Source organism: Ambystoma mexicanum, chromosome 11 (assembly GCF_040938575.1).
Source record: "Ambystoma mexicanum isolate Mex_15411 chromosome 11, UKY_AmexF1_1, whole genome shotgun sequence".
NCBI classification, from domain to species: Eukaryota; Metazoa; Chordata; class Amphibia; order Caudata; family Ambystomatidae; genus Ambystoma; species Ambystoma mexicanum.
Window position 1 is genome coordinate 579,707,782 of NC_090934.1, and position 144,179 is coordinate 579,851,960.

Genomic DNA, 144,179 nt, shown 5'->3' on the forward strand with positions numbered 1-144,179 from the left:
GCTTGCAATAGCGTCTGCCCACTGACAATGAGCATCTTCGGACACTGGTGTTCGGGGGGGAGGTAGGAGGGTGGAGGGGGTGTGTTGGGCTCACTTGGGTGGCGGGTCGATGGGGTGTGTAACATAATTTCACATATGCTATAAACAATGCACGATCATCCAATGAGATGTGTGGACATTGATCTTTGTGTACGAGGCCTTTATAGGCGTACAGTCCATATTGTGCATGTTCCAGACACACACAGTGCCACAAGTCCCGTGTCCATGTATCAGCCACCAGGCGTGAGTGCTAGAAGCATGAATCTATGAGAATCTGACGAATGTCACGGCCCTCCTGTGCCTCGCGGACTCCTTGAGGTGCTGCCACATCCCCACCCTCATCATGACCATCTTCAGGTGCTTGCAGTTCTGCGTCAGGGGGCATGGGCACATTTCTACGTACGCACATGTTGTGTAGCATGACACATGCCATGACCATCTTTGCAACCTTCTCATGGCGGTACAGGAGTGCCCCGCCAGACCTGCTGAGGCAGCGGAAACGAGTCTTCAGTAGGCCGAATGCCTGTTCTATGACTACACGGGTACGTGAGTGGGCATGGTTGTAGTCCTCCTCATGCTGGTTCTGTGGGTTCCGGAGTGGTGTAAGGAGCCATCTCTTCACTGGATACCCGGCATCACCTGTATGTGGACAATAAAGGATGTTTGTGGAATGACATTGCTACGTACGCACCCCCCCCCCTTCCTGCCAGGTCATTGCCGCATCACATACCCCACATTATCATGCATGAAATGAGACTCACCGAGTAGCCAGGATCTGTTCCCTGCGTGTCGCTCCATGTAGCGTGGTATTGTAGAGTTCCTCAAGACCATAGAATCATGGGTTGATCCAGGAAATCGGGCACAACAATGTGTAATGATCCTGTTGGAGTCACACACCATTTGTACATTAAGAGAATGAAATTGTTTTCGGTTGCGGTACTGGGCCTCCATGGCATGTGGGACGACCAATTCCACATGGGTGCAGTCGATGGCACCAATGCAACCCGGTATGCCGCCAAGTGCATGGAATCCCACTTTTGTGTTCGTAATTTCCTGCTCCGAGCGTGGTAGAGAGATGTAGTCGTCTGCGTGCTTCAGGAGGGCATCGAGCACTTGCAATAGTGTCCGTGAGAACACTGGCTGTGAAATGCCATGCAACTGTCCGACTGTGTGCTGGTAGGTGCCTGTGGCCAGGAAGTGGAGTACAGACACCACCTTCAGTAGGGGTGGGATGGCGGTTGGGCTATCTATCATGCTGACAAGGTCAGCCTGTGTCATGTCCACAATGGCGGTTATGGTGTCCCGGTCCAAACGGTAGAGGGTGTGGATCTGCTCAGCAGTGAGGTTGAACGGATGTGCTCGGAGGCGTGGGATTGCGGGCTGCCTGCGTGGTGGTAGTGGCTGTGCTGGCGGCCCTTGCTGGCCCTGCCTTGCCCTCCTCCTGCGTCTCCTCTGTGCGGCCGGTTGTTGTAGTAGTTGGTGTTCGTCTTCTTCTTGAAGTTGGAGTACTTGCAGTGCTATCAGGTCCCCCAGGGCCAACATCGCTAGTCCTGCCGGTAGCATTTTGGAGTGGGTGTGGTTGTGAGAGCGGGTTGGGTGTGCAATTTATGTGTTTTCAGGCTGTATAGCCTCCACCTGTGGTGATTCATTCCACCTGTGCAAGCTGCAATCCCCTTTGGGCGAGCACGTCCCGCACACAATGCTGCAATTCGACGAATGGCATCTTGCTATTACAATCATGTATTTGTTCCCGATGGCAGTGAAATATTGGTTCATATGTTCATTCTGCTATGGACCCATTGTTTCACATACTATCTTTGCAGTCGCGAATAAACTTGTGAAGGGTCAGTGGAATGTAGTACTCGATTAACGGTGGACCCTCATGCAGCACTGTACCGAGGTTCACCGACGGGCGGGGCGTCCCATTTGTGAGTGAAGCCAGTTGCCATTTTCACACACTGCCGCACTACATGGATGAATTTGTGATTTCAAGCGGTCACAGATGCCTTTTCGACGTGATGTTGCAAATGAGGAATTCGAAGGACGGCGCTTTCGGTTTTCAGCTAGCGGCGAGGAGATGCCCACAGGTCTGACTGCAAATATAACGTTCTATTGTTCAATGTCCTTGGGACAGGGGCCATGGCGAGAATGCAATGATTGATATGAATAGTATGGGATGCGCAATAGCGTAGTGGACGATGAGGCCGGACGTTCCCAAATACATGTTACTTCACAACACTGGAATTACGGGCTGGAGCACAGTGGATTTTGCAGACTGCATAACGCACAGACTCAATGGAAATTTCACATGTTATGTGAGTGTAAAATCAGGTGTTTTCATACCGGGATGAGGGAATGATGTATGGATGCATGGACAGATGATTTAATAGAGAGTTTGCCATGTACAGGGCTTTTTGGAATCTATCCACCTCCCCTGCGCTGTGTGATGCAGAGCTGCCATAGTGGGACCATCGTCTATCTGCCCTTGTTGAACCCTCCCTGTCTCGACGCGCCTTCAAACACTTGTGTCTATGCACGTTACTAATACCATCTAATGGATTCTGTTTTAACAGAAGCATGCACACAAACACTCGTTTGTAATAGTGTTTTCACCTCGATTTATATAGTTATGATTCGCAAGTGGTTTTTGGGTGGAAATAATCCTTTGGAGTGGGCTAGCATGCATATGGCTGTGGATTTAGTGTGATCATTGAAGTGAGTAATTCAAATGAAGTTCTGATGCCCATACTATTCTTTTTCATTTCATTTGGGTGACAGGTATCTCCTCCCCTTTTGCCGCTGCCATCTGTATGCCACTCCTGCAGATGGCTTTTACTCCCGACACCTGCTGCTTCGTGTTAATCAGTGGAGCACCATTATGATCTTATGGGACGATCGCCAATGGCCCACATGCCCTTACGCATTACTAGTGGCTAGGAGCAACATATCGACCTTTCAGCTGGACTAGTGCCTACCTAATGGGACGGCCCTGCGGTTCTAGGCGCTTCCATGTTGCCTTTTTGAACGTGAATGTAGCCCCTGTGTACCATGAAGGAACAGGGCGTCACACAAGAAGAAGCTGGTCATTTATTGCGGATGCAGCCCACAATAATGAAATATATTTTGGAGTTCATGACCTAATGGCTGTATGGGCTTGGTGATTTTGTTGTGCATTAAATTTCTATTCTGATATTAACCGTGTAGCGTTCTTCTTTGCAAGTGATGTAGCATATTCCTATTTGTGGAGCGATGTATTGTGAGGAGATCTGCATTGGGTTCCAGCTTCGGAGTATAGTTGCGTGGTACTGTACTGGGCGCGTTTGCCTACGAAGCCCAGTGAGGTCAGGGATAGGGCCTGCCATTATGACTATTTTAATGATGTCATGCTCAGGGGCGGGGGATTAGCTTTTGTGTAACAGATGCCGGTCAGCCAGGTGGATTGGTGGAATGATGTGATTATCAGAATATGGCTGGTCACAGGTGCCTGTGTTTGCGTGCGTTTCTTGGAGGGAGACTGAGGTCATGTCCATTTGAATAGCTTCTGTATTCGTGCCATCTGTGCCCTGCAGCTCCCATTGGCCCCTCTTGAGATGAGCCTGGCTGCTCAGTCACTCTGCCAACTTGTGTGGTACATGCTTATGCTGATGGTTGGTTTGTTTACTGGCAGGAGTACAGGGCTGGTGCAGTCTCACTCAGGATACTGCTTTGAATGTTGCCTTACACTGGTGTCAGTCGATGGGGGGGCCTGTTTTTGTTTGTCTCATTTTTCTGTTCATGTTGCTGGACTTGACCCTTCACATGCCTGTGCTGCATCAGTGCGGCAATGGTGCCATGGCAAATATGGATGGCCACTCACAAGGCACTTGAAGCCCCTAGATTCATTTGTTCGTTGGCATGCATGGGTGACTTGTACATTTCACTGGTTGCATTGTGTGACTTCATTGCACCTACGAGGAGTTGTGCAATGTGGCCAGGGAGTGGTGTACAGGCACTCAGTAGGGCCGTTTACGGTTGGTTCGCGATGCCGTACTTCTCACCATGGCGGAATGGTACTTTCCGCCATGCTTGATGGCGTTAGGTACATGTCCGCTAGGGTCAGAATTCGCGTACCGTTGCGCCATGGTGGTAATTACGGTTTGGCATGGCGCGCGTGCGCGTACTTGGTGCAGTTAGCGTTGGCGTTCACTACGGTGTCGCTAATGGCATCGTACTTTACGGTGACGGGTCATAATCGCACCGAGCGCTATTCGATGGCGGTATTGCATTTCCGCCATTGTTTTTCGATTTCCGCCAGGGTCGTAATGAGGGCCAATGTAATTAGTGCTGTCGTCAGTGATGGCATCAGTGATGTGACCTGTGATGTTATCCGTGTTCTCATACAACATGCAATTAGTAATGTCAACATTGATGTGATCTGTGATGTCATCATTGTGGTCATAGGCTGTGCAACACGGGGCGTGAAGTTAAGGTGGCTTTAACAGAATTTCAGGGGTTTTGTTGTGTTAAGTTCTCATCTTAACGACCCTGCAACTAAAGTTTTTTCCTTGAATGCATAGACGTTATAGATAAGTTGCACTAATAAAAACCTATCAAATTCAGTGAAAAGCTTTGTTAAAGGGACGTTATGATTATAAGTAAAATCGAAAAACCCAAGAAATGTGCCACTTATGGTAAGCTATGCAATCATAACTCGCACCACTGCCATGCACTGCTAACAGTAACAGCCAGGACATCCAAGATATCATCACAAAAGGCATTATCAATGACATCACATATCTGGGGTGGTTGTTTTTGTTCAATGACAGTATTAGTTTTAAGCTGAGGACTTCATGTGGTTATACTACATTGAAACCATGATACACATACTGTAAAGCAACTGTGCATGTAGAGCTTGACCATCGGTGTATCCCTAATGGAAATCATTTACTATAGGTCCAAAGTGGATATAGCAGGTAATTATGTACCCAATATGCATGGATTGACTGTAGCTCTCGTATTCCAAACGATTATATACTGGTTTTGTTACAAAATGACATCATAAATGACATCACAGTAAATGATCAATATAAAAAACCTATGGGGAGTTGGGGTTGTTATTAAGTCGAGCTACCGATATAATATTTAGGAGTTGATCACTCAATTGGTGGATAACTATCTAATGGCTCCACCTTGCCCCATCCTACTTAAAGATACTATTTCTAATACATCACTATAGGGCCAATTTATTGGTTGGTGCTATCCATCATGGGCTATCCATCATGGGTAGTATGGCAAGGGGATTTTTTATTGGTTGGCATATAGCTTACCAACCTTGGACACTTTGACAGGGCATCAAGATACAAGCCAGACATAGAGTAGGGTGCGAGAGGCCCATGGACTGCTTTTCATGCAATTAAAAGTTACCATCCCTCATTCTCAGAGCATGAGACTAGGCAATCCCTTGTGTGGCGATTTGTGTCTATGGGTGATTTTAGAGAGTATTGCAGGTGCCCTATCTGTGTTTACTTCTAATGAATGGCCAGTGTTCTTCATATCTGGGTCAAGTGCTAAGAGACCATGTGTGAAATTGAATAACTTTCTATTTACAGAGGGTTTCGCTAATATTAATGTGTGTGCCATGTATTCCCTTACCACTGGCGACACTCTTGGGTTTTTCTTCATGGAGTCTTTTGGTTTACTGCTCTACTGCACCTAACTATAAAAGGCTGGATGGAGTATTCGGGCCTTCAGCTCAGGGTGTAGCAGTGAATCCATTTGAGCTCTTCTTGTCCTTGGTGCTCAACGGCTATGTATTCTGTCCAGAATATTTCAATAAAGTGTCAGTAATAGATGTGATGCTGGTTGTACAAAGGTTGGTCAGATTCTGATGGCAATAGGGATTAGAATAGCCATGGGCAGGGAAATGTTTGGCAAATAACCAAGCACCTGCAAGCTGTGTATCCCTCCTCATATCCCATTTCTCCCTATCTATACTGTAATGCAATCGTTTAGGCAAGTGACATGTAATAGCCAAATTAAAAGGCAACAGAGGTGTCACTAAAGACGTCCATCAAACCCCTTAACCCAGCCATACTTTGTTATTGCTTGCTGAGCCTTCTACCAATGAGTATGAACAGTTATATGTGTACCATATTTTTCTTAGTGTACTGAAAGACAATGCTATGTGATGCCACTTCCTGTGATGTCAATGGCTGAAAGGTCATGTGTCAAGTCATTTTGGGGCGGGATCAAATGACATTACACCCCTTCCTGTGATGTCACTTGGGGGTGGGGTCAAATGACAACACTTCCTGTGTCATCAGGGAGGTCCTGTGTTATAACTTCTGCTACCCCTCGCTTTTTGGTGAAATGACATCCCTGGTTGTTTCTTCATTAGTTTGTTCACTTGATGGGAATCCTTTCTCTCATCATCTTAATTATAAGAGAGCTTCTGGTGTGTTCGACTTCAGATTACAATTTCGGTGAGGTTAGTCCAATAAATGTTTAATTGCAGAGGAACATACACAAACCCAAACAGTCAAACAAATTGCCAATCCTGCCAACCCCCGCCTTCTGTGTCTCACTTCATATGGGCCTCCTGACACATTGGAGTCTAAAAGTACAGTAAATAATGTAAAACCTCATTTAAGGAGGTTCCTCTTGGTTCCCAATGATCTCCATAGTGTCGTCATATGCAAGCAATCAAAGTCAACCTGCACTTGACTGAAAATGAACAGCGTGACAAAGGTTACAAAACATAGCTTGGTGTGAGTACTAACAAGCGAGTGAGCACACTTGTGATTCAGTGTGCCAAAACAGATATCCATCTTGAAAATGAGCATATACATTTTTCAAGATGGATTCCTCCATTTTACTAAACCAGTAATGGATTATACGGGCTCGTCTGGAAGTAGCACAGAAATTCCCTATTTGCTATTCTTATCAAAATAATAATCAGTGCAACCAAACATTTGCGTGTCCCCTCTTTTCAACTTCAGGTTTTCCCACAACAGTAGTGCTAGATAAAGAACAGTCACGCCTCAGGGTCTCTCGTTTCCAGCATATACCGTTATTACATGCAGAGAATACATACAGACAATTCTGGGGCCGATTCATGGAATAAGTGTGTGCCGAAATCGCTGGCGCAAGGGAGAAAAATCCAGTGGACGCGTGCGATTTGCACGCAAGTGATTCATGGAAGTCTGTGCGTATGTTTTTGCTGGGAGCTGCGCCAAATCTGTGCCTACCTTACACGTCACTGCGACATCCCGAAAGCAGTGCGCAACGCGCACAGCGAAAGCGCACAACGTGTAGCGCACAACGTGTAGCACACAACGTGTAGCGCACACACCAAAAAAGGGGAGGGAACATGCGGAATGGCGAACAATGCATGAAAATGAGGGCGTAACTGGGGAAGTACTGCTGGGAAATACATGGAACACCCACACGCACACAAACAACACGTATTCATGGAATCAAATAGGGGAAACCCGTGCACACCAAAAGACACGCACATACGTAAACACGTCCGCCACACAAAGGCAGGCAGAAGCGGCCTGCGCAATATAAAAGTGCTCGCAAACAACAAACACGCACATACAGCTACGATGAATGTCCCATTTCTCGCAGCAGTGATCGTGGGACACCGCAGGAGGAGGAGAATAGCCAGGCCCCGCATTTCTTTGCCGTGGACCAGCCTTTTTGGGATGCCTGATGACGAGGTCTATGGCAGGTATAGGTTTCCAACTCATATCATCCTAAACCTGGTCAGGGAGTGGGAAGATGACCTCATATCACCCGCCCTGTGCTCCCAAGCACTGAGCCCCTTGGAAAAGGTGCTCAATATCCTACATTTTTTGGCCACTGAGTTATTTCAGTGGACAACTGCCATAGTTGGGAGTGTCTCACAGCCCACGCAGTCACGCTGCCTACACCAGGTGTTGGCAATCATGACTGCGCGCCCCTCAGTCCACAGGCACATATACATGCACAGAACATCTGCAGAAAGGCAGGCCGTGGTCCAGGACTTTTACAGGGTGGCACACTTCCCCAAAGTGCTTGGTGCCATAGATTGCACCCATGTGGCCCTATGTCCACCTAGGGCCACTGAGCACATCTATCACAACTGCAAACACTGGCATTCCATGAACGTGCAGGTTGTATGTGATGCCAAGGAAATAATCACCTCTGTCTATGCAAACTATACTGGGTCTACCCATGACAGTTTCATATACAGAATGTCCACCCTGAGCTGGGACCAGGAAGCTGGGAAGCGTGGTGAAACATGGCTCATTGGTGAGTACAAATGTCTGTGCACATGCATGCATGTCACACACAGACAAATACACAAACCCAACTAATGATAACCATCCTCACCTCCCCAGGGGACAGTGCCTACCCTCTGTGCACCCACATGATGATGCCAATACGGAACTTCACCACACCACCCCAGGTAAGATACAACGCAGCCCATATTGCAACAAGGGGCATAGTGGAGCGCACATTTGGAGTGCTCAAGTCACGCTTCCGCTCTCTTGACCACTCTGGCGGGCAGCTACTATATGCACCCTCAGTAGTGTGCAGGATCATTGTGGCAGCATGTGTCCTGCACAATGTTGCAACACGGCGGGCGTACCAGTGGACATGGCGGTGCCCCCACATCCCCAAACACACGCACAGGTGCTGCTCATGGGAGGGGAAAGGGCATGCGTCGAGGCAGCCTGTACCCAGCTTGTGGCCGCATTTTTCACCTAAACTCCCACCCCTGCGGAGTGCACACAGGCCTGGCACATACCAGGTGACAATCGATGATGACAAAGAGACAGTCAACTGTCTCAACCTTACCACCCTGAGAATGTTTCCACGGACGTGCACATTGTGTGCATCCCTAGCTACCTAAACATAACCAATCCATGTGACCAAAAGGAACACATGCAAGGTACATATCACACCACACCCTGCAAAACAGACCATTAAAATCACTGGTATGTCACCCAAACCTTCCCAACACCCATTACCCTCGTCGGCCACACCATGACATGGCATGCAACAGCAAAAGAGCAAACCAAATGCACAACACATGACAAATTAGTCATGAGTGCCACGTGATAAATGGAAACAGGCCTGACACAATCACACCTGACATGGAATCAGGTGAAATGACTGACCAACAATGTCCCACACATACAAAGGCATACACAAATGCATGCCACCAGCGGTACCATCAACAAAAGGCAGAATGCCTGTTGGCATACACATTGTCCGATCCAAATCCGCAAATCACAAAACCGTGTGCTGTGTGTGTCCCCTGCAACACATTGCTCAGCACACAGCACAGTGAGCGGCCACTGTGTTGGGGATACACCTTAAGCATCATATAAAAAAGGACAAGCTACCAAAATTACCCAGTGACGCATGTACACGATCCAAAAATTGTAAGTGATCATGCACTGCAGGGACACAGCATGGCAGAGAAGGCAATCTGTGTGCACGTGTGGGCATGGATGCGTGGTTGTATATGTGGTGGTGCATTGTGTAAATGTGTGTGTCAGTAGGGATATGCACTCAATACATGCATGTGGAATGAAGTGACCCTCAGTGTCCTGTACACATCACATGTGAACATTGGCCATGTGGACACCCCAGTGTGTCAAACCACACCAATCCCCTGACACCTGAAAAGTAAACCCAACACAGGAACATCCATTGACCAGCAGAACACATCATGTACATAGGACCCCACATTGACAATGTCAGACAGTGACCAATCACTGTAGCCCAAGCATACTGTCCGACAACAAAAGCCCCTCCCTCATTTCCTCATCACCTTCACCTTCAGAAGAACTATCTCTCGGGTCCGTCGGCTTCTTCCTTCTAGTCTACCTGGCTTCAGGATCCCCCTTCCCCTTGGTTTCATTGTTCTTCCTTTCGTGTAAATAGAGTCTAGCCCCCTCAGAGGCCACCTTGACCGGTAAAATACCAAATCGCAGAGAACTCGAAGGAGCCAAACTTCCAATCCAGGAAAAAAGCCTCTAGGCACCAAAAAACCCTGGAAGAGTCTCCAGTATATGACTTGAAGTTGTAGCATATGGGCAAGTACATGTCCAAGCAGAATGATAGAATAACTTCCAAGGTTGCACAGTTGTAGAATGGTTCAACAGGACGGGCAGGAATTTGAGTAGACAACAATCAATGAGGATGCCGCAATTGATGGGTAGAGCTGAAACTTGAGTAGAAAATAACCAAGGAGGCTGGCACAACTCGATGGCTGAGCTGAAACTCAATCAATCCTTGATAACATGAACGGAGAAAGGCAGAGACAGCACAAGTCTGGAATGACAGAGTGAATGCGAGATTGGCGGAAACAGTTGACAGCAAGGTAAGAGCCAGAACATTTGAACAGCTTTGGTAAAAGGCTAAAGTCAACATAAAGGTATGGATGGAATAGATGAAATATAGGAAGATCGAGAGAGAGAGAGCGAGAGAGAGAGATGCTTTGGTACAGAATTGTACCGAGGCAAACCGAGGCAGCCTACGGGTACGTGGAAATAATTGCCCGAGAGACAGGCGAACAGATTTGCAACAAGGACAGTAGCAGGAAGAAAAACAGGAACCAAAGGCACCAGAGTGTGAAAAATCAGTAAAAGAGCTGTAGTGCAGTAGGAAACCTGCGCTGTCACACAGCAGCGAAGTTCAAGAGGGAAGACAGATACAACGTGCCGTCAAAACAGAACGGAGCGTAGAAGTAGTCTAGGCGGACATCTCAGGTGAGGACTGGACCATGAGTTGTGATTCTTGGGTCACATTCCTAATGCTTCCACCTTTGCCACAATTCCCAGGGGCTGAACCTAACACGTACCAACTTGACATTGTCAACACCGAGCCCCCACCCACCATGAGTGTGGCTTTGACAGCTAAAGGGTGCAGGCTACTGTCTACAGCATGAAGTGCATCAAGCACGTATACAGGCAAGAAATTAAAAAACATCACAATCAACTTCAATAAATGCACAGTTCAAAAATGTACTCACCAAAATTGATTGCAGATATTCTGTGGAGAAAACCCCATAATCCCCACTAGGGGTGCAAACACAAGTAGTACAGCAGACTGGCCACAGATATGACGAAAGTCCAATGCCCTTGTGTAATTTGCTGTCACACCAAACCATCCTTGCTAGCCCATGGAAAACAGGAGTGCCATATGTGTCTGGACCCCAAGCCACAAACACATACATGAGACAAGCTTGTATGGGCCCAGCTGGCACACATAGTGGATGCTTTCAAAAGCCACAAGGCACCACATTGTCACATTGATGCACAATAGACAAACAATATTATAAAAAAAATGGTCACATATGACCCGGGGGGTGGGGGGCACCCAGGAGTGGGGAGGTACAGGGTGCACCTCAACACCCACATGCGATGATGTTGAGGTTTTAAAAAAAACCTCCATGTGCTCAAAGCCTGCACGGCCCGACCTGTGTGGGAGATAAGTCGTCGTCATACTCACCCTCTGGATGGAAATCAGAAGGTGGACGTGGCACAGTTGCCTGGCCATGCCTATCCGCAGCTTGCCCCTAGACGGCAGCAAGCATGCAGGTCTGGTAACCCCGGTCCTGTGTGGCAATGGCACGTAGGTCAGCATGCAGCACCTCACGTGATACGTGTGCTTCCTCTTGCAAGGTAGCAAGTGTAACACGGAGTTCTGCCTGCATGGCCTCACATGACATCTGGAGCACCTCCTAGCATGCACATAGCTCAGCCAAGATGGTGTTCTCAAGCTGCTCCAACCTCTCTTCTGACTGCTGCCTCTGGGACATGTTGAGCACACCCAGAGTAGATCTGAGGGAAATGTGATCATCCCTCAGGGCCTCCCTGTGTGCCTCTGCCTGAGCAACAAATGACTCGCGCAGAGACACCATTTCAGTCCGGCGTGCCCTGTCTAAGGCTGCCATGCCCAGCCTGAGTGAGCGGCCCGTGGACTGCGCTGCCTGCTGCTGGAGCTCCACCTGCCTATTAGGGGAGAGCACAGATTGGGACACATGTTCCATGCCTTGAGTGACCCAAGGAGCCGTGGTCCTTGCTGGATTGGCACCGTCCACGGCTGCAGGACTACATCCCTCCATTGACATGATTTCCCAGGCACATCAGCAACTGGTGTGGAGTGTGACCGTGCATCCAGGACCACCACAGGTGGACGTTCCAACACTGTCTGGCCCCTCAGTGCAGGTGTCGCGGACAGAAGATCATCCACATCAGGATCACTCACTGGCGACGAATGGACATGATGCGCATCCAACTCAACATTGTGCTCAGAGTGATCATCAGAGCTTGACTGATTGCCAGCCCTGGACACAATGGTCTGGAGCACAAGTGGGTTCTCGTGGTCTACCACCCCATGACCCCCACTTGTGCCGGGTTGCTGATGTAAAAGCAACCCTGTGTCTGGAATAACATCGCCATCCTCTGGCTCCATTGCGTCATCACCTGTAACGTGAACAAAGAAACATGAGTACACATGTCAGCAGCACATAACCCACACACACATAGACATCACATCGACAGCCAACACATGAAGCAGACATGTCAAACACAACTCAAATTCTGGCATGCATCCAGTGGCATTGATATGCAATGGCATCCCGAAAGCAGAAATGGATGCGTGTAAATTGCGAAGCCTACACATGTACTGAATGTAGCATATCACCTCCATCACACACAACCTCTGGCAGGCACATATCACAGGCAGAAATGACAGATGGCAACAAAGAGATGGCACGTAGCATAAGCATGTTTGAACAGCCAAATGGCCACAGCTGTAAGTGAATCAAAACACACCATGACACATGTAATATGCATTTACACATGCATCACTAAATCATCATCACCAATATAGCTACATCCATCTGCAGCTTGGCCCGTACCGGGCGTCATGGGCCCTGAAGACATAGTGAATGTCCCAAGCAAAGCGAGGGCCTAAAACGAGGTATGAGGGACCATAACGCCCAGTACGGTCCGAGCTGCCGGTCCATGAAGCCTCCAGAACACCCTTCAAGGCCTGATTCAGCACTTTGTGCATTGAATGTGCCAAAAAACATTATTCAGTGTGTCAAATCACCACGCCCAGGCTCCGCCACATTTGCTAAGTGGGCCTTGGCGTACACGTACTGCACGACAGTGCACCTTCAGGATTGTGCCTGTTGAACATACCGGGCGCAAGGATGAAATCTCAGCAGCATTTATGTGAAATAAAGACATATTAGTTATTCATCAAAAATGCTGCTGAGAACACATGTGTAAATCAACACTTCCACACACACCTAAGTAATTAGCTCAATGTTGCACTACACAATGTTGAAGCTGCTTGCATATGTATATGTGAAAGTGTTCAAATACACCCGTGTTCATATACACCCGTATGGTGTATATGAACAGCATCCTATACAGCAAAGCAAGCAGCTTCAACGCTGCTTGCTTTGATGTATGTGAAAGTGCACACATACACACGTGCAGGCAGCTCCACAGTAATTACAACCTGATTGGCAGGCTATAATCAATCCGCAGCCTATACCAGTTAGTATACCCCGCTGATTGACCTATCAACTTTGCAATACACCCGCTAGGGTGTTCCAATACAGAGTACATGTGTCACAGGATGCACCTGTGTTGGTGCGTTTCATAACAGTGAAGGGATGAAAATCTGAATATGCATGCCAGGTCACTTTGACATTTCAGCAGTGAGTAGGCATGTAGAACAGTGTAACATGGCTCAGAAGTGGGTGGGTGCAGTGCAGAACATGTGTACGTTACCAACAATCTACATCAACACGTATGTTTGGATGGCAATCACTAAACATGACGGCAGTGTAAGGGCAAGTTCCGCCATCATGTGCAATGTGCATGCACTGGGTTGCATGGCTACAGGTAAACCCCCTCACCCCCCTCACCCCCCTTAGTGTAAATGCAGAGAGGCATTGCATGGCAATGAAAGGTTGACCAGAGGACTGTGTATTGGCAGACAGTGTTGGCTAGTGTCAATTGCATCATCTCAGTCAACTGACACCACAGCAGATGAGAATGGGACAGTAAGCAGGACACATGATGAACCCTCAGTAGTACGCCCATTCATGTAGAAGGCACTACACAAGTTGAACAGAATCAGGGGGTCTGCAACAGGGGGAGGCATGTGCCCTACACAGACAATGACACCCGAAGCATGTGCGTGATGCAGAATTGAGCCAGAGTGAGCATGGAATGGATGACCAAATGCCATGATACCTATGTAATCCTGGACACGTACAATGATCATCCTGCCAAGGACACATAGGGGCATGCATGGAATGCACATGGGGCATGAATGGGCACTCATGTCCCCGGGGAGCATCTGCCACCCTGCATCATTGACAAAGGATGTACCCCACAGTATGTGTCTGGCAGGTTTGCAGGGGGAAGTGTGCATGTACACAGGAGCGTGGAACAGGCCATTGCAGTAGTCCAACATGTTACCCACCAGTGCCATGGTGAAATTGAGGTGCAGGGGGCGGAGGGGCAAGGAAGGATGCCCATGTGGAGTACCCGCATGCAGGCTGAACACACATGCACGTCAGTCATGCGATGACATAGTCCGAGTGCTGAGTGGAAAGACACTACAGGCTACATGCAGACAGGTCAGTGAGCTGGAACATGGACCGGAGGGCCAGCCGGGTGACTAGCATGTGAGTAGGGTGCATGTGTGGTGATGAGGACAGTCCCTGTCTGCTTCACATGTCCAGCATGCATCACAACCGGCACGCATTAGTGAAGCATTGCATGACTCGCACATGAGAACCATGTACACATAGCATGTAGTGGCAGTCAAGCACAACACATCACACAAGCAAACCACACATGGGCTGGACAAACGCGCAACAACACTCACCGGACGGGGCATCATAATCCTGCATCTCTCCCACTCCTTCGACCAATTCTGCCGGGATGAACTCCTCAGCGATCACCTTGTGCGGAGTCGGTTCTTCCTCCTCAGGTGGTGGCCCACTGCCAGTCACCCGAGTCATGGCATAATCGGAGGCACGCTTTTGCTTAGCACAGCGTCGGAGCTCATCCCAATGCTTTTTGCAGTCCTGAGCTATGCGCACCTCATATCCGAATGCACTAACACCATCCGCAACATGCTTCCTGTGTTCCCAACGCTGGGCAGGTTTAATATGGCAATTTGGGCCCACCAGCATATTACGTTCGTGTTCTGACACGTAGCCCACAAGGAAGTCCAGTTCCTGCTTGCCAAAAGGCTTATTCCTTGACGTGCCGGAGGCCGGAGCCGTGTCTGGGGTCCCAGCCTCTTGTGCAGGAGCAACCTTCCTCCTCTTGGGCAGTGGTCCGGACCCTGACTGGCAAATGCCACCGTGATCACTAGGGGCAGTGATGCTGGTGGACTGGACCAAGGGAGTGGCAGGTGGAACTAGGACGGAAGCCCTGACTTGCGTCAGTGGCTGCTGGGTGCTCTTGACAGGACCCAGCGCAGCAACAGCCGCTGTACCAAGGTCTGTGACTAAGACTGTCCTGGCTGGCAGACTCACAGTCGGGGTGGTGTTGGCTGCATCTGCCCATGCAGTTGCCAACACCCGGCTGCTCGGGGCAGCAGAAGACAACACTGCCCCAGGAAATGTTGTGCCTCGGTCAGAGCATCCCTGCATGCACATTGCTTGTGCCTCCTGACCACCTGGAATTCAGTCTGGTCCTCAGGTGCCAACGCATCATGCGCTGGCTGACCCTGAGCCTGGGTGGTGGTCGCCACAGCTGCACCTGCAGATACCACTATGGTTGGGCCCATGGCAGTAAATGAAACTGACTGCTGGGTCACATGGGTGCCAGTGTCAGATGCAAGAGCTGCATCTCCCAGAGCCGCATGGGGTGGTGGCATGACTGCACCAATACGTGGCAGAACATCCTGCTGAAGTGGTGCACCCTGCCTCTTCCCCCTCTGCAGCCACCCTGGCCACCCTGGACTCCCCCTACTCCCTGGTCACCCAAGCCACATCCCTGACCATGCCCACACGTGGAGGATGCCCAACTGAGGCGCCCCTCACCTTTCGTGGCCTCCCAACCATGGCACGAATGTACTAGTGCCAATGGGAGGCGTACACAACAATTGTCCTGGGCAATTGGGGTGAAGGGTGCGGGATGCGTGATGTAAATAGCACCCCTGTGCTCCTGCAAGGCTGTATGTGACCCCTGTGAGAATATGACGGGTCATGCAATGCTCAGGCACCCCAATTCTGCAATAAAACTGTGCACGCAACCCCCGGTAGCGCACATGTGTGGAATTAACCTCCCGCAGTACACGGTGGTGCCCAGGGACACAAAAAAACGCATACGCATGGGACACATAGGCTACTATGACCTCGAAAACGGGTAAGTGATACACAGGGGGACCCGCAGTGGGAAAAATAGCATGCGCAACTCACCGTCTGACTAGCGTGGGAAAGAAAAACACACCCAGGGAAAACCCCTGCCAAAAGAAGAGGTACGTCCTCGATCCGCTGTGAAGTGATGGCACGTGAAACAACAAGAAGTAGCAAAAAACACACGTCAGTCTCCATGAAAAGCACATACAGCAAACTGCTGGGCCGTGCTCACCTTCAACCCGTGCCGGGTGAAACGCCTGCGTGCGTCATGTCACTTACGCGCTTAGGCCCTTTACTCAAATTAAACACATTCACACATGAACATGCAGTTTTTGCACGGGCGGATTCACTCTGCAGCTTGGACATATGTCTGACATGGCCCATGTATGGATGTGTGTGTGCAGGGACATGCCCGTGCTGCATGTGAATCCAGTCATGTGTGATGCACATCAATGGTGTATGTGTTCCAATGCATGATCCCCAACTGCATGTAGAGATGCACACATGTTTGTATTTCTGTGTATGTACTATGCCATGGTTGGGGTGTGACACATGGATGCTGGTCCCACCTCCATGTACACGCACAGTGTACATGTGCGTGTGTGTGTTTGACATGTGTGTGACTGTGTGATGCCATGGATGCATGTGACCCAGACATGTTGGTACCTGATTGGCAGATGTGACTTAGTTGCCGATGATCGTACTGTGACAGGTGGTGGAGATGTACAGATGTATGTCTGTCTGGTGGCGTGTGTGCATGTGATCAGCACTCCCCATGTTGCTTGTGATGTCATGTCAACCTTTGGTTGTTGATAGAGTTACATGTGTATGGATGCTGATGCCTTTTGCACGATACCAGTTTATTTGTGCATGTGTGTGGGTTCAAATGATATGAGTGTTGGGGAGTGTGATGCCATCTGTGAAGATTGACACTGCCACTCATGTGCAACTGTCATGTGGGTATCAGACCATTGTACAGTGCCCTGATGCCTGTGTTCTATCTCTCCCTGTCAGCAGCGTCGACTGATGAAGAGGACGGAGACGGTGCTGTGGAGCACAGCGGCAGGGATGCCACCGTCAGCCGGAGATGCATGGCCCAGCTCCCCTCCCAGGTAATCATATCTTCCGGGAGTGAGGCGTCTGGTGCCGTGTCCATAGCCGCAGCTGCCGAGGGAAGGTCCAAAAGGCAGAGGTTGGAGGTGGACTCCTCGGCAGCAGAAGGGGCAGCTGAGCCCCCACAGGGGCGTATGGAGGAAGACGGCATAGAGTCATCCAGGATGGTGGGGGGTTTGGTTGAGGAGGAGGCCGTGACAGCCCCACGCACGGGTCCTGGAAGGGGGGATTCCACTGGGTGCTAGTGGTGCTGTCCAGGGGCAGGGACAGGAGGCAGCACAGGCCGCTGTGGAGGTGCCTGTGTGTAATCCTGTCCCCGATCCTGTGACTGCATCATCCGGCACCAGCAGGGATGCCTTCGTCCAAACCCGTTTTCAGGGAGGGGATGCCCGAACAACAACTGGCCTTCCTCTCCCTGAGGACATGGCAATCAGTGACCAGATTGAGCCTGTTCTAGCTGGTATGGCATTGCGCGCATGTGGTATTTGGGATGACGTGCAGGGTTCTCTTCAGGACAATGCACGTCATTTTGAATACCTGTTTGGGCGCGTCAAACTACTAGGACAGATCTTCGGCACTGGGTTCCTTCGTGTTCTGGATGTTCTTTCGACCCCCTCCTCAACTGAACCCCCTATGCACCAGTCGTCCTCCGTGCCGTCTTCCCGCCCAAGTACAACCTGGGCCCCCTGTGGAGCTGCACCTGAGCCAGCGGCCAGGCTGGAAGAGAACACATCCCTGCCACAGTCGCGAGTGGGAGGTCCAGCAGGGGTGGCCACCCCACCAACTGGACCCCAGCAAATGGAGGACGTGCAGGCATCAAAAAGCAGGGCACGTGCACGACGGCGCCAGGGGATTCCATCAGCCTGGATGCCGTTGTGGTAACAGAGGTAGTTGCTTTGGAGGCAGCAGCAGGCACAGCATGGGAGGCATCATGGCTCCAGTCCATCAACATCCCAGGGGCAGGCATCTTTCGAGGGACAGGAGGACCCAGGACTGGGAGTGTCTTCCGTGTGGCAGCGGTTGGGCCAGCAGTTAGATGCGGAGCTGCAGCGGACGGAGAGGGCACGGCTCAGGATGTCCATGATGGAGAACTCCATGAACCGGGCTTTGAGGCGGGCTGAGTGCCTCGAGGCAACTCGCAGGGAGTTGGTGGATGCCATGGCTGCATCCCTGCGAGACCTCGAGGCCAGGGAACAGGCCCGCCTCCGAAACATCGACATGGAGTTTGATGATGCCCTGGCCCGGAACATCAGTGAGTGAGCGGTCGGACTAGCCCGCCGCCTTTGTACATAGTTATTTAGGCATAGGTTTCCTTTCTTTTAATTTATGATTTAGAGTCCACTGACTTTGCTCCTCCTTTTTGTATATAGTTCTGTTTTTGATATTATTTTTGATAGGTTTCCTTTATTTTTGGGATCATGGACCCTTGTGACTTACATTGTGTATGGTTCCGGACATGTACATACTTTATTTTTTACATCATCCCATGGAGTAATGGTTTTTTATGGTTTTCAATTTTGGATTTATTTCTATGGACTTTGGCGATGGACCACTTTTCAGTTTTCATGTCTTGGATTTTGATTTCTCCTTGGATTTTACTTTCTTTTTGGTATTGCATTCATAATTTCTTCATTTGCATCTGTGGTTTTGATTTTGTCATTTTGTTTTCTTTTTAATACATTTCACAAATCTTCATTATTGGTGTGGTCTACTCTCATTGGTTTTGTGCATGTGTCACTGTCCATTGCCTCTGTCATGTGTCACCACTGTGTGGCTCTGTTGGACATGTCTTTAGGTGCATGCATGTGCTTTTTTGAATGTCAAGGCGTGGTACTTACAGTGGGAAATGGGTACAATATATGGTTGTGTGTTTGGACTGGGTGCTGCAGCGTGGGGTGGGATTTGGGTTGGCATTTCTGACATGGGCCTGTATTCTGACAACACGTTGGGTGGGGGGACATGAGTCGGGGCCTGCTGGCTGGTTGCCGTCAATGGGGGTGGGATGGGGGAAATGACTCAGGGCCTGCTGGCAGGTTGCCGTCAATGGGTGTGGGGTGTGGGGACATGAGTCAGGGCCTGCTGGCAGGTTGCCGTCAGTGGGAGTGGGGTTGGGGACATGAGTCGGGGGCTGCTGGCAGGTTGCCATCAATGGTGGGAGGACATGTGTTCGGGCTCACAAGTGCATGGTGCCATGTGGGCTGCCTGCGGGGCATGGTCAGGGGTTGCAGGGGTTCCCCCGTGGTGTGTGCTGTCTGCAGGGCATGTTTATAGGTGATGGGCTGCCTGCGAGTTATGCCCAGGAGTGATGGGCTGGCTGTGGTGCATGCCCAGGGGTGTAGGGTGGTCCCTGTGGTGTGGGCTGCCTGTGGGGCATGGGGAGGGGGAAGGGCACACCCGGGAGGGCCCGCACTGCCAATTTGCGTGTAAAGCACACTTGCATACCCCAGAATCCACGTACCCCGCTCGCGCCAGGCCAATCGCGTGTAAAACTCCCAGCACACCCCTCAGAATATGCGTATCCCACTTGCACCAGGCCAATCGCGTGTAAAACTCCCCGCGCACCCCTCGGAATACATGTACCCAGCTCATGCCAGGCCAATCGCGTGTAAAACTCCCCGCGCACCCCTCGGAATACGCGTACCCTACTCGCGCCAGCGGAATCGGGTGAAAAGCGCACTCCCCTACCCCCATATTCACGCACCCGTGTGTTGAGGAGCCACATGCACCTCCTGCAGGCAGCCCACACCACAGGGGAGCCACCTAAAACCCTGGACATGCCCCACAGACAGCCCATCCACCCTGACCATGCCCCACAGACAGCCCATCCACCCTCCCTATGCCCCGCAGGCAGCCCATCCACCCTCCCCATGCCCCGCAGGCAGACCATCCACCCTCCCCATGCCCTGAAGGCAGCCCATCCACCCTCTCCATGCCCCGCAGGGAGACCATCCACACTCCTCAGGGCTCACAGGTAGCCCATCCACCCTGACCATGCCCCGCAGACAGCCCATCCACCCTGACCATGCCCCGCAGGCAGCCCATCCACCCTCCCCATACCCTGCAGGCAGCCCATCCACCCTGACCATGCCCCACAGGCAGCCCATCACCCCTGACCATGCCCCGCAGGCAGCCCATTCACCCTGAACATGCCCTGCATGTAGCCCATCACCCCTGGCCATGCCCCGGAGGCAGCCCATCACACCTGGACATGCCCTGCAGACAGCCCATCCACCCTGACCATGCCCCGCAGGCAGCCCATCCACCCTGACCATGCCTCGCAGGCAGCCCGTCACCCCTGGCCATGCCCCACAGGCAGCCCATCACCCCTGGACATGCCCTGCAGACAGCCCATCCACCCTGACCATGCCCCACAGGCAGCCCATCCACCCTGACAATGCCCCACAGGAAGCCCACGCCACAGGGGATACCCCTACAACCTCTGACCATGCCCCAGAGGCAGCTCATCACCCCTGGACATGCCCCGCAGACAGCACATCCACCCTGACCATGCTCCACAGGCAGCCCATCCACCCTGACCATGCCCCGCAGGCAGCTCATCACCCCTGACTATGCCCCGCAGGCAGCCCATCACCCCTGGACATGCCCCACAGACAGCCCATCCAGCCTGACCATGACCCGCAGGCAGCCCATCACCCCTGACCATGCCCCGCAGGCAGCCCATTCACCCTGACCATACCCCACAGGAAGCCCACACCACAGGGGACACCCCTACAACCCCTGACTATGCCCCGCAGGCAGCCCATCACCCCTGGATATGCCCTGCAGACAGCCCATCCACCCTGACCATGCCCCGCAGGCAGCCCATCACCCCTGACCATGCCCCATAAGCAGCCCATCACCCCTGACCATGCCCCGCAGGCAGCCCAGCACCCCTAGACATGCCCCGCAGACAGCCCATCCAGCCTGACCATGCCCTGCAGGCAGCCCATCACCCCTGACCATGCACCGCAGGCAGCCCATTCACCCTGACCATACCCCACAGGCAGCCCACACCACAGGGGACACCCCTACAACCCCTGACCATGCCCCACAGGCAGCCCATCACCCCTGGACATGCCCTGCAGACAGCCCATCCACCCTGACCATGCCCCGCAGGCAGCCCATCACTCCTGACCATGCCCCACAGGCAGCCCATCACCCCTGACCATGCCCCGCAGGCAGCCCATCGACCCTAACCATGCCCCGCAGGCAGCCCATCACCCCGGACCATGCCCAGCAGGCAGCCTATCACCCCTGGACATGCCCTGCAGACAGCCCATCCACCCTGACCATGCCCTGCAGGCAGCCCATCACCCATGACCATGCTCGGCAGGCAACCCATCCACCCTGACCATGCCCCACAGGCAGCCCACACCACAGGGGACACCCCTACAACCCCTGACCATGCCTCGCAGGCAGCCCATTACCCCTGGACATGCCCCACAGACAGCCCATCCACCCTGACCATGCCCCGCAGGCAGCCCATCACCTCTGACCATGCCCCGCAGGCAGCCCATCACCCCTGACCATACCCCGCAGGCAGCCCATCCACCCTGACCATGCCCCACAGGCAGCCCACACCACAGGGGACACCCCTACAACCACTGGCCATGCCCCTCAGCCAGCCCACACCACAGGGGGGACTTTTTTAATGCAATTTGCCTGGCGCGAGTGGGGTACGTGTATTCCGAGGGGGCGCAGGGAGATTTAGACGCAATTGACATGGTATGAGCAGGGTACGTGTATTCCGAGGGGTGCGCGGGGAGTTTTAGACGTGATTGGTCTGGCGCGAGCGGGGTACGCGTATTACGAGGGGTGCGCAGGGAGTTTTAGACGCGATTGGCCTGGCGCGAGCAGGGTACACGTATTCCGAGGGGTGCGTGGGGAGTTTTACATGTGATTTGCCTGGCGCGAGCGGGGGGTGCGCGTATTCCGAGGCGTGTGCAGGGAGTTTTACATGCGATTGGCCTGGCGCAAGTGGTGTACGCATATTCTGAGGGGTGCGCGGGGAGTTTTACACGCGATTAGCCTGGCGCGAGTGGTGTACGCATATTCTGAGGGGTGCGCAGGCAGTTTTACATGCGATTGGCCTGGCGCGAGCGGGGTACGCATATTGCGAGGGGTGCGTGAGGAGTTTTACACGCGATTGTGTTGTCGCGTGAGGGCTGAGTGGCGTTTTTAACGCAATTTCGTTGTGTGGGGGCTGTATGCTGGTCCAATGGCCTTTACGCCATGTAGGGGATTTGTGCGGATGTTTTTGGCGCATGGGGCGGGGTTGGGGGCATAACTGGCACTGCTGCAGGGTCGCTGTGCTATGCTGCGCCACAACTGTTTATGGATGTTTAAATCCATGAATACCATGTGCGTCAAAATGGGTTTTGGCGCACACGGCTGCCGCAAGCTGGCGCACGCTCCCTCTGTGCGCCAGCTGCATGCGCCACTTCTGCGCTTGATTCCATGAATTACCCCCTCTGCGCTTTGACTTTCTTTTTCATAAAGTTCAAGAAATGCAGCATTCCGTCGCAAAGAAGAGTTTTGCCTTTTGAAATTTATTTCTAAGATTGCACTGTTGTTAGACAAAGTACCCTTATGGATTCGATTAACCTTTTTTTTATCAAGCTGTATTACTTATTTTACTTTTTTTTCAGCAGACGCACAAAACAAATGTAAAAAAAAGGATAAAGAGCTAGAGAAAAGATGAACAGGGGCAAGCTGTGTAATGCATAATGACAAAATGAAGAAACTGGGCCCAAATAAAGACTGTTCACGACATGGAGGTTTTCTTTACCCGTATGCCGCATTTTTAAGATATGGAAACTTCTGGCCTTTGAGACTCTTTTTTTCCAGCCTGTTGTAGTGTTTGCCGAACGAGAGTTCTGGGGCTCTGACACTCCCTTCCTCAAGATGCAGTATTATGATAGACACCAGTGAACTTGTGGAGTATTCTCAGTATTTCATTTTTCTGTAACATAAAACCAAAAACATCCCAGTTCTATCTGTCTTTGAATGTGAGTTTTTGTTGCAAGGGAGGGCAATGTATATTAAAATGGGATCTTCCCCAAGCCAAATAAGTGTTAAGATGTCTTCTTTATTTTTTAATAGTTGTGCATTCCTACATCCCAAGGAATCTCAGAAGTCTTTTCAGTGGCATGAATATACCTATGCTTTCCCAGCCTCACAGGTAAAACGTTCAGTTCAATCAGTTCAAGAAATGTTACTTCACCATACTCTGGTGGTGAAGGCATTAGTGTGACCCGTACCCTTTTACTCTGGAATGTATTCTAGGTAGAGGTTTTTTGGTGTCCTATACCCCACAATCAAATCTGTTACATTCAGCTGAGCAAGCGTGCTAGCTAGTGGATATAGTCAGGGGGGAGGGCAAGAGAAAAGTCCCTGGGGTCTGCCAGTAATTCCCTCAGATCTTTCCTTCCCCACCACTCTAAGTTCACAGAAAGCTCACTCTCCCCAGCTCGGACCTCCTCCCACTGTCTGGTACAGCCTAGGGCCAACCAGACACACTGGAGTCTGCCTGCACTTACTAGCTACGTTCAGGTTCTTTCGCTCCAGTCTGTCATCGCTGTCTGATGTTCCTAAGGAGATACTCTGTTTTTCTTGGCGTGTGGGGAATTGTTAACACTGTATCCCTGATGGGAGAATCTCTCAGCAGGGTATACTGTTGCTAAAGGTTTTCTTTCCACGCTGACCTCTCATTGTGTGGGATGTCGCCAGCATGCACCACTGTATCTGAGGTCCCGCTGAGTTGACTGTGCGTCCCGAAAACGCACTGAGACATTTTCTTTTTTTTGTTTTGTTAACCATACATTTTATTGAAGATTTCACAAATTATACATGTGCATGTTGCATAAAACTCAGTTATAAAGTCACCCTCCCTTCCATGCCCCTCTCCCATCCAATATACCCTAACCAAAAAAACACAAAACACATAGCATAGCTAATTACATGTTAAGCCAACCACATCCTTTAACTTACATTAGACATTATATTATCAGAGTAGTTTATTAACTAAACCCAACTCGATTGGTTCTGGATCGAAGGATCTGTTAAGTGTTCACCCGCATGTTTCCGCTTTCCACCAGTCGGTCAACGTGCTACCTCTCCTGCCCTTTCCACATTTGGAAGATCTCCTCCACCCACCTCCCCTTCTCATCTGGACCAGGAGCTCTTAAGCTTGCCATATAAGCAACAGGCCCCATTCATCCTGAAACGACCCCATGTGGTCATTGATAATAGCAGTGAATGTCTCCCAGTTTGTGCTCCCAGTCTCCCCTCACTGGAGTTTCCGGGGATCTCCATTTCTACACTACTGCTATTCCTACTGCCCTTAGCATTGCCTCAATCATCCTAGGGATCCTAAATCTCTCACTAGCCACTGGGGGGAGGGGCTAACAATATCTGAAGGGGATCCAAGACTAGATCTCCTGTTATTTCCTTAGTCCAGCTCAGCTCTGGATTTCTCCCCAGTATGTCGCAGTTTATAAACAATACAAACACATATGGAACTGGGAAACGACCTGACCACATGACCTTGGACATGGGGGGGGAGCGCTCCACAGAACATCTTGGAAAGCCTAAGAGGATCTATGTGCCACCCATGTAGAATTTTTACATTGTCTTTCATTGAAGTGGTAAATAAGTTGCCATGCAAAATGACATTAAAAATGTTCCCCCAAATCTGCCTTGGGATTTCCTCGCTCACCAAGGTTTCCCAATAAGTTTTAAAGTTTTGTCTAGTTCCCATGTGTGAGGTGTTGAGCATTTTATAGAATTTGGACAGGATCCCTTTCCTGTTAGTGGAAGTTGCTATCACTTTCTCGGATTGGGTCAATTCCATAGTAAGATTGCCCTCCCATTAGCCGGCCCTAGCTGATAATGTCCCTTTAAGTCTTAAATATTTGAAGACTGTGAGAATCTCTCGGCCCAAGAGTCCCTGCAGAGCATTATAGTCAATGAAGGATCCCTGTACAGATAGTTGCCCTACTCTTTCCAAACCTCTGTCAGACCAGTCCTGTGAGTGACGAAAAGCCTGCTGAGCTAGGTCTATTGGGGGAAACCATACCGAAGTCAATGGAGATGGGCATGCTGTTAGATCTTGGTTATAGATATTTTTCTTTCCAGAGAGACCACAAAACTCCAAGAGTAGGGTGGTCTTTGAGTCTCCTCGGTATGGACCTCGGCGGCACCCATAGTAGATCTCTTACTTTTTTGGGTTGAGCTTCCAGATCCTCTAAATAAGTCCAAGTCATTTCCAAAGTCGGGCCTCATATGTTCTACCAAGATTTGCAGCTGAAGGCCTTAGAATACATGTTGTGAAGACCAAATCTTCCCAGATATCTCGGAAGTGTAAGTGTAGATTGTTTTATTCTAGAGACTTTCCTTTGCCAAATAAACCTGTTTATTGAACCTTGTAGCTCCTTAAAATAGCTATCTGGGAGGGTGGTGGGTATAGACGTAAAAAGGTTTAGTAGTGGGGGGAGGATGTTCACCTTTATGGATATCATACGGCCGTACCAGAACAGTACCACTGGGGACCAGCGTTTGAGATCTTTTTTATTACTTTCCATCATAGGATCAAAATTAGTAGTCCCCAATGTTAAAAGATTCCTGGGTAGGCAGATCCCTAAGTACGCAATCGCTTTTTTCTCTGCCCTCATCCCCCAACTCTTGTCGTTAGAGTCCAGTGCGGAGTCCACTGTTAGGATCTGCATAACACTTGACTTGCCCATATCTATCTTCAGTGCGAAAAAGTGACCAAAGGAAGAAATGTTTGTAAGCAATTCAGTTCTAGCAGGGAGTTTTGGGTGTTTTCTATATATACTAAGATATCCTCTGTAAACAGGGACAGTTTAAGCTGTCTCTCCACACTGGATCCCCTTAATTCTTTGGTTTGCTCGAATTGCTATTTCCAAGGGTTTCATTGATAGGACATACAATAACGGACAGAGGGGTAACCCTGTCTCGTCCCACTTTTCAAGGGCAAGAGTGCCATTAATATGCTATTTACCTGGACTCCTGCTGTCGAAAAGCTATAAATGGTTGCTATCCATTTTGAAAAAGAATTCCAGAGTCACATTTTCTCTAAAGTCAAGTAACACCATTCCACCCTGTCAAATGCCTTTACTGAGTCTAAGGAGACCAGGGCTGCATCTAGGCCTATGTGTGCAACATGCATGAGGTCAGTGTTTTTTCTAATATTATCTGATCCCTGCCTTCCCCTTATAAAACCTACTTCATCTCTGTGGATCAGGAGGGAAGGGCATTCTCAATTCTGTTACCCAATAGCTTAGCCAATATCTTTACGTCCATGGTTACAAGGTATAAGGGTCTGTAACCGACGCAAGAGGTGGGGTCTTTACCAGCTTTGTGGATAACAACTATTATACCGCTTAACACGGAATCTGGTAGTGTCTGAAACTCCAAGATGTCATTGAATAATCAAACCAAATACGAGGCTAAAAGGGAATGGTACATTAAAAAAAAATCTTACTGAGAATCCATCCTCCCCTGCTTTTTGCTTTTTAATTGTTTGGATAACTTCCTCCTCTCTAATCGGCTCATCTATGCTCTCTGCCTGATCCCCAGGAAGACCCAGGGACCGGAATGGAATAAAGGAGATTAGCTATGTGGGACCCACCACCATCCTATTCTGATGTGTATAGTTTTGGATAAAAGACCTTCAAATTGTTTGCTATATTCCCTATATTCTCTGGATCATAAACCGTGTTGCCCTCCTGCCTATCAATGCATGACACCATTTTTGATTTTCGCTGCTCCCTCAGTCTCCAAGCTAATATTTTATCTGACTTATTGCCTTACTCATGGTACTTTTCTTTCAAAAACAGACATTTCTTTTCTGTGTCCTGTATCATGAGGAACATCAGCTCTGCTTTATATTTTTTTATTTAGCTTAGCTACCCTTGCTGGGGACAACTGGCTCCCCTGCCTCCCCCTCCAATCCCACGGTTGCAAAGTCTCCATTTTTTCCCTTAAGTCTGTTTCCAATCACGGTCATTCCCGCTTCTTTTGTGTACCAATCCAAATGAGGACCCCCCCCTTGCAATGTCGCTTTAAATCCTTCCGATAAGAAAATGTGGACTTGTTTCCCCATTGTCATTAAAGTCAAAGTAGTCCTTATTTTCCATCAATACTGTCTGTGCCATGTTATTCAATAGGGAATTATTGCACCTCCATCTCCCTGTATTCCTGTGTGTCAACCACCTCCCCAGGTTTACACGGACTAGATTGTAGTCCGACCACGTGATGGTTATCACTTTTTAGTCAGAGACATGGCCTTTTACGATATAGTCAACTAAAAGTATGTCTTTTCTGGAGAAGAAATTATGCGCTTGGGAGTAGGAGGTGAACGGGGGATCCCCTTAGGTCGGGGGACAAGTGGGTCCATCAAACCCAGCTCCTGGTTGCTCCAATTGAAATCTGTAACCTCCCTCATCAGAGGCATTGTTACCTTTGTGTCTTTTGGTCTTTTCATATCTTTAAGTAGGTTGAGAACCATGTTATAGTCCCCTGCCACTACCAATGGGCCCAATACGAACCCTTCAGCCTCTCCTTAGATGCTTCCCATAATGTGATCTGACCCTCGTTCGGACACTAAACTAAACCCAATGTTATTTTGTTCCCATGTATCTAGGATCTTACAAAAATATAGCGTCCATAGGGATTGTTTAGAATCATCTCTACCACCAGACCGATCCGGCTAGATACCACTATTGCCACACCTCTTGTTTTCCCCTTCACTAACGAGTGCAGAACCTCCCCTATTGTTCTTTATTACAAGCCTGGTTCATTGCCCCTAATCCAATGTACCCCTTGTAAAAAGAGCAAATCAAGATTTAATCATCGAAATTCATGTACTATCAATGAGCGCTTCATGGGGAGTTAGCACTCTGGGCATTGAGAGTACCAATTACTAAGTTTACCTCGAAATTAGCCATTCATTAGAAGGAAATAAATATGCTTCATTAACTGCCATGCCACCAGATGGAAGTAAACCCAGTTAAGGTTGACTACGTTTCTGTAATTACCTATATCTGCTCCATAAAATGCACAAGTTGACATTGTGACAATAACACTAAAGATTTTTTTTTAAACAATGAATACAATAAACACCTGAAACCCCCTCTCCTGTTTCATACCTCCTCCCACCCCACTGGTATCCAGTATCCCTGCACTACCATCCCCAGCCTTGGACTGGACCCCTGGATGATCCCGCTCCTCAGGATCAGCAAAATTACTACCTCACATAATTGGAGCCCCCGCCTTCTAACCCTAGACTTCTATATACAAGCATGCTTGATAAGATCTACTTAACCATTTGCCCAAAGGGTAACCCCCTCGTGCCCCCACTAACAATTAGCAAAAATAACTGTATCGCCCCCCTGACACTCTGGTTCCCGGTCTTCCTGTCCCTGGAACAATGAGAGTTAAACTACCGAACGTAACCAAAATGGCAACAAACTAACAGAGCGGGGACCAAGTACAACTTGTCCAACCTGAATGAAAGCTAGGACTCATAAATCAAACAAGTTGCCCCTTTTGGCTGTGTATTCAGTTTCTTGAATTTCCTTGAGCCTGGTACTCGGCGCCCTGTTGTACTTTGGTCCTTCTTTAATCTTGGGCTGGGTCTTCCATGCAACCCATGAGTTTGCTCGTGACCCTCTGGATATCATCCTCAGTGATTAGCTTATAGTTGTATCTCTCATACACAAATGAGTTGGAGAAAGGGAAAACCCATCTATACCGAACTCCCTTGTCATTTAATCATTTCATGAGTAGGGTACACATGCTGCGTCTCGCCAAAGTGAATGAGGATAGGTCTTGGAAAATTGTTATTCTGGATGTCCCCTGTTGGATCGGACCCACTGATAGAGCCTTGTCTAGTATCCTTGTTTTCTATTAATAATTGTAAAAACAGGCCAGAATGGAGCGTGGACTTCTGGAACTTCCCCCAGCCCTGTGAGCTCTATCGACCACTGGTTTATTGATCATGTCATCTCCGAACATGTATGAATCTCCTTATGTCTCTTTCCGTCTCACCCTCTTTCTCCGGGAAACCAAAAAATCTGAAGTTATTCCTTCTCGCTCTGATTTGAAGGCATCAAGAAGCAGACACAGACAACTGAATAAAACTTGGGTCATAAACTTGTATTCAAATAAGAGAAGTTTTGGAAAATACCTAACTTGCCCAAGGCTAAGGTGGGATCATCCCTACCTAACTAAAACTGAGGAGAGTCTGTGTCAGGAAGTCCAAAACAAATATCTATTTGTGTCCAAACCCTATACTTGCCCTCACAGCTACTTGACTATAATGTGTAGGGATGTCAGCATCAAAATGAAATGTGTTCAAATAAAAGTTCAGAGCTTCTTCCAGCTTGTTATTGAAAAGGGGTTTTCCCTTCCCCAAGTTTCAGGATGGTTCACTTTTTCAAAAAGAGGGATTCCCTTCCCCATGCATTCAAGTCTCTCAGTGTTCCAAAAACCAATACAATTCCTTAGGATACTTCTCGGCTTCCTGGCAGCTTTGCCTTTCATCAATTGCACCAATATCACAAAGGTTCAGTTCAATAATATCAAATCACCCAAATTTCTCCTTGGCAGTCAAACACAAGTTTATGGGTGAGTTAGGTGGTGCTTCCTTTATGTGGGTGTATTCGGTCTAGACATAGTTGTCGGGCCAAATGGTTCAACCTTTACAGGTCATGTAACAGACACACCTTATTTGCTTCTTCTTCACAGCTACACGGCCTATGTTTCAGCTTCACAATGGTATTGGCTTTTCCTTGTAATACTCTCTCAAGGCCGGTTTTGCCACAATTCACTTGTTTTACTCTCAGATATTCATAAGGCTTTTACCATTGCTATTGTTTCAGTTTGCACACTTCTTTATATTCTTGTGGCTATTTCCAATGCTTGTTTTCTCCAGTCTATACACTTCCTTTGCATAAGGGAATATCATACTTGCTTTCTTTTGATTTGGTATTCACAACATAAGGCTTCATTTCATTCCATTCAAGTACATTGTATAACTTGCTATCAAATTCCCAGTTTACTCCTGTGCTGGGAATTTGCACCCCAATCACGGGCGTTGCCACACATTTCAAATACTTCAATTTCCCCAGCCCTTTCATGGCATTCCCAGTTTCTTATAATTCACAGTTCAGTATTCACAAATCCTTCTATTCACTTTTCTCAACCTTCTAATGATAGCCTTTAAATTAGAGCATTGTCAAAAGACTTTCTTTCAAGCTGGACTGGCAGCATCCTGGAGTCATTCAAACTCCTTTGACTCATCGGGTATGCTGTCTCTGGGTACTGCTCTTTGCGTTGCCATGCTTTCTGTGGCTGTCACTGCTCACGGTTTGGCACGCCTCATTTACAGGATCTCCACTGCCTCGGTTGAACAGAGAAGGAGTCCCCCCAACTCCTGGAGGGTTGCAGACCAGTTCTGCCGCCAGAGACCTTTCCTGCTTGTGCTCCAGAGACTCTGCATTTCCTGGACACTTCAAGCATGAGTCTCCCTGGTTTCTCCTCCGGCTTCTCCTGCAAGCGTTCCACAGGCGATCTCATTAGCCTCACCTGAGTGGGTCATTTATACCATCCTCCGGGTACCAGTTGCAGGCAATGTTCTTTTACTGTCATGTTAATCAGCATCCTTCTTCCGCATCCCAGTACCAGAATGCTGTTTGTAAATGTATGTGTTAATAAAGAGAGAATGTAGAACTCTGGATTATCTCTTTCTCATCTCAGTACCTGATTGGGGTGTATTGGGATAGTGTTTACTGGAATAATAGCATAGAGCTTGTTAATACACTATAAAGGCTTGGAGGATGTTTGACTCCTTGTGATGCGTGTGGATGCCTGAGGGCATTGGCGCTTTATCAACACATAGATAGATAGATAGATAGATAGATAGATAGATAGATAGATAGATAGATAGATAGATAGATAGATAGATAGATAGATAGATAGATAAATGGGGGACACTGTGTCCAACCCAAGGGTGCCTTATCCCCACTCCCCAATTCTCCTCCACCCAGGTGATCCTACCCCACATTTCCAACCACAGGGTCGGGATCCGAATGCGATGGCCTTTCCCAGGCCACCTGGGAGGAGAATATATTGGGTATTGAAGTGGGGATGCCCTCAGATTCCTCACACTGTTTTCAAAGTCATCCATTTTGAGGGTAATTTCTGTTTCTTCTTTCTAATTCTGATAGTCGCATGTCTATTTGAGTTCCTATCGTATCCAGGGAGGACTGATTATTCTCCAATTCTTGTTGTCTATCTCATCCACAAATGTTTTGCCTATCCTGAGGCCAATGTCAGCTCTTATTCCCTGTATCTCTTCCAACAGGGATGCTATGTTTTCTTGGTGGACACTGAGTCTTCGACCTTCTCTGCCATGACCCAAGGCTCTATGGAGTGTCCTGTCAGGGGCCGCTTGGGGGTAATGAAATCTCTGTAACATGGATTTCCAGTCCATCAGAGGGGTAACAGTTAGAATCTGAGTCGCCTTGGGTATAGGGATTCCAACTAGTTAATGAGGTTTTCTAAGAGCTGGTTCTAGTCTCTCCCCAAGGTCAGAGACAGGGCAGAGCCCCAATTCTTGGAACATCTGAGGCCGGAAGGCCCTCCCCACCAAGCCTGGCCTACTCTGCACCTTGGTTAATGGCAGGTTGGGATGGGCGTATTACCCCACTTCTGTCCCTCTACAATTTCCTCGTAACCCCTGTACTCCTGCGCAAAGTCGTCAGTACCACGTAAAGTATGAGAATAATTAGAGAGCTTTGCCCCAGGTTCAAAACGTTCACCTACGGATCACTTTGCGAGTGCGGGAATTCCTCTTTCCTGCCTCCAGTATAGTAATGAATTGAGCATAGGCTGAGAAGGCCCAGTTGTGGCTCCCCTAGGCCACCTGAAAGATCTGCCAACATCGCTGTGAAGATAGGTTGCCACTTTTCTCCTAATCAGCAGGCCACTATTTCCTGACTCCACTCAGGTGGAGCACCTGTGTGGGGCAGGCCGTGTTCTCTGCACCTTGGTGAATTGCCAGCTAAAATGCCTTAATCAAAAAATAGTCATAGGCGCCCCTCTGCGAGAACGAACACGGCTAAATGATCTGTTCTTTGGGAAAGTACCCACTCGAGAGTCTACAGCCACACTTTAGCTCACTGTACCTTTCACAGAAGGGAAATATCCATTTGCATATCAGTCTTTGTCACACCCACATGGGCAGTGCAGCACCGAACTGCTATGGCAATTCTCTTCTGAACAAGAGTACCAACAGCAACCCAAGACATGTGTTTCAGCCTTAGTGGGCCTCATCAGTGAGGTGGAGCTGTGCCTCTCTGAGCACACTGAGCAAGGGGTCCACGTCTTGATGACCCAAGGAAACTAGCCGTGTTCGTTCTCACAGATGGGCGCCTATGACCATTTTTTGATTGATTAAGGGACTAAGGTTTAGTCACACTAAGTTTCCTAGATTCACCCAGACGTGGACCCCTTGCTCACTGTACCCCCATGTTACGCCTCAGGTGGGAAAGCCCTCCTGCCATGACAACTCTGACGTCTGGCACTACTCCTAAGCCCTCTTCTTACAGTCATATGCTCCTCATCTGAAGCATCACCCTCACGCTGCTGGTTGGTGACAACAACTTCCTCCTCAATGGCCCCACCTTACCCTGTCAGGACCCAAACGAAACATCTCCAGGGTGCATGCTGCGACCAACACCTCTTTTCACATGATGGACTTCTCTGCCCACTCCTCCAGTGCATCAGTGAGGGTGTTCACATGAGGCCCTCCATCCCCTGCCTCTGTATTTGTTTCTGCCAGGGATTCCCCTAATAGCCCCACCTCCCCCACCACTCCTGAGACCTTTCCCAGTGGCTCTGCTTCCCCCACTGACTCAAAGGATTGGCATTCCTCTGTGGCCAGAGCACAAGGTTACCCCTTCGTCAATCATGTAGGAACCTGCCTCCTCCCATAAGGAGAAATAGAGCTCCTGCTCCCTGCCTCCCTCCCGTTTGCCCTCCAGCATCACAGCTGGTAGAGTTTTCTAACTGACACAAAAGCTGAGAACAATGTATATGTGAACCAGGGTCGGGCTGGGGTGTAAGGTGGGCCACAGTTGCAAATGGCGATTCATTTCTTTTGTGACACTCAGTTTTAGTAGTACCGAAGGGAGAGGTTTTTGATCAAATGTGATGAAAAATGTGCATTTTAAAGAATATTCATTCAGTAATACTGCTCAAAACTACTAGCCGCATGGTAAAGTAATTTATCAAACTAGCCCACATGGGCCACAAAAGTGCCCCACTTTGACCAGAAAAACTGGCCCACACTAGCATTTTGCATTTTTGGTTCGGGCATTGCCCTATAGCCCGAGCCTGTTGTAAACGTGAAAACCCAAAAGTGTGCGAGAACTAGTACAACACCAAGTGCACAAATAAGGGAAGAGACCAAATAAACCAACAAATACAATCTACAGCCAACAATCTACAATACAGTAGAGTACAGTACACTAAAACAGGACATGAGAAACAAACCTAAGGAAAGTGTATTTTTGTAATGTATGTATTTTTAGGCAATAAAAGACCTTTTTTGCCTTTTAACTATTATAGAGGGACAAAAAAAGGGAAAGGTAGAAGAGGAAGGTCAAACTAACACAAGTTACTAACACACGCTGACCGAATACTGGCTTTAAAATCACACTAAAAAGAAGGATGCCATACAAAGTGCCAACAACAAAGAGACAACACTTCTCTCAATGCCTCAGAATCTTCTCAAACTCTCGAAAAATACCAGTCACCCTTCAAGTCTGAGTCTACCCTGTGTCACACCTTTCCTCACCGCCTAACAAAACCCAGAAGGGAACAGGAAGTGAGCTGGGCCTTGTATAGTAGGAAGAACTCTGTTTAGCAGATTTGTTGACTCAAACACGCCAAATCACCTGGAGGAGGCCCTTACTGGCTGAACGAGCCTGACGAAAAACCTCATCATGATTTCTGCCCCTCCACATTCCACAACGAATCCTTGCACGATACCCGGGAGACCGCCACAAGTTCGTCGGCGATTCGTCAGAATCAACAACCCTGTCCAGTTCTTGCAGTAGGAAAGAATTTTCTCTAAAAGTTTCATCCGGTACCACAGGTCCGTTTACAGGACGTTTTTCCTGGCAAGGCTATGGAGAATGTCATCCAAACATGCATATATGGTGCCAGCATCAATTACAGCAATTGTGATGATATTTTGCTTAGAGAAAGCAGTTAGGAAGGGTGTTTCACAGGCAATGAAACACTATTATGTATTATATTTACTGTTATAATAATTACATTTGGTGCGGCGATTTTTCCTAACACAAGATTTATAAAGGAAATGTTTTTGGCTGAAGAAAATGAATAGGTGGGACGATTTCGTTTCTGGAACAATCATGTTTCTGTTGTTTATCCAGTGTCTTTTCTCGAGGGACAAATACACGGGCGCATCCATTTGTTTGCTACTGGAAAGGAGCACCGCTCCTGGGTGTTGTCTGGGATGCCTCATGTGTTTCCTTGCAAACCAGTCTCTCTACACGACAACATGTTTTAGACACAAATCATCGTTCAGCTTTTGGTTAATCTAAGAATGTTTGGCAGAAGGGGGATCTCATTCCTAGCGCTGGTTTTATCAGCAGACGAATCTGCGTCATAAAATGCTGTTGCTTGATAGACACTCCGAGGCTACTACCATGTGGCGTGCATCCTTGCTTTGCCCCTGCACAGAATGTAATGCTGTGGAAATGCCGCTTCCACTTCCAGAGCTAACTGCTTGCAGATGAGGGGGCAGATGAAGGTGGCCTCCTAGCCTTGATGGAGGATAATCAATACTGCCTCGGAACGGCTCCGCGCCTATTTAAAGTGCACGCTTCCCAGTGCGATGACGCACAGATTGTTCGCATTCCTCTTTCGATGTCTGGTGGGTGAGGCAAGCGGATGTCGATTACAATCGGCACATATCTAGTGGGCGGGAGGGCGTGCGCACGGCCTATAGTTACCTAGAGTCACCATGTGACGAAATGTGGCCGTGACTGCTTGCTACGATTCGATTGAGTCTTGGAGAAGCAGAAACGACCACATGTAATAAACATAAATGTAACTGGGCAGTTTTGCATATTGTTTCATACTCATGGATGGCCTGGTTCTACATACCCTGGACCTGATTCATTGAACGTTTTCCTATGGGATTGCGCCATTATAAAACACTTCCATGAATCAGGCCCCCTATGTTTTGACATATACATTTAGTTAGGGCTGGATAGATCATTTAAACTCAGGACTTCTGGTTTCACGCCTATCCACAACACACTGGGGGTCATTACGAGTCAGGCGGTAAGGGATACCGGGCACCGGTAAGGAGACCAGTGCCGGTAATCCCTTACTGCCCGATTCCGAGGTCCCTTGGAGGGAACCGTAAGGAACGTGTGGTCTGACCACACGTCCCTTACGGGTCCCGCTAAGGGACCAGGGCGCTAATAATGGGCTCGCCATTCGCAAGCCCGTTATTAGCGCCCTCCCAATTCCCATTGAGCCCTATGGCGGCTCAAGTGGGAATGGGGAAGGGTTTGTTCAATGGGGATTTACCGGTCCCGTCAGGGTCGGACTGCACCGGTAAGTCCCCATTGAACAAGACCGGACTCGGACACGGTATGGGAGGCAGCCATGGTGCTGATAGCACCATGGCTACCGCCCATCTCATAATGAGGCCCACTATCTCTTCCCCTGTAGCCAGAGAGAAGATACACTGTAAAAAAACAAATTCAACTTATCTGGTTACAGATACATTGAGTTAGAATTACCCTGAGTGCCACCTGGATGTCTATTACAGACGTAATTAAAGTTATCAGAGTGGCAAACCACAGCGTGGATTTGATCAGGGGTCCGAGTTTTCAAGAACACTCGGTTGTCTGACATGGTACAGACGGAAAGCTTTCAATCACCATAATAACTGGCAATTGTTCTTGGCAAAGCATTCTATTCGTTTTTAGAGTAACAAAGTCACTGTACATGGTACAGGAAGGTGTGGTTCCTCTGTTCCGGGCATCTAAGTCCCCAGTTACAAAAACTCATACTTCTCAACTCACGCTTTTGGTCAGTCTCAGCCATCATGGAAGCAGCTCTCTCACCATCCAAGCACCTTACACATCCCTTCACTTCAGTGGACTCTCACTCCCGCAAAATCGTCTGTGTTCACCCACCCAGAGGAAAAAATGTTGCGAGGTATGCAAACTACTCCACACTGACAAATTCCAATGAGGCCGAAACAAGTCTGCTATTGTATGTGCACCTGTGCAGAAAGAACATGACCTAGCTGACCTAGAAATTTGTGTTGGAGTCACCCTTTTGGATTGTGACCAACACTGACCAACATTGAATTGCAAAATCACATTAAAGTTATCACCGGAGTGGTCCCCTGGCCCTCTGGCAGATCTGAAACAAAAGGGGGGTTAGGTTAGGACGTGTTAGTAGGACAAAGTTTGAAGAAGAGCAAGGGAGCTGTGAAGTACTATTGGCAGCTTTAGTTCAGTTAACACCATTCGCTGAGTGTATTGGTGTGGCATTCGGTTCTGAGTTCGTCGTGTGTTGTTGGGTTTGGGGGTCTGTGTGGTGTGTTTGTTGTTGCGGTGTGGTGAAGTGCATGTGGGTTGCTGCGGTTTTAAGATATGTGGTTATGTTAGATTAGAGTGTGAGAGGTGAGTAAGGAGTGGTGAGTTTTTAGAAGTGTTTTTGGGGGGTTGGTTAGTAGTCTTGTTGTTAGGAGAAATGCCCATTCCTATTGTGTCTCCTTCGTGATTTAGAGAAGGTTGTCTTCCTTTCAGTGATTGAGTTTCTGCATGATAAGGCTGTCTCATCTCTCTGCCATTATGCTAAATCAGCTACTCTTTGTGTTTCTATCTTTGTATTTGGCCACCCCGTATATCCCAGTGTGTCATTGCTGCAACCAAGTCCTTTCGGATCGATTTACTTCCGACCTAAGCCATATCCTATGTCAGGGGTGCACAACTGATTTTGACAGAGGGCCGAAAGTACCTTACATGAGGGCTATAGTGGGCTGAAAAGTAAATGTGGGCGGGGCGGTAGGGGGGGAGTGGCAGGAGACTTTTTAAACATCCAATTTGTATTAAAAACATGGAAAAAGAATATGTTTTTGAGGGGTAACAATTTTTATTTGCATTTCAAACCTACATTTTGTACTACACATTTTCCATTGTTATAATTTATTTCTATTTAGTTATTGAATCTAATCTGTTTAATTAACTTATATATATTTTATTGACCCTAGATTGGACATTCCGTTATTTTGGACTGCTATAGTTTGCTGTTTGGGTTGCCCAAGAGGAGTATGGCCTTCGTTGAGTCAGTTTTCCTCAAAAAGCAAAGGATGTACATCTCCTAACTGTGCCTGTTTTAGCTTTATTATTGGGTTCACTCTTGGAGTGCAACACTATGCCCCATGGCTCCCACCCCCAACCGAACACTATGCCCCATGACCCCCCAACCAAACACTATGCCCCATGGCCCCCTCACCCCCTACCAAACACTATGCCCCATGGCTCCCTCAACCCCCAACCAAACACTATGCCCCATGGCCCCCACCCCTCAACCAAACACTATGCCCCATGGCCCCCTCACCCCCAACCAAACACTATGCCCCATGGCTCCCTCAATCCCCAACTAAACACTATGCCCCATGGCCCCCACCCCTCAACCAAACACTATGCCCCATGGCACACACCCCTCAAACAAACACTATGGGGCATAGTGTTTCAACCAAACACTATTCCCCATGGCACCCCCACCCCTCAACCAAACATGCACCCATACAGACCCGAACCCCCAACTCAGCACACACACAAACATGCACCCATACAGACCCGAAACCCACCCCCCAAATCAGCACACTCTCAAACATGCACCGATACAGACACGAACCCCCACCCCCCAAATCAGCATACACTCAGACAAGCACCCATACAGACCCAAACCCCCCACCCCCCAATTAGCACACACTCTCAAACATGCACCCATACAGACCAGAACCCCGCACCCCCCAAACCAGCATACAAACTAGCAAGCATGCACACATACAGACCCTGCATCTCAACATACACCGCACTTACACTCCAAAACAAACATTCATACACACCCGACACCCCCCCACCCCCGCATCTCAACATACACACAAAAAACATTCAAATCCAAACATTCATACACATCCGACACCCCCTCACACACCCCCACCCCCGCATCTCAACATACAATCAAAAAACATTCAAATCCAAACATTTATACACATCCAACACACCCCAACCCCCGCATCTCAACATACACACAAAAAACATTAAAATCAAAACATTCATACACATCCGACACCTCCAACCCCCGCATCTCAACATACACACAAAAAACATTCAAATCCAAACATTCATACACATCCGACACCCCCACCCCCGCATCTCAACATACACACAATAAACATTCAAATCCAAACATTCATACACATCCGACAACCCCCCACACCCGCATCTCAACATACACACAAAAAACATTCAAATCCAAACATTCCTACACATTCGAAACCCCCCCACCCCCACATCTCAACATACAGACAAAAAACATTCAAATCCAAACATTCATACACATCCGACACCCCCCCACCCCGCATCTCAACATACACACAAAAAACATTCAAATCGAAACATTCATACACATCCGACACCCCGCCACCCCGCATCTCAACATACACAGAAAAAAACATTAAAATCCAAACATTCATACACATCCGACATCCCTCCACCCCTGTGTCTCAAAATACACACAAAAAACATTCAAATCCAAACATTCATACACATCCAACACCCCCCACCCCCGCATCTCAACATACACACAAAAAACATTCAAATCCAAACATTCATACACATCCGACACCCCCCACCCCGCATCTCAACATACACACAAAAAACATTCAAATCCAAACATTTATACACATCCGACACCCCCCACCCCGCATCTCAACATACACACAAAAAACATTCAAATCCAAACATTCATACACATCCGACACCCCGCATCCCAACATACACACAAAAAACCTTAAAATCCAAACATTCATACACATCCGACACTCCCCACCCCCTCATCTCAACATACACACAAAAAAACATTCAAATCCAAACATTCATACACATCCGACACCCCCCTCCCCCGCATCTCAACATACACACAAAAAACATTCAAATCCAAACATTCATACACATCCGACACCCCCCCACACCCGCATCTCAACATACACACAAAAAACATTCAAACCCAAACATTCATACACATCCGACACCCCCCCACCCCCGCATCTGACCATTCCCCCCAAAGACATTCAAATCCAAACATTCATACACATCCGACACCCCCCACCCCCGCATCTCAACATACACACAAAAAACATTGAAATCCAAACATTCATACACATCCGACACCCCCCACCCCCGCATCTCAACATACACACAAAAAAACATTCAAATCCAAACATTCAAACACATCCGACACCCCCCCACCCCCACATCTCAACATACACACAAAAAAACATTAAAATCCAAACATTCATACACATCCGACCCCCCACCCCCGCATCTCAACATACACACAAAAAACATTAAAATCCAAACACTCATACACATCCGACACCCCCATCCCCGCATCTCAACATACACAAAAAACATTCAAATCCAAACATTCATACACATCCGACACCCCCGCATCTTAACATACACACAAAAAACATTAAAATCCAAACATTCATTCACATCCAACACCCCTCCACCCCCGCATCTCAACATACACACAAAAAACATTCAAATCCAAACATTCATACACATCCGACACCCCCCCACCCCCGCATCTCAACATACACACAAAAAACATTCCAATCCAAGCATTCATACATGTCCGACACCACCCCCCACATCCCCGCATCTCAACATACACGCAAAAAACATTCAAATCCAAACATTCATACACACCTGACACCCCCCACCCCCGCATCTCAACATACACACAAAAAACATTCAAATCCAAACATTCATACACATCCGACACCCCCCCACCCCCCCACCCCCGCATCTCAACATACACACAAAAAACATTCAAATCCAAACATTCATACACATCTGACACCCCCCCTCCACTCCATCTCAACATACACACACAAACATACAGCAAAACAGACCCGACACACAAACAGACCACTTACCGGAGACGTGCTGGAAGGCAGGTATGCTGGAAGTCGCTGGAATCGTACTATGGCTGGCGTGGTCCAAGGCTGAAATGCCTTCCGCATCAAGCCTTATGGACCACGCCAGCCGTAGTGCTGGCCCTCCATTGGTGAAGCACACACGCACTACGTGGCTCGTAAGAGCAACGTGGTGTGTGTGTGCTTAGCCAATGAGGGCCAGTGTTTTGTCCGGCCCAGAAGAAAACAAAGACTTTCCTAATGGAGGGCGGCCGATGCTGCTTGCGGGCCGCCCTCCATTAGGAAAGTCTTTGTGCCTCGCGGGCTGGACAAAAGAGCATGGCGGGCCGCAACTGGCCCGCGGGCCGTATGTTGTGCACCCATGCCGTATGTTCATTGTGAGTGGGTGAGGTTGGTGGTAGTGTTAGGCATGTTTGCTATTGTTCTGTCTTCATGGGGTTGTCACTCGAGTTCTGTTCCACCTAGCATTGTCTATCTTGTTCTTGTAGGAGTTTCCCTTAGTCGGTCCCAGGTGTTGTCTGTGCCATCATATATTCTGTCAGTCTGTTCTTTTGCTTAGCTCAAGGATTTATGTCTATGCCTTTGTATTACTTTTATGGAGGATGACATCCAAGGGGGTTGCTGGCAGTATTACTGTTTTTTCTTTCACTTCCTATGATCAATTCTTATGCCATAAAGGAGAAAATGGTGCAAACTGCAATTAGGTGTACGGCACACGTTTGTGAATTTTTAATATGGCAAGGGAGGCAGTTTCTGGCAATAGAGAGGACAATTTATCTCATGCCAACAGGAGGAGGTGGCAGAAAAGGACAGACATTTCTTGTATATTTCATGTCTTTTGGAGTGATGACTTGTGGTCATGGGAATGTAATGTTGTAATGTAATGTAATGGGTTATTTATAACGCGCTTAATACCCAGACGTTTCTAAACGCGAAGCCGGGGATCAAACCTGCATTGCTCCACCTCGTCTTGCTTCCAAGACGAGCACGTTGGCCCTGGGCTATCCTCCCGAGAAGTCCACACAGAGATAAGAGAATGGGCAGTGGACTCACAATGTGTTTCCGAAGGTAAAAATTGTCTCGGGTCAAGGTGAAACTGAAGGTGCAGCTCAACAGTGTACGTGCACATTGCAAGCAGTTATTTTTAAAGGATTAATAGCAGGCCTCCGAGTGGCAACTCCACCCCAAAGCTGGAAAGGGGAAATGGATGGGGTGTTGAAGTTTAATTAAGGTTGGGACTGTGTGTCCGTGTGGATGATTGGGGATGACTTGGTTTTCTGGAGACAAGGGGAAGTGGGGAAGACGGTGGCACTGGGAGGGGTATGCTTGCAAGGGAGTGTGGGGTGGATTATGTCAGGACACTGAGCAGTTCAGGGTGGAGTGATTAGGGGAGAGGTGAGATTTATTTTTGAAGAGGGTAGCAATTGCATAAAGTGGGTCTTTCTACGCAAGTTGGGACAGAGACAGGAGATACAGAGTAGTAAGGGTTGCAGTGACAGATGAACATGAGGTGCACAGTGGGACAGAATGCACATCAAAAGGAACTGGATCTATTTGGGAATTACAAAAAAGGATTAGTCATAGACGCAGCTCAGAAAATGTTTAACAATGTCAGAATGAAGAACAAGAGGGCTATGGTTTCCCTCTACCTCTGTGCAGTCAGCAAAGTATAGCTCTATTTGGAAACCTATGACAGAGAAGTGATATGTTTTCCCTTGGTTGAATGAAAAGCATGGTGGTCTGCAGACTGTATCCCAGGGGCCAAATATGACAAACTGACACCTGGTGAGTGGAGGGTAGCCTTTCAAATATAAAATCATGTTGGTAATTAGGTTTCTCAAAGCGGGTTCTGCCAAGCAGACCCCACTTTCATAATGCGCCATGACAAAAAACATAGTGTGTCAATGTACTCCTGCTGTGAGTGACTGTCTGCTCACATCGCCAGCAGCTGCTCTGCAGTGTCGGCAGGTTCAAAGGTTGCATGTGTGTCGCTGAACACATCTGATGGAACCCCAAGTTCCAACAGACAGGATTTTTAACAATGAGCAAAATATGCATGTATGGCCCAGAAGCCTGGAGGCAGTTAGTAACAAGTAAATATGAGCCTTGTCTGGTTTCCACATTGTGGCTACTGGGATTACATAGTTATACAACTACAGGCAATGGAAGTCATTTTAGTGTCAGCTTGGTGGCCAGTGGCTTATTCATGAAAGGGCCTGGTTTGTATTGAGCTGGCTGGGATGGCTGTACCCACACCACCATGTGGGTTCCACCCACAAATATCTTCCTTTGAACACCCTGAGAAGGCTTTTTACATCCTCCAGGGAACAGCAACTCTCCCTGTGGGTTCAGTTGGGTACTAGTGCTTTGAAGGCAGTCCTGACATTACGTTGGCCACCTCTCACTTGGTTGCTGATTACTGGAGTCCTTCTGATGTAGGCAGACAGAGGAAGGAGATGGAGTTAGAGAGGCCCAGGAGAGAGTTCCAGTCCACAGAGTGGCCCAACCATCACATGTTTTGCTAGGACTCCCAGGCTTCTTGGCCTCCTCCTGACCTCCTGCAGACAAAGAACTCTGGGCTCTAGGTATGACATCAGAAAGCAAAGGGAATGTGTTTCAGTAGTCTTGATTGGACCCTTAACAGCAGGCTTGCTTTGGACCATACACTGTTGGTTTTTGCATCATTCTTGAAGAATGATTCACCTGGAAATATTTTTGGGGATAATGTCTGCTCCAAAGTCCTCTGTCATACAGGTGAAGACAGAGAGCTCCAAAGGAGCTCCCAAGCCATCCTATGGGTTTATTTGAGATGACAAGCTGGCTGGGCAAGGTCCTGGCTGGGCAAGGTCTACTACAACTGAGAGCACCGATAACCAGGTACTGCTCACTGGAAGTGACAGAACCCTGCAAGTGCTCCCTACAAACTATACTGACTGGGAAGAGCAGAAGAAAAGACTCAAGTTGCCCATGAGAGCCTAGACAGAGTTCCCAGTATCTGCAAAGCCCAACTGTCAGTCTAGAAAAATGGATACCCCTCATATGTGACCGCAAACATATTTTGATGGCTGTGGGCCAACCGTCTCATGCACAATATGACAGAATATAGGTTTCCGAGATTGCCAATGAACGACCATTTTGATGTAACAAGAATCGCCATTTTGTTTTCTAACCATTGCTCATTGCTTTCTGTTCTTATTTGCTTCGCAGTACATTTTCTGCTTACACTGCTCGACTGTAAAACATTGTTGTCTGCACGTAAAAGGACAAGGCCGCAGGGCCCCGAGGATAACAAGAGTTTGTTGAAACACAACGTAGGCAGCCCCAGGAAGAATGCCCGGCTCCCTCCCGAATGTAGCCTTGAAGCAGAGCTGCAGGACATTTAATCATTTCGCAGCTGCCAGCCAGTCTCGTTATATGGTAGAATATGGTAGAATAAAGCAGCTAAAGGCTTGAATTATGCTCTTCTTATGGCCCCCCTTTGCTGAACCCTGTTACAGCGTGTCGGCTCCCAGGACATGAATAGCAAGGTCTGGAATGCAACTCTTCCCCCGTATGTAGCTCGCTTCCAAGAACAGAAGCGCTGTGTTCCGTTCAACAACTGAAAGAGGCCTCCGCACTCACAAATTGCAAATTGTTACTAGAATAGATATTTGAAGGTGTTATAGTTGTCAAAAGTGTCCATCATCACACCAAGTTCAAAGAAACCCAATAAAGGGGGGTGTTAAACATGTCATAGCTGATTGTTTGATATGCATTTTGTATATATGTAACTGATGTACGTAATTCACTCTCTTGCGTCCCTCGAGGTCTAGAGATATACGTCGCGGGGCGTGAGACCGAGTTGGCCAACTGAGACTTTTGCTTTGCAATAAACCCTAGCTTTGGGAATACAACCTCATGTCTGGCGTATCTATCGTGTGTGGTGATTCGCCTTGTTTCCTTAGATGTAAGGGACCCCTAGGGGCCCCTTTCAAGATGGCGCCCGACTAGGGACCCTCCCCCACTTGTTCCATCGCATACGTTGTAATTGAGTAAGGCGGAGAATGGCAAGGACGGGACGATCGGGCCGGGATCAAGAGGTGTTCGGGGCGCCCTGTAGAAGTGATGAGAGACTCCTTTGCAGATCTGCACACATCTGATCCCTGATCGACGTGCCTGGCTAGAGAACAAGGCGGCGAGGGTCCCGAAACGAGGCGGAAGCCAAGAAACGTAGACACAACGTAATTGGGTGCGTCAGTATACAGACGACTTGTGTCCGAAAGGACAAATTGATTTATCAGGTGAGTCATTGCCCGATTCAAAGTAATCCTGATATTGGTTGAGAGTTGACTTTGCAAAATCAAACGCCCTAGGTAAGGTTGATTAACCAGGGGGAAGGTTGAAACATGCCTGGGGTATTGTCCACCCTAGCAGGGTTTTTCCGCTGTGGTAAACAATCTTTGGAAGATGGCCAAATTGCACCACATGGGGGAACGCCGGCGTATGAGATGTATGTGAAGTATGGAGTGGGTGCGGGGGCGTGGCTACGAGAGCCATGTAGGAGGACGCGTTCCATCGGAGCTCCCGAGATCCTGAACAGATCCGGGCAAATCAGTGCGGTGCGACTGCTTATTGAATACCGACGATACGCATGCCAGCGTGTGAAAGTGCTACCTATGCACTGTGAACCTTTGGAGGACATAGTAGCTACGGCGGCGAAGATTGGGGAAGAAAAGTCGAGAGACGCTGAGGACAAAGGGTGACCCAAAATGGCCGACGTAGGCCCGAGACGGAATAGAAAAGAGTAGCGGGAAGACCTATCCAGGCCAGCGTGCAGTGCGCCCACTCATCATTCGGAAGACCTGCACATCCCCAGAACCATGTCAAGTAGGGCGGTGCGACCCAAGGCGAAACAGCCCACGCTGGACGACTTCACCAGGACGTCTCCGGGCCCGGACGCCACCAAGAATAAAGATGCATCGGCCGTGGGTGGCGCGACGCCTTTGAGCTCTAATCAAGAAATCCTGGCGGCGATTGCGGACCTGAGAGCAGCCTGGGAGTCGAAATTAGAACTGGCTGTCTCTGAATTAAAAACGGCATTGGACCTCAAAGTTGGGGAGGTCCAGGAGGACGTCAATCTGCTGAGACAGGACGTTAGGGTTCTGGCAGAGCGCACAGAGTCGCTGGAAAAAGAAGTTGGCCCGAACACGGCGGACTGCGCCACCCACAAGGCAAAACTGCACGCCCTAATTCAAAGGGTGGGCAACTTGGAAAGTAGAGCGGAGGAGGCGGAAGGACGAGCCCGCCGCAACAATATCCGTATTGTGGGCTTACCGGAGGGGACGGAGGGCCGAGACCCTACTGACTTTGTTGAGACCATGTTACTGCAGGAGATACCCGGAGGGGCCTTATCCCAAGGCTTCGCAGTGGAAAGAGCGCACAGAACCCTAACGAGGAGGCCGCCTCCTGGAAACCCGCCTAGACCCATCATTGCCAAAATTCTTAACTACCGCGATCGGGAAAGAATATTGGAACATTTCCGAAAAGGAGGCACGATCAAGAAAGGAGCAGCAAACATCACGGCGTATCCGGATTATACTCTAGCTGTGCAGCGGAGCCGCATGAATTTTGGGACTGTGAAACGGAGGCTGAGGGAGGCAGGTTATAAATATATGTTGCTTTACCCTGCAAAACTGAAGGTTATACAGGCACATAAAACTTTATTTTTCGAGACCCCAGAGGACGCCATGGAGTGGCTCGACACACAGGGGTGCCCCCAGGAATCGGCGGACCGGCCCCAGAAGGATTCGGAGGCGCTGCGGAAGGCGTAAAATGGCGTCGCAAGATGGCGCGACTCATGGACTTTGAGACTTGATTATAGTCGGTTCGGAACCTTCGGTATGGAAGGTCAGTTGGTTGTACTGTTTGTCGCAAACACTGAGATTATTATCGAACGGGAGCCCCATGGAGCGATACTCTTTCCCCACAATAGCTTAGGTTAGGTGGCCATTAGGGCGACCTCACCCTACTGGGCTCCGTGCACTGATCGGTGATTGCGGAACTAGATGTGGGGGTGCCTGAGCTCTGTTGTTGAAGCTGGGCAACAGTTGGGGTGTGTGGTGTTGGGGGGAGGGCGGGTGAGGGAGGGGAAAGGGAGTTGGGGTTTGGTTGTGTGTGTAGTCAGTTGGGGAATGAGCTTATTCGCGGAGTGGCTGCGGTGGGACGCCTTCTGTGTCATGCGAACTGCTGGAGGTTCCTGCAAATGGGGTGGGGAGACACATAATTGCCATGGGAGACCTTAAGATTGCCACCTGGAACGTCCGCGGACTCAATAATTACTTGAAAAGAAATAAAGTCATGTTGTATCTTAAACGACAGAAGATCGACATTGCCCTGCTACAAGAAACGCACCTGACCCAACATAAACTAGACCTTGTAAAGAAAAAATGGGGTGGCACGGTGGTGGGCTCCACGTACTCGGCCTATGCCAGGGGTGTGCTGATCTGGGTGGCCCCGCGTGTCCCACTCAGAATTGTACGAGAGGAGGTAGACACGGAGGGTAGGCTGGTAATACTGAGAGCACTGATTGAGAACAGAGGACTGAGTATTATTAATACATATGCCCCCAACCAGAATACTGCTATATACTTCAGGACTTTATGTGCACGCCTGGGCCCGTGCGCAGAGGAACCGATTATCTGGGGAGGGGACTTCAACTGTGTTCTTGACCCCAAGATAGATAGGTCCGACAGTAAAGTGGACAAGCCCACCCCGGCGGCTAGAGCTTTACGGGTACTATTAGACGATTTTGGACTAGAAGATGTCTGGAGACTGAAACACCTCACTGCCTCGCAGTACTCTCATTATTCGGCCCCACAACAGCTGCATACGAGATTAGACTATTTCTTTGCCACGCCAGAAGTGGCGATAGCAACTACTCAGATTGAATACAGAGCGAAGGTCCTGTCGGACCATTCGCCCTTGGTGATGGCCTGGCAATATGGCCGCCCCAGAGGGCGGATACCAACATGGCGCCTTCGGGCGGAGGCGCTTAGAGACCCGGGCTTCAGAGAGGATATTAGAGAGGCGATTATAAGGTACTTTGAGGAGAACACGGGCAGTGTAGATTCGGCTAGTACACTTTGGGAGGCCTTCAAGGTGGTATTGAGGGGCGACGCTATTTCCAAATCAAAGGGCCTGCAGGGGGGGGGTTCTAGCTGAGCTAGAGAAAGTGGAGAAAGAATTGGAGCGTGAATGTACCAGAGCGGGAGGGGACACAGACCTAGTACTCGAATTACAGCAACGATGCTCGGAGCTCTGGGAGCGGCTTTGCGACCTCAACTACAGGAAATACGTGGAGAGGCAGCATGCAGGCGGTGACAAAACTGGTCGCCTACTGGCATGGCTTTATAAGAGGGAAACCCCTAGGACCCCGATCATGATGATAGAAAAGGAAAATGGGGAGGAGGCTCACACTCAGGAAGAGGTTAACGCCGCTTTCTTAGATTATTATAAAGCGCTGTATGAGGACAAAGGGGAAGACAATCTGGATAAAATCAGGGACACACTGGAAGATATGGAATTGCCTAGAATTAGTGCAGAGGAAAGGGAGGAGCTAGATGGTCCCATTACGCTAGATGAACTGGAAAAGGTGGTGAAGCGGCTACCTACTTGCAAGACCCCGGGCACTGATGGACTCCCAAGTGAGTTCTACAAAACATATAGCGCGGAGATACTCCCCCCCATGCTGGAGATGTATAATGAATCATTTGAGGGAGGCCGATTGCCGGACACGCTCAGAGAGGCGCTGATCGTGCCGCTACCCAAGCCTAACAAGCCGAGACAACACTGTGGGTCATATAGACCGCTGTCGATGTTGAACCAAGACAGTAAGATCCTGACAGCGGTCCTGGCGGACAGACTACGCAAGGTCATCGGCAGACTGATACACCCGGATCAGACGGGTTATGTCCCCGGCAGGAATATAACCCACAATCATAGGCGGCTCCACCGGGTGATCGAAGAAGGGAACAGAAGGGATGAGGAAATGGCAGTGATCTCCTTAGACGCAGTCAAGGCATTTGATTCGGTGAGGTGGCCGTGGCTGTTCGCGGTCCTGGGGGAATACGGGTTCGGGCCAGGCTATATCAGATGGGTGAGGCTGCTGTATAGCCAGCCAACGGCTAGGGTGCGCACGGGATCGGTGATATCCGATAAGTGGCGCCTTGGTAGGGGTACTAGACAGGGATGTCCTTGGTCCCCGATGTTATACATATTGGCCCTGGAACCCTTAGCGGTATATCTCAGACAGCAATATGACCTGGTGGGCATCGAGGTGGGAGGAGAGAGCCACTTGATATCCCTATATGCCGATGACTTGCTGCTGTACCTAAAATATCCGGAGGAGAACCTCCAGTATGTTTTGGAGGGCATGCAGAAGTATGCCGAATTGTCCGGCATAGCGGTTAATCCCGGCAAGTCGAGCATGTTCCCCCTAGGGTATTACTTGAGGGTCCCCACGGAAAGCTTACCGGTATTACCCGTGCCTTGGGCGACCGAGTCCTTCCGATACCTCGGGATAGACATATATCATACTGTGGTAAACGAACATCTGCACAATACTGCAGTTGCTGTGGACAAAATCCGCGCGTCCATGCGATTTTGGGAGAAGCTGCCGCTGGCGATGATAGGGCGGGGGGCGCTGCTTAAAATGGTTGTCCTGCCTAGACTGTTGCATTTTTTCAACAACATACCATACTTAATACCTAAGAAGTTCTTTACCAAACTCGACAGCATGTGCAGGGACTTCCTATGGCACGGCACTCGCAACCGAGTGGCACTGTGGAAGCTGCAAAACTTTCACGATAAGGGAGGGATCAAATTACCACATTTTGAGGCCTATTATGTAGCGAGCCAATTGCAATATGTTACACAGTGGCTCTCTGATGAGGAATCTCCCGAGTCTAGGTTGGTTGGGACAGATTGCGCCCCGTTTTATTTGAAGGAAACCATCTGGGTCCCTAGACAGGACTTAAATCTTCGCCCTGGCATGCTGTTACTTGGGTGGAGAATGTGGCGTAGAGCATGTCGGCTACTGGGGAGCCTGGACCCGTGTTCGCCTCAGGTGCCACTGGTCGCTTTGACTGCGGGGGATAGCCAACTTAGGAAAATGATCAGAATATACTGGGAATCGGTTGGGTTAGCCACGTTAGGAGATATATGGCAAGATGAGGCCATCAAGGATTTTGCAGACCTAGAAGAGGAGACTGGGTTACACGTGGGCTAATACGTTACATACCTCAGGTTGGTACGGATTATCCGAAAATCTTGGCCTGAGACGGTGTTAGCGGAGGATCCGGACGCCCTGATTGACACGATATATGATATATCAGAGGGCGGACACGAGATCTCCAGACTGTATGAGGTGGTGATGTCCCGGGTGGGGAAGGACCTGATGGATTTGAGACTAGAATGGGAAACGGAGGTGGGGACTCAGATGACTGATGGGATGTGGGAACGGGCTATGGGATATCATAAAAAAGTGTCCAGAAATGCTAGATTACAGCAAATCCAACTATATATCACGCATAGAGCGTACATGACCCCCAAAAGAATTGCTAAGTTTGCGAACACAGGCAGACAAGCATGTCCGAAATGTAACGAGGAGGACGCGGACATGACGCATATGTTCTGGTCCTGTCCAGTAATAGAGGTCTTCTGGGGAGAAGTGTCACAGAAGTTAGCAAACAAAGGGGTCATGATAAGCATTGACACGGCCTGGGCTTGCCTCCTAGGGGGGTTCCCTAGACCGAAGAACACCAGACATCTTGGGAAACTGAGGGACCTAGCGTATATACTCGCTAAAAGGAGGATAGCCATGAACTGGAAGCAATGCTATAAACCCAGGATAGAGATGTGGTGGAGGGATCTGCAAAAATGGGCGGAAGCTGAAACCATGGTCTGGCAAGAGGCATGCAGTAAATGTGGGGAGGAGGATGTGGGCAACCTAGTAGCCTGGAAGTTGCTAGTTACTGGTCTGTTTGGGGTGCAGGGGGAACCTACTGCCTCAGAGGAGGGGGACACCCGGCCACTCCAGGTCGATACAGAACTACCCTGTCGATAAGCTCTTGGGGGGGAGGGGGGAGTGCAGTGTTGTGTTTTTTTAATTGTCAATTGTCCTATTGTACATAATGCCACAAGTTTGTTTTGTACTGTTTTCATTTAAAATAAAAATATATTTTAAAAAAAAGTATGGAGTGGGTGCGATAATATTCTGTGAGACTTGGCATAGGCAAAGCAGAAAGCAACAAGACCATCAGTGTCCGATTAATGGTAGTTTTGAGAGAGCGAGAATAGATAACTTGGAAAGGGTGTTGATAAGAAAGAAAACGCGTCCTGCAGCATTTGACATTGTTAAAGACTGGAGAAGGGAAGCAATGCTCCGATTCAGAAGTAGAGCGAAGCATGCGCGCAGGCATAAATCGAAAGGTGAAGTAGCGGAAGAGAAAGAAGAGGAGGAGTGGACTGAGAGTCAAAGGAGGTCAGGTAGGCTTGACCAGTTGAATATAGGAAAAATATACCCACAACGAGAATTACACAAAGCAGATGAATTGATAGAAAACATATTGACCCATACAAAACAAGGCCCAAGATCAGAAGTGAGACCAGACACGTCAGTAACTAGTGCCCAAACCCCGCCCGTAGCCCAAACTCTCCCTCCGGTAGCTCAAGCCCTCCCACAGCCACAGACCGCACACGTAACACTTCCTATTAGCCAACCAGGCCCACAACAGACACTCCCTGTTCCCATTGTCCCATCCGCACCTCCCGCCTTAGACACAGACTCGGTACCGTCCGTTCCTCCCGGGGTTGAAGTTGAAACCACGGGGGCGAGAGGCAGGACTGAACAACGTGGATGCACGAGGGTAACTCACAGTGCGATCAGCAAAGAAAGGAAGGTGGAATTGCAGCAACAGGCAGAGATGTATATAGATGGGAATGATGGGACGGCAGAATTGGCTTCGATGTATGACTTCCGAAGAAGCAACGAAAGACAGGTAGTGTTGGAATGCATGGGTGAATATTTGGTGGAGAAATGGAAACAGTTAATTGGGAAATTACCACCACAGCGATTGTTAGATTTGAATGCATTAGCACGCAGTAGGGAGAGGGATGAAGAAGTGAGAGAACATGTACATGGACTTTTTGAACTTAAAGATGAATTAGATAATGATTATGCCGAAATGTTTACTACACCTAGGTACAGGAGTAGGGATATCGGGAGACATGGGAAGGGAATGCAGGGGTCACATAATGAACGGCAGCAGTAACAATCACCGGGGCAGAAGGAAATGGTGGACGAATTATTGTTGTTAAAACAGATGGGGGCAGACTTGAAAGCATGCCTACTGAAAACGCAGGTACTACTGTAGCAAGTAGTAGGACACAATAGAGGGAGAGGGAAAACACAAGGAAGGAGTAATTCGAATATGCATGGGGGAACAGTGGGACCAAATCAGTGTGCGTATTGTAAGGAGGAAGGACACTGGCAAGCGCAATGTCCGCATCTGCAGAATAGAAATGGGTCTGGTCAGAGGAGACAGCATAGAGGACACCAAGGAGCGAATGGACCAAATAGGAATAGTATGCAGCAGCACCACAATTATGGAGGTAATCAAAACCAAGCCCAAAACCAAAGTGCCCCTAACCAGAGTCAGGGACAGCAAAACCAACAGTATGGAAACCAGAGTGGGGGAAATAGAGGGAAGAGTGGGAACGTTTTCGATACACAGCCAAACACGTATTACAGTAACATTAATGATTACACATCGGACGATGTGTTATTTCCCCAATAGGACAGCCCAGGACAGGGGTCGGAACCAGTGTCTATTCCCGTGAATCAGAGAGGATCCTACGTAGAAATGAGAGTCGGGAGTGAGGAGCACCGCTTTCTTGTAGATACAGGAGCGCAAAAGTGTTCAATAGACCATCACTTGTTTCCGGATATACCCCTGTCAGGGCAAAATAATGTTTCTGTAGGGTTCGCAGGTAAACCAGTCATAAACCCAGTGTCCCAACCAGTCCCAGTTACTGTAGGACCATTCACTGAACATTGTCCTTTCCTTTTAACAGAAAATTGTGGGGAGAACTTGTTGGGATTAAATTTGTTGAAAAAATTAGGTTCCGTTATACATTGCATGGCAGACGGGGTGTTCCTAACGATTTGGCCACAAGATGCCCCTGTGTCAGAATTCATGTCTGAAACTTTACCAGGAGAACTAAGTAAAGTGCCAACCTGTATATGGGCAATGCATGACAACGTTGTAGGATGCTTGAAAATAGAGCCAGTAAAGATCATTTTGAAAGAGGGTGTTACCCTACCGCGAATTCCCCAATACAGAATTTCGGCTGAAGGTGAGAAAGGATTGAAGAGTATTGTTACAGATTTGGTGAAATTAGGGGTAATTGAAGAAATCACAGGCAGTACATGCAACAGCCCGATTCTTCCAGTTTATAAAAAAGGTGCCAATGAAGTACCATACCGTTTTATAATTGATTTGCGTGCGCTAAACAAAGTAGTAGATCCACAATTTCCTTTAGTGCCAGATGTCACTACAATATTGACAATGATACCAGTTTCAGCAGAATATTTTAGTGTAGTTGATCTAAAAAATGCGTTCTTCAGCATTCCAGTGGACAAGGACAGCAGATATTTGTTCACGGACGATCATTTACATTCACGCGGATTCCGCAAGGTTACACAGAAAGTCTGAGTATTTACAGTAGAGCATTGAAAGAGCAGCTAGACATGCTAGACTTACCAGTGGGCTGCGTACTCTTGCAATACATAGACAATCTATTATTAGCTGCTGACACAGAGGAGATTTGTAAAGAAAGCACTGTATTACTACTGTCACACCTAGCGGCACATGGCCATAAAGCTAGTTTGAAGAAATTTCAATATAATCGAAAGGAGGTGGCCTATTTGGGCTACCTACTTTCGAAAGAAGGGAGAAGGCTAATGCCAGAACGCATAGAAAGTATTTCTTGTATGCCTATTCCAAAGACACAGAAAGGAGTCAGAGCCATAATAGGCATGGCTTCATATTGCCGACAATGGATTGGTAATTTTGCGTTAATTGTGAAACCGATGGTGAATTTGACTAGAAAGGATGCGGTTATGCCTTTACAGTGGGATGAGGAATGTAAGAAAGCATTTGATCAATTGAAAACTGCATTATGTTCGGCTCCAGTTTTGGGCACGCCGAATTATGAGAAGGTTTTTAGACTGTTTGTGTGTGAAAGTGAAGGATGTGCATTGGCGGTTTTAACACAGCAACAAGGTGGAAGAAATAGGCCATGCAGCTATTTTTCTTCTGCGCTGGACCCTGTAGCGCGTGCACTACCACGATGTTTGCGATCTGTCGCACCGGCTGCTGCGTCAGTGGAACAAACGGAAGGGCTGGTATTGGGGCATACTTTAATTCTGATGGTGCCACATGCCATAGACGTTCTATTAAATAGAACACAGACGCAACACCTCACCTCTGCTAGATTGACAAGATATGAGATTATCTTGTTCGCGCCCCATATCCAAATTATGAGGTGTAGCGCTTTGAATCCTGCAGAATTAATGCCATTAACCATAAAAGAAATTGGGAAGAATGAATCACCCCCCCACGATTGCTTAATGGTCACTGAGGAAGAAACCAAGGGGAGAGTTGATTTAAATGATATTCCACAGAAAGAGCCAGATGGAGAGTTATTTTGTGACGGCTCATGTTTTAAATTACCTGACGGCACGACAACTGCCGCGTACGCTATCACTACCCTAGAGAGCATTGTAGAAAGCAAAAGAATCCCCTACAACTCGGCACAAGCCGCAGAGATAATAGCATTAACCAGAGCCTGCGAGATTTTTGAAAATGTGAATGTGAATATATATACTGATAGTCAGTATGCTTTTGGGGTGGTTCATAACTTTGGTCGACTCTGGGCTGAGAGAGGGTTCTTGACATCACATGGTGCCAGAATTCAACATGGCCCTTTGATTGTACGATTGCTGTCTGCACTCACGCTTCCAAAGCGCCTAGCAATAGTGAAATGCGAGGCACAGAAAAAGGTAACATGCAAAGTAGGAGAGGGAAACGCGTTTGCAGACAGAATTGCGAAACAAACTGCCACTGATTTAAATACCAAAATGATGACGGTTCAAACTGAGTAAGTACCCTGTATGATAGAAAATGGAGTTACCACTGTCAAAGAAATGCAGGCCGAAGCTATGGCCGATGAAATACAAGGGTGGGCAGAGGGCTCTGCTGAGTTAGATCTGGAGGGTTGTTGGGTGGACAAGCGAACTAGAAACTGGATGTTGCCAAATTCATATGTGACTGCAATGGTCACAATGGCCCACAGCCCTACTCACATCTGTGCGAAAAAGATATTACAGCACCTATCTACAGTATGGCTGAATGTAAACATAAAGAAGAATGCAGAGAGGTTGGTGCAGAACTGTATCACGTGTTTACAACACAATGTAGGAAAGGGAATAGTGACTCCAATAGGCAGTTTTCGCCCGCCCTCTATGCCTTTTGAGGTGATCCATTTTGATTTCATAGAGATGGAGAGTTGCCAAAATTTGAAATATGTCTGTGGTGATCTGTGCATTCAGTAAGTGGGTGGAGGCATAGCCCTTAAAAGACTGCACAGCAATGAGCATGGCAAAAGTAATGCTTAAAGAATATTTTTCCCGTTTTGGCTTGCCCCGTGTCTTATGGTCAGATAATGGCCCGCATTTTGTAGGTGCAGTGGTGTTACAGATATGTGCGGGTCTTCAGATTGATAAGAGATTCCATAGTTCAAGGCATCCGAGTTCGGCCGGTCTTGTGGAGAGGCACAACGGGATTCTCAAGTCAAAAATCAGCAAAATATGTGCAGGAAGCAAGTTGAGTTGGGTGGATGCATTACCAATAGCGCTATTATGCATGCGTACGTCTGTACAGGCTAAAACTCGGCTCTCCCCATAAGAAATCGTAATGGGGAGGCTGGCAAATGTTTGGTGCGCACCTCAGCCAAAACGACTTAGAGAGGTAGAACATCCTGTGCTTAGTACTTATTGTGGCCTTTTAATGCAGAAATTGCGTTTGATTCATCAGCAGGTGCAGGAGGCATTACCAGTGAGATACACCGGTCCGGGACATGCACTGGAGCCAGGAGACTGGGTGCTGCTGAAAAGTTTTGAAAGAAAGTCATCGTTAGCACCCATGTGGCGTGGCCCCTATCAAGTACTCTTGGCAACGCAGACGGCGATACGGGTGGATGGACGGAAGTCGTGGATCCATGCCACCCATGCCAAAAAGATTCCAACTTCACTGAAAGACTTGCCTGACCCAGACGACAGGAAAGAGACAGCGGTCCCAGAAACGGAAGAAACTGTTGCCAGTAAGCCGCCACCAAATCTGCCCAAGCGAGAAGTAAAACTCGAAACAAAGCCTGAGACGATTGCCGAAAAGGGGAAAGGGCCAAGAGTGCCCCAACGTTGCCCAGCAGAATCGACATCACTGTTGGCCGACACGAAATCTGCCTTGCAAATACCAGCAGAAACTAAACGTGTACCCCTTTGGCGCCCACCAGCACTTGCCAGCACGCCAAAGACCGAATCTGCATCACTGGCATGGCGCACACCAGCACCTGCAGTAGCGCCACAGGCTGACTTTGAGCCTGAATCTGGAAGTGCATCGGCACTGTTCACGGATCACACGATACCAGGAGTGAGGCGATACAATTTGCGGCCTCGAAAGACAAAGTGATCCACAGTTCTTTGGCGTTTATATCAACCTCTGGTTCTGGTCATGGACGGAGAAGGAACTAGAGGTGTAGAGGAGAGAAGCGTGAGAGTTGTGCAAGTCAGACAATTCAAGACTCGCGGCTCTTCTGTGCGATCATAAAAAGTACATGTGTCCTGAACCAGAGTGGACAAGCTGGGCGCACTTGATACTAAGGAAATAAAATAACTGATCAAAAGTCCTCTGAGCAGTATGAGAAAGGACAAGTGATCTTGCCTAAAAATAAATAAGCAAATCCAGGCTAAAAAGGACTGGCAGAACTGAACTGTGACAATTCCGTTGAACTTATTGACATCAGAGCAAGCGCAACGAAGAGAGATATCCACGATGAACTGTAATAAGGAAGAAGAAGGATGATGAGAAACATGTCGGGACCGGTTCCAGCCTCCTCCTGCACCACTGCTGAGAATGAGTCAATTATAGAAACTGTAAGCTTAAGAAAAACGCATGGTAAAAAGAATTGTATGCTGGCACTGACAATAATTATGTCCTTTATGAGTGTGGTAGCACCAATAACGACAGCCCTAGCATTATGGTATGTGGAATCGATACACCCATTAGGAATGTTTTTACCGATAGTTAATATATCTACTACTGAAAGCCTGGTTCAGGTGATACCTTATACCCTGTCCCCAATGGAAGAAAGACACAGGGAAGGGTTTGGTAACAACACGTAACAACATATTGATTATGAACATGACCCATGCAATTCTGAAGAAAACAAGTTGCTGGGTATGTACCCATTTACCGCAGCATGCTGGGAAAGGAATAGGTTGGTATGTACAGCCATTACCATTAAGTTCTGCATGTAGTGCATCTTTAAGTGCAATGTTCTATGGTAAATGGAATGAGAGTAGTACGGGTCAATTAGACAGAACCAACATGAATGAGTTTGAGGAAATAATAATGAAGCCTGTGGGTTGTTCCACATTCCATAAAGCACAAGTACTGGCCCCAGAGCCTACGAGGAAAAGTACGCGAAAGATAACATGACAAAATAGACAAGATAGATTGTCCCCACCAGATAAAACATCTGTGATGACGTTTCGTGTAAGAACAGACAGGGACAAAGATGCAGTTCCCCCTTCTTACCCAGTGAATTATAACCCAAGAACTGTCCCTTTTTGTCTAAAAAAGAAAGGCTCCTTTTCAGTCGGAACATTTACTGGGTGCATGAATACAGTGGTATTGAAATGGGAAATAGAACCAGTATATGTGGGAGATCCAGTTTATTTTATATGCGGAGAGAAAGCATATCCTTGATTGTCCAGAAACTGTGGAGGTACATGTTACCTAGGTCTACTGTTCCCAGGAGTGTTCCTCTTAGAAACAGCAGACATGGCCAGACTATCCAGATCTAGAGGCAAAAGGAGTAGCGAAGGTGTTTTGATAGCGACTGATGTAGCAAAATCATTAATTCCATTCTTGGGGCAGATAGTGAACTCCTATAATATAAGGCAGCTGTCCAGAATACTAAAAAATACCATAAACACAACGACAGATATACTATTTAACATGACGTTGGAAGAAAGAGGAATCAGGTTAATGACGCTGCAAAATAGAATGGCTCTCGATGTGATCCTGGTTGATAGTGGGGGAATTTGCAAAATATTGGGATCAGCGTGTTGTGTATTTGTAGATGACTATTCTCCTACAATCTTTGAAGAAATAAAGAAAATGTATGTCCTCAGTTCTGAACTCCCTACTGGAGAAGGAGGCTGGGGAATAGGGTCTTGGTTTTGGGTAATACTGCGTTCTTGGGGATGAAAGTTGATTTCGATATTAGTAGTGGTGTTTGGAATATTCATAATGTGCTGTTGTTGCATACACTGCCTACCAATAGTTTGCGCTGAGGTAACTGAGGGATGTACTAAGGGATGTATGCATATGATGACAAAAAGAAAACAAACTCATGGTCGGGCTGCCCAAGACACAAATGAGATGAAAAAGTAAAAGAATTGATGGCTATAGATATTAATGAAGATGATGATGCTTACGATAGCATGCAAAATTCTGACATAAGTACTTTAGACTTATCATCATTAGAGGAGGATACAATAAATGAATGAGACGTTTGGCATAGGGCCAAAGGAGGGTTTGTCAGTCTAGAAAAATGGATACCTCTCATATGTGACCGCAAACATATTTTGATGGCCGTGGGCCAACCGTCTCATGCACGATATGACAGAATATAGGTTTCCGAGATTGCCAATGAATGACCATTTTGATGTAACAAGAATCGCCATTTTGTTTTCTAACCATTGCTCATTGCTTTCTGTTCTTATTTGCTTCGCAGTGCATTTTCTGCTTACACTGCTCATCTGTAAAACATTGTTGTCTGCGCGTAAAAGGACAAGGCCGCAGGGCCGCGAGGATAACAAGAGTTCGTTGAAACACAACGTAGGCAGCGCCAGGAAGAATGCCCGGCTCCCTCCCGAATGTAGCCTTGAAGCAGAGCTGCAGGGCATTTAATCATTTCGCAGCTGCCAGCCAGTCTCGTTATATGGTAGAATATGTTAGAATAAAGCAGCTAAAGGCTTGAATTATGCTCTTATTACGGCCCCCCTTTGCTAAGCGCTGTTAGAGCGTGTTGGCTCCCAGGACGCGAATAGCACCTCATAGATAGCAAGGTCTGGAATGCAACTCTTCCCCCATATGTAGCTCGCTTCCAAGAACAGAATCGCTGTGTTCCGTCCAACAACTGAAAGATGCCTCCACACTCACAAATTGCAATTGTTACTAGAATAGATATTTGAAGGTGTCATAGTTGTCGAAAGTGTCCATCATCACACCAAGTTCAAAGAAACCCAATAAAGGGGGGTGTTAAACATGTCATAGCTGATTGTTTGATATGCATTTTGTATATATGTAACTGATGTACGAAATTCACTCTCTTGCGTCCCTCGAGGTCTAGAGATACACGTCGCAGGGCGTGAGACCGAGTTGTCCAACTGAGACTTTTGCTTTGCAATAAACCCTAGCTTTGGGAATACAACTTTGTGTCTGGCGTAGCTATCGTGTGTGGTGACTCACCTTGTTTCCGTAGACGTAAGGGACCCCTAGGGGCCCCTTTCACAACAAGCAGCCCAAAGCCTGTCTACTGCCTCAAGACATTTTGAGTCAGCTCAACCATGCTCAACTCACTTTGAGCTGCTACAGGACCTGCAATGCTGGATTTGTCACTCCAAGTACTTCGCTCTGTCTAGCTTCCTAATAAGTTCTTGCAGCGGCGTCTCGACCTATAAGCGTATCATCCCATCTCGACCGCTAGATGGACTCCGTAGAATTAACCGAGTCACTGCATCTTGACCGGCGACTGGATACAAAAGAAAGCATCATCTCAACCTGACTCGAAAGCCGACTCGACCTGCTGGAAGCAGTCAACTCGCCCATCTTGTATGACAACTAGATCCAGTGGAAGTATCGTGTTGATGCAACTCGACTGCTGACGCGACCTGTTGAAATTCATCGACTTGACCTGTCTCGAACGCTGAATGGATCCCCCTCATCTCAAATCTTCTCAACTCCAACTCACCATTGAGTCAACATGACTCGATTGTCTTGACAACGGCTCGGCGGCAGAAAAGCACATAGAAGACTGTCTCGACAGTGTTGAGCGATGAAAGACGGGAAATAAAGGTATGTGAAGTGGCCCTATCCCTTTGGCCTGCCTTAAAAGGTACTAGGGACTTGTACGCCCCTCTTCTGTACCTTTAAAAATGACATATCAATAGATTTGACATTTTGCTGTTGAAATCTTTGCTGGAGCACCCCTGTCTACAAACCGAGACAGCCCATTTATTTTAATTATGCTGTTTCTGTATTTACCCTTAAAGGGTAGGCTCCTGCAGATCAGCAGTGTTTTGTCACCCTACTAGTTGATTATACAGGTGGAGATTCCCCATAATTGTGTCTTGAAACAAAACATGTGTACTGTTTTGGATGGTAAGTGGAAGTATAGTGATGGAAATGCATTCAGTAATGATAAGTCAGAACAAGAGAGGGGAAGGAGGAGAATGGGTTGAGGACCTAGGTTCCTGGTTGGAAGAAGTGGGAGAGGAATGCAGGGAAAGAAAGGGAAGATGGAGAGTGTTGAGGAGAATAATGTTGAAAGGAGGGCAATTTAAGTCCCAGGATGAAGCTAACTTAATTTTAAATTATAATTGTGCAGCTATTTTAGTTTATAGCTTTTGCTCAGTAAGACATACACACAATCATGTCTCTGATTAAATGGAATAGAGCTTTTTTCATGATCATGAAAATGCTAGGAAGTGTTCTGACTAATTTGTCAGGCCTGCAAAAAGCATTTACATATTAATCATTCATGATATGGCCATCTAAACTGCAGAAAAAGGATTTGCAGCAGAGTGTATGGAATTGTTTAGCACAGAAAGGATTAGGGATTTTGTTTTGTGAATTTCCAATTAACCTTTTGCCGCTGTACCACTTCCTTACATGAAGTCGTTATAGAGGATGATCCCCTGCCAGATGCCAAGAAGACTTGAAGGTATCATGCCTGGGGGCGAGGACAAGTAAGTTGTTCAAGGAGGCAGGGTTTTGTGAATGTTGGGTTGTTTGTATTCGAAGATGGAAGAAGTTGTTGGAGATTTCCGGTTTCCTCACTGGTGGTTCTTTGCATACATCCATTTCTGTCTTTGGCCAGCACTTAACATACAAGTGGCTAGTTCTTTGTTCCTTGTAGTGCACCCCTGCCTACTGTTGTGCAATGTCTGAGTTGGGCAGGGTCCTTAGAAGACTGTGAGCAATTACACATTTTGGGACCGGTAGGTCCAATGATGGAACACACCCATGAAGGAAAGTTTGCTGATGTGGCGGAATTGAAAAGGTGTACTTGTTGTTCCAAAACAACAGATTGTGGACTGGAATCTGCATATTGACAAAGCAGGACCCGTGATGCCCAAGGGGAAAAGGAAGCAAGTATTCTCTGCTTGTAGGTAAAATGGATGTGCTAACACATCTCATCACTGGCGCCAAAAAAAAAACAACAGCTCAACTCACAAGGGGCACCTGAGTCTGCGTATCTTCGATGCGTACGTTCAGATGACATTTTTCCACCAACGCAAATCAGGGGAATTTATGCGCATTTAAAAGCACATCCCGAATTTATAAACGAAATGCATTTTTAAATGTGAAGAAGTGCTGCCTTTTGGCAACAGGCACAGGGGTATGTGCAAAGCATGACAGTGTCATTTCTGACCCTGTCATACATTATTATTTTTATGTGGGAACCAGTGGCGGCTGGGATTTTTTTTAATTGGAGGGGCATTCATTTTTCACCCGAATTTCCACCAGCGACCGAGCGCAGTGAGAGAGCCCAAACCAACCTAAAGGAGTATTTTTTAGGGGAGAGCAGGGTTTCCCACCGAAAAAGTGTGTGCAATGGGTTGACATGGTTCATTTTTACTACACGTTTTTCGGGAAAAATTGGGTAAAACACCATGCAATATATCATCTGTTGTGTAGGATAGAATGAAAAATCCAATGAATGCCAGGTCACCAACAGTACACCAGAGCATTTTTGTAGAACATTTTCATTATGCCTCTGCACACAAGTTCACAATGCCTGTGTCTTTGATGTTTTTCAGCGTTGCACTGTAAAACACACTTTCAAGACCCTTGTGCCCACAATATATGCCAGCACTGCCACCTTAAGACACGTGCTCTTAATGCCCAGGCCCAAAATATACATGCCATTATTGCCACTATACCACCTTCATGCCTGGCTGTACAACATAAGCCAGCATTGCCCTGCAAAAAACATGCTTTAATAATGCTAGTGCCCAAACAAGATGGCATCATTGTTACAGAAACACTTTCATGATGCTTGTGGTCCACACAATATATGTCATCAATGGCACTGTAAAACACTTTCACAATGCTGATGCCCACACTATATAGAAGCACTGCAACTAATGAAAGAACCACAATATGTCGACCTTGTCCAAGACACATGCATGCTTGCAAACAACTCCAATGTATACACACCATTTTATTTTTACCTACCTGCCCGCTCGGCCCATTTTCTCTGGCATCTCCATAATCCGAGAGAATTCCATTAACTAAGAAAGAAGCAGGAGGCATCAAAGAATTACGTTTTAGGAACCCAGGTATGGAGACATTGCACCTGCATTGGGTTCTGAAATCTTAGTGAGGGCCTTTGGTGTACTGAGATACCGAGAAGGGAGTAGCAGCAAATGATCATTGGCAGGGCCTACCCAGACTGTTCCCCATCTTGCACAGAAATTCTACAATTAAATGAAGTAATATTAGCCATTATTCTAGGACTAGGAAGAATGATGAAGCCCTATATAAAAAAAACATGAACCCTGAATGCAGGAACAATGTGCAAAAGACAAGGCTTGTTTGGCATTCATTGTGCACTAGTATACAAGCTGATCTTGCAGAACAGTCGTTTTACACACTGAATGCAAGAAAGGCTGTTGGTAGCATTTATTCTTCACAGGGAATGCAGCGATCTCTACTAATGACATGTATTGTATACACCCAACATACAATGCTTTGGCTAAAATGTCGTTTTAGAAATGGAATGCAGGAAGAATGTTTAAAGCACATTCAAAATGCAAGACTTTTTCCCATTGATTTGGTGCGAGGACTGCATTCAGGACATATACATGAATGCTTTATCACATCTGCATTGACCTAATGGGTAAAGGGCAAATTGCCTTTAAGTTTACAAAAGGCTGTGCACAGAGGAGACTGCAGTGCACTGAACTGGGTGTGGAGATGGGGTTTGTAAGCCCAAACCTCAGCTGCTGGAGCTGACACACAGCTTTTCTTGAGTAGAGTCAATCATCTTCCTGTGTCTGGGATACTAAGGTGTAAATCAGGAGTGCATGGAAGAGTCAGAGAGAAAGTTGGTGCTATGATATTGCAGCTCTCATCCATTCATATATTTTCTGGATTGACCAACCTGCTTGCACTGTTTCGAGCTCTCTGCTGCAACCCTTTTTACCTTTCCCATCATGTGCACGAACCGAAACTTATGTAAGTAGATATTCTGGCCTTTGTAGAGCCACAAACCCCCAATATCACTCATCTTCTGATCTGCGTTTTCCGGCATTGTGAAGGGTTCACTTTTGCGCGACTGAACTTTTAAAACAGCACTAGGCTGGGACTTTCGGACTCTGATTCATGTTGGGGTTGTGGATGTGGCGGGGGTTCTTTGATACATATGTTATGGACGTGCTCGAGAGTTTCTGATTTCTGGACTGGGGTATTGGATAGACTAGACCTTGTATTGGAGGAGAAACTTCCTCGCTCTTTCCTATCAATCATTTTGTTATCCAACAGGGGTAGAGGGTGCAGAGCTAGGGACTGTGCAGACTGGATCAATAGAGTTTTGGTCTTGGCAATGAAACAAACCTTACGGGTCTGGAAGTCAAGGAAGAAACCGGGTGTGGAAGGGTGGTTATCGGATATGCAGGTCTTGTCGAACTTTGATAAAGTTATGCTATTTGGACAAGGTAGAGAAGGGCATTATTCCCGGCTTTGGGGACCTTTTAATGACCTATATGGCTGAGGGTTGGGTTCCAATCTTTGGTGGATAATCCCTTACAGGGGTTGGGGATGCTTTCTAGTGGTGGGGAACTGTTTGTTGTGTGTTTTTGTTTCTTGTTGTTTTTTTTATAAAATTGTAATTGTTATTTACAAATATGATTGATGTTCATGTGTTCTGTATTATTTTGTTTAATTCTAAGGTTCTTATAGGCATTGCAATTTGAACACGATACGGTGTACTGAAGATTGCTGTATTGTTGTTTGTTGTTAAAACTTTAAATAAAGTTTTTTTTTAAAAAAAAACAGAACTAGTGTCACTGAAAAGTGGAAAGAAACACTCGAATTGTTCAATCTAGTCTCACAATCTCGCTTCGGTGTTGGATGTTTCACATGGTGTTTATTGAAAAATGTATTCATTTATTATATCAGTGTCGCCCATGACAGTACCCCAGTTACAACTCAGCGCGCCGCCCAACCAGAGCAGCTAAACGCACATAAGGAAATCCAGCATTTTATTAGTGAGAACGGACCAGTACATGCTGTCTTTTTTTACTGAGACCTGTTGCTAGGCTTGCTCATTGTGCCCAATGTGTTGCTTTACCATGCAGGGATGTTCACAGGACCAGGGTTAAACAACACTGTGCGCAACAGGCAGGTCACAACATTACTTACCAAAGTGCCCGTTCAAATCCAAGGACCATTTGTATTTCCTGTTCACTGGCCTCAAGACGAGAATCAGGCCATGTGGCTCTTTGTCTCTAGAGTAGCTGGCTTTCTTGTTCAGGCTTCTTACAAAAAACAGGGGGTTCCACAAGTGTAACACGTTGAACAGTGACCCTAAATAAGAAAAATAGGAATAACAAATAATGTGTCTTTCTGGAATTCTATAGAATAATTTCTAGAATCATTAAAGGTTTATTTCAGGCACACTTCAGGGGGTGAGTCACTGATTTAGTCTGTTCTTAAACACCTCAAATTCACAATGCAGACGAAATCCTCCAAAAAGCATTTAGAGTATAGTAGGCATTCATTTCAGACTATATATTTTGTTTTTCGCAAGTTGCAGTTATAGCATGTTTTTTCTGCCAATACATATGGTGATCCATTTTTGTATGAAATGTATATCGCATTACAGTGATATTGGGGGTCATTACGACCCAGGCGCTAATTGCGCCAACTTTACCACCATGGTGTAAACTACGTTTACACCATGGTGGATGGCGGATTTACCGCCCCATTCCAAGGTGAGTGGGGCGGTAAATCCCCATTTCCCATTTTCCCTTCCCCATTCCTATTTTTGCCCCATAGGGCATAATGGGAGTGGGGAAGGCGCTAATTACGCCACCGTAGTTACGGTGGCGTAATTGGCATCATGGCAGGTTAGCGCCATGGATTTTAACGGCTGCTAAGAGCAGCCGTTAAAATCAGAATAGGCGTTAAGGGTTAACGACGGCGTTAACCCTTAACGCCTGGGTCGTAATGAGGTAATCATATTTTTCATAGTGTACTTAGAAACAATACTATTTGATGCCACTTCCTGTTTTGTCAACGGATGAACGGATGTGTTCCATCGCATCACATGATGTCACGTCCTGTGGTGTCATCAGGGGTCATGTGATGTCTCTTCCGCTACCCCTGATATTTTGGTGAAATGACCTCCCTGTCCACACTTAATTAAAAATGATTTTCTAGCACAAGCTTTCCTCACCACCACAGGCTTCGGTGTATTCGGAAACACCAAGAGTTGTGATAGGCCTGGTGATCCTGTCTTGTGCTGGTGACATCATTTCTTGTCACGGCCCCTATCCTATCTCTTCTCAAGCTGGGGTGGAGTCAGCAAGGTACTACCCCCCCACAGCCTGAGTGAGAGACAGGATAGCAGCTGAGTCAAGGGAAATCTGTGCCTTTGGGGCGTTTGAATTTTATGCCCCCCAGTCTTCTATTTCGGCCAATTTGCAGAGTTTTTGAGTGCTATTCAGAGCACAAACTGAACTGAGCATGTGCATTGGGGATGACGCAGAGGCGCGCATCCCACTGGACATTATATATCTACGCACCGCAAATGCCAGATACGAGCCTGGCTGAAGCGAGGGCCTTCATGCTATGCCAGAAGGCAGGGCACCGCCCATAACGCTCCAATGGGCCACCCGCCCCTGAGTGGGACAGCCTCACTTTAAACAGCGGTTCTTACACTTTGATTTCCATCACCCAAACATGCTCCTTTTGACAGTGACAGGCCTCTATGAAATGTACCCCCATAAACCAATAGGTTGCAGGGAGTCTTTTGCATACTTCCCGACACTAATGCATGCAAGGGGGCTGGCCAGCATACCTTTGTACTACTGTCCAGTTCCCCGGGAATGCCGAGATCAACTTTGAGAATAAGGTGAACTGCGCTTTTCTACAATGATCGCAAATGATTAAAGTGCATCCTCTGCACTTTTTACTTTCAGCTATTATGTGGCGCTCATGCAGGTATTAGACACTGCCTTCATGTGCCCTGGTACTCACACCATTTTGTATTTTTTATTGGTTAAAAAACAGTTTAACCTTTAACATAAAACATCATCATATAAGAAGACAACAAGCAAAAAAAGAGAAAGAAAAAGAAAACAAAGGAAAAAAGAATAGATTAACCATGAAAATTAATATCCATATGCAAAGCTTTAAAAAAAAAGGTTACAACTGCAACAAGAGCAGAAGTCGTGGACTCAGTGAGACAATAATTCCACATGAATTCAGACTTTCGCTTAAACCTACTAATAGGTTTCCTGAAAGCATTCCATTTTAGGCCTTGTAACGCAATGCAGTGCAGCAATAAATGTTTGGTTGTTTTACATTGTTTGCTATCTTGACAAAATCTGCATGAAAACAGCTCCTCATTAATCAAGCCATATCGAGCCAAGATCCCACTTGTGTGAATTAAGTTCCACCGAAAAACTCAAAAAGAGCTATTGATCACACTTTTCAGGGTACATTTATAAGAAGGGTGCCAGTGTTCCCTGAGTTTTTATGGTCATCTCTCAGATGACTCATCGTAACATACCGATGGAGTTCATCCACAGTGTGAACCCAAATTAAGTCGTACACTGCTCTTTTCATCTTACACAGATTGCCAATCAATTCTGCCGTGTCAAGCCACATTTGAGCAATAAGTCAGAACATAGTTCCTCCGATTCTTTCACGGCTATTAAGCCCTTTTCGAGCCAAATTACTTTAAGGTCTTCAAACAGAGATTTTTTGCTTGGCACAAGAATTTGCCGATATAATGAGAGGTATCTCCAATGAGCCCTAGCTTTCAAGGAAATTAAACTCAATGAGAATGAGGGACAGAGCAAGGTATGTGAAGGACTCTCCTCCAAATCAAAGCCTCAAAAAATGACAAATAGTCAAGTATGGACAGGTCGTACACTTTGATCCCATATAGGATTTTCTGAAACAATTTTCCCTTCGTAAAAACGAGAGGATGGTAAAATTGAACATTTACTGTATCTGGAGTCCACTCTACAAAGCTGATTCAATCATTTACTTGCCTTTGCATGAAGCCAGGACCGAATAGCTTTTTTGTTGTTTTTTGAGGTAATAATGAAGCCCAGATAAAGTAAGGAGTCAATTAATTCGGTCAATTGTGAAAAGGTCAATTGTCATTCGAACAGTTGTAATACGAACAATTTGTATACAACCCATTTAATCACTAGACCATTCAATGATGTACCCATGTTCTTTCTGAACCCTATTTGCCACTTCCATATCCACCCTGAATCACCGGCCCATGCTTCTAGATGCTAAAGAAGAATCCCAGCAAAACATTACTATCAGCATCCAGAATTGCAATGGGCCAGTAATTACATGGATTTGATCGGGCGCCCCCTCTTATAAATAGGTATTACATGGGCTTGTGCCCGGGTAGAGAGGAATCTGTCTGTGTCAGCAGAACCTGAGAGAACAGAGTTGAGAGCACACATGACCAGGTAATAGGATCAAACTTGAATAGAAAGTTCGATGATCTATTTGGGCCTGAAGCCCGTGAAGTACTGATACCTTTAATTACCTCTAAAACAGCCTCTGTACTAACGTTATTGTCCAGTTGAGCATTACTTAGACAAGAGCAGGCAATTTTTCAGTGAAAGGGCTCTGAGGCAGGGCATAAAGAGTTTCAAAGTGTCGTGCCCATTTGTCCTCAGAAACGGCATTCACCAACCTACCAGATTTCTGAGTGTCTGTGTCGTTTATCAATGTACAGAAGGCCTGAGCGTTTCTATTGTAAAGGGCTGACAACATGGCCTGTGCATCCAGCTGATATCTGCGAGTGCAAGATGCATGCAACCAATTATCATAAGATTGACGTGCTCTCCTAGGATGTTCACTTTTCAGGTCGGATGTCAGAGGCTCTTTTTTATTATCTTCCTCACTTGCCTTCTCAGATCTCTTTTCCTCAGTACAATATCTTTACTGTACGAATGAGAATGTTTCCTAAGCCCAGACCCAGGATTGTTTCCTCTTGGTAGACTAGCCGCAATGCTGTCCACAACGAAACATCTAGTAGTAGTAGAAAAGTTTCTAGTAGAAAGTATCTAGTTGCCCTTCCCAGGACCTAAAAGCAATACATTTATTAATAGACTCGCTAGCTTGTTGAGCCAAAACAGGGGACCACGATATACGGTTATCCTTACTATTGACTCTAATTTCACTCCGTCCTTCAAGCTGGTTCTTTAATGGGCCGACCCCCAAATCCAATGTATCAAAGTATGCTGTTAAGAGGGAATGATCACTGTGGTCACTACCGGTTATTTCAAATCGCAAGCATTTCTCATCTAACCAGTTTCCCACAAACATATAAACGATAGTGGACATGGAGAGCCTGTTAGTCCGGGTGGGCTGCAGCGGAATAGTGCCCAGGAACGTGCCATTGCGGGGAGTCGGGCCCAATCCTGTCAGGCCTTCCCCCCACCCTTTCCCAGGTATCCTCTTTAAGCCCTGATGGTGAGGCCCTCCTGATCATGAAGGATCATGTGGCCTTGGATACAATCAGAGTTCAAGTCTCCTGTCAACAGTCCACGCCCCCTGGGGAAATTATTAGACATTCGGTAATAAGTGATGTAATAAGCGTTATTTCTTCCAGCAAGGAGAGCATTCCTAGATGCCAGCAATCATTTATAATCAGTATGTCAGTGCCTACCCTCTTCTGAATTGTGAAGTGGGTCGCCATAATCCCAAATGAAATATCAGCATTGACAAGCACCATCACCACCAAACCTGCTCTTACCATTGTAAAAAGGCCACCATGCGGGCACCCATGGTCTCCTTGTTGGCTGGCCCGAAAAGCTACACTATAACCGCCCAAGGAGGGAGGGAACTTAAGCCAAGGTTCCTGAATGGTAATGATTGTGTGAGCCCTAAGTCTTTGGCACAGTTGATCATTATTAAGCAAATGGTTATTCCCTTGTGTGTTTAAAGAAACTAATGAAAGGTATTCGCAGCCTTGTGACCCACTGCAACAAACCTGTAGCTGTGCAATGTAATTTGAAGATGTGCCCAGCAACAAATACCAGTCTCGATTTTCTTCAGAGGCCAGAATTTACCTCTTTAACATCAGGACCTGCTCCTTCACCGATCCTCCTCCCCCTCTAGAGGAAACAGGCTTTAGACTTGGTTGTTGTCTCTTGTCACCCCCGGCTACCCCCCTAAGTGCACTTCTATCAGCAAAGGAGACCATGTTGAAGCCCAACCTTCTCACATTCAAAGGAATTTCATACAGAATTCTAGAATTCACATTATTCACTGCTGATCTATTCTGCCATGTTCTACAAAGAAAATCCTGTCCAAGTCTTTGGAGTCAATATTGATCGATGCAGGGGTCTCTTTGTGATGCTGGAAAGGCATCGGAGGGGCAGGGCCTCCGTATCCTTGTCCTTTACTGCTTTTTGTCATGTGTTCTGTTAAGTTTTCCACGCAGGAGTTCATGTGGGACTCCTGGCGGTGCAGCTCTCTCTTTTGGTTTTGGTTTTGGTGAACAGACCCATGGGATACTGTAGAGAATGTTATGCTGTCTCGCGGCGGTCGCGCGTGCTCTCTTGTTATCCTTGGAATGAGAGTCGCGTGACCGTAGCGGACAGTGGCAGTTAGAGAAAAACGAGAGTTGAGCTCGGCAGTGATGAGGGCACCGGCGAGCTCCGTGTAATAAACAACTTACCGTCTTCTTTCAGTGTGGCCTCCTTTCTTCAAGTGGCGATGAGGGGGCACACGGAGCTTGCCGCGGAGCCTGGTGACGTCTCCCTCAACGCGGAACACACCATTCGTGGTACGGAGGGCAGGCCCGGCGACAGAAAAAGGCCTGCAGAGATGTGGGGGCCTGCAGGGGGACTGTCTCCGCGGCGCCTCGGAGTGTGGCGCTGAAGGGGGACGTTCTCCCCGCCTTCACTCGAGCGAGCGGCCACATAAGGAAAGGCTGCTCCTCCTGGTGGGTGCCGCCCACTCCCCCTCTCGTTGGACAAGAAGGTGAGGAGCAGGGAGAGGGGGGGCTGGGGCACAGCCAGGGAGGAGGCACTGCTGAGAGGAACTCAGGGCCAACAAGCGGCCATCATAAGAAGGGAGTGTTTCTGAGGACATTGAAGCCTCCTAGTGGATATTCAGGTCATTGCAGGGTTCACAGGGAGAGTGCCTCCCAGAGGACAGTAAGTCACTGCAGAGGTGGAAGGTGCTTCACACAAAGCTGTGTTTCAGGAACATACTCATATACAGTGAACCTGCACCATCTACACTTAAGAGTTGCTTAAGAGAATTTAAGCACATAAGACTGACAAATACTAAGGAGATAAGGGGAAGAACAGTGAATAGGATTGGAGATAAGCCGGTGCAGTAGCGCACGTGGTGATAATTGGTGTGAATAGGACACCATACACAAAAAGATGGCTGCGGCTAGTATGTCACCCCCGCCACCGTTCCTGTCAGAACCTGGTGCTCCACCTATAAGGTGGGACAGGTGGAAGAAGTTGTTTGACACGTACCTGATTGCAATTGGAGGGGACAAGTTTGCAGCAGCGAGAAAAGAGGCGATCCTGCTGCACAATCTGGGAACCGAAGGCAGAAGTGTCTATGATGGATTACCTGATCTTCCACAGCAAGGCCAGGGGGAGGTGGACCAATATTCCATGGCGGAAAGGAAGTTGGAAGTTCATTTTGAAGCCAAGAAAAATATAACATTTGAGAGACACAAGTTCTTCCAAAGGGTACAAGATCCACAGGAGCCGGTGGAAAACTTCATTGCGGCGTTGAGGTCTCTTAGTCATACGTGTGAATTTGGGCTACTTACTGACTCTCTCATAAGGGACCAATTAGTTTGTTGCACGAATAACATAAAGATACAAGAGAGGCTATTATGTAAAGATGCATCACTGGAGTCGGCCATAGACATCGCAAGAAGTATGGAACAGACCCATAAGTATATGACCACTATGAAGGGAGACAAGTCGGAAGGAGAAGTGGCTGCGGTGAAGGGGTTTCGTAAGGGAGTCTCCAACAAGGAAATCAAGTGCTACAAGTGCGGTAGTAACCGTCATATTTCCACAAGCATGTTTTGTCCAGCCAGAAATATCTCGTGTCTAAAATGCACGAAGAAAGGGCATTTCGCGAGAGTTTGCCGTGAATCAGGGACAGTGCAGACCATTGAAGCAGGTGGAAGAGTGTCTGAACAAGGAGAAGATCTGGAAATGGGAATGAGCAACCAAACAAAGTATGTGCTGGAAGTAACAGAGGTCTCAAGCAAGGGAGGTCCGCCTACAGATGTATTCATGGTCAATGGAAGGGTGGTGACAATGAAGGTGGACAGTTGCTCACCATGGACATTGATGTCAAAAGCGACATTTCTGAGTTGCAGGCAAGGAGACGTGACACAATTGAAGAAGCACAACATAGAACCGTATGCATATGGAAACATGAGAATTGGAATTATAGGGATGTTCCAGGCTTCCATCAAGTATAAAGGGAGGAGCTGCGAAGCAGAGGTGTATGTTACCCAAGAAGGTTCTTCACTCCTAGGATGCGGTCAACAGTGGAAGTTGGGAATTAGAATACAGGCGAACGCGGAGAGACCAGTTGATGTAGCTGAACTGAAGGAAAAATGGGAAAAGGAGTATCCCATGGTGTTTCGTGAGGAGCTAGGGATGTTGAAGGGATTTGAACACGAGATTCAACTAAAGGCAGGGGCCAGTCCGAAAGTGCACAGGGTGAGGCCGGTACCTCATGGGTTAAATGAGAAACTCAAAGCAGAAGTGGAGTCGTTACTCCAAAGGGGAGTAATAGAGAAGAGTGAAAGCTCGGAATGGATATCGCCAGTAGTAGTAGCGGCTAAGGCCAATGGAGATATTAGACTATGTGTGGATCTGAGAGATCTGAACAGGAACATCTTAGTGGATAGACATCCTCTACCGATAATAGGTGACAAGCTATCAGTACTGAACAATGCCAAAGTGTTTTCGGTTATTGACCTTTCACAAGCTTACCATCAGATTCCGCTGAAGGAGGATTGTCAACACTTGACAGCATTTATCACGGTGTTTGGTTCATTCAAATACTGTAGGATGCCATTTGGGCTTGCCTCGCGGCAGCCGTATTCCAAAGGGTCATGGAGACGGTGTTGAGTGGAGTAAAGAACATTATTGTGTTCCAGGACGATGTGCTGATATATGCTAGTTCTGCTGAAGAACATGATGAGGTGTTGAAACAAGTGTTGAACAGATTGAGTGTGGCAGGGTTGACTGTGAAGAGGAGCAAGTGTAAGATTGCGGTACACAGAGTGGAGTATCTGGGACATGAGATAGATGAGCAAGGGGTGAGGCCTAAGAAGAATTTGGTGGAAGCAGTGAGATGTGCACCTGTACCAAAAGATAAAGAGCAAGTGAAATCATTTTTAGGTTTGGCCGAATATTATCATAGGTTTGTAAAGTATTTTGCCAAAGTGTCAATTCCCCTCAGAATGTTACTCAAAAAGGGAGTGAAGTTTGAATGGTCCGCTGAATGTGATGTGGCTTTTGAGTGTATTAAGCAAGCAGTGGGTGAGGCACCATCCATAGGTAGATTTGACCCTAAGGACAAGACTGTTTTGGTAGTAGATGCGAGCATGTTGGGACTGGGTGCGACATTGGTGCAGTACGACAGAGACAATACTGAGAGAGTGATAGCATTTGCGTCTAGGACGCTGAGAGGGGCAGAGAGCAAATATTCAGTTATTGAAAGAGAAACGTTGGCTATGGTTTGGGCAGTAAATCATTTTAAGTACTTCTTGTGGGGAAGGAGATTTCTTGTCAGGTCGGACCACAAACCCATGGTTCAGATGTTTGAGAGCGGGAGATGGGCCATGGGTTCTCCAAGAATAAGCAGGTGGGGTTTGGGACTCCAAAACTTTAACTTTGATGTGAGCTACTTGCCAGGGAAGCGTAATGTTGTGGCAGACTGCCTATCCAGACTGCCACTCAGGGGTGAACCTATGGAAGATAGAGAGACGGAGGAGGAGTTAGTAGTAGCAGAGTTACAAGGTGCAGTTGGTAAGGAAGAATGGGCAAAAGAAGAAAATTCTGATGATGATCTCAAGCTAGTCAAAAGTTGGACGGTGAGGGGGTGGCCAGAAAAAAAAGGACTTGGATTGTAAATTCAATACTTGGTGGGAAGTGAAAAATGAGTTAAGCATATGTGATGATAGGCTAAGGAGAAGGAGGTGCATTGTTCCTCCTCATTCCCTTAGGTCGGTACTAGTTGAGCTGGCTCATCAGGGGCATCCTGGAGAAGCGGCTATGAAGAGGAAATTGAGGCAGAATTATTGGTGGCCGGGAATTGATAGGTGTGCGGAAAGGTATGTCAAGGATTGCATAATTTGCCAAACTAGTGACAAATGCAGAGTGGTGAGGGAGGCTCTGTTGATTCCAAATGTGATACCGGACCAGCCGTGGAGCAAGTTAGCGGTGGACATAATGGGTCCTGTAGCGGGTGTGGGAGAAGGCTTGAAGTGTGTGTTTGTTATGGTGGATTTTCATTCCAAATGGTTTGAGTGGGAAGCTGTAAAGGAGGTCACGGCAAAGGAGTTGATTGGATTCTTGGAAAAGGTGTTTCTCAAGGAAGGAGTACCTGTTGAAATCGTGTCGGATAATGGGGTGCAATTTGTGTCTGGGGCAATGAAAAAGTTTCTTGCGGGATACAGCATAAAACATACAAGGACTGCCCTGTATAATCCTAAAGCCAATGGACTTGTTGAAAGAATAAACAGGTACATAAAAGGGGACCTGCAGATGGCCATGAAATCGAGGCAACCATGGGGGGAAGTATTAAGGATGCTGACATGGAATTATGTCACTACGCCACATTCTGTGACGGGTGTATCTCCATTTGTTTCGATGAAAGGAAGGGAGCCTGGGACAAGGCTTTGTCCAGGATGGCTGGGAATGGCCAAAGTGGTTAATGTTGATCGGAATCATATTATGAAACTCATTACATTGAGTCAGGTAAGAAATAAGGAACTGTTTGATGACAGGATGAGAGTGAAGGAACAAGAATGGAAGGTTGGGGAAAAAGTATATGTCAAAAATCCTAGACTAGTGAACAAGTGTGTGGAAAGTAGATTTCTGGGTCCAAAGAAGATATGTGCAGTAAAAAGTAATGTGGTCATTTTGGAAGGTGGTGAAGTTTGGTTGAAAGGAAGGTTGGCGAGAGCGGGTGATGGGGAAAAAAGTAAATTTGAGGAACAGTTGAGAACTGTGGAGGAGGATAATCTTAAATTTAATGAGGAGATGAAAGGGGGGTGCCAGATGAGAACAAGAAGAATACAGGTGGGAAGGTCAAAGAAGATTCTTCACATAGGGCTAGATCTAAGCCGGTGTGGATGAGGGATTACGAAACTTGACACTGAAGTTGCTCATGTCATGTGTAGGATGTGCATTATGAAACTGGACTCTGAGGTTTCTCATGTCTTGTGCAAGCTGTGCATTACTGTTTACTTTCTATTCTGTCCAGTTCAGACAAATTTTCTGATTACTGATTTGTCGTTTTGTTAAGTTTTTTTGCGTTACTGTTATGAGCATTATAAAGAAAAAAATGTATTTGCTCTGTTTGAGGGAGAAGATGTGTAGAGAATGTTATGCTGTCTTGCGGCGTTCGCGCGTGCTCTCTTGTTATCCTTGGAATGAGAGTCGCGTGACCGCAGCGGACAGTGGCAGTTAGAGAAAAACGAGAGTTGAGCTCGGCAGTGATGAGGGCACCGGCGAGCTCCGTGTAATAAACAACTTACCGGCTTCTATCAGTGTGGCCTCCTTTCTCCTGCTCCTTCACAGATCCTCCTCCCCCTCTAGAGGAAACTGGCTTTAGACTTGGTTGTTGTCTCTTATCACCCCCGGCTAACCCCCTAAGTGCACTTCTATCAGCAAAGGAGACCATGTTGAAGCCCAACCTTCTCACATTCAAAAGAATTTCATACAGAATTCTAGAATTCACATTATGCACTGCTGATCCAAGTCTTTGGAGTCGATATTGATCGATGCAGGGGTCTCTTTGTGATGCTGGAAATGCATCGGAGGGACAGGGCCTCCGTATCCTTGTCCTTTACTGCTTTTTGTCATGTGTTCTGTTAAGTTTTCCACGCAGGAGTTCATGTGGGACTCCTGGCGGTGCAGCTCTCTCTTTTGGTTTTGGTTTTGGTGAACAGACCCATGGGATACCCTTATTGCACCCATGGGTGGGGTTACAACCCTGTGCCCCTAGTGTATGTTTTTGGGCACCTGTGTGTGGCCCACAGAGCTGGGTACGGGCTGGTGGCAGCTCCGTGCTGAATTGACTGGTGCCCTGAGCGTCCTCCATTTTGGGATGCCCAGGCCCTGTCATTGGAATCAGTAGATTCCTGATGGAGACAAGATGGCCCCCGTGGCTTCTTGTCTTCCATCGCCTGTTACCTTGATCTTCCCGAAGTCCCGGGAAGCCCTGACTCTGTCCCTTCCCCCTGACTGGCTGTTGGGTGGAAGTTCCATATATGGTAGTGTGAGAAAGTACCGACCAGACTGGCTGGAGCCTTCCCAACGACCGTATGTTGTGGGTACGTCTGTGGGTGCGACCTGTTGTTAGGGAGAATTCTCTGTTAAGGCTAATTTCCCAAACCTAGTGAGTCCCCCAGCAGCTTTGCTGGATTTTTGGGGTTTATTTTTTTCTCCTGCTAAGAGTGAGACTCTTTTTCTCTCACTCTTAGACATGATTTGAGATATCCTTTGACTTTGTAATGTGTTTTATGGGCTATGGGGTCTTTTACTCTATAGGGTTTCATGTATTTTTGGTAAGTGTGTTACACAGCACCCTCAGTGCAGTAACACAGGGGTGTCATAGTGACCCCCAAACATTTACTCCATACCCTGGGACTGACTACTGTCTCCCAGGGCATGTAAAGTCACCATTGACTTTACTAGTCTTAAATTGGGAACAGAACCAGTACAAACCATCATATTGTGGAAGTACTGGCAGGGGTAATTAGATTGCCCCTGGGTCTGTTTTTCGAGGGGGCACTGTGCAGTCCCCCCTCGTTGAGTTTCTGGCTGGTGGCAGTGGTTACCATGCGAAATATTCCACCAGAATATTTCCTATGGGATTTTCCCATTCATTTTAAACGCACCACTTTTTGGTGCAATGTTAAAGATACCGCCGGGTTATTTATTTAATATTTATTCCCCGGTTGGGTCTTTTTGCCAGGACTCGGTTTTAAAATGGCGTTTGTGTTCGCCTCTGTAACTCCAACCCAAGTCGAGCCCTTTGTTCCACTTTTTTGGCAGGCTGCTCCACAGAAGCCTCCAAAGGTGGTGCCACTCTTCTGGGTCTACAGGATGTGTGGGAGGGGGGTTTAGGCACCCTGGACTGAGTTGCCTTGGGAACTCAAGTCGCACTCTTGTGTGATTGGCACAGTGGCTCACCACTTAGCATGTTTGAGTGACAGCTAGGACTGATGAATGGGGGTTTTCTGCATAAAAGCAGGGCTTTTGGGACTGGAACTTCAGAAGTTGCCACAGGACCAAAGAATCCAAAGAGGGAGAAGCTGAGCCAACCTGCAACGACGACACCACCGGTGGAGCCGTGCTGAACCATCTCACCACTTCCCAACGACAGAGAAGATCTTCATCCCGGAGAGTCTTCTTCCTCTGAACTGGTGGGGATAACCATTTCGCTCTCTTTTTGCCTTCCTGGATCGTCTCGTGGTCGAATCGCCTGTGCCAAGCACCCCGGCGGCCGGATAGCCACGCTTCACCACTACTGCGGAAAAAAGGGTAGTACCTTTTAACCGGGAAACTCTGCGGCTGGTTTCTTCCCTGGCAGTGCAACGACCTCCAGCTTTCCTCCACGTCGAGATCTCCTCTTCCCCTGGACAAAGCACTGACTTGCACCCGCTGCCAGGAGCAACTGCCCCCGCTGGAGCTTTTTCACCATTTCAGGTACTGAGTCCCGCCTGGTCTCCCTTGCAACAGACTGTTCAAGGTGTCCCGTAAATCCTTGACTTTCTATCCTGGGGTGACTTGGGACCTACTAACTAACTTTTCCTGACTTGATCCAACCCTTTTTGAACTCTTTGCAAATACTCTTTAAAAGTACTATTCAACTGTGTGATCTTGGACACATTCCGCCTTGCTCTCTCCAAGAGTGGGCCTGGCCTATGACTTTCCTGCTCCTCAGTGGACTCTGCCTTTTCTGACTTGCTCTGGTTCTCCTAAAGTGTTGGTATTGTGTATGTTCCTAATTCTGCCTTTTTCCCTCCCTTTTTAAGTAATTTATTGGAGTGCCATCTTAGGTTAAGCGCTCACCTCTGTCTGAAAATAAGTGGTGTTTTAACTAAGACTTGTTCAATAAGTGATCAGGGATGTAAATATATTAATAGTGACTGTGTTTGGACTTGCTTGCCATATGAGTGTTAGTGTATTTTACAAAGTGTGTTTTTAAATACCCAAGCTCTGGTCAGTGTTTGCTTGTGCTACTGTATTTTGGTACCTATCTTGTATACTCTATAACTGTCTAACTCTTCTTGAGAGACGTCTGGCTGCTCAGCCACAGCTACCAGGTAAATCTGGGTGGTACAGACTGCTACCAATTGGGTTTACTGCCAACACCTGTAGTCTTAAGCCTTTTGCAGTGGTCCCTAAGGGAACTGCACAGGTTTCTGCCTAACACTGGTGTACAGCAGTGGGATTTGTATTGAGTACACATTTTAGTGTGCTTATAGATACCTTAGTGCAACTAACCACAAAGCTTAGCACTAAAAAGTTTATTTTCTAACCTGTCAACTATGGAAAGTTATAGTCAAGAGTCCCTTGCTACAAGAACTGCTGATTGTTTAAGAGTTCTCTGTAAGCATAAGTATCTCCTGACTAAAGGCAAGAAAATGGAGCTAATAGAAAGGTTGTTAACAAACCAAAGTCTGAATGGTGGTTCAGAGGAACCTACCACTCCAGCAAATGTAGATAACAGTAATGATATTGATATTGATCCTAGTATTGATAATCTTGAGTCAGAAGCAGAAGAGGAGGGTGAGGATGATGTAGTTGTCCCCCCTAGGCCTCTACCTGCTCTGCCAGCTGTACCTACTGGACCTTTGCCAGGTCCTACATTTAGTCCCCAATATCTGGAACTAGAGAAAATGAAACTAGAATTGGAGTTTAAGAAACTTAATACTCAAGCAGAACAAAGACACCAAGAACTGAATCAAGAACTAAGGCTCAGGGAAATGGAGCTCAAGCATGAGTTAGAGATTTAGAAATTGTCTGTTGAAAATGCCTCTCTCTCCGGATCCTCTAGGAGTTCCAGTCCCAAAAGACCCCGGATGCCTAAAGAGCTGGTAGGTATGTATGAGCCTAAGTTGGATGTGTTGGATTGGTTGAGTCTGTTTGAGTATAATCATGGGCTCCAGAAAATCAAAGTAAATGAGTTACTTTCCTGGTTGTTCTCTAGGCTCCCCCCATTGCAACTGATGTGGTAATGGAGTTGGGGGAGGAGGATAGAAAGGATTATGAATGTGTCGAGCTAGCTTTAATAGCTAGATGTGGGAAGACCCCTTCCCAGTACCTTAAGAGGTTTAGGACCCTCAAAAAAAATGATGGTACCTCTTGGGCTACCTGGGTGAGTGAAAGTTTGAAAAACTTAGAGGGATGGATTAAGGGTTACAAGGTGAACACTTATGAGGGAATGAGGAATCTTGTAATGTTGGAGTCAATTTATGATGCCTGCTCTCCTGAGCTCAGACAGCACTTGGCTGATTCAAAGGAATTAGATTCCAGGAAGCTAGCTAAGGCTGCTGACTTGTGGGTTGCCAACAGGGCCACTCACAAGGATTCAGGGGTCACTCAGAAAAAGGATGAGGGAAAGCAGCCACCAAAAGGGAACCACGAGACTTCTAATACCTCCCAATCCAAAGAGGGCCCCAAACAACAAAATAACCAGGGTAAGCCCCAGGGTAAACCCAACAGGCTAGTGTACCCTCTGGTCACAAACCAGAAGGAGGTCAGACCAAGCCACCCTTTCAGTGAGCATTTGGAATATGCTATCTCTGTGGGGCAACTGACCACCTCAAAGGTGATCCCAGATGTAAGGGTAAACCTACAGGGATCAGCACAGTCTCCTTGGCCTTCACTCCTGAGGAGGATGTCCAAATGGCTAGTGCTCACTTTGAAGTCTTTGCTGAAGAACCTTTGAGTCTTCAAGCAAGTGTAACAGTAGAGTCCATGGGTCTGGTTAGTGATCAGAATAGGAGTGTGTACAATTCATACCAGAAAACTCTAAAGTTTATTATGTGGACAGTGTTCTTGTCAATGGCCAGGATACTCCTGCCAGGCGAGACTCTGGGGCCAGCAGAACAGTAGTGGATGAAAGCTTTTTCAGGCCTGAGGATGTTGCTAAGGCACCCAAAGGTCCCAAAGATGTCTGGAGGCCCTGTCCAAATGGTTCCAATTCTACCAGCCCTCATTCAGTGTAATAACATGACAGTGAGGATTCCTGTCAGTGTTCAGACTGAGGTGCCTGGGAGAGTCCTGTTGGGGAATGATCTAAGAACTCTAGGAGTAGTATCCAGTACCCTCAGGCCTCCCAGTATGGAGACCCAGAACCAAACCAAATTGGCTAGAGAGGCCACCTTATGGAACCACTCTAAGCATGTGGGATCCTCTACTGAGAACCCCACTACAAGCCCTGGTGTTGCTAAATTGACCTCTGACCCAGGCAAGATTCAGGCTAAAATGTTAGGGAAATGGGAGCCCGAACCAAGCTCCATCATTATTCCCCCAGTTTTAGAGTCTGTGACTCCCCCTGCTTCTGAGGAAGAGGTGGATAGACCAACTGGACCCCTAACTAGGCCTAAGAGAACTGGTAATTCTCAGTGCTGGTGGAAAACCAGGAAAGAAAAGTCTAAGGCCAAAAACCTTCAGACTGTTGGACCTTCTACTGAAGGCTCCAACTCAAATCCTAATCTTGGGAGTGAAACTCCTAAAGTAGGTAAGGGTAGATCTAAGAGGAAGGAGAATTATGTACCTTGCTTATCTCCATCCCCTCCAACCAAGAGGCCCAAAACCCAACCTTCTCCCAACAGAGAAGTGGTGAGGAACTCTGGAGGCCCCTCTAGACCTAAGGGAATCCTTTATAAGGGCCCCTTGAAAAAGATTAACACAGGTTCAGAAGTTGTACCAACTTCTGAGGGACTGGTCAACCAGACCCCCTATAGTTTCAAAAAGACTGATGTTCCTCAAAGGGTGTGTAGGTCATATAGCTTACAAAGGATATCCTTTGATTTGACCATAGAACATAGGTCAGGGTGACACCACCAAAATGCTGATGGTCTCTCTAGGATGTATGTCATTGACTAGAGGTATGGAATTCATCCAGGAGTGTATTAAATCCTCCTGTCCCTTAGTCTGGGGGGGCGAGTGTTAGGGAGAATTCTCTGTTAAGGCTAATTTCCCAAACCTAGTGAGTCCCCCAGCAGCTTTGTTGGATTTCTGGGGTTTCTTTTTTTCTCCTGCTAAGAGTGAGACTCTTTTTCTCCCACTCTTAGACATTATTTGAGATATCCTTTGACTTTGTAATGTGTTTTATGGGCTATGGGGTCTTTTACTCCATAGGGTTTCATGTATTTTTGGTAAGTGTGTTACACAGCACCCTCAATGCAATAACACAGGGGTGTCATAGTGACCCCCAAACATAGACTCCATACCCTGAGACGGACTACTGTCTCCCAGGGCATGTAAAGTTACCATTGACTTTACTAGTCTTAAATTGGGAACAGAACCAGTACAAACCATCATATTGTGGAAGTACTGGTAGGGGTAAATAGATTGCCCCTGGGTCTGTTTTTCGAGGGGGCACTGTGCAGTCCCCCCTCGTCGAGTTTCTGGCTGGTGGCAGTGGTTACCACGCGAAATATTCCACCGGAATATTTCCTATGGGATTTTCCCATTCATTTTAAACGCACCACTTTGTGGTGCAATGTTAAAGATACCGCCGGGTTATTTATTTAATATTTATTCCCCGGTTGGGTCTTTTTGCCAGGACTCGGTTTTAAAATGGCGTTTGTGTTCGCCTCTGTAACTCCAACCCAAGTCGAGCCCTTTGTTCCACTTTTTGGAGGGCTTCTCCACAGAAGCCTCAAAGGTGGTGCCACTCTGTCTGGGTCTACAGGATGTGTGGGAGGGGGGTTTAGGCACCCTGGACTGAGTTGCCTCGGCAACTCAAGTCGCACTCTTGTGTGATTGGCTCAGTGGTGAGCCGCCCGGCTCGCCACTTAGCATGTTTGAGTGACAGCTAGGACTGATGAATGGGGGTTTTCTGCATAAAAGCAGGGCTTTGGGGACTGGAACTTCAGAAGTCGCCACAGGACCAAAGAATCCGAAGAGGGAGAAGTTGAGCCGACCAGCAATGATGACCACCACCGGTGGAGCCCTGCTGAACTGTCTCACCACTTCCCAACAACAGAGAAGATCTTCATCCCAGAGAGTCTTCTTCCTCTGAACTGGTGGGGATAACCAGTTCGCCCTCTTTTTGCCTTCCTGGATCGTCTCGTGGTCGAATCGCCCATGCCAAGCACCCCGGCGGCCGAATAGCCACGCTTCACCACTACCGCGAATAAAAGGGTAGTACCTTTTAACCGGGAAACTCCGTGGCTGGTTTCTTCCTTGGCAGTGCAACGACCTCCAGCTTTCCTCCACGTCGAGATCTCCTCTTCCCCTGGATGAGCACCGACTTGCACCCGCTGCCAGGAACAACTGCCCCTGCTGGAGCTTTCTCACCATTTCAGGTACTGAGTCCCGCCTGGTTTCCCTTACAACAGACTGTTCAAGGTGTCCCGTAAATCCTTGAATTTCTATCCTGGGGTGACTTGGGACCTACTAACTAACTTTTCCTGACTTGATCCAACCCTTTTTGAACTCTTTGCAAAGACTCTAAAAGTACTATTCAACTGTGTGATATTGGACACATTCCGCCTTGCTCTCTCCAAGAGTGGGCCTGGCCTATGACTTTCTTGCTCCTCAGTGGACTCTGCCTTTTCTGACTTGCTCTGGTTCTCCTAAAGTGCTGGTATTGTGTATGTTCCTAATTCTGCCTTTTTCCCTCCCTTTTTAAGTAACTTATTGCAGTGCCATCTTAGGTTAAGCGCTCACCTCTGTCTGAAAATAAGTGGTGTTTTAACTAAGACTTGTTCAATAAGTGATCAGGGATGTATATATATTAATAGTGACTGTGTTTGAACTTGCTTTCCATATTAGTGTTAGTGTATTTTACAAAGTGTGTTTTTAAATAAATAATGATATACTTTTATACCCAAGCTCTGGTCAGTGTTTGCTTGTGCTACTGTATTTTGGTGCCTATCTTGTATACTCTATATACTGTCTAACTCTTCATGAGAGAAGTCTGGCTGCTCAGCACTGTGGAGGAGTTGTCCAGAATCACACTTTCAATCAAAATCATGAATGTGCTTGTAGTGGAGTGATCTTCCTGACTTTGCTTCTGAGAATTAATTGCATTTAATCCACGCGTGCCCATCAGATGTGCAGAATACCCACCCACTTGATGCAGATTTTTAAATTGATGAGGGAGCACAGCCCCCACGTCAGGTGGATGTATCCCCACATTAGCTGCTTAGGATTCAATGTGCAGGGTCATTTGTCATGGAGTCTGTGATAACAAAATCTGGGAGCCTCTAGTATTTATTGGAATGGCTGTAGCCCCACTCATTATTCTCCTTTCCTGGCAAAAGAAGGACAGTAGCCTACCCTTCCCGAGTGGACTTCGTGGAGTCGACCACTGTCAATCCTGAGGGGGTTTTGAGTTGGAAGCAGTTTAGAATTTCATTGTGCAATGATATGCCCCTCCACCCCGTCCCCCAACTTTGGCAATAACAGCGTTGGCTATTTGAAGAGCTTCCTCAGCTGCTGATGCTGTTCTAAGCACAGAATTAGACAATGCCAATTTTACTGTCGGCTAAGAGTAAATAGAGTGTAGAAATGTATGGGCAACTTGTTTTTTTGGCCGGTTTTCGGACAGTTTTTAGATTTCTTCCACTGCACCCCCACCTATCTTCCGCATATGAGCTCCTTCATAGATGCCAGACTCTGCCATTGTAGCCAAACTAGATACTTCTTTTATTGAGTCGTCCTTCACCCAAATGACATCAGCCATGGCTAATGATGCCGGGTGACCATTGATTTGAGCCGCTGGTAGATTTGTCTATTTTGGAGTGGATTTACCTACACCTTGAACCGGAAGACTAAGTGACTCCTGAGTGGCTTGTGTCTCAAGACTTGGGGCCTCCAGGTGAGTGGGTATCATTCTTAGTTTATCTCGATTAATTAAGGTGATGCCAATAGAATCTACTTTCTCTACGGATTCCACACCCTTCTGGCCACTTGGATCAGATCTTTGAAGGGGGTCCAGCTCTATCTTGGTCAAATCTTTTGTTCTAACTTGCGGGCAAAGTGAAAATCTTTTGCTACCACTTGAAGGTTTACATGATCAAATTTAAACAGTATTGACTCCGACAATGCTATTTCGTTTCTCGCTGCAAACCCTCACAAAGCAAGACCAATATGAACAGAACTTGCTTTATGTCAGTGAATAAGCCCTCTCGATCTTCCCTAGATCCCTCCTCCATTCTTCGCATCACAGCAGATAATCATCTTGGAGGTAAGGGAGTCGGTGAGAGGTGGTGCCCATTTTTAACAGGTAGGTTGGACAGCAAACTGAAGTCTGGCAGTGTATCTTCAAAATGTAAGTCAATGGGAGCACTGGGGGTGCTGTGTGTATTTAACACGTCAGGTCACCCCTTCTGTAATTTTACCACTTCACCCACATACCCATTTACCCTGCTGCTCATTTCCACAGGATTCACTGATGTTTCACCCCGTCCTCCCTTCTGATCGTCCACCTCCAGCATTGTAGACAAAACATTCAGTGAGTCCATTGCTGGTACAAAAATGATGTTATAGGGTATTTTATCTGTTTTTTGGCATAGAGCGCTTCCTTTGTGGAAACAGTCAAAGAGTCTTCCTGAGCAGGCAGAAGGGAAGTCTCCTTCTGGGAGGGGGGGTGAAGGGTAAGGACATAGTAGCTAACATTTCAGCATCCGTAATGGGTTGTGTGAGAAACCTGACAGTGTCTCACCCGCTAGTTCCCAGGGATCTGTCATCCAGGTGGCCAGGACACGGATATCGCTTTTGGATCCAGTTGCTGGGGGTGGACCAGTGCGTGAGGATCACCTGGATGAGGGGTCTTCGGGGAGTGTCAATGGGGCACCAGATGGTGAAACGCAGTAGCCCCTTCCCTGTAAAACCTTTTCCCCATCCTACCAGGTAGGATACCTAGGAACTCAACCCCACCACCCCTTTCCCGACATGAACACTTTCTCACGGACTGCTCACCATGAGTGACAATGGACTAACACCAGAGCCGTATACCTGACATTTCCCGATACTATGGTCAGGCGATTATGATCATTGCACACACCTGACTTCCATCACACTTTCCCACACGGATAAAAAGTGGAGCAAGAAAACACACTCTGAGCGAGGAAAAGCACACAAGGAAACAGCAGTTCCAAGATGATAGTTTAATACAAAGAGAAAGACTGCGAGACCAGAGAGGGTTGCAAGGAGGGAAGTGCCCTTGACCTCTAAATGGTATGGAATGGTATGGTATGGTATGGTATGGTTATTTATATAGTGCCTATAGACAGGCAAGTGTTTCAAAGCACTCAAGGAGGGTGGGAACAAGGGGAAAAAACAAACAGTCGCTCAGGGCCCTTGAAATTCTGAGGTGATAATAGTCTGCACTGGCAAAGTAAGTGAGTAAGAAATGAATGTAACTGTTTGGGAGATAACAAATAGGCATGGCAGCGATTCTGCAGTTTTAACAATGCAATTAAGAGGTGAAGACAAGGAAGAACAGACATATGATCTTCAGGTGTGGTGCGTACGGATTAAGCAAGTGCACAGAGGGTCACATGGTGGGAGGGAGGATCAAGTGCACCCGGTTGAGACTGGGGTAAGTGCAAAGAGAGCCACTCTCTAGGGTACATTTCTCAATTGCATTGAGTGTGAATGAGATGTCGGGCCCTGAGGCAAGTGCAAAAGAGGACTGGCGGGGGTGCCAGGGACCAGTGAGACTCTGAGGAACACCCGACGGCCAGGCAGCATGCTGCAAGTAAGAGGAGGGAGAGAGGGAAAACAGAGAACTGGGTTTGCAGGAAGAGGACAAGAGGAAAGTCTTAAGGAGTTTCTGGAATTTAAGGAGATCCGGCTCAAGACGGAGGGTGGCAGGGCGGCTATTCCAGAGGGAGGCACCTGCTGAGGATAAAGATTTCCCTCCAAACCTCTGCTTGGAGAACCGGCTCACTTGCAGAAGGTGTGAGGTAGATGAGTGGAGGGCTCGTGAGGGACAATATTTAGGTAGGCAGTGTTGCAGGTAGGTAGGTTCCAAGCCCCAGAAAGCCTTGTGAACAATGCAAAGGGTCTTGAATTTGATACTTGTAGTCACGGGGAGCCAGTGGAGGGATTTCAGCGCTGGAGAGATGCGGTCCCTGGGCTTGAGGCCAAAGATAGGTCTTGCGGTTCAGTTCTGGATGAGTTGCAGGGGGCATATGGCAGAAGAAGGAAGGTTGAGGAAGAGGCTGTTGCAAAAGTCCAGCCTGGAGAGAACTAGGGCTCTGGAGACAGTGTGCCTCTGTGGGAAAGTAAGAAAAGGTAGAGTACCCCTGAGGAGGTGAAGCTGATAGTTAGATTTTTTAGAGATGTCTGAAATGTGAGAGGAGAAGGAGAGAGTGGAATCAAAGATGGCCCTTTGGGTTTCTTGCTTCGCAGGTGGGTGTGGGTGCAGGGCCAAGGGATTCTGGCCAAAGCGAGAGTGGGAAAGCGGGAGCAGGGGTCACAATACGAACTATCTCAGTCTTAGAGGCATTGAGGCAGAGGTCGGTTGAAGCACACGAAGACTGAATAGCGGACAGACAGTCAGATTTGTGAGAAGAGGAAGAGGCGGCTGAGGATAGACTGAAAGATAGTTGCGTGTCATCCGCATAGTCCTGGAAGTTAGAGGTGAAACTGGCAATCACATGTGCTAGGGCAGCCATATAGATGTTGAAGAACCAGGGGGATAGATTAGATCCCTGGGGAACGCCACAGGTTGAGAGAGTGATAGTCCAGTGAAAGGGTCCGAGTTCCACCTGGGATGGTCGGTCAGAGAGAAAGGAGGTTAACCACGCCAGAGCCTGACCTGTGATTCCCAGGGTGTCACAGAGATATGCGATCAGGATGTTGTGGTTGGCAGAGGAGAGGTCAAGGAGAATGAGGATAGAGGAGGTGTTATTTTCAAGATTTGAGAGCCGGTCTTCATGGGTGTTCAGAAGAGCAGTTTCCGTGCATCTGGATGCTCTAAAGCCAGATTGATGGTCGTGGAAGCAACCAATGAATTCAGTGTGGAGGGTCAGCTGAGAGATAGCCAGGTTTTCCAGGAGTTTGCCCAAGAAAGAAGTGATGAAGATAGGGCGGTAGTTTTCCAGAGTGGTGGGGTCGACTCAGGGTTTTTTGGAGCACAGTGTGCACAAGGGAGTGCTTCAGGGCCATTGGGAAAGTTCCAGTGGAAAAGGAGAGATTGAAGAGATCAGCCAGGGCTGGGGCAAAGGAGTCGATATTGTCTTTAATGGTTTGGATGAAGCCTTCATAGATCAGACTTGTCTGGTGACCTCATCAGGTGTGACGGGCAAAAAAGAAGAGAGGGTAAGAGGAGGAGTGGCCAAGAGAGGCTCTGGTGTTGGTGAATGCTGTGGTGTAGAAGAGAGGGTGGAAAGGATGTCTTGGGTTTTTGTGGTGAAATTTGCAGCCAGGGCCGAGCAAAGGTCCTGGGTGGGTGTGACATGAGAAGAGACTGCTGCAGGATTAGCCAGTTCCTTGCAGACTTTGAAAAGTTTGGCTGTGTTGTTTGATGCTGCGGAGATGCAGGCTTGAATAAAGACTCTTTTCTTGGTGTGGATGCAGAGTCGATAATGCCTTTGAAGGAGGCGGCAGGCCAGTTTGTCAAATGGTTCACCCAACGCATTCCATTTCAGCTCAGCTGCCCTGCACTTGCATTTAAGGGCAGCCAGGTCAGAGTCGTACCAAGACTTGCACTTTTTGGAAGGCTTCATGATAGGGTCAAGAATGTCAAGAGTGTTGGAGATATAGAGATTGTGGTTAGAGAGGGCTGTGTCAGGGTGGGAGTCAGCTGAAGAGATGTGTTGTGGAGAGTAGGAGGTGGCAAAGGCAGCCACTGTCACTTTTTTCATGGGTCAGGTGACTTTGAAGCCAAGTGTCTGTGCCGGATGCATTGCTGCAAGAGAGAGCTGCAGGTATGTTGAGAGAAGAGAGTGGTCAGTCCAAGAGAGGGAGGTAGTGAGAGGGATAGAGAGGGTGATGTCAGTGGAGATGAGAGCATGCAAAGTGTGGCCTACGGTGTGTGTGGGGCAAGAGGGCAGGATAGAAAGGGCAAAAGAGAGTCGCAAAAAAAGTCTGCAGAAAGGACCTGAGGAGTCAGGCGAGTCCAGATGAATGTTGACCCATCAGAAGTATGTCCTTCTTAAGTTTCGTCCTGCCAGATTTAATGATAGGAGATAGTGAAGCAGTTGGAAAGGATAGGAGAAATAGAGAGAGACATGGTTGGTTGAAGTCGAGGGAGGAAGACACTTACCAGGCTGAAGCAGTGATGCACTTGGAAGTAGGGGGTATGGCTGGTGGGGAGCACAAGGGGAAGACAGAGGGCGCGCACCAGCTAGTGAAGAACACAGCAGTCACAGGCACAACTAAAATTGATTTTCTAGCAGGCCACTGTAAAACACATACAGTTAATGGGCACAAACTAAATTTGATTTTCCAGCAGGGCAATTTAAAGCTTATAGGTCAAAGGTTCGACTGAAAAGGATCGAATGACAAAAGGGTCGAATCAAAAGTACTGAAAACAAAAGGGTTGATTTTTTTATTTTTTTTAATTTTATTTTTTCTTGTTTTTTTGGGGGGGTCCCCCCAAACCCCCCTTTTTTGTGCTAAAAACCACCTTTTCTTCCTATACGAAAACCCCCAAAAAAATATATATTTAAAAAAACAAAAATTCGACCCTTTTGTTATAAGTCCTATTGACTCGACCCTATGGCATTCGATCCTTTTGGATTCGAACCTTTGACCGGACACCCAATTTAAACACATACAGTAAGTGGGAAAAGCAGGGTTTTTTTTTTGTCAAGTCCAGATGAGGTGAAGTGAGAGGTCAGACAGTCCTGTTGTGAAGGAAAGGGTTGATGTGGTGAGTTAAGGGAACTTGCCCTTAGGGAAGTGCTTACCAAGTGTCAGGGAACATGGAATTTTCCTCACCCTCCATATGTGCCTGGGGGTGTAGGAGAGGCCCCAGTTGTGGCCAGGAAACAGACGGGGAGACTGACAGGACCTTAGAAAGTGGGCCTTCAAGTGGGGTGGGCCGGCTAAAAGCCTTCCAGTCCACCATAGGCCAATAAGTAATTGCAGGTGGCCAATGGCAGAGGCAAGGAGGCAGATGCGGGTGACTGCAGTGAGCCTTTCAGAGCTCTGAAAATGTGGCAGCCATCTTGGAAAAGCCACGTGGCTGCAGAGATGGCCTCCTGATGTGGCGCTGACCTGAGCAGAGGGCTCCGTGGGCAACGGGCAGGATGTGCATAGAAAAGGAAAGCTTGAAAAATAAAAGGAATGCTTTGGGCTTCCTTTCTTTTTTCTTCTTCAAAATTTGGCAAAGCCTCAAATTTCACCAGACAGCTTTTATAATTTCATATCATACTTCCTGGTTTCCTCCTACCTTTGTTTACTGGTGACAAAAACTGTAATCAGGGGCCCATCTGTCCTCATTGTCAGGGCTGCAGGCAGGAGACAACCAACACTGGCTTCAGGTAAGAAGGAAAAAGACCATTACTTTCACAAACCTGGAAAAGTAAGGAGCCTAAGACCGGGAACTAAAGCTGAACAAACCTACACTGTGGACTGAAGGTACCCAGGGCTCTCCCGCGTCGATAACCAAGGCAGGGAGGAGCGATTGCCGCTGTGCTAATGTCCTTGGCTCCTACAGCAAAGCAGCGCTGGTAAAGACAGCACAGCCAGTGAATCGGAGAGACTGATACCAAACCAGCTTGTGTTTGAACCAGGGTTGCAAGTGGCAAAATTGTATGAAGAAATCCAAAGAGGACAGTGTGTGAAACGAATGTGATGAGCGACGAGAATATAATTAGAAACCAACGAAGTGAAGGAACTTTGAGAGGCCAAGTGAGATACCATATACAGAATCGTCCAGTGCCCCGTGGGTACTCAATCGAAGGTCTCTGTTAGGTAGCCAACTGAATGGCAACTGTTTTGTAAAAGAGAAGTTTGTATCAAACTGGTCCTGCAACGGGTCAACCTAAATCCTGTGCACATTTGAAAGTCTTCGATAAACCAAGGTGAACTACAATTGGTCCGAGCCCAGCTGAGGGAGACTAATTGGCAGGGAGGATAGCTCAGGGCAACGTGCTCGCCATGGAAGCAAGATGACTCGGAGCACCACCGGTTCGTTCCCCGGGTCCACGCTTAGGAACCTCTGGGTATTAAGCCTGTTATAAATAACCTATCATATCATATCATAATTGAAAAGGGGGATCCGGGGTGAAGCGTGAGTCACCCAAGAAAACAAATATTCTCTGAATTGTGCAATAATAGGTATCTGAGCCCGGAAGAGGGGAATCCAGGGTGAAGCACCCGAGTTGAATACTTGTAAGAAGAAAATAACTGTGTATCTTAATTTTGTGTACCTCAGGCCCTCTGAATCAAGATATTTTGATGAGAAAAGAGACTTGGGCACAGTAGGCCCTGTTGCTGTAAATCTAACGGCAGCCTTGTGTCGAAGAAGCCAGAGTGTGTGTTTTTTTTGTGTTCGGTTTATTATAAACCTTTACAAATTTTAAACAATAAAACATAAAAATAGATTCGATTTTTACAAACATGATTAAATCCAATTCATAACTCCCAAATAGAATACATGTCAGTTATATTACAAAATTGATTAAAAAACTAGATCCTAGTAAATCACGGCAGACCATATTAAGCAGAGACTTGATCAAATAATTAAAATAATGAACACGTATATCATTTTCCAAAAACTTATATAAACCTATACACCCTCACAATTCCTTTGCTTCATTTTAATTTCCAGTACAGATAATAACAATGTCAGCTTAATGACCAGCTTAATGCTATTGCCCCACATACATCTTTCCCATAGAGACTCTCGAGACAGGATGGAGCACGAGTAAAGGTAATTCCCAAATATGTTGAGTCTCACATGCTCAAAATACTCACAATACATAACAATATGTTTGAGGGACTCGATTACTTTATATTTTTTACAAAATCTGCAAGACCCATTTAGGTATAACAAGTTACATCTCCCCCATTGAAACAACCTTTCATTTGTTTGAAATTGATTAAGTTTGTATCACAGATACAAGTTCCATCCAAAGGAAGAAGGAAACTGTAGAATAAATCTTGATTGGTCCCCCCATTTCCTTCTAATCAAGGCAAACTCATGGTATGATTTATAAGAACCAATTCGTTCAGATTGGCAACTCCAATAATAGAGTTGAATTTTCCGTTTGCAACTTGGTAGACCTACCTTTAGATCCTCTTTAGATATCATCATCCTAACCAGTAGACCATTCATCTTTTCTGCAAAAACTGACAAAGAGCTCAAGCACCCCAGGGTTAACAGGGTATTCAGATCCTCATAAAGGGAATTACGTGGAGGCCTTAGAATCTTAACATAGTTGTGTAGCAACCGCCAATTCCATTTTGCTGACAATGGTAAGAGTCCCAATTCATGACGGATAACATCATTAGGAATGGAGGAAGCCAGCCCAACACTGTTTTTCAGATATCACCCTGTAGGGTATCAAGGAGATCATCTATCTCATAGAGACACATGTCCAAGATATAGAGAATACCTAGTTCAACTTTCAATAAATAGAATTGCAGGGCAGGTAATAAAGAGAAACTGCAATATTTCCCCATAATTATTCTCATTTGTGAGACTAGAGCTCTTATTTTCTCTTGCAGTCTTTCCTTCCACCAGGACAGAGTATATGAATCAGATAAGGTATAGACCAGGTATTTCATAGATTGTACCATTTCAATGTTCACCCCGTCCATGAACCAATTAAAGCTACGAACCCTTTTTCTCCCATCTGCAAAAACAATTATATTAGATTTGGACTGATTCAACTTTAGGTTGTGGGCTTCTGCATAATAAGAAAACAAAGGTATCGTTGTCTGGAGTCCAAAAGGGGTCCTATCGAAGAGTAACAGATCATCAGCAAATCCAATATAATTTAATTTCAACTGGCCAAGTCTAACCGGAAAAATAATAGCATTGGCCCAACACTCCTCAATATCACAGATATATAAATTAAACAATACCGCTGAACGAGTGCAGCCTTGTTTCAGCCAATTGCAGTCCATATTGCATCTGTGAGCGTGCCTTCCTTGTTCAATCTAACTCAATAGTTGGTGGACGAGTGCAAAAGTGCTATGAGCGACACCAGGTGTTCCTGGAACCCCATTAGCAACATTTTTGCCCACAATAGCTCTCTCACAACTGTATCAAATGCTGAACTTAGATCAAGGGGGACCATATAAACTGGCCCTATATGGTTATGCTTGGTATTTCATTGGATGTGCGATATTATGGTGGCATTAAGGGGACAACCCATGAAGCATCTGAAACCAGTTTGATATTTGGAGAGAATGGCATTTATCTTCATAAACTCCAAAAGCTGGTCAAGGGTAAATTGACAAAAAACCTTGACAGAGGCATCAGTAAGAGCGATCGGTCTGAAGTTGGATGGATCATTAATAGGGCCTTTCTTGTAAATAGGAATTATGATTGCCGAGCACCAAGATCTAGGTATGGATTGGGTATGAAACACGGCATCAAATTTGTATTTCAGAATGCCTGCCCATAATTGCATGTCAGATTTAAATAAGCATGCCGGAATTCCATCCGGACTGACCGCTCTTGACTTAGTTAACTTCGTAATTGCCCTAACTATATCATCCAAATACCACGGTGAATTGGCCAACAGTAAGTTTTTATAGTAATTTCCTTTTTGCTTAGCAAATTTAATAGGCAATTCATATTTCAACTTTTTAACAAGTAATACATCATGTTTTGATTATCTTGTATGAGAAGCTTAGCTTTTAGGTTCATAACAGCATGTTTGTAATTTTGAACGATGCCCTTTTTTGAAAAGCAGTGCATTTGCCAGTCAGGATTCAATTTTTTTGGTTGTCTGATCTATACATTTTTATATTTCTTTAACTTAAAGATCCCTATGTTAAAGATATGCCTGTACCGGTTAGGTCTATAAGCAGGCACCACCTTCTTTGCCAACTCAATTAGGTGGATGTTAATCCTATTTGATATATGGTCATCCAAAACAACTGAATCGTAAATTGTCTGGTACCTCATATTTACCATTACAGGGTCTTCTTTAATCCAACAGCTAAACTGATGGCAGATTGAAGGATTCCATCTAACCGACAATCCTGGCCTGTCGATTTCCACCAATTTCAGAACCGGGTTGGTTTTATATCCCCAATTGTCATGATTTAACTTTACTGAGCTAGCATGATGATCCCCGAAACCAAGATCCTTAATTACAAAAGTGTCATATGTTTTGGAAAGAGCAGTAGACAGAAAAAAAAGATCAATATGCGAGGTCTGCCCACCTTGCGACCATGTGTATGGGGACAATTTATCTAGCGTAGCAAACACCTGAATATCCCAGTTCAGGAGAAAATCCACCCATTTTTGGCCATTCCGGACCGTGGGAGCAGAACGCAACAATTTCCGACCAAGACCCTGCACACGGAATAAACAGGTTGAGTTGAAGTCCCCACCCTACCTGAACCCCACCTGCGAATGACGAGTTAGGGCACCTTCTAAAATTGAGTCAAGAGTATCAACAATCACATTGAATGGAGTGTCTAACTTATTCCAATTAATACACAAAACCAATAAAGGATTCTCATGTACCTGACAAGGTGTCAATTCTACAGCTATCACTGCAGCATCTTTGTAAATAAGCTTTGAGGCTAGCTTGCAAGAGTTATTTATAGGGACAGCTATCCCACCAGAGGGCCTGCCCTTGTCCCCTCTATCAGCAGGTTGGGAGTAGCATTCAAACCGCTCAAAATTGAAATGAGATACATGCATAGTCTCTTGTAATAAAATAACAGCTGGATAACTAGTGGCATTTCCTGTACCCCACCAGCGATGAAAGTTTTCTAACCCACAGCTGTTCCATGATAAACACACAAAAGGAACCTCGTTATGAATCGGTTTCGGGGGGCGCTAACGAAGCCGCACCATCAGCTGTTGTGGACACATTATTAATTCCACTGAAGGCAGCAGCCAAAGCTAGAAGTTGTCTAATCATATCTTCATTGATCTGTGGGGACGGACCCGATTCCATTTTAGGCTTTTCAGTTAATCCAGGAACAACCGGTTTGTACAGAAATGTTTAGCCTTTAAGTCAGTTTGAAAAATAAAAGGCATCAGGCCTACATATTCAAAATGCTCCCTCTGCTCCCAAACCAATTTCATAATCAACATTGAGTGAAAGCCACAAATCATCCTATTATTATGGTTTGGGGCTAATCGCACCCAATCAATGTCGTCTGAACAAAGAGTTCTTAAAAAGGGAATCGTCTGGAAGGCTTTTAGCAGAAAGGAACGTTTTACATTGGATTTGCCATTAACCTTAACATGACTTTCCCATCCCAAGATAAGTGGCATCTCTTGATTCAATACAATGTCCCGATTATCCTCATTTTTCATGACATTTACACCAAAAGCCTGGACCTGCGGCGACAGGATGTATAGTAGGCATTTTTATTATCGTCTCACCTATGGGTTGTATTGTGTTAACACTCTTTTTGTTTACCAAGACATTCAAGATCTCAATATTCTGAACCCTCTTGGCATCTGTATGTGCGGTAGAATCAGATACTTGAGCATCTTTGCCCAGTATCCCCAACATCCATGGCTCACCAGAGCCCACCCCCAGAGTTAACTCCAACTTTTTTACCGCAGGTCCCTCCGCTCTTTATTTTTGTTTTTTAAACAATGTTCTCTTGTGTACCACGGGATAAAACTGTGACAGAGAGGACTGGTGACCCCCATTCCCAGCACCTAAGGATCCGGACACATATTTTGTTAAATTTTTACTATCGACATTCATCCTGGAATTTTTGGCAACATCGTGTCCAAGCACTTTCCCTTTAGGGATCATATTTTTCTGAACCATTGGGGGCGCCATAATACCAGACAAGTAATGACCTAATACAGCGGTATTCAAACTGTGGGGCGCGACCCCCCAGGGGTCCGCGGGTGCATCCCTGGGGGGCCCTGAGAGCTCAGCATGAAATATAAAAAATTAAAAAAAATGTTTTTGTTGTAAATGGATATTCATTCCTTTAGTCACAGACTGGGCCTCATTACAACTATGGCAGTACGGTAACAACGGTGCCGGTAAGTTACCGTACCGCCATAGTAAGAGTTGTGCTCTGACCTGACCTGGCAGGCCGTGCGGCACCCGAGCATAGCTCGTCGGATGCACCGGTGCCGGTGCATCGAGTTCCCCATTCCCATTGAGCCCTATGGGGCTCAAATGGGAATGAGGATCTACCGGTACTGGCACCCGCAAAACGGCAATTATCAGGTCCGCCAAACTCGGCATGACCCGGTAATTGCCCATTCACGGGTGCTGGACCCGTATGCAACTCCGGTGGCAGCCGTGCCGGTTTTACCGGTACAGCTACCGCCAGGGTTGTAATGGGACCCACTGTTTCAATAGTACCAAGGGGGTGCTTTGTGTTAAAATGCAAGTAAATTGTGATATATTCAGCAACAATGGTCAAAATTACTAACTGAATAGTTAAGTAACTCATCAAACTGGTCCACATTGGCCAAAATGGTGGCCCATTTTGACTGGCCCACACTAGCATTTTACATTTTTGGTACAGGCATTGCCTTATAGGCCAGTCTGAGCCTGGCGACTCATCCATAATGGCGAGGGGGCGCCCACCCAGTGGCCCCTCACCCATATGTAGGTGCTAAGGAGCCAGCCCAGTGAAACAGTGAGCACTCCCTCAGCTGATTTTTCCAGCTGATGGAGTGCTCCTGGGCTGGCTGAACTGTCAAAGGGAAACTCTGTTTCCCTTTGACAGTTCAGTTTAGTTCCCCATCTGCACATGCTCACTGAGCCATGCAAGTGCTGGGGCCTTTTGCTTCGCCAGCATTGCATAGCTCATTGGAAATGCCGGCTGGGGCATTGTATGTCTGTATGTCCGAGGGGGAGCTCCTGCGCCTCCTCGCACATACGGACAAAGCAGCCTGGAGCAGGGCGTTTCAGCACCCACAAACAGACCAATGCAGAAGGTACGTTTATGTATGCTTATGTATGCTTATGTTATGAGTGAGTGTATGGTGATGGATGCTCGTGTGAATGATAAGAGTGATTGCTGTATGAATGTGCAGCACCTTGCATACACACATAATCATGTTGATTGTGTTAGGCCCAGTGGGGCCCAGGGGACAGGGATGGTATCTTTTTACTGGACATCTATCATAGATGTCTAGTAAAAAAATGTCATGCCTGCCCCCTCGGCCCCCCAGCACCAATTGCAAACTGTTTGGCTATTTACCCATTTTTTTGTTAAAAGTATGCTCTACAATGCAACATTTTAACCCATTATTTTTAAAAAATTCACAGGGGGAAACCCCCCCCCGAAACCCCCTTTATTGGTTTGGGCTCCCTCACTATGCTCGGTCGCTATGGCATTTTTGGGGCAAATAGTTATGCCCCTCCACTTAAAAAAATCACCAGCCGCCACTGGCCCTCAGACTGTGTTGGGATGGGGGGAACTCAGGGACTATGGTGGGAGCACAATGGGCGGGAACCATGGGATAGTGGTGGGAGCAGAGTGGGGAGAGCCCAGGGTATGTGATGGGGTGGGGAGAGACCAGGGACTGGGTAGGGGTGGGATGAGGGAGCCCAGCGACTGTGATGGGAGCAGGTGACGGCACGCAATATATACTGTCCATTTGGCATTTCTGGGGGGTCCCGACCTGCCCAAACTTTGCCCAGGGGGGCCCCGGCCAAAAAAGTTTGAAGACCACTGATATAATAGAACCCTCGATTCCTCATTGAGTTGGGATAGATTGATGATGCCCTCATCCTCGTGGATAACAATCACCTCTTTGGAGAGTGGCCCATGTATGTCCTTCGTTACCTGCTTGGCCAACTTCTTCTTAAGGGAATTGGCTTTAGCCCTTCTTTTCTGTGCTCGCCCAGCTAACCTTTTTTCTCTACGTGTAAGCACTACTGTGGGTTTTTCCTGCTCATCACCCACCATTTGAACAGGTACTTGATGGCACCCTACTATGTTGCATTCTTCAGAGAGGTCTATTAGATCAGTCAAGGTAGAGGGACTATCAGTATCCTCATGTCTAACATTCAGTTCCTCCACAAGTGGTGGATCAATCCCCAAAAGTCCCGAGGACCCAAGACACTCCCTCAATTCTCCAATGTCACGCCCTATTTTCTGAATTGAGATAACCACATTAGCTATCTCCTCGTCCTTACACTGTAGGTATTCAGTCTGACTATATACTGTCTTCATCACTTTGGGAGCAGTTACTTCGGCAAAGGTATGTAATTCCCTATCTGGCAAGCCAGAATCGCTCTGGAATTGCGTACCGTTATCAACCATAACTTTCTTTTTTGTGGGCCTCTCAGATAATGCAGCCACGACATCACATGCAAATAATCAGCCTTCAATGCAATTGGTTTTATTCAAGAGGTCCCCAATAGCAGCCCTCAAAATTCCAATCTTGCAGTGTGACCGTTCATGTCCTTTATTTAGGACATCTAGGATTCTCACTAACACAGGGAAGTCAGTACCCAAGGAGGGCCCATCCAGCGTATGTATCTCGGATCGCGTCACGATTGAAGTAATCTCCTTGTCTTTTTCATTTAGACTTGAATGAAACTCTTGAATATCAATGTTCATTCGGTCATTGATGGCCATTTGAGGACTTTTCAATTTGGGTGAGCTATCCTTAGGTTTTACCTGTGTGTGATCATTAGCTAGATCAGTTTCCATATTTACCTTATCAACACCTTGAGAGTCTAAATATGGTGGGAATGGTTTTAATTTTCTTAGAGATGGATGACTAAGCATGACTACATCCTCCCGACCCACAGATCTATGATTCACTGGGGTAGAGGGGCCGAGAGACAGCCACACTCGTTTCCCCAGTTCGGCTTCAATTGTGGGACCCATCATTGAACAGTCTATTGTGTCTTCCTTATATGACAGGTTATCAACACTATACATACCGTTAGATAACGGAAACTGGGATTCCTCATCCTGGACCCCAAGTGACACATCTGAGTGTTTAATGTCCTTTAAATTAAATTTAGTTTTTCATTCATATCATTGTGGACCATTGCTGTTACATATTTTCTAGGGAGGATACCCATTTCATCCATAACCCTCTCCTTGGTTTCAGTCAAAGACATTGATTTGTTGCTGCCGAACTCCCACACCAACCAACACAGCAGTTGACAGTGCTGCTTGGTCATCAGGTAGGGGCAGTGTGCTCTCATTACCAGGGATAGGGGCTATAGAGCATTGTGGGTCATTAAGTTTCCTCCTGCTTCTCAATCCATTTACTATTTTGCTGGACAAGTAGTGAGAACAGGAAACCTGAACAGAGCACCAAGTAAAGAGAAAACCCAGGGTACTGACCGGATTACACACTCATAAGATATAAGCTCAGTATTAACAGCCAGCCACCAGTAATGAACTGGACCAAGCTGAGCACAATTGCGCTACACAAATGATATCTTAAGTTGCATACACAGTAACACAATTCAACAACAACAAGCGGTCAGCAACAGAAAAAAAACAAGAATAAGATACCCTGTGCACCCACCACGCAGCCGAACAGCCAAACAGTCACTTGCAGACACTTCCGTGTTGAGCGCACAGGTGCGCGTACACCAGGGTTCTTATCCTTTCGAAATCACGGCACCAAAGTTCCAAGGGGGTGGGGCCAATAATTCAAATTTAAATGCTTTATTGACACTCGCAGCACACGCCATTTGCGGAGTCTGGATAGAAACAGGAGCTTCCTCTTACAGACGCCGTCATCAGCAGCAGTAGTATACCCAAACAAGTTCAAACCAGCAAAACGGACTGCAGGCAGCACAACCAGCCAAACAGTCACTTGCAGGCACATCCGGGTGAATCAAGAGATTCTGATGAGAAAAGACACTTGGGCACAGAGGGCCCTGTTGCTGGAAATCTAACGGTAGCTTTGTGTCGAAGAAGCCAGAGTGTGTGCTTTGTTCGAGTGAACCACCTTGCCCGATGCTGAAAATGTGGGGAGTGGAGGCCAACGGCCCGAATGTCCTGACATATCACTTTGTGAACACTTCTTTCTCTTCCATGAACATTACCTCACACTATTTGTAAATAAGCCGTAAGGAATGGCAATAGTTTTTTTTTTTGTATAGGCCCTTTTATTTTGACAAGACTCCATTAGGACTGGATTATTATTATCTGATGGCCATAGCTTGCTCCCATCTGTAGATTTAGGTTTAGATAGGCGTTTATCACACCCTTGTGAAAGTTCAATAAACACTCTTGACCTGTGGTCACTTGTGTCTGTCTTACTGTTGATACCATTCCTTCCTTACAGTTGGGCGCAGCTGGCACCATTTTCCCTCCACCTCTCTGATCGTACATACGTGCCCTCCCCATATGGCTTATTTTCCAAAAATAATGTAAGCCACAATAGTCACAGTCCGTGATATTACGTTGGTTTCTCAATTGATGATCTGCCAGTATGCAAAATCAGTGCAAAAAAATCATCTGCCAGCTTCAACTAATCCACACTACCAGGATCAAAGTGAAGCGTGGGGGAAGGTGCAACTGGCAATTACAGCTCCTCCTCTGGTAACGGAAGCTGAACCAGACTCCAACTGCTCAGTCCGCTCTGCAAATATTGCTGCCTCTCAACACACAGCGCCGCACACCGCGCGCGCTCTGTGCTATTGGTGATATTTTATAATTACAGCTCCTCCTCTGATAATGGAAACTGCAACCAGACTCCAACCGTTCAGCCCGCTCTGCAGATACTGCTGCCTCTCAACACACAGCGTTGCACACTCACACCATTTCGCAGGTGTTACCAAATTATGTACATATAGTCCTGCTTTCCCTATTTCACTCTGGCCACCTTCCTTTGGCCCTCTCCCTGCACCTTCCTTTGAGGTATAACACCTGGGGGTCATCTTTGAGTGCACTATCTCCTTCTATCCTCACATCACTGAGCTCTCTAAAAAGCCCTGCTACAAGCTGCACCTCCTCAGAGGTATTCTTCCTTTTCTCACTTTCCCCCAGAAGCTCAACTTCTCCAGAGCCTTGGTTCTCGCTAGGCTTGACTATTGCAACAGCCTCTTTCTCGACCTGCCTTCCTCTACTATCCATCCTCTACAACTAATCCAGAACAGGACTGTGAGATTTGTCCTTGGCCTCAAGCCCAGGGATTGTATCTCTCCAGCCCTGAAATCTCTCCACTGTCTCTCTGTGGCTGCAAGGATCAAGTTCAAGACCCTCTGCATTTTCCCCAAGGGTTTCTGGGGCCAGAGCCCGCACTTCATCCAACTCTCTCTTCCTAAACATCTTCCTTCTCAAGCTCTTCGCTCAGCTACCTCGAACTCTCTGATGGTCAGACACTTCTCCAAGCAGGGAGTGGGAGGTAGATCTCTTTCTTCTGCAGGGGCCTCTCTCTGGAATGGCCTCCCTGCCTATCTGAAACTTGAGCTGGGCCACCTCAGGTTCCGGAAGCAGCTCAAGACCTTCCTTTTTGCTTCTGCTTTCTCTATTTCTCTCCCCTGATGGCCTCCCTGTCTGCTGCTCTGACTGGTCACCTGGCTACCTACAGACCCCAATGGGCACCAGGCTCCTCCATGACCTGTAAGTAAGAGCACTGCTGCCGGGCCCCCACACACTTAGGGGTTGTATCTGTAACCCTGCAATCCCCTGCCTCCTTGCACTACCCAGAGCTGGCTCTCCGGATGCACTTACTCAGAGCATTGCAGCCATAATTGCCCTTCCCCCTTCCCTTTCTCTGGAACTTCTCCTCTCCCTCTCCCCCATTCACTTGCACGATCTGAATGATACAAGACCTACTAAGATCGTTTGTTTCATCCACACTATGTCTAGGGTGACTAGACGTCCCGGTTTTCCCGGGACAGTCCAGGGAAATCACCCTTCGTCCAGGGGTCCCGTGTCTTTTTTCATTTTAGAAACCCTGTCTGGGGTTTGCATGGTTGGGTGGCTACGGTCCAGGTTTTTGCGGGACCCGATTTCGAAATCCCAAAATTGGGTCCCGGCGCAACTCTTCCTGTGTGAATGGGGACGTGAAATACTTTCCACGCCCCAATTTCCTCCCACTTTCCCTCCCCGGTGCGCTCCTCCAATGAGAGTAGTGCCTGTGAGCACACCCTACCACCCACCCCACCCCGCAACAGGCCAGTGACATAGAAGTAGGACTACCATTTTATTTGTATTTATGTTAGTCCTACTTCTATGTCTATTGCCTGTCCCATTTCTTTTTTTTTATCTGGTCAACCTACCTTGTCTTGTCGCGCCTAGAAACACTTGCGTACAGGCGCATTATAAATGACTCATCATATCATATCATTATGACAGTGCCTGTCACCAGCGTTAACCCTCAGTGGTTGCTTATTAGCTCACCTCATTTAAGCACTCGCATTTGTTTTTCTTACTCTTCGCTACTATTCAGGTTTCGTTTTGCAACAACGCTCTGGCACTGACCCAGTTTATCACAGCTCTTACTCACCACTACTCAGGTAACCCTCATGAGGATTAGCCTCCGGCCTTAACTATTACAACCTGTGCGAATACACATTTCCTAATATTTTTATTCCAATTTCGGCTAGTGTACTTCCATTTTTTCATAGACTTGGACTGGTCCTACATTGCTGTGTTGCACGCAATTGCTTCGCTGTGTAGACAATATTATCTTCTTTCTCGCAACTGTACCGCCGATTTGGCACTCAAGTGCCTCTACCTTCTGATTCATTGCCCAACCTTATTAACGGTAATTCTACATTTTCTGTTTTCATACCACCTGACTGCATGATACAACGGGAAAATAGGGGATGGGCAGCCAATTTGGGAAACTGCACCACTTCCTCTTTACCTGGAGTCCCACCTTCTTTTTTCTAACTTGCATGAGCACACAGCTGGCACACTGTTTGTAAACAGAAACATGTATTCATGTGTGGCACCAGCGGTGTGTAGCAATGGTCACTCACTACTTTAGTGGATACTGCAGTTTGATCCTTGGAGTCAAATCAGGACTGATGCTCACTGCCTGTTCTGTATTTTGCCTCCTGCTCCCTTTCCATGTATGAACCATTTGATGCCACAATCATGGACCTTGGCTGCTTGAACGTCTTAATCACATTGGTAATGTTTTATTCTTACTATATGGACACACATCATGCTTGTTTGCGTATTATTTATTATTGGTTGACTTTATTTGTATCCCCACATGTATACTTGTGCTTTTTTCCTGATGAATCCTGGCCCTACCCTTTTGAATCATGCTTGGTGAAAACAACCTGTTCTGGTTTCTACCCATTGTTTCTGTGCCCATCTTTCATTTGCTCTACTATGTGTCTAATGTTTCAAATTACCTACAGTTTTGCCTTGAAAAAGACCCGGATTTGGGGTTGAAACACGTGTCGGAAGACCTATCCCATATTGCACTATCAAGTTTTTCAAAACTGCTTAAACTGATGACTACTATTTTCAGCAGGACGTATACCCATCTATCCAAGTACTGACATTGATCTGTTAAATTTGCATCTGCCTTATCTCTAGTGGGGGTTGCCCAACGAGACAGAGGTGACACCTTTCTTTTTGTTCACTACTTCTGTGTCTTTTGCCTGTCCCGTTTCTTTTCTTTTTATCTGGTCAACCTACCTTACTTTCGTACAGGCGCATTATAAATGACTCATCGTATCATATCATTATGACGGTGCCTGGCAAATGCCATCCTATGCCCACATAAAATCCCAAACTGTTGACTTTGCCAATGCTGGTTTCATTTGCAGGGGGGCAGTGGGGTTCGGTGTGTCCAAGAATAACATTGTTCCACCTCCAGCACATCTCCTGTGCTGTACATAGAGCAGTACGGGACACATGTGAAGAAACCAAGGTGTACATTGATTGTGAAAATCATTTTTTTTCACAAAAGCAATAAATACAGTTACATTGGTTTACTGTAAGGACTGCATTCTACATATTCCCAATGTGGGGACAAGGAGGCCAATTGATATGCTGCTCCCGCCATCACTTTACCCTTTATCAAGACTACTTGTTAAAAAACAATACTAGCAGCTAAATTCACTGTTGCTGCAACCGCGTAGATTCTCCGCGTGGGCGGCCTGCTTCTACAATCTCAGTCATCGCGGGATGAATTCCGGTACTTTGATGATTCCGGAAGTGCCGTGAACAGAGCGTCTGAAGCTACAAACGCCACGGCACTATGCTGAAGCCACCGTCGCCGGCCGGAGCCGGATGAGCTCGGACGGCCTGGCAGCGTTTTGTGGCATTTACATCTGTCAGTGATAGATTTGGGGAAGATTTTTGTGGAGTCCCTGTAAACATTTAAACACATGTCATTATGTGTAATTCCGAGGAAATCATGTTGATTGAAGGTTGGTGGCACTGCTCCTCAAAGGGCACGCCCACAGATGTACGACCTGTAAAATCCGGTTTGAACCCACAACACTTAAATAAAGCGTGCTTGGAGGCGGTGCACGCCCAGATTTTGGGGCTGGGTCTTTGCATTAAAAAAAGCATCACCTATCAAACAATTAGTAAAAACTTGTGTTGGGAATATTTTGAGTTAGTGCTTCATTAACTTGAAACTGCGAGATATTGAAGGGGTGTGTAGTTGGGAAAAGCACAGTGAAGCGTAGCAACACTTTAAGGGCCTGGATTACAAACATGTTTTCAGTGGCACTTTCCCATGTAAAGCATTTTTGCAAATCAGGCCCTAAATGTTTATGGGTACCGAAACGATATTTGCGCCTGGGGACAGAGGGAAAAATACACTATTCCGTTTAAAGTATCGGGGTCTTTGCATACAAGTTCCTACTAAGGACCACAAAGAAATGCAAACTGGCGTCTAAATGAGAAAAGCGTACAGTTTACGATGCTCCGGCTACAATGCACAGGGGAGACAGGATAGCTCAGGGGCAACGCTTTTGTCTTGGAAGCAAGACAACATATTAAGCGTGTTATATTTTAACAATAACTAAACACATCTATATAGCTTTATTGCATTTTATTGATGTTTTTAGTATGAAGGGCCAATTCATGCCATTGAAAGCCAAGACCCCGCGCTTCCACCGAGATTATCTGCAGAGAAGGCATTAACCAACTGAGCTACTTTACTAACTCTTCCAGACAGATGAAGCCTTAACTCATTTAGTTTCTGGCTCACATTCTTGACCTGACATCCACAGAGGAGAGGGACAGCAGTGTGACTGCACCACAATATCATTTAAGGCAGGGGCATCTATCAGGATTAAGGCCTGCACTATTAAGGTGGATTGTGTGTGTGTTTACGGATGGTCGCCTTTCTCCGCAGGGGCACTGGGACGTCCACTTCCCGTAGAGCATTGTCCTGCGGTCAGAAATCCCTCGCCTCTCTGACTGATGGGGCGCAGAGATGGATGGGCTTGCCAAAGCAGAGGACTGCCGCTTTTTTCAGCGGGGGGTGGAAGAAAGTTGCTGCCGATTTAGAGTGATGGGGGGAATAACCGAGCATTGCCCGGGGAGAGATGGCAACACCAGGCTGTATACAAAACAGAATTATCGAGTAAAAAATCACAAAACAGCCGCAAATAGAGAGACCTGCATATTAGGGATGGGCCAGGTGTTGGCCACCGGCAAGTATGTCTCTCATGTAGTGGATGTCTTCCATGCACATGCATTCTAATGAATATAGCAAACGTCCATGGCATTTCAGTACCATCACCGTGGCACAACACATGCATGTACATCTTGTATACCTCTTAACCTTTTTATTCCCCATGGCCGGTCGAAAAAAACAATTTAATTTGGGTGGGAGATGGCCTATTGAAGTGAATGGACGTGTCAGGAGCTGGGCGTGTGAGATTTCTGATGGAGGTGTCAGGGACTGGGCGTGTGAGAACTGTTTCATGGCGGGTGATACCCGCCCAAAACGTGTGAATTGAGAGGTATGGCTACACTACATTTGAATGGTTGTGGTGGGGGACAGGAGTATACAGCATTGTTAATCTGGAGACTAAGTGCCTCATTGCAACCTCTTCAGTAATGCTTAAAAATGCAACATTTTAGTACCCGCCACATTACAGGCATGTGGTATATTCCTCTGCCACAAAATACCACTGCATTACGACCTTGAAAGTCTTCAAATTGTTGAAGTGGAAATTGTAAAACCACCCGTGGAGTTTCTTTTCGTTATGCGCTTCCCTTTCATACTGGAAAAAAAAATTGGGGTTTTGAAAGAGTTGAAAAAGTGACCATCCCTGATGCTCACCTTTTCACCGCCTTGCCTATGTAATATATAAAAGGGCGTTCATTAAAGAAAATGTACAGTAGTGGAATGAACCACTGTTGTACTCCAAGTTTCATCCTCAAACTGAGGATGAAAATGGATAGGAAAAAAAATGGCAAGCAAATTTCCTTATAAACCGCAGGTGGTATTTCAATAAATCATTACTGTTACAACTGGTACGGCGGTAGTGGTGTAAATGGGAATATTTTTTATTCGGCTTGCCGCTGGTTGTAATGGTAATTATCACCGGAGGGGATCCAACTAAAAAATCTGCCCAACCTTTAATGACACCGTTGTTGACGACTCCCTCGTATACAGCCGTGCTATTCCTCGATCAAACGTGATGTCGGGCATCATATAAAAGATTGGACTATGCCCCGCACCTTATTTCACCACTCCCCACAAGGCTGAGCATGAGAGAGTTCAATCTACGGTAAAAGGGAAAAGGTAATGACGCAACAACAATATCAGCAAACCACCATAGGTTGCTTACCCCAATCTTCAATATCTTAGCCTTGGAGATGAAAGCAGAAGAAAGGGGGAGGGGAGTAGTCAGACAACGTTACTGCGCCGAAATTTGCATCCACTCCTTAAGTCAAAGGTCCTCAACACCTAGACCACCATGTTGCCCCTCACACCACCAGACATGCTGGACGGCGCCAAACCCTCTCCTCCCCGCGACCTGGTACAGCTGTACCCCTCATCTGTCCCCCTCTGTATGCTACCCCCGCTGGATATCTGTTCTGTTGTTATCACAGAAAAGCGCTCTGTTATCCATCTTTAGTTTGTACACCTCTGGAAAGAGCTCTGTTATGCATCTTTATTGGTGTATACCTCTGTATACCACTACATTGCTTCTCGAAGTTAGGTCCATGCTAAAAAAAGACCATAATAATAATAAAAAGCAATCACACAAGAAAAGTGACAGCAGAATGCAACTGTACTATGGCCTATGGACCTCCAAGCAGTGTAGGGTGGGAGGGCGGTGAGGAATCTGTGGGAGAAAAATCCATGCAAAGAACATAACCAGTAAGTAATTTCTCCTTCAATGGATTGCATTCTCCCACAGATTCTTCATCTTGATAGGCTCCCAAAGCAGTAGCCATGCTGGAGGAGGGTTGGAAGTCAAACCAAAAATCTCTGTAGGACCACCCTACCAAAACATGCATCATCCTTGTGTGACAAGTCCAACTGTAATGCTTGGCAAACATGTGTAGAGAAGACCACACTGCTGTGCGACAGATGTCGCTGAATGGTACTTCCCTCTGAAGAGCAGAGGAACTCTCAACCCGTCTGGTAGAGTAGGCCCTAAGCCCTGCTGGGAACTGATCTAATTAAGCAGTGCACAGTGAGATGGTTTGCTTGGTGACAACTCACCCCAACCTGGACTGTGAAAAGGCAACAAACAACTGGACATCCTTCCTGAAGGAGCCCGTCCTGGCCAGGTAAATCACAGCTCCCATTGGGATCCAATATGTGGAGCTTCTCCTGGTCCTTAGAAGGATGGGGAAAAGGATAAAATGCTGGAAGGTCTATGCTCTGGCCGATAGGAAATTCTGAAACCACCATATTTGTTTTGTTTGTTTTATTCATTTATAACCCATCTGTAGATATTTTGTGCACACCTTCAAAGAAACCTTTTCCTTAAACATTTTTCAGAAGGGACCTTTGCTAGAGAGGGCCTGCAACTCACTGACCCTTCTAGCGGATGTGATTGCCACCAAGAACATTGTTTTCAACATGACTAGTCTGATGGGAGTGGAATACAAGACCCATCAGAAATGTTAGCTCTAGATTCTGGTCCCAATCTGGGACGACAAAAGGCAAAGGAGGAAAAAAATTAACAAGACCTTTCCAAAACTGTGCCACCACAGGAATGGTAAAGAAAGAGCCATGCTCTGGCATCCTCAAAAATGGACAGAGCCGCCAGATACCCCTTCACTGTACCCACTTGCAGACCTGATTCATAAGGGTCAACCGAAACTCCATCACTGAGGAAGTGGGTCATGACATGGGGGCCACCCCTTTCACCTTGGACCAGGTTACAACAAGTCAGTTGCAGAGTCTTTCTTGTCAGTTTCACTGTCAGTTTCACTGTAGTTACAGTTTCAGCTACACAGAGGAAAAGAGTCTTTCAACTCACTTCATCAAAGGAGGCGGGGCTTTGACTCTGGAGCGTCGCAGAGTCAGTTGCTGAGTCTTTCCTGTCCGTTTCACTGTCAGTTTCACTGCGACTGCAGTTACAGCTACACTGAGGAAAAGAGTCTTTCTACTCGCTTCATCAAAGCAGGTGGGGCTCTCCACACAAAGGGCCTCATTATGAGGTGGGCGGTAAGGGGTTAACGGTGCCAGTAAAGGCGCCGGAGCCGTTAACCTCATACCACCTTATTACGAGGTCCCCTTGCAGGACCCGTTCTGGACGTCTGGGTTTACCAGACGTCCTTAGTGTGTCCCACGAGGGGGCCAGGATGCTAACAATGGGCCCGTCATTAACGGGCCAGTTGTTAGCATGCTCCCTATTCCCATTGAACCCTATGGGGGCTCAAATGGGAATGGGGATGGTCCCTTATTAAGGGCATGGCTACCTCCAAACTCGTAATGAGGCCCAAAGACTCTGACTCTAGGCGTAGCATTGCAGAGTCAATTGCTGAGTCTTTTTTGTCTTTGGCAGTCGTTGGCGGGCAAGGAGGCGAGTGATTAGCTTGCGTTCCTGTTTGTGCTTGCCACTCGCTGGTCAGCTGAGCAGCCGGTTTGGACAGTGAGACCCAAGTGATTACTTGGGACATCAATACCATCCCAAGATATGCAGTGAATCATAAGGAAATGTGTGTGTCACGTGCTCCCATTTTACTGACAATTTGCATTTTGTGGGCGGCTGCTCCCTAATAACAGGAAGAACTTTAAAGATTCATTCCATTGGCGGTGGAAAGATCAGAGCTATCTTTAACTGTGTCATTCAGTGTTCTCTACGGGATTTAACTATTAACACACACCTGTTTACGGCTGATTTCAATCTGCATTTGCATTAACCTGGGAAATCCAATTGCCAACACATAACGGCACATGGAGGTGCGAGGCCCCACCATTTCTAAAATCACAAAATTAAACAGCAGTGCAAAACAATTTAGTGTGAGTGAACGAATAACCAAAAGGGACAAGAAAAGGCAAACCAGGGAGAATTATGCTGGCTAAATACTTTTTGCACAGTGGAGCTCTCGTGGATGATCCGCGAGCTCCAGAGTGGGATGGCTCATTTGTGGCAAAACATAACCCCAGATCAGCTCTGTTGATCACACAAACAGAGCAATACATACCAGCGGGGCAAGAAGTAACTGTGAGGGCTCAAGTGCACATCACAGATTACCCCAAAACATAGCAGACTACCAGCATGAGACCAAGGGGGATAATGAATCTTGACCAACTACTGCCATCAGAAACAAAATGTACCCTCACAGTGACAAACATAAAGAAAAAATCAAGGAATGTTTCCCAAATCGAAGGCACAGGAGTATGGGAGACTTAGGCACAGAGACACCAGAAGAGAGGAATTCTTCCATAAATCCACTGGATAAGGACAGGTTAATGGGTGCCGCTACTATGGAAAGAGGTTTTCTCCAGGATCTCAATCCCTCACCCAGAACAACAAATTAAATTCAAAACTCTTTGTTAGAATTGCACTCCACCAAACAACTTCATTCAGATGAAATAGATTCAAGGCAAGTAATGGGCGAACCAGTAAAGCAAGCCACTCCAGGAAGGACTGCTCAGGACACAAGTTCCAATGAAGCTACATTAGCAGTTCTTATCTTCGTGCTAAATTCACTGGTAAATGTGTTCGAAATGCAAAGTCCGGACTCACTCAGGGATCCTGCTAGGAATAACAAAAGAAGTGGAACAATGTGAATCCTCAATGGTTGGTCTAAAACATTTCCTAAACACAACAATAGGACCAACTTTAATAAACTTTACAGAAGAGGTCATAAAACAAACTTTGGAGGCATCCGTGATCAATGAGGCCCTGCAAGAATTAAGAATGGGGAAAAAGGAGACACGGCCTAATTATTGAACTGCTGAACCATATCATCAGAAAAAAAGAGCCTGTAGTAGAAGAGCCTGTAACAGTGGATGACAGGATTGTTCCATTGTTTGATGACACCCCCTCTCAGAATCAGTCCTGGAGGAATTTTGCAGAATGGCACAGGTAGTCGAGAGGGATGTAATTGTATCTACATGTACACTCCTAGACACACTCTCGAATCCCAGAAAAGGGGGAAAGACAACTGGAAATACCTGGACTGAGACTGCATATACTAAATATTTTGGATAAGGAGGAATTTAAAAAAAGAGCCAACACCATTAAGAAAGCATACAAAAATTGCCTGTGGCAACGTCAAACCCTGCGCCTGAAAAAATGTGCAAAAAGACAGAGAGTTGATGCTTGAAATTCTGTGTGACAACACCTCCCGTAACTTTTGGGCAATAGTGAACTCAGCTGAGACCCCCCAAACAAATGGCAAAACAAACCTAGTACCAGAAATAGAATGGATCAACCATCTGACCTCCCAATACCAAAAGCCATTAGGTACACCTAGTTTTAAGATCCCTAATACTCTTTGGATCTTAGATTTCGCCGAGAGCGATGTTGTAGAATGGATAAAAAAGACATCAACCTCTAGAGAGGCGGGTCCAAACGGCCTAACCCATCAGGTACTAAAAGGTAATACAACTCTTTGGTCAGGGCTGCTAACAGAGAGAAGACTCTTTCCCCTGTCCTGGAAGACACCCATTATCGTTCCTATCTTTAAGTGGGGGGATTGAACGGTTCCAACAAACTACCACCCGATCGCCCTCCTGGACGTAGAAAGCAAGTTATTTGCGAAACTCCTGCAGAGGGAGCTAGGGAATGGGCCAAACAAAGTTACATCTTGTCAAAATTTCAAACTGGTTTCTGTAAAACCTTTCAACATCATTAAACTGAACCATACTAGCGACCCTAAGTGCTAACTCCAGCCTTAAAGGGGGTCCAGTGCTCTATGGATAGATTTATCGAGAGTCTTCGATCTGGTTAACAGAGACAGCTTGTGGGCAAAGTTGGAGAGTTGGGGAACACCGAAACCACTGCTGTCCATGTTGGCCACTCTCCATGATATGATATGATATGGCATATATAAGTCGTTCAGGGCACGAAATAAGGATAATACAATGAGTGAGAATAAGATGGAAAGTGAAGGATTACTTTCAGAACATGTGAAAGTAGAGAGGGGAGTTAGACAGGGATGTATGCTGGCACTCTTCTTATTCAATCTCCTCTTAGCGGATATGGCAATGGAGTTAGAATCCGCAGCACTGGTAAGATAAAAAATTAGTGGCAATCAGATTAGATGGCTCGCATATGCGGATGACATTGTCCTCTTAGACAAAACAGAAATGGGTCTGCAGCGGTTATTAAACTCACTGGAATCACACATGAAGGAGAATGACCTATCAATCAATTGGGGGAAATCATAAAATAGTCGTCTTCAAGAGACAAGGCAGACAGGGCCGCAAAATTATATGGACGGTGGGAGCTCAAACCATTCCGGTGGTAGAGGAAATTATCTATCTAGGCTTTACCATGTATGCAGCCCTGAAGGCAGGACAAAATAACCAAGACTTCATAGAGAAAGCCTCCCAAATAGCGTCACAAATGGAAAAAATATTGGGAAAATACTGTACATTTACCATAATGCCTGTGATTAAATATTACACAGCAAAAGTGATTCCGATAATTCTTTATGGGCTAGAAGCGAACCCTGTGGCCTGGGAATTTAACTGGCAGAAATTAGATGGTAGTATCTGGAAGAAGGTCCTGAGTCTTCCGCAGAGTCTGCCCATGGCTAGCTTAAGATACAAGCTAGGCCTAAGATCACTAAAATAACAGGCAGAATGGAAGTTGATATCCCTATATCAACAGATTGTGGCCCCACGGGCCAACTCTCTGTATGAGGACTTACAAGTTGACTTAAAACACTCGCAGTCAATGCTTCTTGTCCAATTTACAGAATTTGGTACTTGCACTGGTCGACTGTAATAGTGACATGAAACCCTCATAACCAATCCATTAAAGGCAAAACAGGCCCTAATGCGGATGGATTGTATACACACGATAGACCACATGCGCATGTCAGCTTTAGCGGGCTCACTTTCCCATATGACAAAAAAATGTGTTTTCTCCCAAAGTGCGTGAGAACGTTTCAAGACTGAAAAGGAAGACAAAACTTCCTAATATTCCACTTGAACTTGATACACACTGGGGAGGTGTTACCTCGCTGGGGGCGGAGCAGAGAAGCAAATAAACTGTGCCTTAGCTGTGAGGACCCTCACAGCCAGTACATTAAAAACATCTTAAAGGAATGTGGGGGAACCCGGAATGTAAGATTGAGGTGTTTTCGACACTCTGTAGAGACCGTGGATCGATTGACCTCTGAAATGTTATGAGACAGGCTTATACCAGGCCATGAAACATCATTCACCATAAATGTAGTACGGGTCCTGCAGTTTTGCGGCTTTATCTCAAAAGAACATGGTTAATGGTACTTGTATACTGTATCAATTAATTGATGGAAATTATGATATCCTATTTAATCATGCAACACAAATTAACATACATCTTGAATGTGCATTTCATTTTATGAATATGTTTTAATGGTTTTGTATTTGTGAAAAACCGAATCTCGGTTGTAACACAATAAAAAAAAAAAAGTTCTCCGTCTGCCTGCATACAGGGACCTAGTGTATGGTCTGTGTGCAGCTGACAGCACCTCCAGTACTTCTTCCTTGAAGCCCCAGTCTCTGTACCTCAGCCTCTCAGTATACATTCATGCAGTCTAAGAGGCTTTGGGTTCAGGTGAAGCACATTGCCTCCCGACTGGGTCATGCGGTCCGGCCTCAGAGGAAACGGGAGAGGTGGGCATACAGCCAGTTGCAGAAGATCTTGGTACCATGTCCTCCTCCTCCAGTCCAGGGCAATCAGGATGTGGTGAGCCCTGAAGCTCTGCAACCTCATGAGAACCCAAGGGATGACTGGCATTGGTGGGAACACATAATGGAGGTCGAAGACCCACTCCACTAGAAAAGCATCCCTCAATGCTCCCCTGGGGGAAAATTCCCTTAAACAGAACTGTCTGCACTTTGGGTTGTCCATCATCGCAAACAGATCCATTGTCACGGTGCCCCACTGGGCGAAGATCTTTGCTGTGACTTCTGGGCATAGCTCCCACTCATGGGAGACCAAACTCTGCCGTCTCAGAGCATCTGCCATCCCAGTCTCCACTCCTACTAGAGGAGCTGCAGAGGCTGATATGTTGTTCTCTAGCATCCAGAACCATAGCTGCATGGCCTCCCTGCACAAGGGTAGTGATCTTATGCCTTCCTGCTTGTTGAGGTAGTGCAAGGTCACTGTGCTGTCCGTTAACACCAGGGCATAATTCCCCCTGTAGTCCAGGTGCAAAAACCGTTTGCGCCAGCCATTGCTCACAACTCCAGCAGATTGAAGTGCAATGTTTCTGCTCCTAAAACCAATGGCTGCAGATCTTCAGTGGGCTGCAATGAGCACCCACCCCCTCAGCGAGGCATCCATGACATCCTGCCCTTCCGGCCAGGGAGCCCAGTAGGGTTCTCCCACCAGCATTTTTGTTCTGTTACTCCACCAAGTCGGGTCTTTCGCCACTGACCTAGACATCAGGTGCACATCCAACATCTGGCCATAGTACTGCAACCGCTGGCTCCTGAGAAGCCACTATAGGTATCTCATGTGTAGTCTCGCCTGAGGCACCAGAAAAATGCAGGATGCCATGAGGACCAGTAGGTGCAAGAACACCCATGCCAGTAGAAAGCTGGAAGTCTGGAAAAGACAGATCTTCTGTGCCACGTTGGTGACTCCTCAGGAAAAAGGCCTTCCCTTCCCAGGTGTCCAAGACTGCTCCGATGAACTGGAACTTCTGTGCTAATGAGGTTTAGGATTTCTTTAAGTTCAGGGAGAAACCCAAATTGAACAGGTATCTTCAAGATGACTCAAAACTTGTTCTGGTGACCGTGCTTGGATAAGCCAATCATCTGAGTATGGGAACACAAAGACGCCCTCTCATCTGAGGTGGGCTGCTACTACCAGCATCAAATTTACAAAGACCCTGGGCGCGGAGGTCAAACCAAATGAGAGCACCTTGAATTGGCAATGTGCATCCCCAATGACAAACCTGATGAATCGCCTGTGCTTCCGAAGGATTGGCACGTGACAGTAGTGTTGTAGAGCCTTGAGAATTTCCCTCAAAGTCACCATCCTTAATATGTCTTTCCTCATATACTTGTTCAAGTCTCTGAGGTCCAGGATGGGGTGGTGGCGACACCCTTTTTAGGAACCAGGAAGGACCGGGAGTACCAGACCGAACCTACCTCGTGGGTTGGAACTGGCTCCACTCCTCCCTTTAGAAGAAGGGGCTGGAGCTCTTCCTGAAGCTGCAGCTCTGATTTTTCTGGGAGCTTGGGGTGAGAGGCCTGTCTGGGGTCTTCTTACAAAGGGGAGACAGTAGCCCCATGCAATCAGTTGGAGGACCTAGACGTCTCCCCACCATTTATCTGAGAATCCAGAGATTCTCCCTCCAACTGGCAAAGTATGATAGGAGACTTCAAATAGGCTTCAGAGGCCCTTTGGATGTTGAATTGACCACAGTTGCCGACTAGCTAGCTCTGCCCCTGACACTACCTGGTCACGGGAATCTGCGCTCACCTTGTCTGATTTGCGGTGCTTGCCCCCTTCTAGGAAAAGTCAAGTACCTCCTATACCCTCTTCCTCCAAAACGAAATGAATAGCCTTGGTGTGGGGGCTATTGCTGCACTGTAAACCCCAACGACTTGCTGGTAAGCTTCGAGTCTTAAGCTACTCCAGGGACTCGTCAGCCTTGGGGCCAACCAAATGCTCCCTATTAAAGACCAAGCAATTTTGCTTGGATATTTTGGGGAGAACCCCAATCCCCTCAAATACGCTGATCGGTCTAACACTGCGGACATGCCCATAGCATGACCCATGCAGTCAGTTTCATCTAAACCTGCCTGGAGGGCTTGACAGGCCATCTCCTTTCCGTAGGCCACTAAATCGAGTGATACAGCTTTCACCTCTCCCTCCAGGAGGTGGTCAGTTGCCTCTGCCACAGTACTCCAGAGAATATGAGAGAACTTGGAGAAGGCACACAAGGCATTTGCTGTCTTAAGGGCCATACTCCCTGAGGCAAAGACCTTTTCAGCCAGTGAGTTGACCTTTTTTGACTCCCTGTAGGTCAGAAGGTTCAACATCGATGGCTTTGACTCGACAGTCGCTGCCTGCACCTATAATCCCTCTGTGTTCCGGTGGGACCTCAGAAATGGCAGGTCGCCTCTCACCGGCCTATATTTCTTGGTACGCTCTGTGTCGACTGCTGGTATCGAATATGGGCATTGCCACAAGGCAAGAACCGTGTCAGATATCGCATCATTGAAGGGTAAAGCCTGTTCTCTTTGTGGCACTAGTCCAGGTTGTTGGTCAGGTCGTATTGTAACACCGGCTTCGACGAAGCGCCGAGCACCAAGGCCACAATGACCTTCTCGACCGCCTTGGGGTATTGGTATTTTGGCTGCGCATAGGGGTTGAGCTGCTGGAGTTCCACATCCGGACACTTGTCCAGTCCACTGGTGTCGTGGAGGCCCAGTGCAAGCTTAAGCAAACCAGCGTGGTCCAACATAAAATCGGGCAATGGATCCAAGGCACTAACTGGAATCAGGTCACCCTCCCGTCAAAGATGGACTGCATTGAATCGATGAACACTGTACGAGACTCCATCACTAAGCTCTGATCTTGTAGAACTGCCAGAGGAGTTTCCTGATCTGAGGGGGCTGCTGACGGCTTTAGCACAGGAGGAGGTTTTTCCTACAGGCCCTCGATCAAGGGCATTCAACCCTTCCTGGCTTCCTATGTGCTGGACCGGGGGCGCAGTTGGAGTCGGATTGGCCAGTTGCATTGAGGTGGAAGCCGCACCAGACAAAGCCTTCTTGAAAACCTTAAGCATTTTGGTCTTAAAATCCTCCCACTCCTTTCTAGATGCACCCTTCGCATGGTACGACTTACCCTTAGTGTCCAAAAAGTTGGAATTGCGTCTGCGCTTTTTCCTAGGCAACAAAGACGATGAGGAGTTGCGATTCTCTCCAAGAGTGACAGTGTTTCTTTGACTTTTTATGCTGATGACCCTCACAATGCTTTTCGGGTGTCGGACCCTCGATGTCATGCTCTGATGAGCAGAGGAGCGACTCAGCTTGGGATTTGAATGGCAGTCTGCCAAGCGCCAGCTTTGCCGATCGTTCCTTCACTGCCTTCGAGTTCATCGATAGGGAGGAACCACATTGCTCCGTGTCATGCCCCATCCCAAGACACCACACACAAATAGTAATTGGGTCTGTACAGGACATTTTGTAGTTGCAGTCCTTGCACTATTTAAACCCGGACAGTTTAGGCACCGACATTCCGATGCAGTAATTTGAATTACTTCGAGTGTGCTCCGAATGGCGCGTCGAGCGCGCGGAAAAAAGAAACTGAGGTACGGGGCCATAATGCATCTGTGTTTATGATGCCAATGTTCGATCTGATCGGGGGATGGTGCGGCCGTATACGAGGGAGTCGTTGACGATGGCGATGTTGAAAGAAATTCTGAGCAGCTGACGATTGATAGGTATCTCAAGATGAGGAGTCTGTGGGAGAATGCAATGCATTGAAACAAGCATTTGCTCTTTCCTCTTGCAACTTTTCCTTTTTGTGTCCATTAGTTAAATTTAAAAAGGCAAAAAAGGTTTCCTGTCTCTAATCCTATACCCCCCAAAACTAAAAATGGTTTACCCTTTCACTATTTCCTCAGAGAGTTTGTGGTTGTCTCATCTCCCCAATTTCTGTTCTGTTGCTTGTGTTCGTTTGTCATGTAGAGGTTTATGTAGTAGTATAGTTTGCATTGGTATAAACGTATTGTAAAAGTACATTTTGTTCACTTATTCCAATCTCATGGTTGTGGCTTTTGGTTCTCAGGAGGTGGTTGGGTTTCACACATTTGGATTCTCAGGGCGTGCTTATTTTTGCATGGTTCTCAACTTCACCATCAGCACTAGTATCACTTTCACTGGTTTATGGTTCTTCAGTCATGATGAGCCTGCAACGCTGGAAGGGGCAGCAGGTGGGTGGAGAAGAGGAGGAGGAATTGCATCGCCACTTGCAGGAGGAAGAGAATAACCCCAGGGTAGGTGAGGCAGGGGAACCTTGTACTGTTTGTTGCCACTGGTTTGTGATCCTGGGCCAGGCTGTATTGCCAATCCAGTGATTCAGTTGGGGAGTCTGTCACTGGGGGAGGCCTCAGGAGAATGAGTGGGAGAGAAAGAAGCAGGGGTGGCAGGGCCTCTTGTAGACATCCTCATGGAGACAGGGGAGGCCGTTCCTTCAGTGTATGTCCCCACAAAAGTAGGCCCACACAGGTGCAGGAAGGCATTCTCCTTATGTGGGAAGAGGGGCGGCTGCAGCAAGGAGGGGCCTGTATGGGTGGCGGCACTGAGGAGGAAGTGTAATTAATGCAGCAACACGAAGATGAGTCGAGGTCCATAAGTAAGAGGCTGAGGGGGAAGATTAGCCTGTAGAGGTACTGCAGAAGGTGGTGGACCTACCTGGGGGGAGAGGAGGTGGTGTAGACAGAGCCTCTCCAATGCTTGTTGTTGTGGAGGGGGCAAGCCAGCCACAGAAGGAACCTACAAGAGGGTCAACCTCTACCCCATATACACAGCCCACATTGCCCTGGGTGTTGGAATATTTTTCCATGCCACCTGGGAAGTGGGCAGTGGGGAGGATAATGAGGTCTTCTGCATGGTGTATGGATGTGGAAAGAGGGTGAAGCAAAGCCAAAAAAGATTGGGAAAGGGCCATGCCCTAAGGAGAACAGCCATGACAAACAATGTTTGCATGTGGCATAAGAACATTTGCATAGCAAATGTGCCCCGCTCTTACAGAGCTTGCAACTGCTCTCGCTATTATCACCAACCCATCCAGCCGTGGTGAGAATGAGGCAGTGTGTGGCACAGCAGTAGCATTCGGCATGCCTGGTCAAACCACCCAAATCAGTCCAGCTTGCCCCAATCAGTGCCCTTGGCACATCAACTCTGGCAATCAGAAGGCCCCTGTTGCAGACACTGCCCCAGCAAGTGGTTGGGGGCGGTGGGCCACTGGCAGTGTCTGCCTTTAGGCAGGATGCCTTGGACTTCATAAAGAGGCATGTAGGGATGTATCGCATTTATTGCATTCAGTCCGTTATCTGGGGGATGCTGGACCACACAGTGACGACCACCAACATGAACCGGCACATGGAACATCATCGTTCCCCCCTGTAGATTGTTGTACAGTGGGGAAGTAATAAGGCTGTCATGGGGGAGGGACTGCCCACACAGGGAGATTCTCCACAGGTAAGAGTAGCAGCAGTCTGTGGGAGAGCTTGAGTATTTTATTGATAACCTTATTTAGTGACTTCAATGGTGGCTCGAGCTATGGACAGGCAGTTATGGTTGGAGAGGGATGGTTTTATAGCATTTTTTAATTTGGTGGTGTGGGCAGAGGTGGAGGCAATGGCACTGACCTGTCAGGTCATCGACAGGGTGGCGTCGAGATAAACCCCAAGGGTCTTCACTGATGAAGGCGCAGGGATGATAGTGTTGTCAATGGTGAAATTGCTGTATTTCTGGTTGAGTTTGGATAGCATTTCTTTGGGGCCTATGATGATGATCTTCATATTATCTCCATGGACGCATAGCCAGTTGTCTGCCATCCAAGCTTGGATGGTGGAGTAAATTTGGAGAATGGCTGCAGAGTCTATATCGTATGAGCCAGTGAGAGGGAGAAGTACTTGGGTATCATCGGCATAGTTTGTATAGGCCATGCCGAGGGAGTCCAGTTTGTTGACAAAGGGCTTAGTAAACAGATTGTGAAGGGTTGGAGCTGTTCAGGAGCCCTGGGGCACTCCGCAGTGGATGGTGGCAGGGGCTGCGTTTGCCTGATCAGAAAAGACCTTCATCACTCTACCTTCTAGGAGCGAGGTTATCCATGAGGAGGCCTGTTTGGAGAAGTGGGCTTCATTGGTGAGATGGGCAGTAAGGACTTTATGATCAATTAGGTCAAATGGGACTGACAAGTCCAAAGGAGTAATAGGGCTGGGTTGCCATTGTCCATTATCTTGGTTATCTGATTTTTAAGATCTAGTAGGGCAGTTTCAGTGCTGTGACCTTTAAGGAATCCTGATCGCCTTTTCCACAGGATGGTATTGGACTGTAGGAGGTGTTGGATCTGATTGTGGGCGGCTTTGTCTGGGATTTTAAGGAGGAAAGAGACACTGGTGATAGGGCGGTAGTTGTTAGGGGATGATGGGTCTAGAAATGATTTCTTGAGGAGGGGGCGGACCCAAGCTTCTTTTAGGCTGGGTGGAACAGTGCAAGTGGCAAATGAGGCATTAATTAAGGCTCAGATGAGAGGGGCCAGGGAAACCACGCAGTCTTTAATCAATTTGGGTGGATATATGTTTCCTTTACACATGGAGGGTTTTAGGGTTTGGAGGAGGTCTAATACTTCTGATTCTGATACATCGCTGAAGGAGAAGGGAAAGATAGGAGGCTGGTATGGGGGGCGCTGGGCATGGCAGGATGATCAGACATAGGTAGCGCATTGCGTTGGTGTATATTTTATCTTGGAGAAGAGTAATTTTGTTTGGCATGGCTGCCTGTATGTTGGAGCACCAGGCTTCATCTTTGATGATCTCATCCGGGCTGGTGGGTGGGGTAGTGAGGTCTTTGAAAATGGTGAACAGTTACTTAGATTTGGAGTTAGCGTTGGAAATCTTTAGGTTGAATGCATTGGACTTAGCATTGAATATAGCTTTTTTGTAAAGCGTAGAAAGCTTTTTGAATTCTATCATGGTGGAGTCACTAGGGTTGGTCTGCCAATTGGTTAGAGCAATAAGTTTGTTGGTGCGGAGGGATCATAGGTCATCCGTAAACCAGGAGTTGGTGTGCATGGATTTTTTTCTTTTATTGCTTCAAACGGTGATATGTTGTCGATGGCTTTGGTGAGGGTGTGGGAGTATATGTCAGCGAGTGCACTGGGGTCATTGGAGAATGGGGGTTTGAGTTCCTTGACATCCAGGAAGGGAAGGAGGTTGTCTGCTGTACATTTTTTGGAGCTTCTAACCTTGGCTGGAGGGGCATAGGAGAGTACTTTAGCGGTAGGCTGGGTGGAGATGGACAATTGGATGCAATTGTGGTCAGTCCAAAAGGTATACCAGGTTAGAGATTATAGTGTTTGAGCAGTTAAGGTGTGCTACCCAGTCAAGGGTGCGACCTTTGCAGTGGGTAGGGTGGATACATTTTTTGTGTGAACCCAAGGTCTTTAAGTTCTTTAGCTAGGGCCTTGGCTGCTTTGTCTTTAGAGTCAGTGAGACCTAGATTGAGATCACCTAGCAGGATGGTTTTGGTGCAGCTTTTTACGTTATTACTTAGGACATGAAGAAGGTGCCTTTGGATGTCAGGTGCTTTTGCCAGGAGGCCTAAATGTGATGTGGATGTTTATGGTGCTGTTAGGAGATAGGGACAGTTTGGTAGAGAGGAGGTCTGCGTTACCTTCCCAAGTGTGATTACACATCCTGATATGAAGTTCCTCCCTGTATATGAGAGCTACTCCTCCTCCTTTAAGGAGCTGTCTATCCTGTCTGAGGATTGAGTAACCCTGTGGGAGAGCGAGACATATGGCTGGGCTGGATGCTTTGTGGAGCCAGGTTTCTGTGATGGCGAGTAGGTCTAGGTTGTTGTTAATCTCGAGGGCGTGGGCGGAGAGAGATCGGGCGTTGATAAGGGCACATTTAAGGGCGAGAGGAGGGTTGAACTTTTTTGGGTGGGAGGTGTGCATGAGGGAGTTGGTGGAGCACCGGAGAGGGGAGGTGGTTGTGGGGCAGGTGAGTTTAGTAGAAGGGAGTGAGCGAGTGCCGGTGGGTTGAGTGAGGGAGAAGGCCAGCGTGGTGGCACGGGCCTGGCATGAGAGGGTATGTTTGCGGCATTAGTGGGGGGTGAGTGTGTGGTGTGAGTGCGAGTGCTGAGTTTGGTTGAGTGTGAGTGCTGAGGTGGGGAGGCTAGGATGAGACAACGGCTCAGTGCGTACTCTCAGTCTGGAGTTTCTGGAGTTTCTGGTTCCCATGAGTGTTTGGGGGCATAGAGGGGCGGGGAAGTTGCTGGTGTGAGTAGAGGTGGTTGGCCTTGCGAACAAGTGGGGATAGGGGGAGGGAAGAGTGTGGAAGAGTGTGGCTAGTGTGATTATAATTGCAGTGAGGGTGTGCAGTGAGAGGGTGGTGTGCTGGGTGTTGTGGTGGGTAAGCATATGTGGTGGCTGGGAAGTTATAGGAGGATGCATTGGTAAGTAGGGGGTGTGCTCGATACGGGTTGGGTAGAAAATTGTTTTTTTTGGCACCATCGGACAGCAGTACAGCACGGGGCTAGTGGGCACGGTGCTAGAAATACAATTTAAGGCACAGCGGAGCAGTAATACATCCAGGGCTAGTGGGCACAGTGCTAAACGGGATAGAAATACAATATAAGGCACAGCAGAGCATCAATACATCCAGGGCTAGTGGGCACGATGCTAAATGGGCTAGAAATACAATTTACAGCACAGCAGAGCATCGATACATCCAGCGCTAGTGGGCACGGTGCTAAATGGGCTAGAAATACAATTTAAGGCACAGCAGAGCATCAATACATCCAGGGCTATTGGGCACGGTGCTAAATGGGCTAGAAATATAATTTAAGGCACAACAGAGCATCAATACATCCATCCAGGACTAGTGGGCATGGTACTAAATGGACTAGAAATACAATTTAAGGCACAGCAGAGCATCACTACATCAAGGGCTAGTGGGCAAGACGCTCAGAAGGCAAAGTACTTTTTCTTCCTCTTTGTTTTTTTTATTTGGGCTTATTTTGATGCTCTTGCAGTGGAGAGGTGGGGGTGATAGTTAGTGCCAGCATCAGGGTACCACGGGAGTAGGTGTCTTACCTTCCGTGTGCAGCAGTGAGGGGATGGCGGCACAGCAGGCCACGGCAGCGTGCACCGGAGAGCAAACAGGGGCACAAACAGGGCCTTATCCAGCGGGGCTTTGCTGGAAAGGGCCATAGCTGGCTTCTGCCTGCCGGCAGAGTTAGATATTTAAGACATGCTGTCAGTATCAGAGTGCATGCCCTTTCCTTCCTTGAGCGTGTCTGTCCTCTGTATTCCTTTACAGGGTGGGTCGTATTTCATCGTTTGTTAGAACTGTTGGTTGAGATAATAATAAAATAGATCGTTTTATACAACCTTGACTGGACAGTCCCTTTTATTATTGGGTAATAATTGTTTTTTCGCTGTGTTGCAACTCACTAGCGATCCACAACCTTTCAGAGATAAGCCTGTCGTTCCGTCCAAGTTACCAAAATTGGACAGGGAGGTTTATAATTTGCCTGTGTTTCCAATCTGTTCATATCCCTTCTGGTGTGCTAGAGGTGAGGGGAAAATTGATGGTTTAGAAACCAATATACATCTCTGTATTTGTTGCAGGCTCTATAATAATTTATTGCTGTAACATTTTGCCATGGTGATATTTTGCCACACTGATAGACTCCCACCATGATATATTGCCACTTGTGATACCTGCCACTGAGTATGTCTGCAGCTCCTTTAGTTTGCCACTCTAACAGTTTGCTAAACTCAGATAGTTTGCCATTGTGATCATTTGTCACAGTGATAGTTTGCCATTATGTTCATTTGCCACAGTGATAGTTTGCCACTGGGATAGCCTGCCACTGGGTGTGCCTCCACTGGGATATGTTTCCAATGCAATAGGATGCCAATGCAATGGTATGCCACTCTGATATTGCACCACTGTGATAAGCTGCCACTGATAGGTTGCCACTCTGATCAGTGTCTAAACTCAGTTTGCCACTGTGATAGTAACCCAATGAAACATGTTGCCACTTTGATATTTTGCTACTGTCATAGTTTTCCACTGGGATAGTTTGCCAGTGTGATAGTTTGCCCCTGTGATAGTTTGCCCCTGTGATGTGCCCCTGTAACATTTTGCCAAAGTAATAATAACCCACCTCAACAGTCTGCCACCAACATAATTTGCTGTTCGATAATTTGACTACAAAACTCAAGCCCTCCTCTCTGGGTCTTCCAGAACCGTCCTATCATCCCAAATATATTCCTTAATAAAGGTCCTCAGAGACCCCTCTGCATTACTAACCCATGATTGACAAGCCATTGGGCCCTGAGTGATGGGATACTGGGCCACGGGGATACCTGGATACCTGGATAATGCGCCATGGGGATACTGTGCTATGGAGGTACTTTTCCACTGGAACATTTCCTCACTGGAAAACAAAATAAGGCTACCCTAAACTCAAACAAGATACCGACAACCAGTCAGCAACTGCACAACCAACAGTACAAACCTCACCAAAATGCCTTGATCATGGAAAGATCACTAGACCCTACCCCCAAGCCCTAGCGAAGAAAAACAAAACCAAACATCACAACCTACTACCTTGCAGAAACAGAAAACACCAGGAAACCCTGCCCAAAACGTCTTCATGGAAGAGAGCCCTTTCAGGACACCTCCGCCAAAATCGATCTATGCCTCATGTTACCTATCTACCTAAAAACCATCTCAACCAGCCATCCAAAGACTTATTAACCACACAAGGGGTGAAGGAACAAACATCAGGGACTCAAACGGCCGAACTCCCACCAACCCATTTCACCTAGAAGCAAACCCAACACACAGTGACTGGTTTTTCCAAACTTGAACTACTAACAGAACAGCAAAAGCACTCTTGCACTCTCTGTCTCCTCCCACTAACACACCCACCCCATCCCTTTTTCTTTTCAGGTCCGACAAAGCGCCTGAAGACCATTAAAATGACAGTGATCTGCGGTATAAATCACAATAACATAACGTGATGGGGTGCTGGGAATTCCCAATGTACCATCTTTCAGGAAGCTCCTCCCTTGGCTTTAGGGCATCCCCTTTTCCCCAATGTCCTCTTGCTCCCAATGAGGGATGATCACACAATGTAACCTGGTTACATGTGAGAATGTGTCCCAGGGTGGGGTCCCACTAGTGAACCTGAAACAGGAAGCAACAAAACCATGCGCTGACAAAAATGTGCAAAAATTGATGAGCTAAATCCCATACATAACATACGTGAGGCAAGGTTTGTAGGTCAATTAGTGCTAGGACAGCACAGGAAAACATACATAGTCTGTACATTCCCTGTTAAGAAAATTAAAACATTCTCAGCGAGGTCATGATATTGATAGCATCAGCATGGTTTTGCATGCAGCACACCAAAGGAACTTCTGAGATGTGTTCTTGTTGGTTTATAGTGAAAGGGTCGAATACATTGTTTCGAAATGCTATAGTTTCGAAACAAAAGGACTGAGAAAAAAAAATTGAATGCAGGTTTTTTTTTTTGGGGGGTGGGGGGTCCCTCTCAAACCCCTGTTTTTTGGGGAAAAACCAGTATTTTTTCCTATACGAAAGCCAAAAAAAAATCCATTTAAAAAAAGGCATTCGAATTTTTTTGTTGTTGATCCTTTTGTTTCGAAACTATTGCATTTTGAAACAATGTATTTGAAACTTTGACTGGGCACCGCTCTCGTTTGATGGTTGCCAGTTTTAGTGTATGAGATGACTTTGTGGATGAAGATTTTAACCAATTTACACCAATGGAAACATAACAAGCAATGATTCAGTTCACAATGTCCTTATGTTGTATAGGTTGACAAAGGCCACCTACTGGCCTATAGGACAACAGGGAAAATCCCAAAATGCACACCAAACATGCTCATTTGGGCCACTTGTTTTGGTCAAAATAGGCCAGTGTTTTGGACAAAGTGGGCACGTTTGATGAGTTACTTTACTGAGCATCTAATAGTTCATGGCAGTCATTTCACCAAAATGCCAGGGGTAGCGAAACTGACATCACATGACCCTTGACCACTGAAGACATCACAGGAAGTGATGTCATTTGATCCTGCCCCAAGTACTTTCACAGGAAGTGATGGCACACGACCTTTCACACTTTGTCAAAATAGGAAGGGGCATCACATAGCATTGTTCCTCAGTACACTAATAAAAATGTAGTTATGATATCACTGTAATATGATATACATTTAATAGAAAATCGATAACCATATGTAGCATTAATATCAGTGTGTATAGGCCCATATTACCAAATGACTCTGAATGTAAGCAGACGTCCAACACAACAACCTGTACTATTGTACATCACTCGGGCCAAACTGTAAACAGACAGAGCATCTCAAAGAGGCCTAAACCCCAAAGCACATACATCCAATGCCTGCCAAGTGTCTGGACACAGGCTGGAAACAGCAACTGACCAACACAAGTCCAATCAGGAAAACAATGGTCTGGAGTGTTGCCCAGAGCTATGCCAGTGGTTATGAATGATTTGAAACCTTCCAGCCATCACCTTTGCCTGTTGCTTATTTGGTAAGCAATCCACTGTGTTTTGTTAGATAGAAGATAGGGGGGAAGGATGTGTTGCATGTCACAGTAATTGCAAGGTTTTTTATTTTAAAATATATACCGCAGCAGCACCTCCACAACATCACCCCTAGAAAAGCCTTCTGGGTCTACAGACCCAGGCTACTCCTCACTGAAGACACCCAATGAGGGTGAAATATGTCTATGGATGCCTGGGGTCTCAAGCAGAAGGTATGTGACCTAGCAGTTCGGACTGGACTGCCAATTTTGGGGTGGGAACAAGCCTGACTTGCATACAGTCATTGCCCACCTGTAGTGGCTTTGCAGGCGGGAAAACAATGGTCTGAAAGATTGACCAGAGCTTTGTCAGTGGTTATGAATGATATGAAACCTTCCAGATATCACATTTCTGTTTTGCTTATTCGGTAAGTAACCCACCTTTCTTTTTGTTATATGAGAGACAGAGGGGATGTGTTGCAGGATGTGTTGCAGGTCACAGTAATTGCAGGATTTTTAATTTTAAAATGTAAGTGGCAGCTCTACAACATCACCCCTAAAAATCCTGCCGGGCTTAGAGAACTGGGCTACGCCTCACTCGTGACACCCAAAGAGGCTGCAACATGTCTGGGGATGCTTGTGGTCTCGTGCAGAAGGGATGTGACCTAGCAGTTGGGCTGGACTGCCCTTTTTGGGGTGGGACCAAGCATGATTTACATATGGGCCTTCCCCTTGTGTAGTGGCTTGGCAGGCTGACAAATGATGGTCTGGAGGGTTGCCCAGACCTGTGCCAGTGGCTATGAATGATTTGAAATCTTCCAGCCACTACCAGTCTGTTTTGTTTATTTGGTTAGTGACCCACTGTTTGTTTTGTTAGACTGGAAATAGAGGGGAAAGATGTGTTGCCGGTCACAGTAATTGCAGTTTTTTATTTTAATTTTAAAATGTAAACAGCTGCAGCAGCACCATGACATCCCTAGAAAAGGTAAATGCACTGAACAGGAACCAATGTTTCACTGCATACTCACTGCATACTCCTTCTCAAAGCAAGTGCATTGCCCCCGAGCTATCCTTACACATATATTTATTTTTTGTTGAAGAAGCAACAGATGGTTTACTTCAAAGGTGGAGGGCAGCTTTATGTAAATTAATTATCTCACTTGCTTCCATCTAAAGTGTGCCTCTAATGTAGGTCTGGCAGATCTGGGTCAGGTCACACAGTGCCTAAGCAGGATTGATGGCAAAAGCCACTGGGGCACAACCCTCTTATCACAGGCCAAGTGGCTCACTGGATATGCCAAGGAGAAACACTGATGAGATGTGTGTTCATGCGGCACTGTCACTGAGTACTGCAGGCTGCTCTTACCCATTTCCAGCTAGCTAGACCCAGTCTGCATACCCTTACTGTTGCTACAGTGCTGGGTATGAGCTGCACAGACAGCCCCGCTTCTGAACCCAACCATTCAGGCATCCTTCACTAATGGACTGCCAACCTGTTAGTGATGGTGGCTTCATGGTTTTTCCCGCATCCATGTTATTTCTACAGCTAACGACATCTAGATTTGAGGTGAAAAAAGTTGTGGCACATTTAGCCGCATTTACAACCGCGTTTTTCAGGTGCAACACGGATATCAGCTCTGGCACTGCCTCTTTGTCCAGTGGCCCAGGGGTACCAAGGGTTGCAGAGGGAGGGCCAGGGGTAGCAGCTGCTACCCCTGGCAACCTCAAATGACGTCCCTGGGCAGTGATAATGAACTGATATTCATTAAAATGCTCAATTTACAACACCAAGGACTCCTCATTAGGTATTACTCAAACAGTCTGCCACAAAGGAATGAATTGTCATTTACGACTGTTGGCCATTTTTAGTTTGGGCTGTTAGGTGTCACTTACATTAGAGTACAGCTAGGGAGAAATGGCATATGAGGAGGGACACATAGCTAAGAAAAAGAAAAAAGAAATTGAAGGAGAAAAAATGTAATCTAACTAATCATGGAGTGAAGCGATAGCAAAGGACTCACTGATATTAATGTAAAAAATGCTATCAATAAAATACATAACTGGGTTAAACATTTACATCATTCAAAAAAATAACTAGCACAGTATTGCCATTTCTTGCCATGTTTAAAAGAGAGAGAGGGTGAGTTGGTGATGCATTTCTCCATTCTGTATACATCACATATATTATTTCACCAACCTTTGATAGACATTTTTGTAAAATCTCTGCAGTTAGATGTAATTAAGCGGATAGAAAGGAGTATGAATAGGTCAAAAATAATAAAAGATGTTAATTTTCCCAGCATTAAATGCTAAACTTCCCAGCAGGATATTAGTTAAACTTAAAGGGATAGAAATTCTAAAGAGTTTCCTAGGAGTAATAAAGGCTATATGAGTGAAGAAATACAGTGTTTGAGTACAGTTTACAGAGACAGATAGACACTTGGGGGCCGATTCATGGAACAAACGTGCGCCGAAAATCTTCGAGCAAGCAGGCGCAAGCAGGCGCAAGCGGAAAAAAACAGGCGCACTCGCACGCATGCGATTCATGGAAGTCCCTGCGCGTGTACACCTCGGGATGTGCGCCAAACCCGTGCATGGCGCACAAGTCACTGCAACATCCCAAAAGGCGTGCGCGAAGCGCAGAGTGAAAGCGCACAACCAAGGCGCATACACCAGAAAGTGGGCGGGACACGGGGCGTAACACGCGGAATGGGGAACAACGCGCGAAAATAAGGGCGTAACTGGGGATGTACTGCAGGGAAGCAGACGGAACGCCCACACGCACTCGAACCACACGTATTCATGGAATCGAATAGAGCAAAGCCACGCACAGCCAAAGACACGCACAAGCTGAAACACGTCCGCCACACTAAGGCAGGCAGTAGAGTCCCAGTGCATCACAAAAGTGGCAACATACAGCAATTGGGCCTGTGCGAGCGTGGTACGTGTATTTCGGGGGCGCGCGGGAAGTTACACACGCGATTGAGCGGGGTACGTGTATTTCGGGGGCGCGATTGAGCGGGGTACGTGTATTTTCGGGGGCGCACGGGAAGTTACACACGCGATTGAGCGGGGTACGTGTATTTCGGGGGTGCGCGGGAAATTACACACGCGATTGAGCGGGGTACGTGTATTTCGGGGGTTTGTGGGAAGTCACACACGCGATCTCATCAGGGTACGTGTATTTCAGGGTGCGGGGGAAGTATCCCACGCAACATCAGCAGGGTACGTGTATTCCAGGGGTGCGCGGGAAGTTCCACATGCGATCTCATCAGGGTACGTGTTTACAGGGGTGCGCGGAGAGCAGCACATGTGAATTGCACGTGTGGGTCCTCCCAGGTGTTCCCTCTACAGCCTCCACGGCCCCTGCAGGTGGCTCACACCATAGGGGCCTACCCAGCACATGTCCTGCAGGCATCCCATCCACCATGGCCATGCCCACCAGCCAACCCACATGTCAACTTGCACTACTGCCCACCAACGCATGTCCCCCTGCACCCCCAGCCACCAGGGGCAGCCTCCACCAGGCCCGTACCCATGTCTCCCACCACCCCCACCCCCTAGCCACCAGGGGCAGCCTCCACCAGGGACCCACCCATGTCTCCCACCACCCCCACCCCCAGCACTGTGGGGCACCTGCCAGCAGGCCCCCACCCATGGCCAACTCATGTTCCCCACCACCCCCACCCCCCAGCACTGTGGGGCACCTGCCAGCAGGCCCCCACCCATGTTCAATTCATGTTCCCGACCACCCCCACCCCCCAGCACTGTGGGGCATCTGCCAGCAGGCCCCCACCCATGTCCAACTCATGTTCCCCAGCACCCCCAGCACTGTGGGGCACCTGCCAGCAGGCCCCCACCCATGTCCAACTCATGTTCCCCACCACCCCCACCCCCCAGCAGTGCAGGGGCACCCACCAGCAGGCCCCCACCCATGTCTCCCAGCACCCCCACCCCCCAGCCACCAGGGGCACCCACCACCAGGCCCCCACCAATGTCTCCCAGCACCCCCACCCCCCCAGTCACCAGGGGCAGCCTCCACCAGGCCCCCACCCATGTCTCCCAGCACCCCCACCCCCCAGCAGTGCAGGGGCACCCACCACCAGGCCCCCACCCATGTCTCCCACCACCCCCACCCCCCAGCAGTGCAGGGGCAGCCTCCACCAGGCCCCCACCCATGTCTCCCAGCACCCCCACCCCCAGCCACCAGGGGCAGCCTCCACCAGGCCCCCACCCATGTCTCCCACCACCCCCACCCCCCAGGGGCAGCCTCCACCAGGCCCCCACCCATGTCTCCCACCACCCCCACCCCCCAGCAGTGCAGGGGCAGCCTCCACCAGGCCCCCACCCATGTCCAACTCATGTCTCCCACCACCCCCACCCCCCAGCAGTGCAGGGGCACCCACCACCAGGCCCCCACCCATGTCTCCCAAAACCCCCACCCCCCCAGTCACCAGGAGCAGCCTCCACCAGGCCCCCACCCATGTCTCCCAGCACCCCCACCCCCCCAGTCACCAGGGGCAGCCTCCACCAGGCCCCCACCCATGTCTCCCACCACCCCCACCCCCCAGCAGTGCAGGGGCACCCACCACCAGGCCCCCACCCATGTCTCCCACCACCCCCACCCCCAGCACTGTGTGGCACCTGCCAGCAGGCCCCCACCCATGTCCAACTCATGTTCCCCACCACCCCCACCCCCCAGCACTGTGGGGCACCTGCCAGCAGGCCCCCACCCATGTCCAACTCATGTTCCCCACCACCCCCACCCCCCAGCACTGTGGGGCACCTGCCAGCAGGCCCCCACCCATGTCCAACCCATGTTCCCCAGCACCCCCACCCCCCAGCACTGTGGGGCAGCCTCCACCAGGCCCCCACCCATGTCTCTCACCAACCCCACCCCCCAGCCACCAGGGGCAGCCTCCACCAGACCCCCACCCATGTCTCCCACCACCCCCACCCATGTCTCCCACCTCCCCCACCCCTCCAGCAGTGCAGGGGCAGCCTCCACCAGGCCCCCACCCATGTCTCCCAGCACCCCACCCCCCCAGCCACCAGGGGCACCCACCACCAGGCCCCCACCCATGTCTACCAGCACCCCCACCCCCCGGCAGTGCAGGGGCAGCCTCCACCAGGCCCCCACCCATGTCTCCCACCACCCCAACCCCCCCAGCAGTGCAGGGGCACCTGCCAGCAGGCCCCCACCCATGTCCAACTCATGTTCCCCAGCACCCCCACCGCCCAGCACTGTGGGGCACCTGCCAGCAGGCCCCCACCCATGTCCAACTCATGTTCCCCACCACCCCCACCCCCCAGCACTGTGGGGCACCCACCACCAGGCCCCCACCCATGTCTCCCAGCACCCCCACCCCCCAGCACTGTGGGGCAGCCTCCACCAGGCCCCCACCCATGTCTCCCAGCACCCCCACCCCCCCAGTCACCAGGGGCACCCACCACTAGGCCCCCACCCATGTCTCCCAGCACCCCCACCCCCCAGCCACCAGGGGCAGCCTCCAACTGGCCCCACCCATGTCTCCCACCACCCTCACCCCCCAGCACTGTGGGGCACCTGCCAGCAGGCCCCCACCCATGTCCAACTCATGTTCCCCACCACCCCCACCCCCCAGCACTGTGGGGCACCTGCCAGCAGGCCCCCACCCATGTCCAACTCATGTTCCCTACCACCCCCACCCCCCAGCACTGTGGGGCACCTGCCAGCAGGCCCCCACCCATGTCCAACTCATGTTCCCCAGCACCCCCACCCCCCAGCACTGTGGGGCACCTGCCAGCAGGCCCCCACCCATGTCCAACTCATGTTCCCCACCACTCCCACCCCCCAGCAGTGCAGGGGCACCCACCACCAGGCCCCCACCCATGTCTCCCAGCACCCCCACCCCCCAGCCACCAGGGGCACCCACCACCAGGCCCCCACCCATGTCTCCCACCACCCCCACCCCCCAGTCACCAGGGGCAGCCTCCACCAGGCCCTCACCCATGTCTCCCAGCACCCCCACCCCCCAGCAGTGCAGGGGCAGCCTCCACCAGGCCCCCACCCATGTCCAACTCATGTCGCCCACCACCCCCACCCCCCAGCACTGTGGGGCACCTGCCAGCAGGCCCCCACCCATGTCTCCCACCACCCCCACCCCCCCAGCAGTGCAGGGGCAGCCTCCACCAGGCCCCCACCCATGTCTACCACCACCCCCACCCCCCCAGTCACCAGGGGCAGCTTCCTCCAGGCCCCCACCCATGTCTCCCAGCACCCCCACCCCCCAGCCACCAGGGGCACCCACCACCGGCCCCCACCCATGTCTCCTAGCACCCCCACCGCCCAGCAGTGCAGGGGCAGCCTCCACCAGGCCCCCACCCATGTCTCCCACCACCCCCACCCCCCCAGCAGTGCAGGGGCACCTGCCAGCAGGCCCCACCCATGTCCAACTCATGTCCCCCACCACCCCCACCCCCCAGCACTGTGGGGCACCTGCCAGCAGGCCCCCACCCATGTCCAACTCATGTTCCCCACCACCCCCACCCCCCAGCACTGTGGGGCACCTGCCAGCAGGCCCCCATCCATGTCCAACTCATGTTCCCCAGCACCCGCACCCCCCAGCACTGTGGGGCACCTGCCAGCAGGCCCCCATCCATGTCCAACACATGTTCCCCACCACCCCCACCCCCCAGCACTGTGGGGCAGCCACCACCAGGCCCCCACCCATGTCTCCCAGCACCCCCACCCCCCAGCACTGTGGGGCAGCCTCCACCAGGCCCCCACCCATGTCTCACAACACCCCCACCCCCCAGCCACCAGGGGCAGCCTCCACCAGGCCCCCACCCATGTCTCCCACCACCCCCACCCCCCAGCACTGTGGGGCACCCACCACCAGGTCCCCACCCATGTCTCCCAGCACCCCCACCCCCCAGCAGTGCAGGGGCAGCCTCCACCAGGCCCCCACCCATGTCCAACTCATGTCTCCCACCACCCCCACCCCCCAGCACTGTGGGGCACCTGCCAGCAGGCCCCCACCCATGTCCAACCCATGTTCCCCACCACCCCCACCCCCCAGCAGTGCAGGGGCACCCACCACCAGGCCCCCACCCATGTCTACCAGCACCCCCACCCCCCCAGTCACCAGGGGCAGCCTCCACCAGGCCCCCACCCATGTCTCCCAGCACCCCCACCCCCCAGCCACCAGGGGCACCCACCACCAGGCCCCCACCCATGTCTCCCACCACCCCCACCCCCCAGCCACCAGGGGCAGCCTCCACCAGGCCCCCACCCATGTCTCCCACCACCCCCACCCCCCAGCACTGTGGGGCACCCACCACCAGGCCCCCACCCATGTCTCCCAGCACCCCCACGCCCCCAGCAGTGCAGGGGCAGCCTCCACCAGGCCCCCACCCATGTCCAACTCATGTTCCCCAGCACCCCCACCCCCCAGCACTGTGGGGCACCTGCCAGCAGGCCCCCACCCATGTCCAACTCATGTTCCCCACCACCCCCAGCACTGTGGGGCACCCACCACCAGGCCCCCACCCATGTCTCCCAGCACCCCCACCCCCAGCACTGTGGGGCAGCCTCCACCAGGCCCCCACCTATGTCTCCCACCACCCCCACCCCCAGCCACCAGGGGCAGCCTCCACCAGTCCCCCACCCATGTCTCCCACCACCCCCACCCCCCAGCACTGTGGGGCACCCACCACCAGGCCCCCACCCATGTCTCCCAGCACCCCCACCCCCAGCAGTGCAGGGTCAGCCTCCACCAGGCCCCCACCCATGTCCAACTCATGTTCCCCACCACCCCCACCCCCCAGCACTGTGGGGCACCTGCCAGCAGGCCCCCACCCATGTCCAACTCATGTTCCCCAGCACCCCCACCCCCAGCACTGTGGGGCACCTGCCAGCAGGCCCCCACCCATGTCCAACTCATGTTCCCCACCACTCCCACCCCCCAGCACTGTGGGGCACCCACCACCAGGCCCCCACCCATGTCTCCCAGCACCCCCACCCCCCAGCACTGTGGGGCAGCCTCCGCCAGGCCCCCACCCATATCTCCCACCACCCCCACCCCCCAGCCACCAGGGGCAGCCTCCACCAGGCCCCCACCCATGTCTCCCACCACCCCACCCCTCCAGCACTGTGGGGCACCTGTCAGCAGGCCCCCACCCATGTCTCCCAGCACCCCCACCCCCAGCAGTGCAGGGGCAGCCTCCACCAGGTCCCCACCCATGTCTCCCAGCACCCCCACCCCCCAGCCACCAGGGGCAGCCTCCACCAGGCCCCCACCCATGTCTCCCACCACCCCCACCCCCCAGCACTGTGGGGCACCCACCACCAGGCCCCCCCCATGTCCAACTCATGTTCCCCAGCACCCCCACCCCCCAGCACTGTGGGGCACCTGCCAGCAGGCCCCCACCCATGTCTCCCAGCACCCCCACCCCCCAGCCACCAGGGGCACCCACCACCAGGCCCCCACCCATGTCTCCCAGCACCCCCACCCCCCTAGTCACCAGGGGCAGCCTCCACCAGGCCCCCACCCATGTCTCCCACCACCCCCACCCCCCAGCAGTGCAGGGGCACCCACCACCAGGCCCCCACCCATGTCTCCCAGCACCCCCACCCCCCAGCCACCAGGGGCACCCACCACCAGGCCCCCACCCATGTCATCCAGCACCCCCACCCCCCCAGTCACCAGGGGCAGCCTCCACCAACCCCCCACCCATGTCTCCCAGCACCCCCACCCCCCAGCACTGTGGGGCACCCACCACAAGGCCCCCACCCATGTCTCCCAGCACCCCCACCCCCCAGTCACCAGGGGCAGCCTCCACCAGGCCCCCACCCATGTCTCCCACCACCCCCACCCCCCCAGCAGTGCAGGGGCACCTGCCAGCAGGCCCCCACCCATGTCCAACTCATGTTCCCCACCACCCCCACTCCCCCAGCACTGTGGGGCACCTGCCAGCAGGCCCCCACCCATGTCCAACTCATGTTCCCCACCACCCCCACCCTCCAGCACTGCGGGGCACCTGCCAGCAGGCCCCCACCCATGTCCAACTCATGTTCGCCACCACCCCCACTCCCCAGCACTGTGGGGCACCTGCCAGCAGGCCCCCACCCATGTGCAACTCATGTTCCCCAGCCAACATGTCATCACAATCTAGATCCCTGGTCCCTATGGTCAGCCTCCAAATGCAAAACACCCACCCGAGTATTGCATCCACCCACTCATAATTTGCAATTACCTCACAGAACACCAATTGCAAGTTCCGAAAGAAACACATTTCCCTCGCATACACCCAATGGGTGTCAGTGAATCTCAAAACACATATCATGAAATGCATGAAACCAATGAGATACCACACATTGAAGTTCACCAAAAAAATATGTATTAAAGGAAACATAAATAGAATAAAAAATGAAGAAACAGAAATGTGAATGTACAAAAATTAAAAAAAGCATGTCTGTGAAAAAAAGCAAAACCAAAAATAAAATTCCAAAGTAATGTTGTCCAAAGTCAATGTCCACAAAACAAAATCCAATGGGAAATAAAAAAGAAAGCCATTGCTCCATGGTTAAAAAGTGAAAAAAAAATACAATCCAACAGTGAACTATGTACATGGGAACAAGCCAGGGTCCATTATCCCAACAAAAGAAAGGAAACCTATCTAACTACACTAACTAATAAAATAAACTATATACAAAAATGTGGCCAATGTCCGAAAGGTCCAAATAAAATCAAAACAAAAATGAAACCTAACACTACCTACATAACTATGTACAAGGGCAGCGGGCTAGTTTCACGGCTCACTTGTGGATGTCCCGGGCCAGGGCATCATCGAACTCCTCCTCAATGTCCCAAGGCGGTCCTCCTCCATGGCCCCGAGGGTCCGCAGGGCCGTCGACGTCTCCACCTCCAAACCCCTGCGGATTGCCTCGAGGCACTCGGCACGCCTCAGGGCCCTCCGCATGGAGTTCTCCGCCCTGACCATTGTGAGCCGTGCCTCTTCCGCCCGCTGCCGCTCCGCATCTATAGCGTGGCCCAACCGCTGCCACACGGAAGACACTCTCTGTCCTGGGTCCTCCTGCCCTCCGGCCGATGCCTGCCCCTCCGATGTTGAAAGCCCCGAGCCTTCATGGCTCCCACCACGTTGCTGCTGCTGCTGTGCCTCTGCCCGTGCACTGCCTCCTGCTGCCTGCACATCCTCCGCCGGCTGGGGTGCAGCCGTAGATGTGGCCACCCCTGCTGGACGTCCGACTCCCGACTGTGGCAGGGATGCCTCCTCCACCAGCCTGGCTGCACTGTCAGAGGCAGCTCCACAGGGCACCCAGGTGACTGATGGGTGGGAAGATGGCACAGAGGACGACTGGCGCGTAGGGGGTCCAGTTGAGGAGGGGGTCGTAGCAAGCCCCATCAGACGGAGGAATCCGGCCTGGGGGACCTGTCCCAGCAGGCTGACGTGGTCAACAAGCCATTCGAGATGACGTGCAGTCTCTTCATGAAAAGACTTCAGGTCACCTCGCATGGCCCATTGACGCAACGCCACACCAGCCAGGACAGGCTCAACCCGGACCTGGATAGCCACGTCCGCAGGCAGAGGAAGGCCAGTTGACGTGAGCTCATCCCCTGCCTGAAAACGGGTCTGGACGTAGGCATCCCTGCTGGTGCAAGATGATGCAGGGACAGGATCAGGGACAGGATTGCACACAGGCACCTCCGCGGCGGCCTGTGCTGCCTCCTGTCCCTGGTCCTGCACTGCACCACTAGCACCAGTGGGATCCCCACCTCCAGACCCCGTCTCTGGTGCTTGCACGGCCTCCTCCTCCACCAAACCCCCCACCAACCTGGATGACTCTGTGCCATCTTCCCCTGTTGGGCCCTGTGGGGTCCCAGCTGCCCCTTCTGCTGCCGAGGAGTCCAACTCCAACCTCCGCCTCTTGGACCTCCCCCCGGCAGCTGCGGCCTGGGACGTGGCACCGGACTCCTCACTCCCCGACGAGATCACAACATGGGAGGGGAGCCGGGCCTTGCGTCTCCGGCTGGCGGTGGGATCCCCGCCATCTGTGCTCCACAGCACCTTCTCCGCCCTCTTCATCAGTTGACGCTGCAGACAGGGAGAAACAAAACACAGGCATCAGGGCACTGTACAATGGACACATACACACATGACAGTTGTACATGAGTGGCATTGGCAAACCTCAGACATGTCATCACAATCCCCAACACACATGTCATTACAACTCGCACACATGAGCCATACCACAGCCATATCGCAACTGCCACCACCATCCATACACATACAACAGCATGAGCAGCCAAAGGTGAGCCAGACATCACATGCAACACAGGAAGTGCACCACACATGTACACACACCACCACACTTGCATGCATGTGTACACCTCTGCCAAGTGTCGCAGTGTTCAGACGGGCATCCATGTCACATCTGCCAATCAGGCTTCCACATACCGCTGTCACATGCATCCATGTTGCATCACTGTTGCACCCTTGTCAAATACACACACATGCACATGTACACAGTGCTGATACATGCAGCCAAAAACAACATACATGTGTGACATATGGACATGTCTACTTACATACACATTCATCCAAACATGTGTGCCCACACAACTGCATTTGGCATGCAAGCCTACACACACAAGCACCATCCATGTCTCACACATTCCAGCCCTCGCATGTGTCAGCCCCACGGCCCTGTACACCCCCACCCATACTCAACCCCATACAAACAGATGTGCAACCTGCACACTACTGAATAATCACCACACGCACTGCTCACAATCAGGATGCATGTACACTCACCGCTCGACTCCAGACGGGTCTGCCTCTCAAGGACCTGGACGTGGAGCGCTGGGGATATGCGTTCCAGGACCCTCATCTGTTCTTCCGACAAGTGGCCCCGGCGCCCCTTGGCATCAGCTGCCTTCAAGAGGCGCCGGGCCTTGTTCAGGGTCCTGGACCTGAAGTCCTCCCAGCGCTTCTTGACATGTTGTAAGTCGCGGACTGCCACCCCCTCCGCGTTGATGGCAGTCACGATGTCAGTCCAGATCCGAGTCCGTCCTTCCTTGTCGGCGCGGGAACTTCCGAAGAGGGCATCATACTGCCCCAGGACTTGCTCCACCAGGACACCAACATCGGTGGCACTGAAGCTGGTGCCCCTCTGCCTCTCTGGCTGGGGGTTGTCAGTGGTCTCAGATGGTGTTTGCCCCGACATGACAACCCCAGAGGCAGGAGTGGGTGGGCAACTGGGTCCTGGGCTGTAGAGCGATGGAATCCCAGTCGGGAGTCTTCGGTTCCAGCAGGGGTGGTCACAGCAACAGCACCCCTGGCTGATGTGCAGGCAGCAAATGGCAGGGCACGTGGGCAGCAGGCAGTCAGGCAGCAGCAGATGGCAGGTGGGAGCGTGCTCGGGGCTCTGGGGGGCAGTAGTTCGGCCTTCTGGGCAGGAGCGTGGTCTTTCGTGTGCTTACGCGTGGCCAGCTTGATACGGAGTGATTTGGCACGTGAAAAATCTGCACGTCAGCGTGTAATTCGAGGAAAGGCCCTTAGCGCGTAAGCGCGTCTGCACGCATACGCATTTTCATTGGACAGAAGGCCCCTCAAGCGCAAGCGCCCCTGTGACGTGACGCGTACAGACGTGCATGGGCATTTCAGCGCGCGTGAAAAACTGCACTTCCGCGTGTAATACGAGGAAAGGGCCCATGCGCGTAAGTGACATGACGCGCGCGGGTGTTTCCCTCATTGAACGTGATGACAGAACACACGTGGATTTCCACCAATCGCGTGTGAAAGTTCCCGGCACCCCGGAACACATGTACCCAGGCTAATCGTGTGTGGAACTTCCCGCGCACCCCGAAACACACGTACCCAGCCCAATCGCGTGTACGCTCACTCCCCTCCGATCACATGCCATGACACTCGGACCTACAGTCTTACCACGTATCCGAATACGGGAAACCCGCGCACGGCAAAAGACATGCACAGGCGTCAACGCGACCGCCCACATGAAGGCAGGCGGAGGAGTCCCCACGCACAGCATAAAAGTGCGCGCAGACAACAAACGCGTATATACAGCTACGATGAATGCCCCATTTGTCGCTGCACTGATCGTGGGACACCGCAGGAGGAGGAGAATAGCCAGGGCACACATTTTCGCACCACGGACAAGCCTTTTTGGGATGCCTGACGACCAGGTCTATGGCAGGTATAGGTTTCCACCCCATATCATCCTAGACCTGGTCAGGGAGTGGGAAGATGAACTCACATCCCCCACCCTTTGCTCCCAAGCATTGAGCCCCTTGGAGAAGCTGCTCAATGTCCTGCATTTTTTGGCCACTGGGTCATTTCAGCGGACCACTGCCATAGTGGGGGGGTCTCACAGGCCACGCAGTCACGCTGCCTACACCAGGTACTGGAAATCATGACAGCGCGCCCCTCAGTCCGCAGGCACATATACATGCCCAGAACACCCGCAGAAAGGCAGGCCGTTGTCCTGGATTTTTTCAGGGCGGCACACTTCCCCAAAGTGCTCGGTGCCATAGATTGCACCCATGTGGGCCTACGTCCACCGAGGGCCATTGAGCACATCTACCGAAACTGCAAGCACTGGCATTCCATCAATGTACATGTGGTATGTGATGCAAAGGGAATCATCACCTCTGTCTATGCAAACTACCCTGGCTCCACCCATGACAGTTTCATATACAGAATGTCCGCCCTGAGCCGGGCCCTGGAAACTGGGCAGCATGGCGACACATGGCTCCTAGGTCAGTACAAATGCCCTTGCACATGCATGCAAGTCACACACAGACAAATATCCAAACCCTAATAATCTCAACTATTATCACCTCCCCAGGGGACAGTGCCTACCCTCTGAGCAACCACATGATGACGCCAATCCGGAACCCCACCACACCACTCCAGGTAAGATACAACGCCGCCCATATTGCAACCAGGGGCATAGTGGAGCGCACATTCGGGGTGCTCAAGTCACGTTTCCGCTCCCTTGACCGCTCTGGTGGGCAACTACTCTATGCACCACCAGTAGTGTGCAGGATCATTGTGGCAGCATGTGTCCTGCACAATGTTGCAACACGGCAGGGTGTCCCGGTGTACATGGTGGTGCCCCCACATCCCCAACCACAGGCACAGGCGCTGCCCATGGGAGGGGACAGGGCACGTGGCGAGGAAGCCCGGACCCAGCTTGTGGCCACATTTTTCACCTAAACTCCCACCCCGTGCGGAGTGCACACAGGCCTGGCACATACCAGGTGACAATCGATGATGACAAAGAGACAGTCAACTGTCACAACCCTACCACCCTGAGATAGTTGCCATGGAAGTGCCACATCGTCTGCATCCCTAGCTACTTAAACACAAGCTATCCTGTGTGACCAAAAGGCACACATATGACATATGACATGATATGGGCCATACACAAGTATTCCAAGGCGCAATGAGGCAGGTAGGGTGGAACAAGGGAACACAGAGAACGGTACTACTAGGCCAGGTGTCATTGAGATCGTAGAAGTGCAGGGGTAGGGGGAAGGGAAAAGTGCAAGGGGAAGGGTGGGGGGGGGTCCAGTACAGGGGAAGTAGCCCAAAAAAATAATACATAGGTCGCCTGGTGGCAACTACAAAGGTAAGTGCAGACAAGTGCTGGGAAGGGAGGGCTGTAGGGATAGAGAGACAGTACTGCAGTGCAGGGGTTGCCAGGGAGGAAGTGCAAGTGGAGAGTGGCTGGGCCAGGGACCGAGGTCGGTGAGAGTGGCCCAGTTGCAGCTCATGTGCAGTTCCAGTGAAGAATTCTGCAAGGGAGAGGCAGAGAGTAAGCAGAAGCAAAGAGGAAGGTCTTGAGGTGCTTCCAGAACTGGAGATGGTTCCCCACAAGTTCAAGTCAGGCCGGAAGTCTGTTCCAGGGGGAGGGCCCTGCTGCAGAGAGAAATCTACCCCCAGCTAGTTGCTCTGAGAAGCGGATGACCCGGACATGCAAGGTGTGCATCACACACACCTGCAAAACAGGCCATGGCCATCACTGTCATGTCACTCAAACCCTCCCAAACATCAACATGACATGGCAAGCAATACCCATACACCAACGCAGTAACGATAAGATACACATTGCCATGTCCTAAATGTACAGTGGCATCGGACACTGCTGCCTGACCCGGAATCAGATGAAATGACAGACCAACAAAATCTCCCACCCAAAATAAGTAATTTCCAAATGCATTACAACAGTCGTAGACGTAACATCACAATGAATGCCTGTCTACATGCACATTATGCATTGCAAAATCAACACTGCAGCTCATGAGTGCAGTGTCCTACTCCTGCATCACACTGCTCAGCGCACAGCACATTGAACAGCCATTGTGTGTGATGCACACCCTGAGCATCACATCTAAGTGACAGACCACATCAAACATCAAATTAGGCATGTACTGGATCCATAATCGGTCACAGAACATGTGCTGCCGGGACACAGTGGGCACCAGAAGGCAAACAGTGTGCACGTGGATATGCAAGGGTGGGAGTACATGTAGTGCATCAGAGTGCAAGTGTGTGGTTCTGCAAGGACATGCACTCCACATATGCATGTGCACTCAAGTGACCATCAGTGTTCCCTACACATCACATGTGAACATCCACCATGTGTACACCCCAGCATGTCAAACCACAACTATCCCCTCGCACCAGAAAGGAAAACACAACACATGAACAGGCATTGATCAGCAGAACACAACATGTACATAGGATACCACCATTACTATGTCAGAGTTCCCATCACACTGCAGGGCAAGGCAACTATCAACAACAACCCCCCCCCCTCACAAATGACCATGACCCACTGAACAACTGCACCTGGGTCATGGAGCCTCCAAACCTCAATTCCACCTGGCCACAGGATCACCTTCACCCTTCGTCACCATCTCCCACCTTGTGTGTAAAAAGATGCCTGAGCCCTCAGAATCCACACTCATTTCCAAAATCACAAAATCCAAGGCATAAAAATGAATCCGAACACCACACCCTCCAGTAGATGACTTGACGTAGCAGTACCTCACAAAGGCCAAGTACTACCACAATGATGCAACAACCAAGGTAGCACAGCAAAATGATGTCACGACAGGATGTGAGACATGTGTGGTACATGACATAGGATGATGCACCATGAATGGATGTGTACTGTCACAGGTCCCCTGTACAGGCGCGGGAGTGTCACGAAACAACCACCCCCACCATGTCCCGGGTGCCTGCAAGGTCAAACTCACACAGGCCCCTGAGACCCTGTTGGGGAATGAGGTTCAGGGATATGCAGTCGGGACAGGTGTTGACACACTGGATGTCTGGAATGAGTGGCAGGAGAGGGGAGGAGGAATGACACATGAAACTAGGGAATGCACAAAAATGTACAACCTGCATGAACACATACACAATCCAAACAAACTTGGACATCATTGTCATGGCCTTCTGTAGTCCAGGCTCAGGAGTGGTACGAAACAACCACCCCCTCTAGGGTTTTGGCGCCTGCAAGTTCGGGGCTTACACAGGCATCCGCATCCCCAGTGGGGAAAGAGGGTCAGGGAACATTGCTTGGATAGGCACGGGAAGCAGGAACACCGGGTAGAGGGTACAGGGTTCAAAATTGCATAGGATCACGGGTGATTAGGGAGAAAAAACATACCAAATTGAACCACACATACATCCATGCATTAGTACACTCCCCAGCAAGCCTATGCAGAGCAGTTTGAAAGAAAAACAACAAGACACTTAGCTCTGGTTTTGAGTGCTGGCCTCCTGCCTGCGCACTCTCAGGTCCGGTTACAGGAGCACTGCAATGCTGCAAAGAGAGCCACAGTCAACAACCTGTACGTGCCAATTACACAAAAACACAACACCAAACATGCCCCATAGCAACAAACTACTCTACAAACAGACAATCTGTGCTCGATGCTTCGTACCCATATATAACATCACCCCTGTGACGGGTCATACACAGTCAATGCAGTAAGTCAGCCGCTGGTGGGTGCGTGGCAAATGGAACACCAATGTGTCACAATTCACACAACATGCAATGTTCCCTGGGTAAGCAGACAGACCCATATAGCAAGCCATGACTACAGAGCAAGTTGCGTACCACCATGACCGAAACAAAGTTGGCAGTGCATTTATCATGAAGTACGTGGAAAAGACATGCACTGCACCCGAGTATGTCCCTTGCTGTATGTCCCTGTGAGCTGCCCCTTTCCATATCTCGGAAGGCTACATGGTTGATACAAGTGCCTCAATGGACCTTGGTGTACCGGAGGGTATGTGCCACTGCCCCTGCATGTGTCCCAGACAACCCTACTATCAACAGCCATCAGTCCACCAACACATCTGAGCTGCATTGTGTGCTTCAACACCAATATTCGTCTAAGCTCACCCTCAGTGACTAAGCCTGCATGTGCAACTCGCCTGGTGCAAGCTTTGCTGTGTCGTGGCCCCCCTGTGATGCTCACCTTGCCTGGAGTTCCTTGGAACATGTCAGCAGTTCTAGGATGTGGGTCTGCAATCACTGTGCCTCTGCTTCTGCACACATGTGCATGTGGGCACCAACAAACGGGTCCAGATTTCCGTCGTCCAATGGGCCATGTCTGCTGGCAAAGGTGCTCTGGAGGCTCATCCCCCTGCAGAAAGGGCATGAAACACATGATTAATGCTTCAAAGTCATCTGTGTGTGTCTCATCAGGCATCTCATTACTTGACCATGTCAGAGAGTCACATCACGAATCACACCATCAGTTCGTCTTTCAACTCCAAAGTGTGGAACACTATCTACAGCATGAATTGCAACAAGCACGTGTACAGGAAAGATATGAAACATGCTACACAATGCATAGCAATCAATGTCCACATTAATCATGACACACCCCATCTAGCAAAAGCTGAACAGTTGACAATGACACCTAAATCATCCCCGCTAGGGGTGTCAACACAAGTCACACAGCACCAGACATGCCACAGATATGACAGTCCAAAGCCCTTGTGTAAAATTCTGTAACACCGAACCATCCTTGCGAGCCCATGGATAAGGGAGGCAGGAGTGGCATATGTGAGTCAAGGACCCCAAGCAGCAAACACATACACAAGACAACCATGAAGGGCCCAGCTGGAACAGACAGTGGATGCCTTCAAAAGCCACAAAGCACCGCCCCGTCACATGAAAGCACAATAGACTAGCAATTTTAAACTAACTCAACTATTAACTAATTACACTAACTATGGAAAACCTACATTACCTATTTAAACTAACTATCAAACAGAAACGTAACTAACTAAACTAAAAGAAAAATCAAAAATGGCCACATACGACCCGGGGGGGAGGGGAGGCATCCAGGAGGGGGGAGGTACAGGGTGCTGCTCAACATCCACATGCGATGATGCTGAGCCAAAAAAAAAAATCCTCCATGGGCTCAACGCCTGCACAGCACGACCTACGTGGGAGATAGATGGTCGTCCGAGTCTGGCTCATCCTGGAAAGGAGGACAGTAGCCTGGCCACGCCTAGCCGCAGCTTGCCCCTCGTCGGCAGCAAGTCTGCTGGACGGGTGAGCCTGGTTCTGTGTGGCGATGTGACGTAGGTCTGCATGCAGAACCTCACGTGATACACGTGCTTCCTCTTGCAAAGTAGCACGTGTAACACGGAGTTCCTCCTGCAAGGCCTGGCTGGACAACCGCTGCACCTCCCGGCAAGCCTGTAGCTCAGCCGAGATGGTACGCTCAAGCTGTGCAAACCTCTCCTTTGCCTGCTGCCTCTGGGACATCATAAGGACACCCAGAGTGGATCTGAGGGAAGCATACTCCTCCCTCAGGGCATCCATATGTGCCTCTGCGTGAGCAGCAATTGCTTGACGCAGAGACGACATTTCAGCCTGGCGTGTCCTGTCTGAGGCCGCCATGCCCAGGCTGAGCGAGCGGGCCGTGGACCGTGCCGCCTGATGCTGGAGAAGCACCTGCCTAGCAGGGGGGAGCACAGATCGGGCCACACGCTCCATGCTCTCAGCGATGTTCTCCATTGCT